Genomic DNA, 144,179 nt, shown 5'->3' on the forward strand with positions numbered 1-144,179 from the left:
CTAGCATTCCCTGGCACAGAGACATTAGGAAAAACCTCAGGGGAGACGAGCTTAGGCATTCCGTTAGAACCCACGCGCTGCCGACCGTTGGTGGAACCTCCCCACGCTCAGGATTCCGGAAACATTGTCAGTGCGTGGGGGAGCTCGAGAGACAACTCCACGCAGCTCTCTTCAGTCACAGGTGTTCCCTGTTCGGGGAAGTCCGAGAAATACCTTCCCTGAACTTGGGGAGGCAGCCTCTGACACTGGGATATCCTGCAATCACCCCTAGCATTCCCTGGCACAGAGACAATAGGAAAACCCTCAGGGGAGACGAGATAATGCTTTCCGTTAGAACCCACGCGCTGCCGACCGTTGGTGGAACCTCCCCACGCTCAGGATTCCGGAACCATTGTCAGTGCGTGGGGGAGCTCGAGAGACAACTCCACGCAGCTCTCTTCAGTCACAGGTGTTCCCTGTTCGGGGAAGTCCGAGATATATCTTCCCTGACCTAGGGGAGGCAGCCTCTGACACTGGGATATCCTGCAATCACCCCTAGCATTCCCTGGCACAGAGACATTAGGAAAACCCTCAGGGGAGACGAGCTTATGCATTCCGTTAGAACCCACGCGCTGCCGACCGTTGGTGGAACCTCCCCAAGCTCAGGATTCCGGAATCATTGTCAGTGCGTGGGGGAGCTCGAGAGAAAACTCCACGCAGCTCTCTGCAGTCACAGGTGTTCCCTGTTCGGTGAAGTCCGAGAAATACTTTCCCTGACCTTGGGGAGGCAGCCTGTGACACTGGGATATCCTGCAATCACCCCTAGCATTCCCTGGCACAGAGATATTAAGAAAACCCGCAGGGGAGACGAGCTTAGGCATTCCGTTAGAACCCACGCGCTGCCGACCTTAGGTGGAACCTCCCCACGCTCAGGATTCCGGAAAAATTGTCAGTGCGTGGGGGAGTTCGAGAGACAACTCCACGAAGCTCTCTTCAGTCACAGGTGTTCCCTGTTCGGGGAAGTCCGAGAAATACCTTCCCTGACCTTGGGGAGGCAGCCTCTGACACTGGGATATCCTGAAATCACCCCTAGCATTCCCTGGCACAGAGACATTAGGAAAACCCTCACGGGAGACGAGCTTAGGCATTCCGTTAGAACCCACGGGCTGCCGACCGTTGGTGGAACCTCCTCACGCTCATGATTCCGGAACCATTGTCAGTGCGTGGGGGAGCTGGAAAGACAACTCCACGCAGCTCTCTTCAGTCACAGGTGTTCCCTGCTCGGGGAAGTCCGAGAAAAAGCTTCCCTGACATTGGGGAGGCAGCCTCTGACACTGGGATATCCTGCCATCACCCCTAACATTCCCTGGCACAGAGACATTAGGAAAACACTCAGGGGAGACGAGCTTAGGCATTCCTTTAGAACCCACGCGCTGCCGACCGTTGGTGGAACCTCCCCACGCTCAGGAATCCGGAACCATTGTCAGTGCGTGGGGGAGCTCGAGAGACAACACCACGCAGCTCTCTTCAGTCACAGGTGTTCCCTGTTCGGGAAAGTCCGAGAAATACCTTCCCTGACCTTGGGGAGGCAGCCTCTGACACGGGGATATCCTGCAATCACCCCTAGCATTCCCTGGCACAGAGATATTAGGAAAAGCCTCAGGGGAGACGAGCTTAGGCATTCCGTTAGAACCCACGCGCTGCCGACCGTTGGTGGAACCTCCACACGCTCAGGATTCCGGAACCATTGTCAGTGCGTGGTGGAGCTCGAGAGACAACTCCACGCAGCTCTCTTCAGTCACAGGTGTTCCCTGTTCGGGGAAGTCCGAGAAATACCTTCCCTGACCTTGGGGAGGCAGCCTCTGACACTGGGATATCCTGCAATCACCCCTAGCATTCCCTGGCACAGAGACATTAGGAAAGCCCTCAGGGGAGACTAGCTTAGGCATTCCGTAAGAACCCACGCGCTGCCGACCGTTGGTGGAACCTCCCCACGCTCAGGATTCCGGAACCATTGTCAGTGCGTGGGGGAGCTCGAGAGACAACTCCACGCAGCTCTCTTCAGTCACAGGTGTTCCCTGTTCGGGGAAGTCCGAGAAATACCTTCCCTGAACTTGGGAAGGCAGCCTCTGACACTGGGATATCCTGCAATCACCCCTAGCATTCCCTGGCACAGAGACATTAGGAAAGCCCTCAGGGGAGACTAGCTTAGGCATTCCGTAAGAACCCACGCGCTGCCGACCGTTGGTGGAACCTCCCCACGCTCAGGATTCCGGAACCATTGTCAGTGCGTGGGGGAGCTCGAGAGACAACTCCACGGAGCTCTCTTCAGTCACAAGTGTTCCCTGTTCGGGGAAGTCCGAGAAATACCTTCCCTGACCTTGGGGAGGCAGCCTCTGACACTGGGATACCCTGCAATCACCCCTAGCATTCCCTGGCACAGAGACATTAGGAAAACCCTCAGGGGAGACGAGGTTAGGCATTCCGTTAGAACCCACGCGCTGCCGACAGTTGGTGGAAACTCCCCACGCTCAGGATTCCGGAACCATTGTCAGTGCGTGGGGGAGCTCGAGAGACAACTCCACGCAGCTCTCTTCAGTCACAGGTGTTCCCTGTTCGGCGAAGTCCGAGAAATACCTTCCCTGACCTTGGGGAGGCAGCCTCTGACACTGGGATATCCTGCAATCACCCCTAGCATTCCCTGGCACAGAGACATGAGGAAAACCCTCAGGGGAGTCCGGCTCAGGCATTCAGTTGGAATCCACGCGCTGCCGACCGTTGGTGGAACCTCCCCACGCTCAGGATTCCGGAAACATAGTCATTGAGTGGGGGAGCTCGAGAGACAACCCCAAGAAGCTCTCTTCAGTCACACGGGTTCCCAGCTCGGGGACGTCCGAGAAATACCTTCCCTGAACTTGGGGAGCAGCCTCTGTCACTGGGATTTCCTGCAACCCCCCACTTGCATTCCCTGGCACAGAGACATGAGTAAAACCTTCAGGGGAGACGAGCACAGGTATTCCCTTAGAACCCACGCGCTGCCGACCTTTCGTGGAACCTCCCCACGCTCAGGATTCCGGAACCATAGTCATTGATTGGGGGAGCCCGAGAGACAACTCCACACCGCTCTCTTCAGTCACAGGTGTTCCCTGCTCTGGGAAGTCCAAAAAATAACTTCCCTCAACTTGGGGAGGCAGCCACTGTCACTGGGATTTCCTGCAACCCCCCCTAGCATTCCCTGGCACAGAGACATGAGGAAAACCCTCAGAGGAGACGATCACAGGCATTCCCTTAGAACCCACGCGCTGCCGACCGTTGGTGGAACCTCCCCACGCTCAAGATTCCAGAGCCATAGTCATTGAGTTGGGGATCTCGAGAGACAACTCAACGCAGTTCTCTTCAGTCACAGGTGTTCCCTGCGCGGGGAAGTCCGAGAAATAAATTTACTGACCTTGGGGAGGCTGCCTCTGTCACTGGGATTTCCTGCAACCCCCCCTAGCATTCCCTGGCACAGAGAAATGAGGAAAACCCTCAGGGGAGACGAGCACAGGCATTCCCTTAAAACCCACGTGCTGCCGACCACTGGTGGAACCTCCCCACGCTCAGGATTCCGGAAAAATTGTCATTGAGTGGGGGAATTCGAGAGACAAATCCATGCAGCTCTCTTCAGTCACAGGTGTTCCCTGCTCGGGGATGTCCGAGAAATATCTTCCCTGAACATGGGGAGGCAGCCTCTGTCACTGGGATTTCCTGCAACCCCCCCTTGCATTCCCTGGCACAGAGACATGAGAAAAACCCTCAGGGGAGACGAGCAAATGCATTCCCTTAAAACCCACGCGCTGCCGACCATTCGTGGAACCTCGCCACTCTCAGGATTCCGGAACAATATTCATTGAGTGGGGGAGCTCGAGAGACAGCTTCACGCAGCTCTCTTCAGTCACAGGTGTTCCATGCTTGGGGAAGTCCGAGAAATAATTTCCCTGACCTTAGGGAGGCAGCCTCTGCCACTGGGATATCCTGTAACCCCCCCCAGCATTACCTGGCACAGAGACATGGGGAAAACACTCAGGGGAGACGAGCACAGGCATTCCCATAGAACCCACGCGCTGCCGACCGTTGGTGGAACCTCCCCACGCTCAGGATTCCGGAACCATAGTCATTGAGTGGGGAAGCTCGAGAGACAACTTCACGCAGCTCTCATCAATCACAGCTTTTCACTGCTCTCGGAAGTCCGAGAAAAAACTTCCCTGACCTGGGGGATGCAGCCTCTGTCACTGGGATTTCCTGCAACCACCCCTAGCATTCCCTGGCACAGAGACATGAGGAAAACCCTCAAGGGAGACGAGCACAGGGATTCCCTTAGAACCAACGCGCTGCCGACCGTTGGTGGAACCTCCCCACGCTCAGGATTCCGGAAACATTTTCATTGAGTTGGGGAGCTCGAGAGACCACTCCACGCAGCTCTCTTCAGTCACAGGTGTTCCCAGCTCGGGGAAGTCCTAGAAATATCTTCCCTGACCTTGTGGAGGCAGCCTCTGTCACTGGGATTTCCTGCAACCCCCCCTAGGATTGCCTGGCACAGAGAAATGAGGAAAACCCTCAGGGGAGACGAGCACAGGCATTCCCTTAAAACCCACGCGCTGCCGACCGTTGGAGGAACCTCCCCACTCTCAGGATTCCGGAACCATTGTCATTGAGTGGGGGAGCTCGAGAGAACTCCACGCAGCTCTCTTCAGTCACAGGTGTTCCCTGTCCGGGGAAGTCAAAGAAATAACTTTCCTGACCTTGGAGAGGCAGCCTCTGTCACTGGGATTTCCTGCAAACCACCCTAGCATTTCCTGGCACAGAGACATGAGGAAAACCCTCAGGGGAGACCAGCTCAGGCATTCTGTTGGAATCCACGCGATGCCGACCGTTGGTGGAACCTCCCCACGCTCAGGGTTCCGGAAACATTGTCAGTGCGTGGGGGAGCTCGAGAGACAACTCCACGCAGCTCTCTTCATTCACAGGTGTTCCCTGTTCGGGGAAGTCCGGGAAATACCTTCCCCGACCTTGGGGAGGCAGACTCGGTCACTGGGATATCCTGCAGTCACCCCTAGCATTCCCTGGCACAGAGACATTTGGAAAACCCTCAGGGGAGACGAGCTTAGGCATTCCGTTAGAACCCACGCGCTGCCGACCTTTGGTGGAACCTCCCCACGCTGAGGATTCCGGAACCATTGTCAGTGCGTGGGGGAGCTCGAGAGGCAACTCCACGCAGCTCTCTTCATTCACAGGAGTTCCCTGTTCGGGGAAGTCCGGGAAATACCTTCCCTGAACTTGGGGAGACATCGTATGTCACTGGGATATCCTGCAAACCCCCCTACCATTCCCTGGCACAGAGATATTAGGAAAACACTCAGGGGAGACCAGCTTAGGCATTCCGTTAGTACCCTCGCGCTGCCGACCGTTGGTGGAACCTCCCCACGCTCAAGATTCCGGAAACATTGTCAGTGCGTGGGGGATCTCGAGAGACAACTCCACGCAGCTCTCTTCATTCACAGGAGTTCCCTGTTCCGGGAAGTCCGGGAAATACCTTCCCTGACCTTGGGAAGGCAGCGTATGTCACTGGGATATCCTGCAAACCCCCTACCATTCCCTGGCACAAACACATTAGGAAAACCCTCAGGGGAGACGAGCTTAGGCATTCTGTTAGAACCACGCGCTGCCGACCGTTGGTGGAACCTCCCCACCCTCAGGATTCCGGAACCATTGTCAGTGCGTGGGGGAGCTCGAGAGAAAACTCCACGCAGCTCTCTTCATTCACAGGAGTTCCCTGATCGGGGAAGTCCGGGAAATAACTTCCCTGAACTTGGGGAGGCAGCGTATTTCACTGGGATATCCTGCAAACCCCCCTACCATTCCCTGGCACAGAGATATTAGGAAACCTTCAGGGGAGACGAGCTTAGGCATTCCGTTAGAACCCACGCGCTGCCGACCGTTGGTGGTATCTCCCCACGCTCAGCATTCCGGAACCATTGTCAGTGCGTGGGGGAGCTCGAGAGACAACTCCACGCAGCTCTCTTCATTCACACGAGTTCCCTGTTCGGGGAAGTCCGGGAAAACCATTCCTGACCTTGGGGAGGCAGCCTCGGTCACTGGGATATCCTGCAAACCCACCTACCATTCACTGGCACAGAGACATTAGGAAAACCCTCAGGGGAGACGAGCTTAGACATTCCTTTAGAACCCACGCGCTGCCGAACGTTGGTTGAACCTCCCCACGCTCAGGATTCCGGAACCATTGTCAGTGCGTGGGGGAGCTCGAGAGACAACTCCACGCATGTCTCCTCATTCACAGGAGTTACCTGTTCGAGGAAGTCTGGGAAATACCTTCCCTGATCTTGGGGAGGCAGCGTATGTCACTGGGATAACCTGCAAACCCCCCTACCATTCCCTGGCACAGACAAATTAGGAAAACCTTCAGGGGAGACGAGTTTAGGCATTCCGTAATAACCCACGCGCTGCCGACCGTTGGTGGAACCTCCCCACGCTGAGGATTCCGGAACCATTGTCAGTGCGTGGGGGAGCTCGAGAGGCAACTCCACGCAACATTCTTCATTCACAGAAGTTCCCTGTTCGGTGAATTCCGAGAAATATCTCCCCTGACCTTGGGGAGGCATCCTCGGTCACTGGGTATCCTGCAATCACCCCTAGCATTCCCTGGAACAGTTAAATTAGGAAAATTTCAGGGGAGACGAGCTTTGGCATTCCGTTAGAACCCACGCGCTGCCGACCGTTGGTGGTATCTCCCCACGCTCAGCATTCCGGAACCATTGTCAGTGCGTGGGGGAGCTCGAGAGACAACTCCACGCAGCTCTCTTCATTCACAGGAGTTCCCTGTTCGGGGAAGTCCGGGAAATACCATTCCTGACCTTGGGGAGGCAGCCTCGGTCACTGGGATATCCTGCAAACCCACCTACCATTCACTGGCACAGAGACATTAGGAAAACCCTCAGGGGAGACGAGCTTAGACATTCCTTTAGAACCCACGCGCTGCCGAACGTTGGTTGAACCTCCCCACGCTCAGGATTCCGGAACCATTGTCAGTGCGTGGGGGAGCTCGAGAGACAACTCCACGCAGCTCTCTTCATTCACAGGAGTTCCCTGTTCGGGGAAGTCCGGGAAATAGCTTCCCTGAACTTGGGGAGGCAGCGTATGTCACTGAGATATCCTGCAAACCCCCCTAACATTCCCTGGCACAGAGACATTAGGAAATCCCTCAGGGGAGACGAGCTTAGGCATTCCGTTAGAACCCACGCGCTGCCGACCGTTGGTGGAACCTCCCCATGCTCAGGATTCCGGAACAATTTTCAGTGCGTGGGGGAGCTCGAGAGACAACTCCACGCAGCTCTCTTCATTCACAGGAGTTCCCTGTTCGGGGAAGACCGAGAAATATCTTCCCTGTCATTGGGGAGGCAGCCTCTGTGACTGTGATATCCTGCAAACCCCCTAGCATTCCCTGGCATAGAGATATTAGGAACAATCTAAGGGGAGAGGAGCTTAGGCATTCCTTTAGAACCCACGCGCTGCTGCCCGATTGTGGAACCTCCCCACGCTCAGGATTCCGGAACAATTGTCAGTGCTTGGGGGAGCTCGAGAGACAAATCCACGCAGCTTTCTTCAGTCACAGGTGTTCCCTGTCCGGGGAAGTCGGAGAAATAACTTCCCTGACCTTGGGGAGGCAGCCTCTGTCACTGGGAATTCTTGCAAACACTCCTAGCAATCCCTGGCACAGAGACATTAGGAAAACCCTCTGGGGAGACCAGCTCAGGCATTCCGTTGGAACCCACGCGCTGCCGACTGTTGGTGGAACCTCCCTACGCTCAGGGTTCCGGAAACATTGTCAGTGCGTGGGGGAGCACGAGAGACAGCTCCACGCAGCTCTCTTCATTCACAGGAGTTCCCTGATCGGGGAAGTCCGGGAAATAACTTCCCTGAACTTGGGGAGGCAGCGTATGTCACTGGGATATCCTGCAATCACCCTAAGCATTCCCTGGCACAGAGACATTAGGAAAACCCTCAGGGGAGACGAGCTTAGGCTTTCCGTTAGAACCCACGCGCTGCCAAACGTTGGTGGAACCTCCACACGCTGAGGATTCCGGAACCATTGTCAGTGCGTGGGGGAGCTCGAGAGACAACTCCACGCAGCTCTCTTCATTCACAGGTGTTCCCTGTTCGGGGAAGTCCGGGAAATACCATTCCTGACCTTGGGGAGGCAGCCTCGGTCACTGGGATATCCTGCAAACACACCTAACATTCACTGGCAGAGAGACATTAGGAAAACCCTCAGGGGAGACGAGCTTAGACATTCCGTTAGAACCCACGCGCTGCCGAACGTTGTTTGAACCTCCCCACGCTCAGGATTCCGAAACCATTGTCAGTGCGTGGGGGAGCTCGAGAGACAACTCCACGCATCTCTCTTCATTCACAGGAGTTCCCTGTACGGGGAAGTCCGGGAAATACCTTCCCTGAACATGGGCAGGCAGCGTATGTCACTGGGATATCCTGCAAACCCCCCAACCATTCCCTGGCACAGAGACATTAGGAAATCCCTCAGGGGAGACGAGCTTAGGCATTCCGTTAGAACCCACGCGCTGCCGACCGTTGGTGGAACCTCCCCACGCTCAGGATTCCGGAACCGTTGTCAGTGCATGGGGGAGCTCGAGAGACAACTCCACGCAGCTCTCTTCATTCACAGGATTTCCCTGTTCGGGGAAGTCCGGGAAATACCTTCCCTGACCTTGGGGAGGCAGCGTATGTCACTGGGATATCCTGCAAACCCCCCTAACATTCCCTGGCACAGAGGCATTAGGAAAACCCTCAGGGGAGACGAGCTTAGGCATACCGTTAGAACCGACGCGCTGCCGACGATTGGTGGAACCTCCCCACGCTCAGGATTCCGGAACCATTGTCAGTGCGTGGGGGAGCTCGAGAGACAATTCCACGCTGCTCTCTTCAGGCACAGGTGTTCCCTGTTCGTGGAAGTTCGGGAAATACCTTCCCAGACCTTGGGGAGGCAGCATCGGTCACTGGGATATCCTGCAATCACCCCTAGCATTACCTGGCACAGAGATATTAGGAAAACCCTCAGGGGAGACGAGCTTAGGCATTCCGATAGAACCCACGCGCTGCCGACCGTTGGTGGAACCTCCCCACGCTCAGGATTCCGGAACCATTGTCAGTGTGTGGGGGAGCTCGAGAGAAACTCCACGCAGCTCTCTTCATTCACAGGATTTCCCTGTTCGGGGAAGTCCGGGAAATAACTTCCCTGAACTTGGGGAGGCAGCGTATGTCACTGGGATATCCTGCAATCCCACCTACCATTCACTGGCACAGAGACATTAGGAAAACACTCAGGGGAGACGAGCTTAGACATTCCGTTAGAACCCACGCGCTGAAGACCTTTGGTGGAACCTCCCCACGCTCAGGATTCCGGAACCATTGTCAGTGCGTGGGGGAGCACTAGAGACAACTCCACGCAGCTCTCTTCATTCACACGAGTTCCCTGTTCGGGGAAGTCCGAGAAATAACTTTCCTGAACTTGTGGAGGCAGCCTCGGTCACTGGGATATCCTGCAATCACCCCTAGCATTCCCTGGCAGAGAGACATTAGGAAAACCCTCAGGGGAGACGAGCTTAGGCATTCCGTTAGAACCCACGCGCTACCGACCATTGGTGGAACCTCCCCACGCTCAGGATCCCAGAAACATTGTCAGTGCGTGGGGGAGCTCGAGAGACAACTCCACGCATGTGTCTTCATTCACAGGAGTTACCTGTTCGGGGAAGTCTGGGAAATAACTTCCCTGACCTTGGGGAGGCAGCGTATGTCACTGGGATATCCTGCAAACCCCCCTACCATTCCCTGGCACAGAGACATTAGAAAAATCCTCAGGGGAGACGAGCTTAGACATTCCGTTAGAACCCACGCTCTGCCGACCGTTGGTGGAACCTCCCCACGCTCAGGATTCCGGAACCATTGTCAGTGCGTGGGGGAGCTCGAGAGAAAACTCCACGCAGCTCTCTTCATTCACAGGAGTTCCCTCTTCGGGGAAGTCCGGGAAATACCTTCCCTGACCTTGGGGAGGCAGCGTATGTCACTGGGATATCCTGCAAACCCCCTACCATTCCCTGGCACAGAGACATTAGGAAAACCCGCAGGGGAGAACAGCTTAGGCATTCCGTTAGAACCCACGCGCTGCCGACCTTTGGTGGAACCTCCCCACGCTCAGGATTCCGGAACCATTGTCAGTGCGTGGGGGAGCTCGAGAGACAACTCCACGCAGCTCTCTTCATTCACAGGAGTTCCCTGTTCGGGGAAGTCCGAGAAATACCTTCCCTGACCTTGGGGAGGCAGCGTATGTCACTGGGATATCCTGCAAACCCCCTACCATTCCCTGGCACAGAGACATTAGGAAAACCCGCAGGGGAGAACAGCTTAGGCATTCCGTTTGAACCCACGCGCTGCCGACCGTTGGTGGAACCTCCCCACGCTCAGGATTCCGGAACCATTGTCAGTGCGTGGGGGAGCTCGAGAGACAACTCCACGCAGCTCTCTTCATTCACAGGAGTTCCCTGTTCGGGGAAGTCCTTGAAATACCTTCCCTGACCTTGGGGAGGCAGCGTATGTCACTGGGATATCCTGTAAAACCCCCTAACATTCCCTGGCACAGAAACATTAGGAAAACACTCAGGGGAGACGAGCTAAGTCATTCCGATAGAACCCACACGCTGCCGACCGTTGGTGGAACCTCCCCACGCTCAGGATTCCGGAAACATTGTCAGTGCATGGGGGAGCTCGAGAGACAACTCCACTCAGCTCTCTTCAGTCACAGGTTTTCCCTGTTCGTGGAAGTCTGGGATATAGGTTCCCTGATCTTGGGGAGGCAGCCTCGGACACTGGGATATCCTGCAATCACCCCTAGCATTCCCTGGCTCAGAGACATTAGGAAAACACTCAGGGGAGACGAGCTTAGGCATTCCGTTAGAACCCATGCGCTGCCGACCGTTGGTGGAACCTCCCCACGCTCAGGATTCAGGAACCATTGTCAGTGCGTGGGGGAGCTCGAGAGACAACTCCACGCAGCTCTCTTCATTCACAGGTGTTCCCTGTTCGGGGAAGTCTGGGAAATACCTTCCCTGATCTTGGGGAGGCAGCATATGTCTCTGGGATATCCTGCAAACCCCCCTACCATTCCCTGGCACAGAGATATTAGGAAAACCCTCTGGGGAGACGAGCTTATGCATTCCGTTAGAACCCACGCGCTGCCGACCGTTGGTGGAACCTCCCCACGCTCAGGATTCCGGAACCATTGTCAGTGCGTGGGGGAGCTCGAGAGACAACTCCACGCAGCTCTCTTCAGTCACAGGTGTTCCCTGTACGGGGAAGTCCGAGAAATACGTTCCCTGAACTTGGGGAGGCCGCCTCGATCATGGGGATATCCTGCAATCACCCCTACCATTCCCTGGCACAGAGACATTAGGAAAAGCCTCAGGGGAGACGAGCTTAGGCATTCCGTTAGAACCCACGAGCTGCCGACAGTTGGTGGAACATCCCCACGCTCAGGATTCCGGAACCATTGTCAGTGCGTGGGGGAGCTCGAGAGACAACTCCACGCAGCATTCTTCATTCACAGAAGTTCCCTGTTCGGTGAATTCCGAGAAATACCTCCCCTGACCTTGGGGAGGCATCCTCGGTCACTGGGATATCCTGCAATCACCCCTAGCATTCCCTGGAACAGTTAAATTAGGAAAACCCTCAGAGGAGACGAGCTTAGGCATTCCGTTAGAACCCACGCGCTACTGACCGTTGTTGGATCCTCCCCACGCTCAGGATTCTGGAATCATTGTCAGTGCGTGGGGGAGCTCGAGAGACAACTCCACGCAGCTCTATTCAGTCACAGGTGTTCCCTGTTCGGGGAAGTCCGGGAAATAACTTCCCTGAACTTGGGGAAGCAGCCACGGTCACTGGGATATCCTGCAATCACCCTTAGCATTCCCTGGCAAAGAGACATTAGGGAAACCCTCAGGGGAGACGAGCTTAGGCTTTCCGTTAGAACCCACGCGCTGCCGACCGTTGGTGGAACCTCCACACGCTCAGGATTCCGGAACCATTGTCAGTGCGTGGGGGAGCTCGAGAGACAACTCCACGCAGCTCTCTTCATTCACAGGAGTTCCCTGTTCGGGGAAGTCCGGGAAATAACATTCCTGACCTTGGGGAGGCAGCCTCGGTCAATGGGATATCCTGCAAACCCACCTACCATTCACTGGCACAGAGACATTAGGAAAACCCTCAGAGGAGACGAGCTAAGACATTCCGTTAGAACCCACGCGCTGCCGACCGTTGGTGGAACCTCCCCACGCTCAGGATTCCGGAAACATTGTCAGTGCGTGGGGGAGCTCGAGAGACAATTCCACGCAGCTCTCTTCAGTCACAGGTGTTCCCTGTTCGTGGAAGTTCGGGAAATACCTTCCCTGACCTTGGGGAGGCAACCTCGGTCACTGGGATATCCTGCAATCACCTCTAGCATTCCCTGGCACGGAGACATTAGGAAAACACTCAGGGGAGACGAGCTTATGCATTCCGATAGAACCGACGCGCTGCCGACCGTTGGTGGAACCTCCCCACGCTCAGGATTCCGGAAACATTGTCAGTGCGTGGGGGAGCTCGAGAGAAACTCCACGCAGCTCTCTTCATTCACAGGAGTTCCCTGTTCGGGGAAGTCCGAGAAATAACTTTCCTGAACTTGGGGAGGTAACCTCGGTCACTGGGATATCCTGCAATCACCCGTAGCATTCCCTGGCACAGAGACATTAGGAAAACCCTCAGGGGAGACGAGCTTAGGCATTCCGTTAGAACCCACGCGCTACCGACCGTTGGTGGAACCTCCCCACGCTCAGGATTCCGGAAAAATTGTCAGTGCATGGGGGAGCTCGAGAGACAACTCCACGCATATCTCTTCATTCACAGGAGTTACCTGTTCGGGGAAGTCTGGGAAATAACTTCCCTGACCTTGGGGAGGCAGCGTATGTCACTGGGATATCCTGCAAACCCTCCTACCATTCCCTGGCACAGAGACATTAGGAAAACCCTCAGGGGAGACGAGCTTAGGCATTCCGTTAGAACCCACGAGCTGCCGACAGTTTGTGGAACATCCCCAAGCTCAGGATTCCGGAACTATTGTCAGTGCGTGGGGAAGCTCGAGAGACAACTCCACGCAGCATTCTTCATTCACAGAAGTTCCCTGTTCGGTGAATTCCGAGAAATACCTCCCCTGACCTTGGGGAGGCATCCTCGGTCACTGGGATATCCTGCAATCACCCCTAGCATTCCCTGGAACAGTTAAATTAGGAAAACCCTCAGAGGAGACGAGCTTAGGCATTCCGTTAGAACCCAAGCGCTGCTGACCGTTGTTGGAACCTCCCCACGCTCAGGATTCCGGAACCATTGTCAGTGCGTGGAGGAGATCGAGAGACAACTCCACGCAGCTCTCTTCAGTCACAGGTGTTCCCTGTTCGGGGAAGTCCGGGAAATACCTTCCCTGACCTTGGGGAGGCAGACACGGTCACTGGGATATCCTGCAGTCACCCCTAGCATTGCCTGGCACAGAGACATTAGGAAAACCCTCAGGGGAGACGAGCTTAGACATTCCGTTTGAACCCACGCGCTGCCGACCGTTGGTGGGACCTCCCCACGCTGAGGATTCCGGAACCATTGTCAGTGCGTGGGGGAGCTCGAGAGACAACTCCACGCAGCTCTCTTCATTCACAGGAGTTCCCTGTTCGGGGAAGTCCGGGAAATAGCTTCCCTGACTTTGGGGAGGCAGCGTATGTCACTGGGATAGCCTGCAAACCCCCCTACCATTCCCTGGCTAAGAGAGAATATGAAAACCTTCAGGGGAGGCGAGCTTAGGCATTCCGTTAGAACCCACGCGCTGCCGACCGTTGGCGGAACCTCCCCACGCTCAGTATTCCGGAAAAATTGTCAGTGCGTGGGGGAGCTCGAGAGACAACTCCACGCAGCTCTCTTCATTCACAGGAGTTCCCTGTACGGGGAAGTCCGGGAAATACCTTCCCTGACCTTGGGGAGGCAGCGTATGTCACTGGGATATCCTGCAAACCCCCCTAACATTCCCTGCCACAGAGACATTAATAAAACCCTCAGGGGAGACCAGCTTAGGCATTCTGTTTGAACCCACGCGCTGCCGACCGTTGGTGGATCCTCCCCACGCTCAGTATTCCGGAACAATTGTCAGTGCGTGGGGGACCTCGAGAGACAACTCCACGCAGCTCTCTTCATTCACAGGAGTTCCCTGTTCGGGGAAGTCCGAGAAATACCTTTACTGAACTTGGGGAGGCAGCCTCGGTCTCTGGGTAATCCTGCAATCACCCCAAGCATTCCCTGGCACAGAGACATTAGGAAAACCCTCAGGGGAGACGAGCTTAGGCATTCCGTTAGAACCCACGCGCTGCCGACCGTTGGTGGAACCTCCCCACGCTCAGGATTCCGGAACCATTGTCAGTGCATGGGGGAGCTCGAGAGAAAACTCCACGCAGCTCTCTTCATTCACAGGATTTTCCTGTTCGGGGAAGTCCGGGAAATACCTTCCCTGACCTTGGGGAGGCAGCGTATGTCACTGAGATATCCTGCAAACTCCCCTAAAATTCCCTGGCACAGAGACATTAGGAAAAAACTCAGGGGAGACGAGCTTAGGCATTCCGTTAGAACCCACGCGCTGCCGACCGTTGGTGGAACCTCCCCACGCTCAGGATTCCGGAACCATTGTCAGTGCGTGGGGGAGCTCGAGAGAAAACTCCACGCAGCTCTCTTCAGTCACAGGAGTTCCCTGTTCGGGGAGTCCGGCAAAAATCTTCCCTGACCTTGGGGATGCAGCCTCGGTCACTGGGATATACTGCAATCACCCCTAGCATTCCCTGGCACAGAGATATTAGGAAAACCCTCAGGGTAGACGAGCTTAGGCTTTCCGTTAGAACCCACGCGCTGCCGACCGTTGGTGGAACCTCCCCACGCTCAGGATTCCGGAAAAATTGTCACTGCGTGGGGGAGCTCGAGAGACAACTCCACGAAGCTCTCTTCATTCACAGGAGTTCCCTGTTCGGGGAAGTCCGGGAAATACCTTCCCTGAAATTGGGGAGGCAGCGTATGTCACTGGGATATCCTGCAAACCCCCCAAACATTCCCTAGCACAGAGACATTAGGAAAACCCACAGGGGAGACGAGCTTAGGCATTCCGTTAGAACCCACGCGCTGCCGACCGTTGGTGGAACCGCCCAACGCTCAAGATTCCGGAAACATTGTCAGTGCGTGGGGGAGCTCGAGAGACAACTCCACGCAGCTCTCTTCAGTCACAGGTGTTCCCTGTTCGGCGAAGTCCGGGAAATAAATTCCCTGACCTTGGGGAGGCAGCCTCGGTCACTGGGATATCCTGCAATCACCCCTAGCATTCCCTGGCACAGAGAAATTAGGAAAACCCTCAGGGGAGACGAGCTTAGGCATTCCGTTAGAACCCACGCGCTGTCGACCGTTGGTGGAACCTCCCCACGCTCAGGATTCCGGAACCATTGTCAGTGCGTGGGGGAGCTCGAGAGACAACTCCACGCATCTCTCTTCATTCACAGGAGTTCCCTGTTCGGGGAAGTCCGGGAAATACCTTCCCTGATCTTGGGGAGGAAGCGTATGTCACTGGGATATCCTGCAAACGTCCCTATCATTCCCTGGCACAGACACATTAGGAAAACCCTCAGAGGAGACGAGCTTAGGCGTTCCGTTAGAACCCACGCGCTGCCGACCGTTGGTGGAACCTCCCCACGCTCAGGATTCCGGAACCATTGTCAGTGCGTGGGGGAGCTCGAGAGACAACTCCACGCAGTTCTCTTCATTCACAGGAGTTCCCTGTTCGGGGAAGTCCGGGAAATAACTTTCCTGACCTTGGGGAGGCAGCCTCGGTCACTGGGATATCCTGCAATCACCCCTAGCATTCCCTGGCAAAGACACATTAGGAAAACCCTCAGGGGAGACGATTTTAGGCATTCCGTTATAACCCACGCGCTGCCGACCGTTGGTGGAACCTCCCCACGCTCAGGATTCCGGAGACATTGTCAGTGCGTGGGGGAGCTCGAGAGACAACTCCACGCAGCTCTCTTCATTCACAGAAGTTCCCTGTTCGGGGAAGTCCGGGAAACACCTTCCATGACCTTGGGGAGGCAGCGTATGTCACTGGGATATCCTGCAAACCCCCCGACCATTCCCTGGCACAGAGACATTAGAAAAACCCTCAGGGGAGACGAGCTTAGGCATTCCGTTAGAACCCACGCGCTGCCGACCGTTGGTGGAACCTCCCCACGCTCAGGATTCCGGAACCATTGTCAGTGCTTGGGGGAGCTCGAGAGACAACTCCACCCAGCTCTCTTCATTCACAGGAGTTCCCTGTTCGGGGAAGTCCGAGAAATACCTTTCCTGACTTTGGGGAGGCAGCCTCGGTCACTGGGATATCCTGCAATCACCCCTAGCATTCCCTGGCACAGAGACATTAGGAAAACACTCAGGGGAGACGAGCTTAGGCATTCCGTTAGAACCCACGCGCTGCCGACCGTTGGTGGAACCTCCCCACGCTCAGGATTCCGGAACCATTGTCAGTGCGTGGGGGAGCTCGAGAGACAACACCACGCAGCTCCCTTCATTCACAGGTGTTCCCTGTTCTGAGAAGTCCGAGAAATAAATTCCCTGACCTTGGGGAGACAGCCTCTGACACTGGGATATCCCGCAATCACCCCTAGCATTCCCTGGCACAGAGACATTAGGAAAACCCTCAGGGGAGACGAGCTTAGGCATTCCGTTAGAACCCACGCGCTGCCGACCGTTGGTGGAACCTCCCCACGCTCAGGATTCCGGAACCATTGTCAGTGCGTGGGGGAGCTCGAGAGACAACTCCACGCAGCTCTCTTCATTCACAGGAGTTCCCTGTTCGGGGAAGTCCGAGAAATACCTTCCCTGACCTTGGGGAGACAGACACGGTCACTGGGATATCCTGCAGTCACCCCTAGCATTGCCTGGCACAGAGACATTAGGAAAACCCTCAGGGGAGACGAGCTTAGACATTCCGTTTGAACCCACGCGCTGCCGCCCGTTGGTGGAACCGCCCAACGCTCAAGATTCCGGAACCATTGTCAGTGCGTGGGGGAGCTCGAGAGAAAACTCCACGCAGCTCTCTTCATTCACAGGAGTTCCCTGTTCGGGGAAGTCCGGGAAATAACTTCCCTGAACTTGGGGAGGCAGCGTATGTCACTGGGATATCCTGCAAACCCCCCTATCATTTCCTGGCACAGAGACATAAAGAAAACCTCAGGGGAGACGAGCTTAGGTATTCCGTTAGAACCCACGCGCTGCCGACCGTTGGTGGAACCGCCCAACGCTCAAGATTCCGGAAACATTGTCAGTGCGTGGGGGAGCTCGAGAGACAACTCCACGCAGCTCTCTTCAGTCACAGGTGTTCCCTGTTCGGCGAAGTCCGGGAAATAAATTCCCTGACCTTGGGGAGGCAGCCTCGGTCACTGGGATATCCTGCAATCACCCCTAGCATTCCCTGGCACAGAGAAATTAGGAAAACCCTCAGGGGAGACGAGCTTAGGCATTCCGTTAGAACCCACGCGCTGTCGACCGTTGGTGGAACCTCCCCACGCTCAGGATTCCGGAACCATTGTCAGTGCGTGGGGGAGCTCGAGAGACAACTCCACGCATCTCTCTTCATTCACAGGAGTTCCCTGTTCGGGGAAGTCCGGGAAATACCTTCCCTGATCTTGGGGAGGAAGCGTATGTCACTGGGATATCCTGCAAACGTCCCTATCATTCCCTGGCACAGACACATTAGGAAAACCCTCAGAGGAGACGAGCTTAGGCGTTCCGTTAGAACCCACGCGCTGCCGACCGTTGGTGGAACCTCCCCACGCTCAGGATTCCGGAACCATTGTCAGTGCGTGGGGGAGCTCGAGAGACAACTCCACGCAGTTCTCTTCATTCACAGGAGTTCCCTGTTCGGGGAAGTCCGGGAAATAACTTTCCTGACCTTGGGGAGGCAGCCTCGGTCACTGGGATATCCTGCAATCACCCCTAGCATTCCCTGGCAAAGACACATTAGGAAAACCCTCAGGGGAGACGATTTTAGGCATTCCGTTATAACCCACGCGCTGCCGACCGTTGGTGGAACCTCCCCACGCTCAGGATTCCGGAAACATTGTCAGTGCGTGGGGGAGCTCGAGAGACAACTCCACGCAGCTCTCTTCATTCACAGAAGTTCCCTGTTCGGGGAAGTCCGGGAAACACCTTCCATGACCTTGGGGAGGCAGCGTATGTCACTGGGATATCCTGCAAACCCCCCGACCATTCCCTGGCACAGAGACATTAGAAAAACCCTCAGGGGAGACGAGCTTAGGCATTCCGTTAGAACCCACGCGCTGCCGACCGTTGGTGGAACCTCCCCACGCTCAGGATTCCGGAACCATTGTCAGTGCTTGGGGGAGCTCGAGAGACAACTCCACCCAGCTCTCTTCATTCACAGGAGTTCCCTGTTCGGGGAAGTCCGAGAAATACCTTTCCTGACTTTGGGGAGGCAGCCTCGGTCACTGGGATATCCTGCAATCACCCCTAGCATTCCCTGGCACAGAGACATTAGGAAAACACTCAGGGGAGACGAGCTTAGACATTCCGTTTGAACCCACGCGCTGCCGACCGTTGGTGGGACCTCCCCACGCTGAGGATTCCGGAACCATTGTCAGTGCGTGGGGGAGCTCGAGAGACAACTCCACGCAGCTCTCTTCATTCACAGGAGTTCCCTGTTCGGGGAAGTCCGGGAAATAGCTTCCCTGACCTTGGGGAGGCAGCGTATGTCACTGGGATAGCCTGCAAACCCCCCTACCATTCCCTGGCTCAGAGAGAATATGAAAACCTTCAGGGGAGGCGAGCTTAGGCATTCCGTTAGAACCCACGCGCTGCCGACCGTTGGCGGAACCTCCCCACGCTCAGGATTCCGGAAAAATTGTCAGTGCGTGGGGGAGCTCGAGAGACAACTCCACGCAGCTCTCTTCATTCACAGGAGTTCCCTGTACGGGGAAGTCCGGGAAATACCTTCCCTGACCTTGGGGAGGCAGCGTATGTCACTGGGATATCCTGCAAACCCCCCTAACATTCCCTGCCACAGAGACATTAATAAAACACTCAGGGGAGACGAGCTTAGGCATTCTGTTTGAACCCACGCGCTGCCGACCGTTGGTGGATCCTCCCCACGCTCAGTATTCCGGAACAATTGTCAGTGCGTGGGGGAGCTCGAGAGACAACTCCACGCAGCTCTCTTCATTCACAGGATTTCCCTGTTCGGGGAAGTCCGAGAAATACATTCCCTGAACTTGGGGAGGCAGCGTATGTCACTGGGATATCCTGCAAACCCCCCTAACGTTCCCTGGCGCAGAGACAATAGGAAAAGCCTCAGGGGAGATGAGATTAGGCATTCCGTTAGAACCCACGCGCTGCCGACCGTTGGTGAAACCTCCCCACGCTCAGGATTCCGGAACCATTGTCAGTGCGTGGGGGAGCTCGAGAGACATCTCCACGCAGCTCTCTTCAGTCACAGGAGTTCCCTGTTCGGGGAAGTCCGAGAAATACCTTTCCTGACCTTGGGGAGTCAGCCTCGGTCACTGGGTTATCCTGCAATCTCCCCTAGCATTCCCTGGCACAGAGCCATTTGGAAAACCCTCAGGGGAGACGAGCTTAGGCATTCCATTAGAACCCACGCGATGCCGACCGTTGGTGGAACCTCCCCACGCTCAGGATTCCGGAACCATTGTCAGTGCGTGGGGGAGCTCGAGAGAAAACTCCACGCAGCTCTCTTCATTCACAGGAGTTCCCTGTTCGGGTAAGTCCGGGAAATAATTTCCCTGAACTTGGGGAGCTAGCCTCTGTCACTGGGTAATCCTGCAATCACCCCTAGCATTCCCTGGCACAGAGATATTTGGAAAACCCTCAGGGGAGACGAGCTTAGGCATTCCGTTAGAACCCACGCGCTGCCGACCGTTGGTGGAACCTCCCAACGCTCAGGATTCCGGAACCATTGTCAGTGCGTGGGGGAGCTCGAGAGACAACTCCACGAAGCTCTCTTCAGTCACAGGTGTTCCCTGTTCGGGGAAGTCCGGGAAATAACTTTCCTGACCTTGGGGTGGCAGCCTCGGTCCCTGGGATATCCTGCAATCACCCCTAGCATTCCCTGGCACAGAGACATTAGGAAAACCCTCAGGGGAGACGAGCTTAGGCATTCCGTTAGAACCCACGCGCTGCCGACCGTTGGTGGAACCTCCCCACGCTCAGGATTCCGGGACCATTGTCAGTGCGTGGGGGAGCTCGAGAGACAACTCCACGAAGCTCTCTTCATTCACAGGAGTTCCCTGTTCGGGGAAGTCCGGGAAATACCTTCCCTGAACTTGGGGAGGCAGCGTATGTCACTGGGATATCCTGCAAACCCACCTAACAATCACTGGCACAGAGACATTAGGAAAACCCTCAGGGGAGACGAGCTTAGACATTCCGTTAGAACCCACGCGCTGCCGACCGTTGGTGGAACCTCCCCACGCTCAGGATTCCGGAACCATTGTCAGTGCGTGGGGGAGCTCGAGAGACAACTCCACGCAGCTCTCTTCATTCACAAGAGTTCCCTGTTCGGGGAAGTCCGAGAAATACCTTTACTGACCTTGGGGAGGCAGCCTCGGTCTCTGGGTAATCCTGCAATCACCCCAAGCATTCCCTGGCACAGAGACATTAGGAAAACCCTCAGGGGGGACGAGTTTAGGCATTCCGTTAGAACCCACGCGCTGCCGACCGTTGGTGGAACCTCCCCACGCTCAGGATTCCGGAACCATTGTCAGTGCATGGGGGACCTCGAGAGAAAACTCCACGCAGCTCTCTTCATTCACAGGATTTTCCTGTTCGGGGAAGTCCGGGAAATACCTTCCCTGAACTTGGGGAGGCAGCGTATGTCAATGAGATATCCTGCAAACTCCCCTAAAATTCCCTGGCACAGAGACATTAGGAAAAAACTCAGGGGAGACGAGCTTAGGCATTCCGTTAGAACCCACGCGCTGCCGACCGTTGGTGGAACCTCCCCACGCTCAGGATTCCGGAACCATTGTCAGTGCGTGGGGGAGCTCGAGAGAAAACTCCACGCAGCTCTCTTCAGTCACAGGAGTTCCCTGTTCGGGGAGTCCGGGAAAAATCTTCCCTGACCTTGGGGATGCAGCCTCGGTCACTGGGATATACTGCAATCACCCCTAGCATTCCCTGGCACAGAGATATTAGGAAAACCCTCAGGGTAGACGAGCTTAGGCTTTCCGTTAGAACCCACGCGCTGCCGACCGTTGGTGGAACCTCCCCACGCTCAGGATTCCGGAACAATTGTCACTGCGTGGGGGAGCTCGAGAGACAACTCCACGCAGCTCTCTTCATTCACAGGAGTTCCCTGTTCGGGGAAGTCCGGGAAATACCTTCCCTGAAATTGGGGAGGCAGCGTATGTCACTGGGATATCCTGCAAACCCCCCAAACATTCCCTAGCACAGAGACATTAGGAAAACCCACAGGGGAGACGAGCTTAGGCATTCCGTTAGAACCCACGCACTGCCGACCGTTGGTGTAACCTCCTCACGCTCATGATTCCGGAACCATTGTCAGTGCGTGGGGGAGCTCGAGAGACAACTCCACGTATCTCTATTCATTCACAGGATTACCCTGTTCTGGGAAGTCCGGGAAATACCTTTCCTGACCTTGAGGAGGCAGCCTCGGTCACAGGGATATCCTGGAATCACCCCTAGCATTCCCTGGCACAGAGACATTAGGAAAACACTCAGGGGAGACGAGCTTAGGCATTCCGTTAGAACCCACGCGCTGCCGCCCGTTGGTGGAACCGCCCAACGCTCAAGATTCCGGAACCATTGTCAGTGCGTGGGGGAGCTCGAGAGAAAACTCCACGCAGCTCTCTTCATTCACAGGAGTTCCCTGTTCGGGGAAGTCCGGGAAATAACTTCCCTGAACTTGGGGAGGCAGCGTATGTCACTGGGATATCCTGCAAACCCCCCTATCATTTCCTGGCACAGAGACATTAAGAAAACCCTCAGGGGAGACGAGCTTAGGTATTCCGTTAGAACCCACGCGCTGCCGATCGTTGGTGGAACCGCCCAACGCTCAAGATTCCGGAAACATTGTCAGTGTGTGGGGAGCTCGAGAGACAACTCCACGCAGCTCTCTTCAGTCACAGGTGTTCCCTGTTCGGCGAAGTCCGGGAAATAAATTCCCTGACCTTGGGGAGGCAGCCTCGGTCACTGGGATAACCTGCAATCACCCCTAGCATTCCCTGGCACAGAGACATTAGGAAAACCCTCAGGGGAGACGAGCTTAGGCATTCCGTTAGAACCCACGCGCTGCCGACCGTTGGTGGAACCTCCCCACGCTCATGATTCCTGAAAAATTGTCAGTGCGTGGGGGAGCTCGAGAGACAACTCCACGCAGCTCTCTTCATTCACAGGAGTTCCCTGTTCGGGGAAGTCCGGGAAATACATTCCCTGACCTTGGGGAGGCAGCGTATGTCACTGGGATATCCTGCAAACACCCCTACCATTCCCTGGCACAGAGACATTAGGAAAACCCTCAGGGGAGACGAGCTTAGGCATTCCGTTAGAACCCACGCGCTGCCGACCGTTGGTGGAACCTCCCCACGCTCAGGATTCCGGAACCATTGTCAGTGCGTGGGGGAGCTCGATAGACAACTCCACGCATCTCTCTTCATTCACAGGAGTTCCCTGTTCGGGGAAGTTCGTGAAATACCTTCCCTGACCTTGGGGAGGAAGCGTATGTCACTGGGATATCCTGCAAACACCCCTACCATTCCCTGGCACAGAGACATTAGGAAAACCCTCAGGGGAGACGAGCTTAGGCATTCCGTTAGAACCCACGCGCTGCCGACCGTTGATGGAACCTCCCCGCGCTCAGGATTCCGGAACCATTGTCAGTGAGTGCGTGAGCTCGAGAGACAACTCCACGCAGCTCTCTTCATTCACAGGAGTTCCCTGTTCGGGGAAGTCCGGGAAATAACTTCCCTGAACTTGGGGAGGCAGCGTATGTCACTGGGATATCCTGCAAACCCCCCTACCATTGCCTGGCACAGACACAATAGGAAAACCCTCAGGGGAGACGAGCTTAGGCATTTGGTTAGAACCCACGCGCTGCCGACCGTTGGTGGAACCTCCCCACGCTCAGGATTCCGGAACAATTGTCAGTGCGTGGGGGAGCTCGAGAGACAACTCCACGCAGCTCTCTTCATTCACAGGAGTTCCCTGTTCGGGGAAGTTCGGGAAATAATTTCTCTGACCTTGGGGAGGCAGCGTATGTCACTGGGATATCCTGCAAACCCCCCTACCATTCCCTGGCACAGAGACATTAGGAAAACCCTCAGGGGAGATGATCTTAGGCATTCCGTTAGAACCCACGCGCTGCCGACCGTTGGTGGAACCTCCCCACGCTCAGGATACCGGAACCATTGTCATTCCGTGGGGGACCTCGAGAGACAACTCCACGCAGCTCTCTTCAGTCACAGGTGTTCCCTGTTCGGGGAAGTCCGAGAAATAACTTCCCTGACCTTGGGGAGGCAGCCTCTGACACTGGGATATCCTGCAATCACCCCTAGCATTCCCTGGCACAGAGACATTAGGAAAACCCTCAGGGGAGACGAGCTTAGGCATTCCGTTTGAACCCACGCGCTGACGACCGTTGGTCTAACCTCCCCAAACTCAGGATTCCGAAAACATTGTCAGTGCGTGGGGGAGCTCGAGAGACAACTCCACGAAGCTCTCTTCAGTCACTTGTGTTCCCTGCTCGGGGAAGTCCGAGAAATACGTTCCCTGACCTTGGAGAGGCAGCCTCTGACACTGGGATATCCTGCAATCACCCCTAGCATTCCCTGACACAGAGACATTAGGAAAACCCTCAGGGGAGACGAGCTTACGCATTCCGTTAGAACCCACGCGCTGCCGACCGTTTGTGGAACGTCCCCACGCTCAGGATTCCGGAAATATTGTCTGTGCGTGGGGGAGCTCGAGAGACAACTCCACGCAGATCTCTTCAGTCACAGGTGTTCCGTGTTCGGGGAAGTCCGAGAAATACCTTCCCTGACCTTGGGGAGGCAGCCTCTGACACTGGGATATCCTGCAATCACCCCTAGCATTCCCTGGCACAGAGACATTAGGAAAACCCTCAGGGGAGACAAGCTTAGGCATTCCGTTAGAACCCACGCGCTGCCGACCGTTGGTGGATCCTCCCCACGCTCAGGATTCCGAAAACATTGTCAGTGCGTGGGGGAGCTCGAGAGACAACTCCACGAAGATCTCTTCAGTCACAGGTGTTCCCTGTTCGGGGAAGTCCGATAAATAACTTCCCTGACCTTGGGGAGGCAGCCTCTGACACTGGGATATCCTGCAATCACCCCTAGCATTCTCTGGCACAGAGACATTAGGAAAACCCTCAGGGGAGACGAGCTTAGGCATTCCGTTAGAACCCATGCGCTGCCGACCGTTGGTGGAACCTCCCCACGCTCAGGATTCCGGAACCATTGTCAGTGCGTGGGGGAGCTCGAGAGACAACTCCACGCAGCTCTCTTCAGTCACAGGTGTTCCCTGTTCGGGGAAATCCAAGAAATACCTTCCCTGACCTTGTGGAGGCAGCCTCTGACACTGGGATAACCTGCAATCAACCCTAGCATTCCCTGGCACAGAGATATTAGGAAAACCCTCAGGGGAGACGAGCTTAGGCATTCCGTTAGAACCCACGTGCTGCCGACCGTTGGTGGAACCTCCCCACGCTCAGGATTCCGGAACCATTGTCAGTGCGTGGGGGAGCTCGAGAGACAACTCCACGCAGCTCTCTTTAGTCACAGGTGTTCCCTGTTTGGGGAAGTCCGAGAAATACCTTCCCTGACCTTGGGGAGGCAGCCTCTGACACTGGGATATCCTGCAATCACCCCTAGCATTCCCTGGCACAGAGACATTAGGAAAACCCTCAGGGGAGACGAGCTTAGGCATTCCGTTAGAACGCACGCGCTGCCGACCGTTGGTGGAACCTCCCCACGCTCAGGATTCCGAAACCATTGTCAGTGCGTGGGGGAGCTCGAGAGACAACTCCACAAAGCTCTCTTCAGTCACAGGTGTTCCCTGCTCGGGGAAGTCCGAGAAATACCTTCCCTGACCTTGGAGATGCAGCCTCTGACACTGGGATATCCTGCAATCACCCCTAGCATTCCCTGGCACAGAGATATTAGGAAAACCCTCAGGGGAGACGAGCTTAGGCATTCCGTTAGAACCCACGCGCTGCCGACCGTTGGTGGAACCTCCCCACGCTCAGGATTCCGGAACTATTGTCAGTGCGTGGGGGAGCTCGAGAGACAACTCCACGCAGCTGTCTTCAGTCACAGGTGTTCCATGTTCGGGGAAGTCCGAGAAATAAATTCCCTGACCTTGGGGAGGCAGCCTCTGACACTGGGATATCCTGCAATCACCCCTAGCATTCCCTGGCACAGAGACATTAGGAAAACCCTCAGGGGAGACGAGCTTAGGCATTCCGTTAGAACCCACGCGCTGCCGACCGTTGGTGGAACCTCCCCACGCTCAGGATTCCGGAACCATTGTCAGTGCGTGGGGGAGCTCGAGAGACAACTCCACGCAGCTCTCTTCAGTCACAGGTGTTTCCTGTTCGGGGAAGTCCGTGAAATAACTTCCCTGACCTTGGGGAATCAGCCTCTGACACTGGGATATCCTGCAATCACCCCTAGCATTCCCTGGCACAGAGACATTAGGAAAACCCTCAGAGGAGACGAGCTTAGGCATTCCGTTAGAACCCAAGCGCTGCCGACCGTTGGTGGAACCTCCCCACGCTCAGGATTCCGGAACCATTGTCAGTGCGTGGGGGAGTTCGAGAGACAACTCCACGCAGCTCTCTTCAGTCACAGGTGTTCCCTGTTCGGGGAAGTCCGAGAAATAACTTCCCTATCCTTGGGGAGGTAGCCTCTGACACTGGGATATCCTGCAATCACCCCTAGCATTCCCTGGCACAGAGACATTAGGAAAACCCTCAGGGGAGACGAGCTTAGGCATTCCGTTAGAACCCACGCGCTTCCGACCGTTGGTGGAACCTCCCCACGCTCAGGATTCCGGAACCATTGTCAGTGCGTGGGGGAGCTCGAGACACAACTCCACGCAGCTCTCTTCAGTCACAGGTGTTCCCTGTTCGGGGAAGTCCGAGAAATAACTTCCCTGACCTTGGGGAGGCACCCTGTGACACTGGGATATCCTGTAATCACCCCTAGCATTCCCTGGCACAGAGACATTAGGAAAACCCTCAGGGGAGACGAGCTTAAGCATTCCGTTAGAACCCACGCGCTGCCGACCGTTGGTGGAACCTCCCCACGCTCAGGATTCCGGAACCATTGTCAGTGCGTGGGGGAGCTCGAGAGACAACTCCACGCAGCTCTCTTCAGTCACAGGTGTTCCCTGTTCGGGGAAGTCCGAGAAATACTTTCCCTTACCTTGGGGAGGCAGCCTCTGACACTGGGATATCCTGCAATCACCCCTAGCATTCCCTGGCACAGAGACATTAGGAAAACCCTCAGGGGAGACGAGCTTAGGCATTCCGTTAGAACCCACGCGCTGCCGACCGTTGGTGGAACCTCCCCACGCTCAGGATTCCGGAACCATTGTCAGTGCGTGGGGGAGCTCGAGAGACAACTCCACGCAGCTCTCTTCAGTCACAGGTGTTCCCTGTTCGGGGAAGTCCGAGAAAAACTTTCCCTGACCTTGAGGAGGCAGCCTCTGACATTGGATATCCTGCAATCACCCCTAGCATTCCCTGGCACAGAGAAATTAGGAAAACCCGCAGTGGAGACGAGCTTAGGCATTCCGTTAGAACCCACGCGCTGCCGACCGTTGGTGGAAGCTCCCCACGCTCAGGATTCCGGAAACATTGTCAGTGCGTGGGGGAGCTCGAGAGACAACTCCACGCAGCTCTCTTCAGTCACAGGTGTTCCCTGTTCGGGGAAGTCCGAGAAATACCTTCCCTGAACTTGGGGAGGCAGCCTCTGACACTGGGATATCCTGCAATCACCCCTAGCATTCCCTGGCACAGAGACAATAGGAAAACCCTCAGGGGAGACGAGATAAGGCTTTCCGTTAGAACCCACGCGCTGCCGACCGTTGGTGGAACCTCCCCACGCTCAGGATTCCGGAACCATTGTCAGTGCGTGGGGGAGCTCGAGAGACAACTCCACGCAGCTCTCTTCAGTCACAGGTGTTCCCTGTTCGGGGAAGTCCGAGATATACCTTCCCTGACCTTGGGGAGGCAGCCTCTGACACTGGGATATCCTGCAATCACCCCTAGCATTCCCTGGCACAGAGACATTAGGAAAACCCTCAGGGGAGACGAGCTTAGGCATTCCGTTAGAACCCACGCGCTGCCGACCGTTGGTGGAACCTCCCCACGCTCAGGATTCCGGAACCATTGTCAGTGCGTGGGGGAGCTCGAGAGACAACTCCACGCAGTTCTCTTCATTCACAGGAGTTCCCTGTTCGGGGAAGTCCGGGAAATAACTTTCCTGACCTTGGGGAGGCAGCCTCGGTCACTGGGATATCCTGCAATCACCCCTAGCATTCCCTGGCAAAGACACATTAGGAAAACCCTCAGGGGAGACGATTTTAGGCATTCCGTTATAACCCACGCGCTGCCGACCGTTGGTGGAACCTCCCCACGCTCAGGATTCCGGAAACATTGTCAGTGCGTGGGGGAGCTCGAGAGACAACTCCACGCAGCTCTCTTCATTCACAGAAGTTCCCTGTTCGGGGAAGTCCGGGAAACACCTTCCATGACCTTGGGGAGGCAGCGTATGTCACTGGGATATCCTGCAAACCCCCCGACCATTCCCTGGCACAGAGACATTAGAAAAACCCTCAGGGGAGACGAGCTTAGGCATTCCGTTAGAACCCACGCGCTGCCGACCGTTGGTGGAACCTCCCCACGCTCAGGATTCCGGAACCATTGTCAGTGCTTGGGGGAGCTCGAGAGACAACTCCACCCAGCTCTCTTCATTCACAGGAGTTCCCTGTTCGGGGAAGTCCGAGAAATACCTTTCCTGACTTTGGGGAGGCAGCCTCGGTCACTGGGATATCCTGCAATCACCCCTAGCATTCCCTGGCACAGAGACATTAGGAAAACACTCAGGGGAGACGAGCTTAGACATTCCGTTTGAACCCACGCGCTGCCGACCGTTGGTGGGACCTCCCCACGCTGAGGATTCCGGAACCATTGTCAGTGCGTGGGGGAGCTCGAGAGACAACTCCACGCAGCTCTCTTCATTCACAGGAGTTCCCTGTTCGGGGAAGTCCGGGAAATAGCTTCCCTGACCTTGGGGAGGCAGCGTATGTCACTGGGATAGCCTGCAAACCCCCCTACCATTCCCTGGCTCAGAGAGAATATGAAAACCTTCAGGGGAGGCGAGCTTAGGCATTCCGTTAGAACCCACGCGCTGCCGACCGTTGGCGGAACCTCCCCACGCTCAGGATTCCGGAAAAATTGTCAGTGCGTGGGGGAGCTCGAGAGACAACTCCACGCAGCTCTCTTCATTCACAGGAGTTCCCTGTACGGGGAAGTCCGGGAAATACCTTCCCTGACCTTGGGGAGGCAGCGTATGTCACTGGGATATCCTGCAAACCCCCCTAACATTCCCTGCCACAGAGACATTAATAAAACACTCAGGGGAGACGAGCTTAGGCATTCTGTTTGAACCCACGCGCTGCCGACCGTTGGTGGATCCTCCCCACGCTCAGTATTCCGGAACAATTGTCAGTGCGTGGGGGAGCTCGAGAGACAACTCCACGCAGCTCTCTTCATTCACAGGATTTCCCTGTTCGGGGAAGTCCGAGAAATACATTCCCTGAACTTGGGGAGGCAGCGTATGTCACTGGGATATCCTGCAAACCCCCCTAACGTTCCCTGGCGCAGAGACAATAGGAAAAGCCTCAGGGGAGATGAGATTAGGCATTCCGTTAGAACCCACGCGCTGCCGACCGTTGGTGAAACCTCCCCACGCTCAGGATTCCGGAACCATTGTCAGTGCGTGGGGGAGCTCGAGAGACATCTCCACGCAGCTCTCTTCAGTCACAGGAGTTCCCTGTTCGGGGAAGTCCGAGAAATACCTTTCCTGACCTTGGGGAGTCAGCCTCGGTCACTGGGTTATCCTGCAATCTCCCCTAGCATTCCCTGGCACAGAGCCATTTGGAAAACCCTCAGGGGAGACGAGCTTAGGCATTCCATTAGAACCCACGCGATGCCGACCGTTGGTGGAACCTCCCCACGCTCAGGATTCCGGAACCATTGTCAGTGCGTGGGGGAGCTCGAGAGAAAACTCCACGCAGCTCTCTTCATTCACAGGAGTTCCCTGTTCGGGTAAGTCCGGGAAATAATTTCCCTGAACTTGGGGAGCTAGCCTCTGTCACTGGGTAATCCTGCAATCACCCCTAGCATTCCCTGGCACAGAGACATTTGGAAAACCCTCAGGGGAGACGAGCTTAGGCATTCCGTTAGAACCCACGCGCTGCCGACCGTTGGTGGAACCTCCCAACGCTCAGGATTCCGGAACCATTGTCAGTGCGTGGGGGAGCTCGAGAGACAACTCCACGAAGCTCTCTTCAGTCACAGGTGTTCCCTGTTCGGGGAAGTCCGGGAAATAACTTTCCTGACCTTGGGGTGGCAGCCTCGGTCCCTGGGATATCCTGCAATCACCCCTAGCATTCCCTGGCACAGAGACATTAGGAAAACCCTCAGGGGAGACGAGCTTAGGCATTCCGTTAGAACCCACGCGCTGCCGACCGTTGGTGGAACCTCCCCACGCTCAGGATTCCGGGACCATTGTCAGTGCGTGGGGGAGCTCGAGAGACAACTCCACGAAGCTCTCTTCATTCACAGGAGTTCCCTGTTCGGGGAAGTCCGGGAAATACCTTCCCTGAACTTGGGGAGGCAGCGTATGTCACTGGGATATCCTGCAAACCCACCTAACAATCACTGGCACAGAGACATTAGGAAAACCCTCAGGGGAGACGAGCTTAGACATTCCGTTAGAACCCACGCGCTGCCGACCGTTGGTGGAACCTCCCCACGCTCAGGATTCCGGAACCATTGTCAGTGCGTGGGGGAGCTCGAGAGACAACTCCACGCAGCTCTCTTCATTCACAAGAGTTCCCTGTTCGGGGAAGTCCGAGAAATACCTTTACTGACCTTGGGGAGGCAGCCTCGGTCTCTGGGTAATCCTGCAATCACCCCAAGCATTCCCTGGCACAGAGACATTAGGAAAACCCTCAGGGGGGACGAGTTTAGGCATTCCGTTAGAACCCACGCGCTGCCGACCGTTGGTGGAACCTCCCCACGCTCAGGATTCCGGAACCATTGTCAGTGCATGGGGGACCTCGAGAGAAAACTCCACGCAGCTCTCTTCATTCACAGGATTTTCCTGTTCGGGGAAGTCCGGGAAATACCTTCCCTGAACTTGGGGAGGCAGCGTATGTCAATGAGATATCCTGCAAACTCCCCTAAAATTCCCTGGCACAGAGACATTAGGAAAAAACTCAGGGGAGACGAGCTTAGGCATTCCGTTAGAACCCACGCGCTGCCGACCGTTGGTGGAACCTCCCCACGCTCAGGATTCCGGAACCATTGTCAGTGCGTGGGGGAGCTCGAGAGAAAACTCCACGCAGCTCTCTTCAGTCACAGGAGTTCCCTGTTCGGGGAGTCCGGGAAAAATCTTCCCTGACCTTGGGGATGCAGCCTCGGTCACTGGGATATACTGCAATCACCCCTAGCATTCCCTGGCACAGAGATATTAGGAAAACCCTCAGGGTAGACGAGCTTAGGCTTTCCGTTAGAACCCACGCGCTGCCGACCGTTGGTGGAACCTCCCCACGCTCAGGATTCCGGAACAATTGTCACTGCGTGGGGGAGCTCGAGAGACAACTCCACGCAGCTCTCTTCATTCACAGGAGTTCCCTGTTCGGGGAAGTCCAGGAAATACCTTCCCTGAAATTGGGGAGGCAGCGTATGTCACTGGGATATCCTGCAAACCCCCCAAACATTCCCTAGCACAGAGACATTAGGAAAACCCACAGGGGAGACGAGCTTAGGCATTCCGTTAGAACCCACGCACTGCCGACCGTTGGTGTAACCTCCTCACGCTCATGATTCCGGAACCATTGTCAGTGCGTGGGGGAGCTCGAGAGACAACTCCACGTATCTCTATTCATTCACAGGATTACCCTGTTCTGGGAAGTCCGGGAAATACCTTTCCTGACCTTGAGGAGGCAGCCTCGGGCACAGGGATATCCTGGAATCACCCCTAGCATTCCCTGGCACAGAGACATTAGGAAAACACTCAGGGGAGACGAGCTTAGGCATTCCGTTAGAACCCACGCGCTGCCGCCCGTTGGTGGAACCGCCCAACGCTCAAGATTCCGGAACCATTGTCAGTGCGTGGGGGAGCTCGAGAGAAAACTCCACGCAGCTCTCTTCATTCACAGGAGTTCCCTGTTCGGGGAAGTCCGGGAAATAACTTCCCTGAACTTGGGGAGGCAGCGTATGTCACTGGGATATCCTGCAAACCCCCCTATCATTTCCTGGCACAGAGACATTAAGAAAACCCTCAGGGGAGACGAGCTTAGGTATTCCGTTAGAACCCACGCGCTGCCGATCGTTGGTGGAACCGCCCAACGCTCAAGATTCCGGAAACATTGTCAGTGTGTGGGGAGCTCGAGAGACAACTCCACGCAGCTCTCTTCAGTCACAGGTGTTCCCTGTTCGGCGAAGTCCGGGAAATAAATTCCCTGACCTTGGGGAGGCAGCCTCGGTCACTGGGATAACCTGCAATCACCCCTAGCATTCCCTGGCACAGAGACATTAGGAAAACCCTCAGGGGAGACGAGCTTAGGCATTCCGTTAGAACCCACGCGCTGCCGACCGTTGGTGGAACCTCCCCACGCTCATGATTCCTGAAAAATTGTCAGTGCGTGGGGGAGCTCGAGAGACAACTCCACGCAGCTCTCTTCATTCACAGGAGTTCCCTGTTCGGGGAAGTCCGGGAAATACATTCCCTGACCTTGGGGAGGCAGCGTATGTCACTGGGATATCCTGCAAACACCCCTACCATTCCCTGGCACAGAGACATTAGGAAAACCCTCAGGGGAGACGAGCTTAGGCATTCCGTTAGAACCCACGCGCTGCCGACCGTTGGTGGAACCTCCCCACGCTCAGGATTCCGGAACCATTGTCAGTGCGTGGGGGAGCTCGATAGACAACTCCACGCATCTCTCTTCATTCACAGGAGTTCCCTGTTCGGGGAAGTTCGTGAAATACCTTCCCTGACCTTGGGGAGGAAGCGTATGTCACTGGGATATCCTGCAAACACCCCTACCATTCCCTGGCACAGAGACATTAGGAAAACCCTCAGGGGAGACGAGCTTAGGCATTCCGTTAGAACCCACGCGCTGCCGACCGTTGATGGAACCTCCCCGCGCTCAGGATTCCGGAACCATTGTCAGTGAGTGCGTGAGCTCGAGAGACAACTCCACGCAGCTCTCTTCATTCACAGGAGTTCCCTGTTCGGGGAAGTCCGGGAAATAACTTCCCTGAACTTGGGGAGGCAGCGTATGTCACTGGGATATCCTGCAAACCCCCCTACCATTGCCTGGCACAGACACAATAGGAAAACCCTCAGGGGAGACGAGCTTAGGCATTTGGTTAGAACCCACGCGCTGCCGACCGTTGGTGGAACCTCCCCACGCTCAGGATTCCGGAACAATTGTCAGTGCGTGGGGGAGCTCGAGAGACAACTCCACGCAGCTCTCTTCATTCACAGGAGTTCCCTGTTCGGGGAAGTTCGGGAAATAATTTCTCTGACCTTGGGGAGGCAGCGTATGTCACTGGGATATCCTGCAAACCCCCCTACCATTCCCTGGCACAGAGACATTAGGAAAACCCTCAGGGGAGATGATCTTAGGCATTCCGTTAGAACCCACGCGCTGCCGACCGTTGGTGGAACCTCCCCACGCTCAGGATACCGGAACCATTGTCATTCCGTGGGGGAGCTCGAGAGACAACTCCACGCAGCTCTCTTCAGTCACAGGTGTTCCCTGTTCGGGGAAGTCCGAGAAATACCTTCCCTGACCTTGGGGAGGCAGCCTCTGACACTGGGATATCCTGCAATCACCCCTAGCATTCCCTGGCACAGAGACATTAGGAAAACCCTCAGGGGAGACGAGCTTAGGCATTCCGTTAGAACCCACGCGCTGCCGACCGTTGGTGGATCCTCCCCACGCTCAGGATTCCGAAAACATTGTCAGTGCGTGGGGGAGCTCGAGAGACAACTCCACGAAGATCTCTTCAGTCACAGGTGTTCCCTGTTCGGGGAAGTCCGATAAATAACTTCCCTGACCTTGGGGAGGCAGCCTCTGACACTGGGATATCCTGCAATCACCCCTAGCATTCTCTGGCACAGAGACATTAGGAAAACCCTCAGGGGAGACGAGCTTAGGCATTCCGTTAGAACCCATGCGCTGCCGACCGTTGGTGGAACCTCCCCACGCTCAGGATTCCGGAACCATTGTCAGTGCGTGGGGGAGCTCGAGAGACAACTCCACGCAGCTCTCTTCAGTCACAGGTGTTCCCTGTTCGGGGAAATCCAAGAAATACCTTCCCTGACCTTGTGGAGGCAGCCTCTGACACTGGGATAACCTGCAATCAACCCTAGCATTCCCTGGCACAGAGATATTAGGAAAACCCTCAGGGGAGACGAGCTTAGGCATTCCGTTAGAACCCACGTGCTGCCGACCGTTGGTGGAACCTCCCCACGCTCAGGATTCCGGAACCATTGTCAGTGCGTGGGGGAGCTCGAGAGACAACTCCACGCAGCTCTCTTTAGTCACAGGTGTTCCCTGTTTGGGGAAGTCCGAGAAATACCTTCCCTGACCTTGGGGAGGCAGCCTCTGACACTGGGATATCCTGCAATCACCCCTAGCATTCCCTGGCACAGAGACATTAGGAAAACCCTCAGGGGAGACGAGCTTAGGCATTCCGTTAGAACGCACGCGCTGCCGACCGTTGGTGGAACCTCCCCACGCTCAGGATTCCGAAACCATTGTCAGTGCGTGGGGGAGCTCGAGAGACAACTCCACAAAGCTCTCTTCAGTCACAGGTGTTCCCTGCTCGGGGAAGTCCGAGAAATACCTTCCCTGACCTTGGAGATGCAGCCTCTGACACTGGGATATCCTGCAATCACCCCTAGCATTCCCTGGCACAGAGATATTAGGAAAACCCTCAGGGGAGACGAGCTTAGGCATTCCGTTAGAACCCACGCGCTGCCGACCGTTGGTGGAACCTCCCCACGCTCAGGATTCCGGAACTATTGTCAGTGCGTGGGGGAGCTCGAGAGACAACTCCACGCAGCTGTCTTCAGTCACAGGTGTTCCATGTTCGGGGAAGTCCGAGAAATAAATTCCCTGACCTTGGGGAGGCAGCCTCTGACACTGGGATATCCTGCAATCACCCCTAGCATTCCCTGGCACAGAGACATTAGGAAAACCCTCAGGGGAGACGAGCTTAGGCATTCCGTTAGAACCCACGCGCTGCCGACCGTTGGTGGAACCTCCCCACGCTCAGGATTCCGGAACCATTGTCAGTGCGTGGGGGAGCTCGAGAGACAACTCCACGCAGCTCTCTTCAGTCACAGGTGTTTCCTGTTCGGGGAAGTCCGTGAAATAACTTCCCTGACCTTGGGGAATCAGCCTCTGACACTGGGATATCCTGCAATCACCCCTAGCATTCCCTGGCACAGAGACATTAGGAAAACCCTCAGAGGAGACGAGCTTAGGCATTCCGTTAGAACCCAAGCGCTGCCGACCGTTGGTGGAACCTCCCCACGCTCAGGATTCCGGAACCATTGTCAGTGCGTGGGGGAGTTCGAGAGACAACTCCACGCAGCTCTCTTCAGTCACAGGTGTTCCCTGTTCGGGGAAGTCCGAGAAATAACTTCCCTATCCTTGGGGAGGTAGCCTCTGACACTGGGATATCCTGCAATCACCCCTAGCATTCCCTGGCACAGAGACATTAGGAAAACCCTCAGGGGAGACGAGCTTAGGCATTCCGTTAGAACCCACGCGCTTCCGACCGTTGGTGGAACCTCCCCACGCTCAGGATTCCGGAACCATTGTCAGTGCGTGGGGGAGCTCGAGACACAACTCCACGCAGCTCTCTTCAGTCACAGGTGTTCCCTGTTCGGGGAAGTCCGAGAAATAACTTCCCTGACCTTGGGGAGGCACCCTGTGACACTGGGATATCCTGTAATCACCCCTAGCATTCCCTGGCACAGAGACATTAGGAAAACCCTCAGGGGAGACGAGCTTAAGCATTCCGTTAGAACCCACGCGCTGCCGACCGTTGGTGGAACCTCCCCACGCTCAGGATTCCGGAACCATTGTCAGTGCGTGGGGGAGCTCGAGAGACAACTCCACGCAGCTCTCTTCAGTCACAGGTGTTCCCTGTTCGGGGAAGTCCGAGAAATACTTTCCCTTACCTTGGGGAGGCAGCCTCTGACACTGGGATATCCTGCAATCACCCCTAGCATTCCCTGGCACAGAGACATTAGGAAAACCCTCAGGGGAGACGAGCTTAGGCATTCCGTTAGAACCCACGCGCTGCCGACCGTTGGTGGAACCTCCCCACGCTCAGGATTCCGGAACCATTGTCAGTGCGTGGGGGAGCTCGAGAGACAACTCCACGCAGCTCTCTTCAGTCACAGGTGTTCCCTGTTCGGGGAAGTCCGAGAAAAACTTTCCCTGACCTTGAGGAGGCAGCCTCTGACATTGGATATCCTGCAATCACCCCTAGCATTCCCTGGCACAGAGAAATTAGGAAAACACGCAGTGGAGACGAGCTTAGGCATTCCGTTAGAACCCACGCGCTGCCGACCGTTGGTGGAAGCTCCCCACGCTCAGGATTCCGGAAACATTGTCAGTGCGTGGGGGAGCTCGAGAGACAACTCCACGCAGCTCTCTTCAGTCACAGGTGTTCCCTGTTCGGGGAAGTCCGAGAAATACCTTCCCTGAACTTGGGGAGGCAGCCTCTGACACTGGGATATCCTGCAATCACCCCTAGCATTCCCTGGCACAGAGACAATAGGAAAACCCTCAGGGGAGACGAGATAAGGCTTTCCGTTAGAACCCACGCGCTGCCGACCGTTGGTGGAACCTCCCCACGCTCAGGATTCCGGAACCATTGTCAGTGCGTGGGGGAGCTCGAGAGACAACTCCACGCAGCTCTCTTCAGTCACAGGTGTTCCCTGTTCGGGGAAGTCCGAGATATACCTTCCCTGACCTTGGGGAGGCAGCCTCTGACACTGGGATATCCTGCAATCACCCCTAGCATTCCCTGGCACAGAGACATTAGGAAAACCCTCAGGGGAGACGAGCTTAGGCATTCCGTTAGAACCCACGCGCTGCCGACCGTTGGTGGAACCTCCCCAAGCTCAGGATTCCGAAACCATTGTCAGTGCGTGGGGGAGCTCGAGAGACAACTCCACGAAGCTCTCTTCAGTCACAGGTGTTCCCTGCTCGGGGAAGTCCGAGAAATACGTTCCCTGACCTTGGAGAGGCAGCCTCTGACTCTGGGATATCCTGCAATCACACCTAGCATTCCCTGGCACAGAGACATTAGGAAAACCCTCAGGGGAGACGAGCTTAGGCATTCCGTTAGAACCCACGCGCTGCCGACCGTTGGTGGAACCTCCCCACGCTCAGAATTCCGAAAACATTGTCAGTGCGTGGGGGAGCTCGAGAGACAACTCCACAAAGCTCTCTTCAGTCACAGGTGTTCCCTGCTCGAGGAAGTCCGAGAAATAACTTCCCTGACCTTGGAGATGCAGCCTCTGACACTGGGATATCCTGCAATCACCACTAGCATTCCCTGGCACAGAGATATTAGGAAAACCCTCAGGGGAGACGAGCTTAGGCATTCCGTTAGAACCCACGCGCTGCCGACCGTTGGTGGAACCTCCCCACGCTCAGGATTCCGGAACCATTGTCAGTGCGTGGGGGAGCTCGAGAGACAACTCCACGCAGCTCTCTTCAGTCACAGGTGTTCCATGTTCGGGGAAGTCCGAGAAATAAATTCCCTGACCTTGGGGAGGCAGCCTCTGACACTGGGATATCCTGCAATCACCCCTAGCATTCCCTGGCACAGAGACATTAGGAAAACCCTCAGGGGAGACGAGCTTAGGCATTCCGTTAGAACCCACGCGCTGCCGACCGTTGGTGGAACCTCCCCACGCTCAGGATTCCGGAACCATTGTCAGTGCGTGGGGGAGCTCGAGAGACAACTCCACGCAGCTCTCTTCAGTCACAGGTGTTTCCTGTTCGGGGAAGTCCGTGAAATACCTTCCCTGACCTTGGGGAATCAGCCTCTGACACTGGGATATCCTGCAATCACCCCTAGCATTCCCTGGCACAGAGACATTAGGAAAAAACTCAGAGGAGACGAGCTTAGGCATTCCGTTAGAACCCATGCGCTGCCGACCGTTGGTGGAACCTCCCCACGCTCAGGATTCCGGAACCATTGTCAGTGCGTGGGGGAGCTCGAGAGACAACTCCACGCAGCTCTCTTCAGTCACAGGTGTTCCCTGTTCGGGGAAGTCCGAGAAATACTTTCCCTTACCTTGGGGAGGCAGCCTCTGACACTGGGATATCCTGCAATCACCCCTAGCATTCCCTGGCACAGAGACATTAGGAAAACCCTCAGGGGAGACGAGCTTAGGCATTCCGTTAGAACCCACGCGCTGCCGACCGTTGGTGGAACCTCCCCACGCTCAGGATTCCGGAACCATTGTCAGTGCGTGGGGGAGCTCGAGAGACAACTCCACGCAGCTCTCTTCAGTCACAGGTGTTCCCTGTTCGGGGAAGTCCGAGAAAAACTTTCCCTGACCTTGAGGAGGCAGCCTCTGACACTGGATATCCTGCAATCACCCCTAGCATTCCCTGGCACAGAGAAATTAGGAAAACCCGCAGGGGAGACGAGCTTAGGCATTCCGTTAGAACCCACGCGCTGCCGACCGTTGGTGGAAGCTCCCCACGCTCAGGATTCCGGAAACATTGTCAGTGCGTGGGGGAGCTCGAGAGACAACTCCACGCAGCTCTCTTCAGTCACAGGTGTTCCCTGTTCGGGGAAGTCCGAGAAATACCTTCCCTGAACTTGGGGAGGCAGCCTCTGACACTGGGATATCCTGCAATCACCCCTAGCATTCCCTGGCACAGAGACAATAGGAAAACCCTCAGGGGAGACGAGATAAGGCTTTCCGTTAGAACCCACGCGCTGCCGACCGTTGGTGGAACCTCCCCACGCTCAGGATTCCGGAACCATTGTCAGTGCGTTGGGGAGCTCGAGAGACAACTCCACGCAGCTCTCTTCAGTCACAGGTGTTCCCTGTTCGGGGAAGTCCGAGATATACCTTCCCTGACCTTGGGAAGGCAGCCTCTGACACTGGGATATCCTGCAATCACCCCTAGCATTCCCTGGCACAGAGACATTAGGAAAACCCTCAGGGGAGACGAGCTTAGGCATTCCGTTAGAACCCACGCGCTGCCGACCGTTGGTGGAACCTCCCCAAGCTCAGGATTCCGAAACCATTGTCAGTGCGTGGGGGAGCTCGAGAGACAACTCCACGAAGCTCTCTTCAGTCACAGGTGTTCCCTGCTCGGGGAAGTCCGAGAAATACGTTCCCTGACCTTGGAGAGGCAGCCTCTGACTCTGGGATATCCTGCAATCACACCTAGCATTCCCTGGCACAGAGACATTAGGAAAACCCTCAGGGGAGACGAGCTTAGGCATTCCGTTAGAACCCACGCGCTGCCGACCGTTGGTGGAACCTCCCCACGCTCAGGATTCCGAAAATATTGTCAGTGCGTGGGGGAGCTCGAGAGACAACTCCACAAAGCTCTCTTCAGTCACAGGTGTTCCCTGCTCGAGGAAGTCCGAGAAATACCTTCCCTGACCTTGGAGATGCAGCCTCTGACACTGGGATATCCTGCAATCAGCCCTAGCATTCCCTGGCACAGAGATATTAGGAAAACCCTCAGGGGAGACGAGCTTAGGCATTCCGTTAGAACCCACGCGCTGCCGACCGTTGGTGGAACCTCCCCACGCTCAGGATTCCGGAACCATTGTCAGTGCGTGGGGGAGCTCGAGAGACAACTCCACGCAGCTCTCTTCAGTCACAGGTGTTCCATGTTCGGGGAAGTCCGAGAAATAAATTCCCTGACCTTGGGGAGGCAGCCTCTGACACTGGGATATCCTGCAATCACCCCTAGCATTCCCTGGCACAGAGACATTAGGAAAACCCTCAGGGGAGACGAGCTTAGGCATTCCGTTAGAACCCACGCGCTGCCGACCGTTGGTGGAACCTCCCCACGCTCAGGATTCCGGAACCATTGTCAGTGCGTGGGGGAGCTCGAGAGACAACTCCACGCAGCTCTCTTCAGTCACAGGTGTTTCCTGTTCGGGGAAGTCCGTGAAATACCTTCCCTGACCTTGGGGAATCAGCCTCTGACACTGGGATATCCTGCAATCACCCCTAGCATTCCCTGGCACAGAGACATTAGGAAAACACTCAGAGGAGACGAGCTTAGGCATTCCGTTAGAACCCATGCGCTGCCGACCGTTGGTGGAACCTCCCCACGCTCAGGATTCCGGAACCATTGTCAGTGCGTGGGGGAGCTCGAGAGACAACTCCACGCAGCTCTCTTCAGTCACAGGTGTTCCCTGTTCGGGGAAGTCCGAGAAATAATTTCCCTGACCTTGGGCAGGCAGCCTGTGAAACTGGGATATCCTGCAATCACCCCTAGCATTCCCTGGCACAGAGAAATTAGGAAAACCCGCAGGGGAGACGAGCTTAGGCATTCCGTTAGAACCCACGCGCTGCCGACCGTTGGTGGAACCTCCCCACGCTCAGGAATCCGGAACCATTGTCAGTGCGTGGGGGAGCTCGAGAGACAACACCACGCAGCTCTCTTCAGTCACAGGTGTTCCCTGTTCGGGAAAGTCCGAGAAATACCTTCCCTGACCTTGGGGAGGCAGCCTCTGACACGGGGATATCCTGCAATCACCCCTAGCATTCCCTGGCACAGAGACATTAGGAAAAGCCTCAGGGGAGACGAGCTTAGGCATTCCGTTATTACCCACGCGCTGCTACCGTTGGTGTAACCTCCCCACGCTCAGGATTCTGGAATCATTGTCATTGCGTGGGGGAGTTCGAGAGACAACTCCACGCAGCTCTCTTCAGTCACAGGTGTTCCATGTTCGGGGAAGTCCGAGAAATACCTTCACTGACCTTGGGGAGGCAGCTACTGACACTGGGATATCCTGCAATCACCCCTAGCATTCCCTGGCACAGAGACATTAGGAAAACCCTCAGGGGAGACGAGCTTAGGCATTCCGTTAGAACCCACGCGCTGCCGACCGTTGGTGGAACCTCCCCACGCTCAGGATTCCGGAACTATTGTCAGTGCGTGGGGGAGCTCGAGAGACAACTCCACGCAGCTGTCTACAGTCACAGGTGTTCCATGTTCGGGGAAGTCCGAGAAATAAATTCCCTGACCTTGGGGAGGCAGCCTCTGACACTGGGATATCCTGCAATCACCCCTAGCATTCCCTGGCACAGAGACATTAGGAAAACCCTCAGGGGAGACGAGCTTAGGCATTCCGTTAGAACCCACGCGCTGCCGACCGTTGGTGGAACCTCCCCACGCTCAGGATTCCGGAACCATTGTCAGTGCGTGGGGGAGCTCGAGAGACAACTCCACGCAGCTCTCTTCAGTCACAGGTGTTTCCTGTTCGGGGAAGTCCGTGAAATACCTTCCCTGACCTTGGGGAATCAGCCTCTGACACTGGGATATCCTGCAATCACCCCTAGCATTCCCTGGCACAGAGACATTAGGAAAACCCTCAGAGGAGACGAGCTTAGGCATTCCGTTAGAACCCAAGCGCTGCCGACCGTTGGTGGAACCTCCCCACGCTCAGGATTCCGGAACCATTGTCAGTGCGTGGGGGAGTTCGAGAGACAACTCCACGCAGCTCTCTTCAGTCACAGGTGTTCCCTGTTCGGGGAAGTCCGAGAAATAACTTCCCTATCCTTGGGGAGGTAGCCTCTGACACTGGGATATCCTGCAATCACCCCTAGCATTCCCTGGCACAGAGACATTAGGAAAACCCTCAGGGGAGACGAGCTTAGGCATTCCGTTAGAACCCACGCGCTTCCGACCGTTGGTGGAACCTCCCCACGCTCAGGATTCCGGAACCATTGTCAGTGCGTGGGGGAGCTCGAGACACAACTCCACGCAGCTCTCTTCAGTCACAGGTGTTCCCTGTTCGGGGAAGTCCGAGAAATAACTTCCCTGACCTTGGGGAGGCACCCTGTGACACTGGGATAACCTGTAATCACCCCTAGCATTCCCTGGCACAGAGAAATTAGGAAAACCCTCAGGGGAGACGAGCTTAAGCATTCCGTTAGAACCCACGCGCTGCCGACCGTTGGTGGAACCTCCCCACGCTCAGGATTCCGGAACCATTGTCAGTGCGTGGGGGAGCTCGAGAGACAACTCCACGCAGCTCTCTTCAGTCACAGGTGTTCCCTGTTCGGGGAAGTCCGAGAAATACTTTCCCTTACCTTGGGGAGGCAGCCTCTGACACTGGGATATCCTGCAATCACCCCTAGCATTCCCTGGCACAGAGACATTAGGAAAACCCTCAGGGGAGACGAGCTTAGGCATTCCGTTAGAACCCACGCGCTGCCGACCGTTGGTGGAACCTCCCCACGCTCAGGATTCCGGAACCATTGTCAGTGCGTGGGGGAGCTCGAGAGACAACTCCACGCAGCTCTCTTCAGTCACAGGTGTTCCCTGTTCGGGGAAGTCCGAGAAAAACTTTCCCTGACTTTGAGGAGGCAGCCTCTGACACTGGATATCCTGCAATCACCCCTAGCATTCCCTGGCACAGAGAAATTAGGAAAACCCGCAGGGGAGACGAGCTTAGGCATTCCGTTAGAACCCACGCGCTGCCGACCGTTGGTGGAAGCTCCCCACGCTCAGGATTCCGGAAACATTGTCAGTGCGTGGGGGAGCTCGAGAGACAACTCCACGCAGCTCTCTTCAGTCACAGGTGTTCCCTGTTCGGGGAAGTCCGAGAAATACCTTCCCTGAACTTGGGGAGGCAGCCTCTGACACTGGGATATCCTGCAATCACCCCTAGCATTCCCTGGCACAGAGACAATAGGAAAACCCTCAGGGGAGACGAGATAAGGCTTTCCGTTAGAACCCACGCGCTGCCGACCGTTGGTGGAACCTCCCCACGCTCAGGATTCCGGAACCATTGTCAGTGCGTGGGGGAGCTCGAGAGACAACTCCACGCAGCTCTCTTCAGTCACAGGTGTTCCCTGTTCGGGGAAGTCCGAGATATACCTTCCCTGACCTTGGGAAGGCAGCCTCTGACACTGGGATATCCTGCAATCACCCCTAGCATTCCCTGGCACAGAGACATTAGGAAAACCCTCAGGGGAGACGAGCTTAGGCATTCCGTTAGAACCCACGCGCTGCCGACCGTTGGTGGAACCTCCCCAAGCTCAGGATTCCGAAACCATTGTCAGTGCGTGGGGGAGCTCGAGAGACAACTCCACGAAGCTCTCTTCAGTCACAGGTGTTCCCTGCTCGGGGAAGTCCGAGAAATACGTTCCCTGACCTTGGAGAGGCAGCCTCTGACTCTGGGATATCCTGCAATCACACCTAGCATTCCCTGGCACAGAGACATTAGGAAAACCCTCAGGGGAGACGAGCTTAGGCATTCCGTTAGAACCGACGCGCTGCCGACCGTTGGTGGAACCTCCCCACGCTCAGGATTCCGAAAATATTGTCAGTGCGTGGGGGAGCTCGAGAGACAACTCCACAAAGCTCTCTTCAGTCACAGGTGTTCCCTGCTTGAGGAAGTCCGAGAAATACCTTCCCTGACCTTGGAGATGCAGCCTCTGACACTGGGATATCCTGCAATCACCCCTAGCATTCCCTGGCACAGAGATATTAGGAAAACCCTCAGGGGAGACGAGCTTAGGCATTCCGTTAGAACCCACGCGCTGCCGACCGTTGGTGGAACCTCCCCACGCTCAGGATTCCGGAACCATTGTCAGTGCGTGGGGGAGCTCGAGAGACAACTCCACGCAGCTCTCTTCAGTCACAGGTGTTCCATGTTCGGGGAAGTCCGAGAAATAAATTCCCTGACCTTGGGGAGGCAGCCTCTGACACTGGGATATCCTGCAATCACCCCTAGCATTCCCTGGCACAGAGACATTAGGAAAACCCTCAGGGGAGACGAGCTTAGGCATTCCGTTAGAACCCACGCGCTGCCGACCGTTGGTGGAACCTCCCCACGCTCAGGATTCCAGAACCATTGTCAGTGCGTGGGGGAGCTCGAGAGACAACTCCACGCAGCTCTCTTCAGTCACAGGTGTTTCCTGTTCGGGGAAGTCCGTGAAATACCTTCCCTGACCTTGGGGAATCAGCCTCTGACACTGGGATATCCTGCAATCACCCCTAGCATTCCCTGGCACAGAGACATTAGGAAAACACTCAGAGGAGACGAGCTTAGGCATTCCGTTAGAACCCATGCGCTGCCGACCGTTGGTGGAACCTCCCCACGCTCAGGATTCCGGAACCATTGTCAGTGCGTGGGGGAGCTCGAGAGACAACTCCACGCAGCTCTCTTCAGTCACAGGTGTTCCCTGTTCGGGGAAGTCCGAGAAATAATTTCCCTGACCTTGGGCAGGCAGCCTGTGAAACTGGGATATCCTGCAATCACCCCTAGCATTCCCTGGCACAGAGAAATTAGGAAAACCCGCAGGGGAGACGAGCTTAGGCATTCCGTTAGAACCCACGCGCTGCCGACCGTTGGTGGAACCTCCCCACGCTCAGGAATCCGGAACCATTGTCAGTGCGTGGGGGAGCTCGAGAGACAACACCACGCAGCTCTCTTCAGTCACAGGTGTTCCCTGTTCGGGAAAGTCCGAGAAATACCTTCCCTGACCTTGGGGAGGCAGCCTCTGACACGGGGATATCCTGCAATCACCCCTAGCATTCCCTGGCACAGAGATATTAGGAAAAGCCTCAGGGGAGACGAGCTTAGGCATTCCGTTAGAACCCACGCGCTGCCGACCGTTGGTGGAACCTCCCCACGCTCAGGATTCCGGAACCATTGTCAGTGCGTGGGGGAGCTCGAGAGACAACTCCACGCAGCTCCCTTCAGTCACAGGTGTTCCCTGTTCGGGGAAGTCCGAGAAATACCTTCCCTGACCTTGGGGAGGCAGCCTCTGACACTGGGATATCCTGCAATCACCCCTAGCATTCCCTGGCACAGAGACATTAGGAAAGCCCTCAGGGGAGACTAGCTTAGGCATTCCGTAAGAACCCACGCGCTGCCGACCGTTGGTGGAACCTCCCCACGCTCAGGATTCCGGAACCATTGTCAGTGCGTGGGGGAGCTCGAGAGACAACTCCACGCAGCTCTCTTCAGTCACAGGTGTTCCCTGTTCGGGGAAGTCCGAGAAATATCTTCCCTGAACTTGGGGAGGCAGCCTCTGACACTGGGATATCCTGCAATCACCCCTAGCATTCCCTGGCACAGAGATAATAGGAAAACCCTCAGGGGAGACGAGCTTAGGCATTCCGTTAGAACCCACGCGCTGCCGACCGTTGGAGGAACCTCCCCACTCTCAGGATTCCGGAAAAATTGTCAGTGCGTGGGGGAGCTCGAGAGACAACTCCACGCAGCTCTCTTCAGTCACAAGTGTTCCCTGTTCGGGGAAGTCCGAGAAATACCTTCTCTGACCTTGGGGAGGCAGCCTCTGACACTGGGATACCCTGCAATCACCCCTAGCATTCCCTGGCACAGAGACATTAGGAAAACCCTCAGGGGAGACGAGCTTAGGCATTCCGTTAGAACCCACGCGCTGCCGACCGTTGGTGGAAACTCCCCACGCTCAGGATTCCGGAACCATTGTCAGTGCGTGGGGGAGCTGGAGAGACAACTCCACGCAGCTCTCTTCAGTCACAGGTGTTCCGTGTTCGGGGAAGTCCGAGAAATACCTTCCCTTACCTTGGGGAGGCAGCCTCTGACACTGGGATATCCTGCAATCACCCCTAGCATTCCCTGGCACAGAGACATTAGGAAAAGCCTCAGGGGAGACGAGCTTAGGCATTCCGTTATTACCCACGTGCTGCTACCGTTGGTGTAACCTCCCCACGCTCAGGATTCTGGAATCATTGTCATTGCGTGGGGGAGTTCGAGAGACAACTCCACGCAGCTCTCTTCAGTCACAGGTGTTCCATGTTCGGGGAAGTCCGAGAAATACCTTCACTGACCTTGGGGAGGCAGCTACTGACACTGGGATATCCTGCAATCACCCTTAGCATTCCCTGGCACAGAGACATTAGGAAAACCCTCAGGGGAGACGAGCTTAGGCATTCCGTTAGAACCCACGCGCTGCCGACCGTTGGTGGAACCTCCCCACGCTCAGGATTCCGGAACTATTGTCAGTGCGTGGGGGAGCTCGAGAGACAACTCCACGCAGCTGTCTTCAGTCACAGGTGTTCCATGTTCGGGGAAGTCCGAGAAATAAATTCCCTGACCTTGGGGAGGCAGCCTCTGACACTGGGATATCCTGCAATCACCCCTAGCATTCCCTGGCACAGAGACATTAGGAAAACCCTCAGGGGAGACGAGCTTAGGCATTCCGTTAGAACCCACGCGCTGCCGACCGTTGGTGGAACCTCCCCACGCTCAGGATTCCGGAACCATTGTCAGTGCGTGGGGGAGCTCGAGAGACAACTCCACGCAGCTCTCTTCAGTCACAGGTGTTCCCTGTTCGGGGAAGTCCGAGAAAAACTTTCCCTGACTTTGAGGAGGCAGCCTCTGACACTGGATATCCTGCAATCACCCCTAGCATTCCCTGGCACAGAGAAATTAGGAAAACCCGCAGGGGAGACGAGCTTAGGCATTCCGTTAGAACCCACGCGCTGCCGACCGTTGGTGGAAGCTCCCCACGCTCAGGATTCCGGAAACATTGTCAGTGCGTGGGGGAGCTCGAGAGACAACTCCACGCAGCTCTCTTCAGTCACAGGTGTTCCCTGTTCGGGGAAGTCCGAGAAATACCTTCCCTGAACTTGGGGAGGCAGCCTCTGACACTGGGATATCCTGCAATCACCCCTAGCATTCCCTGGCACAGAGACAATAGGAAAACCCTCAGGGGAGACGAGATAAGGCTTTCCGTTAGAACCCACGCGCTGCCGACCGTTGGTGGAACCTCCCCACGCTCAGGATTCCGGAACCATTGTCAGTGCGTGGGGGAGCTCGAGAGACAACTCCACGCAGCTCTCTTCAGTCACAGGTGTTCCCTGTTCGGGGAAGTCCGAGATATACCTTCCCTGACCTTGGGAAGGCAGCCTCTGACACTGGGATATCCTGCAATCACCCCTAGCATTCCCTGGCACAGAGACATTAGGAAAACCCTCAGGGGAGACGAGCTTAGGCATTCCGTTAGAACCCACGCGCTGCCGACCGTTGGTGGAACCTCCCCAAGCTCAGGATTCCGAAACCATTGTCAGTGCGTGGGGGAGCTCGAGAGACAACTCCACGAAGCTCTCTTCAGTCACAGGTGTTCCCTGCTCGGGGAAGTCCGAGAAATACGTTCCCTGACCTTGGAGAGGCAGCCTCTGACTCTGGGATATCCTGCAATCACACCTAGCATTCCCTGGCACAGAGACATTAGGAAAACCCTCAGGGGAGACGAGCTTAGGCATTCCGTTAGAACCGACGCGCTGCCGACCGTTGGTGGAACCTCCCCACGCTCAGGATTCCGAAAATATTGTCAGTGCGTGGGGGAGCTCGAGAGACAACTCCACAAAGCTCTCTTCAGTCACAGGTGTTCCCTGCTTGAGGAAGTCCGAGAAATACCTTCCCTGACCTTGGAGATGCAGCCTCTGACACTGGGATATCCTGCAATCACCCCTAGCATTCCCTGGCACAGAGATATTAGGAAAACCCTCAGGGGAGACGAGCTTAGGCATTCCGTTAGAACCCACGCGCTGCCGACCGTTGGTGGAACCTCCCCACGCTCAGGATTCCGGAACCATTGTCAGTGCGTGGGGGAGCTCGAGAGACAACTCCACGCAGCTCTCTTCAGTCACAGGTGTTCCATGTTCGGGGAAGTCCGAGAAATAAATTCCCTGACCTTGGGGAGGCAGCCTCTGACACTGGGATATCCTGCAATCACCCCTAGCATTCCCTGGCACAGAGACATTAGGAAAACCCTCAGGGGAGACGAGCTTAGGCATTCCGTTAGAACCCACGCGCTGCCGACCGTTGGTGGAACCTCCCCACGCTCAGGATTCCAGAACCATTGTCAGTGCGTGGGGGAGCTCGAGAGACAACTCCACGCAGCTCTCTTCAGTCACAGGTGTTTCCTGTTCGGGGAAGTCCGTGAAATACCTTCCCTGACCTTGGGGAATCAGCCTCTGACACTGGGATATCCTGCAATCACCCCTAGCATTCCCTGGCACAGAGACATTAGGAAAACACTCAGAGGAGACGAGCTTAGGCATTCCGTTAGAACCCATGCGCTGCCGACCGTTGGTGGAACCTCCCCACGCTCAGGATTCCGGAACCATTGTCAGTGCGTGGGGGAGCTCGAGAGACAACTCCACGCAGCTCTCTTCAGTCACAGGTGTTCCCTGTTCGGGGAAGTCCGAGAAATAATTTCCCTGACCTTGGGCAGGCAGCCTGTGAAACTGGGATATCCTGCAATCACCCCTAGCATTCCCTGGCACAGAGAAATTAGGAAAACCCGCAGGGGAGACGAGCTTAGGCATTCCGTTAGAACCCACGCGCTGCCGACCGTTGGTGGAACCTCCCCACGCTCAGGAATCCGGAACCATTGTCAGTGCGTGGGGGAGCTCGAGAGACAACACCACGCAGCTCTCTTCAGTCACAGGTGTTCCCTGTTCGGGAAAGTCCGAGAAATACCTTCCCTGACCTTGGGGAGGCAGCCTCTGACACGGGGATATCCTGCAATCACCCCTAGCATTCCCTGGCACAGAGATATTAGGAAAAGCCTCAGGGGAGACGAGCTTAGGCATTCCGTTAGAACCCACGCGCTGCCGACCGTTGGTGGAACCTCCCCACGCTCAGGATTCCGGAACCATTGTCAGTGCGTGGGGGAGCTCGAGAGACAACTCCACGCAGCTCCCTTCAGTCACAGGTGTTCCCTGTTCGGGGAAGTCCGAGAAATACCTTCCCTGACCTTGGGGAGGCAGCCTCTGACACTGGGATATCCTGCAATCACCCCTAGCATTCCCTGGCACAGAGACATTAGGAAAGCCCTCAGGGGAGACTAGCTTAGGCATTCCGTAAGAACCCACGCGCTGCCGACCGTTGGTGGAACCTCCCCACGCTCAGGATTCCGGAACCATTGTCAGTGCGTGGGGGAGCTCGAGAGACAACTCCACGCAGCTCTCTTCAGTCACAGGTGTTCCCTGTTCGGGGAAGTCCGAGAAATATCTTCCCTGAACTTGGGGAGGCAGCCTCTGACACTGGGATATCCTGCAATCACCCCTAGCATTCCCTGGCACAGAGATAATAGGAAAACCCTCAGGGGAGACGAGCTTAGGCATTCCGTTAGAACCCACGCGCTGCCGACCGTTGGAGGAACCTCCCCACTCTCAGGATTCCGGAAAAATTGTCAGTGCGTGGGGGAGCTCGAGAGACAACTCCACGCAGCTCTCTTCAGTCACAAGTGTTCCCTGTTCGGGGAAGTCCGAGAAATACCTTCTCTGACCTTGGGGAGGCAGCCTCTGACACTGGGATACCCTGCAATCACCCCTAGCATTCCCTGGCACAGAGACATTAGGAAAACCCTCAGGGGAGACGAGCTTAGGCATTCCGTTAGAACCCACGCGCTGCCGACCGTTGGTGGAAACTCCCCACGCTCAGGATTCCGGAACCATTGTCAGTGCGTGGGGGAGCTGGAGAGACAACTCCACGCAGCTCTCTTCAGTCACAGGTGTTCCGTGTTCGGGGAAGTCCGAGAAATACCTTCCCTTACCTTGGGGAGGCAGCCTCTGACACTGGGATATCCTGCAATCACCCCTAGCATTCCCTGGCACAGAGACATTAGGAAAAGCCTCAGGGGAGACGAGCTTAGGCATTCCGTTATTACCCACGTGCTGCTACCGTTGGTGTAACCTCCCCACGCTCAGGATTCTGGAATCATTGTCATTGCGTGGGGGAGTTCGAGAGACAACTCCACGCAGCTCTCTTCAGTCACAGGTGTTCCATGTTCGGGGAAGTCCGAGAAATACCTTCACTGACCTTGGGGAGGCAGCTACTGACACTGGGATATCCTGCAATCACCCTTAGCATTCCCTGGCACAGAGACATTAGGAAAACCCTCAGGGGAGACGAGCTTAGGCATTCCGTTAGAACCCACGCGCTGCCGACCGTTGGTGGAACCTCCCCACGCTCAGGATTCCGGAACTATTGTCAGTGCGTGGGGGAGCTCGAGAGACAACTCCACGCAGCTGTCTTCAGTCACAGGTGTTCCATGTTCGGGGAAGTCCGAGAAATAAATTCCCTGACCTTGGGGAGGCAGCCTCTGACACTGGGATATCCTGCAATCACCCCTAGCATTCCCTGGCACAGAGACATTAGGAAAACCCTCAGGGGAGACGAGCTTAGGCATTCCGTTAGAACCCACGCGCTGCCGACCGTTGGTGGAACCTCCCCACGCTCAGGATTCCGGAACCATTGTCAGTGCGTGGGGGAGCTCGAGAGACAACTCCACGCAGCTCTCTTCAGTCACAGGTGTTTCCTGTTCGGGGAAGTCCGTGAAATACCTTCCCTGACCTTGGGGAATCAGCCTCTGACACTGGGATATCCTGCAATCACCCCTAGCATTCCCTGGCACAGAGACATTAGGAAAACCCTCAGAGGAGACGAGCTTAGGCATTCCGTTAGAACCCAAGCGCTGCCGACCGTTGGTGGAACCTCCCCACGCTCAGGATTCCGGAACCATTGTCAGTGCGTGGGGGAGTTCGAGAGACAACTCCACGCAGCTCTCTTCAGTCACAGGTGTTCCCTGTTCGGGGAAGTCCGAGAAATAACTTCCCTATCCTTGGGGAGGTAGCCTCTGACACTGGGATATCCTGCAATCACCCCTAGCATTCCCTGGCACAGAGACATTAGGAAAACCCTCAGGGGAGACGAGCTTAGGCATTCCGTTAGAACCCACGCGCTTCCGACCGTTGGTGGAACCTCCCCACGCTCAGGATTCCGGAACCATTGTCAGTGCGTGGGGGAGCTCGAGACACAACTCCACGCAGCTCTCTTCAGTCACAGGTGTTCCCTGTTCGGGGAAGTCCGAGAAATAACTTCCCTGACCTTGGGGAGGCACCCTGTGACACTGGGATATCCTGTAATCACCCCTAGCATTCCCTGGCACAGAGAAATTAGGAAAACCCTCAGGGGAGACGAGCTTAAGCATTCCGTTAGAACCCACGCGCTGCCGACCGTTGGTGGAACCTCCCCACGCTCAGGATTCCGGAACCATTGTCAGTGCGTGGGGGAGCTCGAGAGACAACTCCACGCAGCTCTCTTCAGTCACAGGTGTTCCCTGTTCGGGGAAGTCCGAGAAATAATTTCCCTGACCTTGGGCAGGCAGCCTGTGAAACTGGGATATCCTGCAATCACCCCTAGCATTCCCTGGCACAGAGAAATTAGGAAAACCCGCAGGGGAGAGGAGCTTAGGCATTCCGTTAGAACCCACGCGCTGCCGACCGTTGGTGGAACCTCCCCACGCTCAGGAATCCGGAACCATTGTCAGTGCGTGGGGGAGCTCGAGAGACAACACCACGCAGCTCTCTTCAGTCACAGGTGTTCCCTGTTCGGGAAAGTCCGAGAAATACCTTCCCTGACCTTGGGGAGGCAGCCTCTGACACGGGGATATCCTGCAATCACCCCTAGCATTCCCTGGCACAGAGATATTAGGAAAAGCCTCAGGGGAGACGAGCTTAGGCATTCCGTTAGAACCCACGCGCTGCCGACCGTTGGTGGAACCTCCCCACGCTCAGGATTCCGGAACCATTGTCAGTGCGTGGGGGAGCTCGAGAGACAACTCCACGCAGCTCCCTTCAGTCACAGGTGTTCCCTGTTCGGGGAAGTCCGAGAAATACCTTCCCTGACCTTGGGGAGGCAGCCTCTGACACGGGGATATCCTGCAATCACCCCTAGCATTCCCTGGCACAGAGACATTAGGAAAGCCCTCAGGGGAGACTAGCTTAGGCATTCCGTAAGAACCCACGCGCTGCCGACCGTTGGTGGAACCTCCCCACGCTCAGGATTCCGGAACCATTGTCAGTGCGTGGGGGAGCTCGAGAGACAACTCCACGCAGCTCTCTTCAGTCACAGGTGTTCCCTGTTCGGGGAAGTCCGAGAAATATCTTCCCTGAACTTGGGGAGGCAGCCTCTGACACTGGGATATCCTGCAATCACCCCTAGCATTCCCTGGCACAGAGATAATAGGAAAACCCTCAGGGGAGACGAGCTTAGGCATTCCGTTAGAACCCACGCGCTGCCGACCGTTGGAGGAACCTCCCCACTCTCAGGATTCCGGAAAAATTGTCAGTGCGTGGGGGAGCTCGAGAGACAACTCCACGCAGCTCTCTTCAGTCACAAGTGTTCCCTGTTCGGGGAAGTCCGAGAAATACCTTCTCTGACCTTGGGGAGGCAGCCTCTGACACTGGGATACCCTGCAATCACCCCTAGCATTCCCTGGCACAGAGACATTAGGAAAACCCTCAGGGGAGACGAGCTTAGGCATTCCGTTAGAACCCACGCGCTGCCGACCGTTGGTGGAAACTCCCCACGCTCAGGATTCCGGAACCATTGTCAGTGCGTGGGGGAGCTGGAGAGACAACTCCACGCAGCTCTCTTCAGTCACAGGTGTTCCGTGTTCGGGGAAGTCCGAGAAATACCTTCCCTTACCTTGGGGAGGCAGCCTCTGACACTGGGATATCCTGCAATCACCCCTAGCATTCCCTGGCACAGAGACATTAGGAAAAGCCTCAGGGGAGACGAGCTTAGGCATTCCGTTATTACCCACGCGCTGCTACCGTTGGTGTAACCTCCCCACGCTCAGGATTCTGGAATCATTGTCATTGCGTGGGGGAGTTCGAGAGACAACTCCACGCAGCTCTCTTCAGTCACAGGTGTTCCATGTTCGGGGAAGTCCGAGAAATAACTTCACTGACCTTGGGGAGGCAGCTACTGACACTGGGATATCCTGCAATCACCCCTAGCATTCCCTGGCACAGAGACATTAGGAAAACCCTCAGGGGAGACGAGCTTAGGCATTCCGTTAGAACCCACGCGCTGCCGACCGTTGGTGGAACCTCCCCACGCTCAGGATTCCGGAACTATTGTCAGTGCGTGGGGGAGCTCGAGAGACAACTCCACGCAGCTGTCTTCAGTCACAGGTGTTCCATGTTCGGGGAAGTCCGAGAAATAAATTCCCTGACCTTGGGGAGGCAGCCTCTGACACTGGGATATCCTGCAATCACCCCTAGCATTCCCTGGCACAGAGACATTAGGAAAACCCTCAGGGGAGACGAGCTTAGGCATTCCGTTAGAACCCACGCGCTGCCGACCGTTGGTGGAACCTCCCCACGCTCAGGATTCCGGAACCATTGTCAGTGCGTGGGGGAGCTCGAGAGACAACTCCACGCAGCTCTCTTCAGTCACAGGAGTTTCCTGTTCGGGGAAGTCCGTGAAATACCTTCCCTGACCTTGGGGAATCAGCCTCTGACACTGGGATATCCTGCAATCACCCCTAGCATTCCCTGGCACAGAGACATTAGGAAAACCCTCAGAGGAGACGAGCTTAGGCATTCCGTTAGAACCCAAGCGCTGCCGACCGTTGGTGGAACCTCCCCACGCTCAGGATTCCGGAACCATTGTCAGTGCGTGGGGGAGTTCGAGAGACAACTCCACGCAGCTCTCTTCAGTCACAGGTGTTCCCTGTTCGGGGAAGTCCGAGAAATAACTTCCCTATCCTTGGGGAGGTAGCCTCTGACACTGGGATATCCTGCAATCACCCCTAGCATTCCCTGGCACAGAGACATTAGGAAAAGCCTCAGGGGAGACGAGCTTAGGCATTCCGTTAGAACCCACGCGCTTCCGACCGTTGGTGGAACCTCCCCACGCTCAGGATTCCGGAACCATTGTCAGTGCGTGGGGGAGCTCGAGACACAACTCCACGCAGCTCTCTTCAGTCACAGGTGTTCCCTGTTCGGGGAAGTCCGAGAAATAACTTCCCTGACCTTGGGGAGGCACCCTGTGACACTGGGATATCCTGTAATCACCCCTAGCATTCCCTGGCACAGAGAAATTAGGAAAACCCTCAGGGGAGACGAGCTTAAGCATTCCGTTAGAACCCACGCGCTGCCGACCGTTGGTGGAACCTCCCCACGCTCAGGATTCCGGAACCATTGTCAGTGCGTGGGGGAGCTCGAGAGACAACTCCACGCAGCTCTCTTCAGTCACAGGTGTTCCCTGTTCGGGGAAGTCCAAGAAATACTTTCCCTTACCTTGGGGAGGCAGCCTCTGACACTGGGATATCCTGCAATCACCCCTAGCATTCCCTGGCACAGAGACATTAGGAAAACCCTCAGGGGAGACGAGCTTAGGCATTCCATTAGAACCCACGCGCTGCCGACCGTTGGTGGAACCTCCCCACGCTCAGGATTCCGGAACCATTGTCAGTGCGTGGGGGAGCTCGAGAGACAACTCCACGCAGCTCTCTTCAGTCACAGGTGTTCCCTGTTCGGGGAAGTCCGAGAAAAACTTTCCCTGACCTTGAGGAGGCAGCCTCTGACACTGGATATCCTGCAATCACCCCTAGCATTCCCTGGCACAGAGAAATTAGGAAAACCCGCAGGGGAGACGAGCTTAGGCATTCCGTTAGAACCCACGCGCTGCCGACCGTTGGTGGAAGCTCCCCACGCTCAGGATTCCGGAAACATTGTCAGTGCGTGGGGGAGCTCGAGAGACAACTCCACGCAGCTCTCTTCAGTCACAGGTGTTCCCTGTTCGGGGAAGTCCGAGAAATACCTTCCCTGAACTTGGGGAGGCAGCCTCTGACACTGGGATATCCTGCAATCACCCCTAGCATTCCCTGGCACAGAGACAATAGGAAAACCCTCAGGGGAGACGAGATAAGGCTTTCCGTTAGAACCCACGCGCTGCCGACCGTTGGTGGAACCTCCCCACGCTCAGGATTCCGGAACCATTGTCAGTGCGTGGGGGAGCTCGAGAGACAACTCCACGCAGCTCTCTTCAGTCACAGGTGTTCCCTGTTCGGGGAAGTCCGAGATATACCTTCCCTGAACTTGGGGAGGCAGCCTCTGACACTGGGATATCCTGCAATCACCCCTAGCATTCCCTGGCACAGAGACATTAGGAAAACCCTCAGGGGAGACGAGCTTAGGCATTCCGTTAGAACCCACGCGCTGCCGACCGTTGGTGGAACCTCCCCAAGCTCAGGATTCCGAAACCATTGTCAGTGCGTGGGGGAGCTCGAGAGACAACTCCACGAAGCTCTCTTCAGTCACAGGTGTTCCCTGCTCGGGGAAGTCCGAGAAATACGTTCCCTGACCTTGGAGAGGCAGCCTCTGACTCTGGGATATCCTGCAATCACACCTAGCATTCCCTGGCACAGAGACATTAGGAAAACCCTCAGGGGAGACGAGCTTAGGCATTCCGTTAGAACCCACGCGCTGCCGACCGTTGGTGGAACCTCCCCACGCTCAGGATTCCGAAAACATTGTCAGTGCGTGGGGGAGCTCGAGAGACAACTCCACAAAGCTCTCTTCAGTCACAGGTGTTCCCTGCTCGAGGAAGTCCGAGAAATACCTTCCCTGACCTTGGAGATGCAGCCTCTGAAACTGGGATATCCTGCAATCACCCCTAGCATTCCCTGGCACAGAGATATTAGGAAAACCCTCAGGGGAGACGAGCTTAGGCATTCCGTTAGAACCCACGCGCTGCCGACCGTTGGTGGAACCTCCCCACGCTCAGGATTCCGGAACCATTGTCAGTGCGTGGGGGAGCTCGAGAGACAACTCCACGCAGCTCTCTTCAGTCACAGGTGTTCCATGTTCGGGGAAGTCCGAGAAATAAATTCCCTGACCTTGGGGAGGCAGCCTCTGACACTGGGATATCCTGCAATCACCCCTAGCATTCCCTGGCACAGAGACATTAGGAAAACCCTCAGGGGAGACGAGCTTAGGCATTCCGTTAGAACCCACGCGCTGCCGACCGTTGGTGGAACCTCCCCACGCTCAGGATTCCGGAACCATTGTCAGTGCGTGGGGGAGCTCGAGAGACAACTCCACGCAGCTCTCTTCAGTCACAGGTGTTTCCTGTTCGGGGAAGTCCGTGAAATACCTTCCCTGACCTTGGGGAATCAGCCTCTGACACTGGGATATCCTGCAATCACCCCTAGCATTCCCTGGCACAGAGACATTAGGAAAACACTCAGAGGAGACGAGCTTAGGCATTCCGTTAGAACCCATGCGCTGCCGACCGTTGGTGGAACCTCCCCACGCTCAGGATTCCGGAACCATTGTCAGTGCGTGGGGGAGCTCGAGAGACAACTCCACGCAGCTCTCTTCAGTCACAGGTGTTCCCTGTTCGGGGAAGTCCGAGAAAAAATTTCCCTGACCTTGGGCAGGCAGCCTGTGAAACTGGGATATCCTGCAATCACCCCTAGCATTCCCTGGCACAGAGAAATTAGGAAAACCCGCAGGGGAGACGAGCTTAGGCATTCCGTTAGAACCCACGCGCTGCCGACCTTTGGTGGAACCTCCCCACGCTCAGGAATCCGGAACCATTGTCAGTGCGTGGGGGAGCTCGAGAGACAACACCACGCAGCTCTCTTCAGTCACAGGTGTTCCCTGTTCGGGAAAGTCCGAGAAATACCTTCCCTGACCTTGGGGAGGCAGCCTCTGACACGGGGATATCCTGCAATCACCCCTAGCATTCCCTGGCACAGAGATATTAGGAAAAGCCTCAGGGGAGACGAGCTTAGGCATTCCGTTAGAACCCACGCGCTGCCGACCGTTGGTGGAACCTCCCCACGCTCAGGATTCCGGAACCATTGTCAGTGCGTGGGGGAGCTCGAGAGACAACTCCACGCAGCTCCCTTCAGTCACAGGTGTTCCCTGTTCGGGGAAGTCCGAGAAATACCTTCCCTGACCTTGGGGAGGCAGCCTCTGACACGGGGATATCCTGCAATCACCCCTAGCATTCCCTGGCACAGAGACATTAGGAAAGCCCTCAGGGGAGACTAGCTTAGGCATTCCGTAAGAACCCACGCGCTGCCGACCGTTGGTGGAACCTCCCCACGCTCAGGATTCCGGAACCATTGTCAGTGCGTGGGGGAGCTCGAGAGACAACTCCACGCAGCTCTCTTCAGTCACAGGTGTTCCCTGTTCGGGGAAGTCCGAGAAATACCTTCCCTGAACTTGGGGAGGCAGCCTCTGACACTGGGATATCCTGCAATCACCCCTAGCATTCCCTGGCACAGAGATATTAGGAAAACCCTCAGGGGAGACGAGCTTAGGCATTCCGTTAGAACCCACGCGCTGCCGACCGTTGGAGGAACCTCCCCACTCTCAGGATTCCGGAAACATTGTCAGTGCGTGGGGGAGCTCGAGAGACAACTCCACGCAGCTCTCTTCAGTCACAAGTGTTCCCTGTTCGGGGAAGTCCGAGAAATACCTTCTCTGACCTTGGGGAGGCAGCCTCTGACACTGGGATACCCTGCAATCACCCCTAGCATTCCCTGGCACAGAGACATTAGGAAAACCCTCAGGGGAGACGAGGTTAGTCATTCCGTTAGAACCCACGCGCTGCCGACCGTTGGTGGAAACTCCCCACGCTCAGGATTCCGGAACCATTGTCAGTGCGTGGGGGAGCTGGAGAGACAACTCCACGCAGCTCTCTTCAGTCACAGGTGTTCCCTGTTCGGGGAAGTCCGAGAAATACCTTCCCTTACCTTGGGGAGGCAGCCTCTGACACTGGGATATCCTGCAATCACCCCTAGCATTCCCTGGCACAGAGACATTAGGAAAAGCCTCAGGGGAGACGAGCTTAGGCATTCCGTTATTACCCACGCGCTGCTACCGTTGGTGTAACCTCCCCACGCTCAGGAATCCGGAATCATTGTCATTGCGTGGGGGAGTTCGAGAGACAACTCCACGCAGCTCTCTTCAGTCACAGGTGTTCCATGTTCGGGGAAGTCCGAGAAATACCTTCACTGACCTTGGGGAGGCAGCCACTGACACTGGGATATCCTGCAATCACCCCTAGCATTCCCTGGCACAGAGACATTAGGAAAACCCTCAGGGGAGACGAGCTTAGGCATTCCGTTAGAACCCACGCGCTGCCGACCGTTGGTGGAACCTCCCCACGCTCAGGATTCCGGAAATATTGTCAGTGCGTGGGGGAGCTCGAGAGACAACTCCACGCAGCTCTCTTCATTCACAGGTGTTCCCTTTTCGGGGAAGTCCGAGAAAAACCTTCCCTGACCTTGGGGAGGCAGCCTCTGACACTGGGATATCCTGCAATCACCTCTAGCATTCCCTGGCCAGAGACATTAGGAAAACCCTCAGGGGAGACGAGATTAGGCATTCCGTTAGAACCCACGCGCTGCCGACCGTTGGTGGAACCTCCCCACGCTCAGGATTCCGGAACCATTGTCAGTGCGTGGGTGAGCTCGAGAGACAACTCCACGCAGCTCTCTTCAGTCACAGGTGTTCCCTGTTCGGGGAAGTCGAAGAAATACCTTCCCTGAACTTGGGGAGGCAGCCTCTGACACTGGGATATCTTGCAATCACCCCTAGCATTCCCTGGCAAAGAGACATTAGGAAAACCCTCAGGGGAGACGAGCTTAGGCATTCCGTTAGAACCCACGCGCTGCCGACCGTTGGTGGAACCTCCCCACGCTCAGGATTCCGGAATCATTGTCAGTGCGTGGGGGAGCTCGAGAGACAACTCCACGCAGCTCTCTTTAGTCACAGGTGTTCCCTGTTCGGGGAAGTCCGAGCAATACCTTCCGTGACATTGGGGAGGCAGCCTCTGACACTGGGATATACTGCAATCACCCCTAGCATTCCCTGGCACAGAGATATTAGGAAAATCCGCAGGGGAGACGAGCTTAGGCATTCCGTTATTACCCACGAGCTGCCGACCGTTGGTGGAACCTCCCCACGCTCAGGATTCCGGAAACATTGTCAGTGCGTGGGGGAGCTCGAAAGAAAACTCCACGCAGCTCTCTTCAGTCACAGGTGTTCCCTGTTCGGGGAAGTCCGAGAAATACCTTCCCTGACCTTGGGGAGGCAGCCTCTGACAGTGGGATATCCTGCAATCACCCCTAGCATTCCCTGGCACAGAGATTTTAGGAAAACACTCGGGGGAGACGAGATTAGGCATTCCGTTAGAACCCAAGCGCTGCCGACCGTTGGTGGAACCTCCCCACGCTCAGGATTCCAGAACCATTGTCAGTGCGTGGGGGAGCTCGAGAGACAACTCCACGCAGCTCTCTTCAGTCACAGCTGTTCCCTGTTCGGGGAAGTCCGAGAAATAACTTCCCTGACCTTGGGGAGGCAGCCTCTGACACTGGGATATCCTGCAATCACCCCTAGCATTCCCTGGCACAGAGACATTAGGAAAACCCTCAGGGGAGACGAGCTTAGGCATTCCGTTAGAACCCACGCGCTGCCGACCGTTGGTGGAACCTCCCCACGCTCAGGATTCCGGAACCATTGTCAGTGCGTGGGGGAGCTCGAGAGACAACTCCACGCAGCTCTCTTCAGTCACAGGTGTTTCCTGTTCGGGGAAGTCCGTGAAATACCTTCCCTGACCTTGGGGAATCAGCCTCTGACACTGGGATATCCTGCAATCACCCCTAGCATTCCCTGGCACAGAGACATTAGGAAAACACTCAGAGGAGACGAGCTTAGGCATTCCGTTAGAACCCATGCGCTGCCGACCGTTGGTGGAACCTCCCCACGCTCAGGATTCCGGAACCATTGTCAGTGCGTGGGGGAGCTCGAGAGACAACTCCACGCAGCTCTCTTCAGTCACAGGTGTTCCCTGTTCGGGGAAGTCCGAGAAAAAATTTCCCTGACCTTGGGCAGGCAGCCTGTGAAACTGGGATATCCTGCAATCACCCCTAGCATTCCCTGGCACAGAGAAATTAGGAAAACCCGCAGGGGAGACGAGCTTAGGCATTCCGTTAGAACCCACGCGCTGCCGACCTTTGGTGGAACCTCCCCACGCTCAGGAATCCGGAACCATTGTCAGTGCGTGGGGGAGCTCGAGAGACAACACCACGCAGCTCTCTTCAGTCACAGGTGTTCCCTGTTCGGGAAAGTCCGAGAAATACCTTCCCTGACCTTGGGGAGGCAGCCTCTGACACGGGGATATCCTGCAATCACCCCTAGCATTCCCTGGCACAGAGATATTAGGAAAAGCCTCAGGGGAGACGAGCTTAGGCATTCCGTTAGAACCCACGCGCTGCCGACCGTTGGTGGAACCTCCCCACGCTCAGGATTCCGGAACCATTGTCAGTGCGTGGGGGAGCTCGAGAGACAACTCCACGCAGCTCCCTTCAGTCACAGGTGTTCCCTGTTCGGGGAAGTCCGAGAAATACCTTCCCTGACCTTGGGGAGGCAGCCTCTGACACGGGGATATCCTGCAATCACCCCTAGCATTCCCTGGCACAGAGACATTAGGAAAGCCCTCAGGGGAGACTAGCTTAGGCATTCCGTAAGAACCCACGCGCTGCCGACCGTTGGTGGAACCTCCCCACGCTCAGGATTCCGGAACCATTGTCAGTGCGTGGGGGAGCTCGAGAGACAACTCCACGCAGCTCTCTTCAGTCACAGGTGTTCCCTGTTCGGGGAAGTCCGAGAAATACCTTCCCTGAACTTGGGGAGGCAGCCTCTGACACTGGGATATCCTGCAATCACCCCTAGCATTCCCTGGCACAGAGATATTAGGAAAACCCTCAGGGGAGACGAGCTTAGGCATTCCGTTAGAACCCACGCGCTGCCGACCGTTGGAGGAACCTCCCCACTCTCAGGATTCCGGAAACATTGTCAGTGCGTGGGGGAGCTCGAGAGACAACTCCACGCAGCTCTCTTCAGTCACAAGTGTTCCCTGTTCGGGGAAGTCCGAGAAATACCTTCTCTGACCTTGGGGAGGCAGCCTCTGACACTGGGATACCCTGCAATCACCCCTAGCATTCCCTGGCACAGAGACATTAGGAAAACCCTCAGGGGAGACGAGCTTAGGCATTCCGTTAGAACCCACGCGCTGCCGACCGTTGGTGGAAACTCCCCACGCTCAGGATTCCGGAACCATTGTCAGTGCGTGGGGGAGCTGGAGAGACAACTCCACGCAGCTCTCTTCAGTCACAGGTGTTCCCTGTTCGGGGAAGTCCGAGAAATACCTTCCCTTACCTTGGGGAGGCAGCCTCTGACACTGGGATATCCTGCAATCACCCCTAGCATTCCCTGGCACAGAGACATTAGGAAAAGCCTCAGGGGAGACGAGCTTAGGCATTCCGTTATTACCCACGCGCTGCTACCGTTGGTGTAACCTCCCCACGCTCAGGAATCCGGAATCATTGTCATTGCGTGGGGGAGTTCGAGAGACAACTCCACGCAGCTCTCTTCAGTCACAGGTGTTCCATGTTCGGGGAAGTCCGAGAAATACCTTCACTGACCTTGGGGAGGCAGCCACTGACACTGGGATATCCTGCAATCACCCCTAGCATTCCCTGGCACAGAGACATTAGGAAAACCCTCAGGGGAGACGAGCTTAGGCATTCCGTTAGAACCCACGCGCTGCCGACCGTTGGTGGAACCTCCCCACGCTCAGGATTCCGGAAATATTTTCAGTGCGTGGGGGAGCTCGAGAGACAACTCCACGCAGCTCTCTTCATTCACAGGTGTTCCCTTTTCGGGGAAGTCCGAGAAAAACCTTCCCTGACCTTGGGGAGGCAGCCTCTGACACTGGGATATCCTGCAATCACCTCTAGCATTCCCTGGCCAGAGACATTAGGAAAACCCTCAGGGGAGACGAGATTAGGCATTCCGTTAGAACCCACGCGCTGCCGACCGTTGGTGGAACCTCCCCACGCTCAGGATTCCGGAACCATTGTCAGTGCGTGGGTGAGCTCGAGAGACAACTCCACGCAGCTCTCTTCAGTCACAGGTGTTCCCTGTTCGGGGAAGTCGAAGAAATACCTTCCCTGAACTTGGGGAGGCAGCCTCTGACACTGGGATATCTTGCAATCACCCCTAGCATTCCCTGGCAAAGAGACATTAGGAAAACCCTCAGGGGAGACGAGCTTAGGCATTCCGTTAGAACCCACGCGCTGCCGACCGTTGGTGGAACCTCCCCACGCTCAGGATTCCGGAATCATTGTCAGTGCGTGGGGGAGCTCGAGAGACAACTCCACGCAGCTCTCTTTAGTCACAGGTGTTCCCTGTTCGGGGAAGTCCGAGCAATACCTTCCGTGACATTGGGGAGGCAGCCTCTGACACTGGGATATACTGCAATCACCCCTAGCATTCCCTGGCACAGAGATATTAGGAAAATCCGCAGGGGAGACGAGCTTAGGCATTCCGTTATTACCCACGAGCTGCCGACCGTTGGTGGAACCTCCCCACGCTCAGGATTCCGGAAACATTGTCAGTGCGTGGGGGAGCTCGAAAGAAAACTCCACGCAGCTCTCTTCAGTCACAGGTGTTCCCTGTTCGGGGAAGTCCGAGAAATACCTTCCCTGACCTTGGGGAGGCAGCCTCTGACAGTGGGATATCCTGCAATCACCCCTAGCATTCCCTGGCACAGAGATTTTAGGAAAACACTCGGGGGAGACGAGATTAGGCATTCCGTTAGAACCCAAGCGCTGCCGACCGTTGGTGGAACCTCCCCACGCTCAGGATTCCAGAACCATTGTCAGTGCGTGGGGGAGCTCGAGAGACAACTCCACGCAGCTCTCTTCAGTCACAGCTGTTCCCTGTTCGGGGAAGTCCGAGAAATAACTTCCCTGACCTTGGGGAGGCAGCCTCTGACACTGGGATATCCTGCAATCACCCCTAGCATTCCCTGGCACAGAGAAATTAGGAAAAGCTTCAGGGGAGACGAGCTTAGGCATTCCGTTAGAACCCACGGGCTGCCGACCGTTGGTGGAACCTCCCAACGCTCAGGATTCCGGAACCATTGTCAGTGCGTTGGGGAGCACGATAGACAACTCCACGCAGCTCTTTTCAGTCACAGGTGTTCCCTGTTCGGGGAAGTCCGAGAAATACCTTCCCTGACCTTGGGGAGATAGCCTCTGACACTGGGATATCCTGCAATCACCCCTAGCATTCCCTGGCACAGAGATATTAGGAAAAACCTCAGGGGAGACGAGCTTAGGCATTCCGATAGAACCCACGCGCTGCCGACCGTGGTGGAACCTCCCCACGCTCAGGATTCCGGAACCATTGTCAGTGCGTGGGGGAGCTCGAGAGACAACTCCATGCAGCTCTCTTCAGTGACAGGAGTTCCCTGTTCGGGGAAGTCCGAGAAATACATTCCGTGACATTGGGGAGGCAGCCTCTGACCCTGGGATATACTGCAATCACCCCTAGAATTCCCTGGCACAGAGATATTAGGAAAACCCGCAGGGGAGACTAGATTAGGCATTCCGTTAGAACCCACGCGCTGCCGAACGTTGGTGGAACCTCCCCACGCTCAGGATTCCGGAACCATTGTCAGTGCGTGGGGGAGCTCGAGAGACAACTCCACGCAGCTCTCTTCAGTCACAGGTGTTCCCTGTCCGGGGAAGTCCGAGAAATACCTTCTCTGACCTTGGGGAGGCAGTCTCTGACACTGGGATATCCTGCCATCACCCCTAGCATTCCCTGGCACAGAGACATTAGGAAAACCCTCAGGGGAGACGAGCTTAGGCATTCCGTTAGAACCCACGCGCTGCCGACCGTTGGTGGAACCTCCCCACGCTCAGGATTCCGGAACCATTGTCAATGCGTGGGGGAGCTCGAGAGACAACTCCACGCAGCTCTCTTCAGTCACAGGTGTTCCATGTTCGCGGAAGTCCGAGAAATAACTTCCCTGACATGGGGAGGCAGCCTCTGACACTGGGATATCCTGCAATCACCCCTAGCATACCCTGGCTCAGAGATATTAGGAACATTCTCATTGGAGACGAGCTTAGGCAATCCGTTAGAACCCACGCGCTGCCGACCGTTGGTGGAACCTCCCCACGCTCAGGATTCCGGAACCATTGTCAGTGCGTGGGGGAGCTCGAGAGACAACTCCACGCAGCTCTCTTCAGTCACAGGTGTTCCCTGTTCGGGGAAGTCCGAGAAATAACTTCCCTGACCTTGGGGAGGCAGCCTCTGACACTGGGATATCCTGCAATCACCCCTAGCATTCCCTGGCACAGAGACATTAGGAAAACCCTCAGGGGAGACGAGCTTAGGCATTCCGTTAGAACCAACGCGCTGCCGACCGTTGGTGGAACCTCCCCACGCTCAGGATTACGGAACCATTGTCAGTGCGTGGGGGAGATCGAGAGACAATTCCATGCAGCTCTCTTCAGTCACAGGTGTTCCCTGCTCGGGGAAGTCAGAGAAATACCTTCCCTGACCTTGTGGAGGCAGCCTCTGACACTGGGATATCCTGCAATCACCCCTAGCATTCCCTGGCACAGAGATATTAGGAAAACCTTCAGGGGAGACGAGCTTAGGCATTCCGTTAGAACCCACGCGCTGTCGACCGTTGGTGGAACCTCCCCACGCTCAGGATTCCGGAACCATTGTCAGTGCGTGGGGGAGCTCGAGAGACAACTCCACGCAGCTCTCTTCAGTCACAGGTGTTCCCTGTTCGGGGAAGTCCGAGAAATACCTTCCCTGACCTTGGGGAGGCAGCCTATGATACTGGGATATCCTGCAATCACCCCTAGCATTCCCTGGCACAGAGACATTAGGAAAACCCTCAGGGGAGACGAGCTTAGGCATTCCGTTAGAACCCACGCGCTGCCGACCGTTGGTGGAACCTCCCCACGCTCAGGATTCCGGAACCATTGTCAGTGCGTGGGGGAGATCGAGAGACAACTCCACGCAGCTCTCTTCAGTCACAGGTGTTCCTTGTTCGGGGAAGTCCGAGAAATACCTTCCCTGACCTTGGGGAAGCAGCCTCTGACACTGGGATATCCTGCAATCACCCCTAGCATTCCCTGGCACAGAGACATTAGGAAAACCTTCAGGGGAGACGAGCTTAGGCATTCCGTTTGAACCCACGCGCTGCCGAACGTTGGTGGAACCTCCCCACGCTCAGGATTCCGGAACCATTGTCAGTGCGTTGGGGAGCTCGAGAGACAACTCCACGCAGCTCTCTTCAGTCACAGGTGTTCCCTGTTCTGGGAAGTCCGAGAAATACCTTCCCTGACCTTGGGGAGGCAGCATCTGACACTGGGATATCCTGCAATCACCCCTAGCATTCCCTGGCACAGAAATATTAGGAAAACCCGCAGGGGAGACGAGCTTAGGCATTCCGTTAGATCCCACGCGCTGCCGACCGTTGGTGGAACCTCCCCACGCTCAGGATTCCGGAACCATTGTCAGTGCATGGGGGAGATCGAGAGACAACTCCACGCAGCTCTCTTCAGTCACAGGTGTTCCTTGTTCGGGGAAGTCCGAGAAATACCTTCCCTGACCTTGGGGAAGCAGCCTCTGACACTGGGATATCCTGCAATCACCCCTAGCATTCCCTGGCACAGAGACATTAGGAAAACCATCAGGGGAGACGAGCTTAGGCATTCCGTTTGAACGCACGCGCTGCCGAACGTTGGTGGAACCTCCTCACGCTCAGAATTCCGGAACCATTGTCAGTGCGTTGGGGAGCTCGAGAGACAACTCCACGCAGCTCTCTTCAGTCACAGGTGTTCCCTGTTCTGGGAAGTCCGAGAAATACCTTCCCTGACCTTGGGGAGGCAGCCTCTGACACTGGGATATCCTGCAATCACCCCTAGCATACCCTGGCTGAGAGATATTAGGAACATCCTCATTGGAGACGAGCTTAGGCAATCCGTTAGAACCCACGCGATGCCGACCGTTGGTGGAACCTCCCCACGCTCAGGATTCCGGAACCATTGTCAGTGCGTGGGGGAGCTCGAGAGACAACTCCACGCAGCTCTCTTCAGTCACAGGTGTTCCCTGTTCGGGGAAGTCCGAGAAATAACTTCCCTGACCTTGGGGAGGCAGCCTCTGACACTGGGATATCCTGCAATCACCCCTAGCATTCCCTGGCACAGAGACATTAGGAAAACCCTCAGGGGAGACGAGCTTAGGCATTCCGTTAGAACCAACGCGCTGCCGACCGTTGGTGGAACCTCCACACGCTCAGGATTACGGAACCATTGTCAGTGCGTTGGGGAGCTCGAGAGACAACTCCACGCAGCTCTCTTCAGTCACAGGTGTTCCCTGTTCTGGGAAGTCCGAGAAATACCTTCCCTGACCTTGGGGAGGCAGCCTCTGACACTGGGATATCCTGCAATCACCCCTAGCATTCCCTGGCACAGAAATATTAGGAAAACCCGCAGGGGAGACGAGCTTAGGCATTCCGTTAGAACCCACGCGCTGCCGAACTTTGGTGGAACCTCCCCACGCTCAGGATTCCGGAACCATTGTCAGTGCGTGGGGTAGCTCGAGAGACAACTCCACGCAGCTCTCTTCAGTCACAGATGTTCCCTGTTCGGGGAAGTCCGAGAAATAACTTCCCTGACTTTGGGGTTGCAGCCTCTGACACTGGGATATCCTGCACTCACCCCTAGCATTCCTTGGCACAGAGAGATTAGGAAAACCCGCAGGGGAGACGAGCTTAGGCATTCCGTTAGAACCCACGCGCTGTCGACCGTTGGTGGAACCTCCCCACGCTCAGGATTCCGGAAACATTGTCAGTGCGTGGGGGAGCTCGAGAAACAACTCCACGCAGCTCTCTTCAGTCACAGGTGTTCCCTGTTCAGGGATGTCCGAGAAATAACTTCCCTGACCTTGGGGAGTCAGCCTATGATACTGGGATATCCTGCAATCACACCTAGCATTACCTGGCACATAGATATTAGGAAAACCCTCAGGGGAGACGAGCTTAGGCATTCCGTTAGAACCCACGCGCTGCCGACCGTTGGTGGAACCTCCCCACGCTCAGGATTCCGGAACCATTGTCAGTGCGTGGGGGAGATCGAGAGACAACTCCACGCAGCTCTCTTCAGTCACAGGTGTTCCTTGTTCGGGGAAGTCCGAGAAATAACTTCCGTGACATTGGGGAGGCAGCCTCTGACACTGGGATATCCTGCAATCACCCCTAGCATTCCCTGGCACAGAGATATTAGGAAAACCCGCAGGGGAGACGAGCTTAGGCATTCCGTTAGAACCCACGCGCTGCCGACCTTTGGTGGAACCTTCCCACGCTCAGGATTCCGGAACCATTGTCAGTGCGTGGGGGAGCTCGAGAGACAACTCCACGCAGCTCTCTTCAGTCACAGGTGTTCCCTGTTCGGGGAAGTCCGAGAAATACCTTCCCTGAACTTGGGGAGGCAGCCTCAGACACTGGGATAACCTGCAATCACCCCTAGCATTCCCTGGCACAGAGACATTAGGAAAACCCTCACGGGAGACGAGCTTAGGCATTCAGATAGAACCCACGCGCTGCCGACCGCTGATGGAACCTCCCCACGCTCAGGATTCCGGAACCATTGTCAGTGCGTGGGGGAGCACGAGAGACAACTCCACGCAGCTCTCTTCAGTCACAGGTGTTCCCTGTTCGGGGAAGTCCGAGAAATACCTTCCCTGACCTTGGGGAGGAAACCTCTGACACTGGGATATCCTGCAATCACCCCTAGCATTCCCTGGCTCAGAGACATTAGGAAAACCCTCAGGGGAGACGAGCTTAGGCATTCCGTTAGAATCCACGCAGTGCCGCCCTCTGGTGGAACCTCCCTACGCTCAGGATTCCGGAACAATTGTCAGTGCGTGGAGGAGCTCGAGGGAAAACTCCACGCAGCTCTCTTCAGTCACAGGTGTTCCCTGTTCGGGGAAGTCTGAGAAATACCTTCCCTGACCTTGGGGAGGCAGACTCTGACACTGGAATATCCTGCAATCACCCCTAGCATTCCCTGGCACAGAGACATTAGGAAAACCCTCAGGGGAGACGAGCTTAGGCATTCCGTTAGAACCCACGCGCTGCCGACCGTTGGTGGAACCTCCCCACGCTCAGGATTCCGGGACCATTGCCAGTGCGTGGGGGAGCTCGAGAGACAACTCCACGTAGCTCTCTTCAGTCACAGGTGTTCCCTGTTCGGGGAAGTCCGAGAAATACCTTCCCTGACTTTGGGGATGCAGCCTCTGACACTGGGATATCCTGCAATCACCCCTAGCATTCCCTGGCACAGAGATATTAGGAAAACCCGCAGGGGAGACGAGCTCAGGCATTCCGTTTGAACCCACGCGCTGCCGACCTTTGGTGGAACCTCCCCACGCTCAGGATTCCGGAACCATTGTCAGTGCGTGGGGGAGCTCGAGAGACAACTCCATGCATCTCTCTTCAGTGACAGGAGTTCCCTGTTCGGGGAAGTCTGAGAAATACATTCCGTGACATTGGGGAGGCAGCCTCTGACCCTGGGATATACTGCAATCACCCCTAGAATTCCCTGGCACAGAGATATTAGGAAAACCCGCAGGGGAGACTAGCTTAGGCATTCCGTTAGAACCCACGCGCTGCCGAACGTTGGTGGAACCTCCCCACGCTCAGGATTCCGGAACCATTGTCAGTGCGTGGGTGAGCTCGAGAGACAACTCCACGCAGCTCTCTTCAGTCACAGGTGTTCCCTGTCCGGGGAAGTCCGAGAAATACCTTCTCTGACCTTGGGGAGGCAGCCTCTGACACTGGGATATCCTGCCATCACCCCTAGCATTCCCTGGCACAGAGACATTAGGAAAACCCTCAGGGGAGACGAGCTTAGGCATTCCGTTAGAACCCACGCGCTGCCGACCGTTGGTGGAACCTCCCCACGCTCAGGATTCCGGAACCATTGTCAATGCGTGGGGGAGCTCGAGAGACAACTCCACGCAGCTCTCTTCAGTCACAGGTGTTCCATGTTCGCGGAAGTCCGAGAAATAACTTCCCTGACTTGGGGAGGCAGCCTCTGACACTGGGATATCCTGCAATCACCCCTAGCATACCCTGGCTCAGAGATATTAGGAACATCCTCATTGGAGACGAGCTTAGGCAATTCGTTAGAACCCACGCGCTGCCGACCGTTGGTGGAACCTCCCCACGCTCAGGATTCCGGAACCATTGTCAGTGCGTGGGGGAGCTCTAGAGACAACTCCACGCAGCTCTCTTCAGTCACAGGTGTTCCCTGTTCGGGGAAGTCCGAGAAATAACTTCCCTGACCTTGGGGAGGCAGCCTCTGACACTGGGATATCCTGCAATCACCCCTAGCATTCCCTGGCACAGAGACATTAGGAAAACCCTCAGGGGAGACGAGCTTAGGCATTCCGTTAGAACCAACGCGCTGCCGACCGTTGGTGGAACGTCCCCACGCTCAGGATTACGGAACCATTGTCAGTGCGTGGGGGAGATCGAGAGACAATTCCACGCAGCTCTCTTCAGTCACAGGTGTTCCCTGCTCGGGGAAGTCAGAGAAATACCTTCCCTGACCTTGTGGAGGCAGCCTCTGACACTGGGATATCCTGCAATCACCCCTAGCATTCCCTGGCACAGAGATATTAGGAAAACCTTCAGGGGAGACGAGCTTAGGCATTCCGTTAGAACCCACGCGCTGTCGACCGTTGGTGGAACCTCCCCACGCTCAGGATTCCGGAACCATTGTCAGTGCGTGGGGGAGCTCGAGAGACAACTCCACGCAGCTCTCTTCAGTCACAGGTGTTCCCTGTTCGGGGAAGTCCGAGAAATACCTTCCCTGACCTTGGGGAGGCAGCCTATGATACTGGGATATCCTGCAATCACCCCTAGCATTCCCTGGCACAGAGACATTAGGAAAACCCTCAGGGGAGACGAGCTTAGGCATTCCGTTAGAACCCACGCGCTGCCGACCGTTGGTGGAACCTCCCCACGCTCAGGATTCCGGAACCATTGTCAGTGCGTGGGGGAGATCGAGAGACAACTCCACGCAGCTCTCTTCAGTCACAGGTGTTCCTTGTTCGGGGAAGTCCGAGAAATACCTTCCCTGACCTTGGGGAAGCAGCCTCTGACACTGGGATATCCTGCAATCACCCCTAGCATTCCCTGGCACAGAGACATTAGGAAAACCTTCAGGGGAGACGAGCTTAGGCATTCCGTTTGAACCCACGCGCTGCCGAACGTTGGTGGAACCTCCCCACGCTCAGGATTCCGGAACCATTGTCAGTGCGTTGGGGAGCTCGAGAGACAACTCCACGCAGCTCTCTTCAGTCACAGGTGTTCCCTGTACTGGGAAGTCCGAGAAATACCTTCCCTGACCTTGGGGAGGCAGCATCTGACACTGGGATATCCTGCAATCACCCCTAGCATTCCCTGGCACAGAAATATTAGGAAAACCCGCAGGGGAGACGAGCTTAGGCATTCCGTTAGAACCCACGCGCTGCCGACCGTTGGTGGAACCTCCCCACGCTCAGGATTCCGGAACCATTGTCAGTGCATGGGGGAGATCGAGAGACAACTCCACGCAGCTCTCTTCAGTCACAGGTGTTCCTTGTTCGGGGAAGTCCGAGAAATACCTTCCCTGACCTTGGGGAAGCAGCCTCTGACACTGGGATATCCTGCAATCACCCCTAGCATTCCCTGGCACAGAGACATTAGAAAAACCATCAGGGGAGACGAGCTTAGGCATTCCGTTTGAACGCACGCGCTGCCGAACGTTGGTGGAACCTCCTCACGCTCAGAATTCCGGAACCATTGTCAGTGCGTTGGGGAGCTCGAGAGACAACTCCACGCAGCTCTCTTCAGTCACAGGTGTTCCCTGTTCTGGGAAGTCCGAGAAATACCTTCCCTGACCTTGGGGAGGCAGCCTCTGACACTGGGATATCCTGCAATCACCCCTAGCATTCCCTGGCACAGAAATATTAGGAAAACCCTCAGGGGAGACGAGCTTAGGCATTCCGTTAGAACCCACGCGCTGCCGAACTTTGGTGGAACCTCCCCACGCTCAGGATTCCGGAACCATTGTCAGTGCGTTGGGTAGCTCGAGAGACAACTCCACGCAGCTCTCTTCAGTCACAGATGTTCCCTGTTCGGGGAAGTCCGAGAAATAACTTCCCTGACTTTGGGGTTTCAGCCTCTGACACTGGGATATCCTGCACTCACCCCTAGCATTCCTTGGCACAGAGAGTTTAGGAAAACCCGCAGGGGAGACGAGCTTAGGCATTCCGTTAGAACCCACGCGCTGTCGACCGTTGGTGGAACCTCCCCACGCTCAGGATTCCGGAAACATTGTCAGTGCGTGGGGGAGCTCGAGAAACAACTCCACGCAGCACTCTTCAGTCACAGGTGTTCCCTGTTCAGGGAAGTCCGGGAAATACCTTCCCTGACCTTGGGGAGGCAGCCTATGATACTGGGATATCCTGCAATCACACCTAGCATTCCCTGGCACATAGACATTAGGAAAACCCTCAGGGGAGACGAGCTTAGGCATTCCGTTAGAACCCACGCGCTGCCGACCGTTGGTGGAACCTCCCCACGCTCAGGATTCCGGAAATATTGTCAGTGCGTGGGGGAGATCGAGAGACAACTCCACGCAGCTCTCTTCAGTCACAGGTGTTCCTTGTTCGGGGAAGTCCGAGAAATAACTTCCGTGACATTGGGGAGGCAGCCTCTGACACTGGGATATCCTGCAATCACCCCTAGCATTCCCTGGCACAGAGATATTAGGAAAACCCGCAGGGGAGACGAGCTTAGGCATTCCGTTAGAACCCACGCGCTGCCGACCTTTGGTGGAACCTCCACACGCTCAGGATTCCGGAACCATTGTCAGTGCGTTGGGGAGCTCGAGAGACAACTCCACGCAGCTCTCTTCAGTCACAGGTGTTCCCTGTTCGGGGAAGTCCGAGAAATACCTTCCCTGAACTTGGGGAAGCAGCCTCAGACACTGGGATAACCTGCAATCACCCCTAGCATTCCCTGGCACAGAGACATTAGGAAAACCCTCACGGGAGACGAGCTTAGGCATTCAGATAGAACCCACGCGCTGCCGACCGCAGATGGAACCTCCCCACGCTCCGGATTCCGGAACCATTGTCAGTGCGTGGGGGAGCACGAGAGACAACTCCACGCAGCTCTCTTCAGTCACAGGTGTTCCCTGTTCGGGGAAGTCCGAGAAATACCTTCCCTGACCTTGGGGAGGAAGCCTCTGACACTGGGATATCCTGCAATCACCCCTAGCATTCCCTGGCACAGAGACATTAGGAAAACCCGCAGGGGAGACGAGCTTAGGCATTCCTTTAGAACCCACGCACTGCCGACCGTTGGTGGAACCTCCCCACGCTCAGGATTCCGGAATCATTGTCAATGCGTGGGGGACCTCGAGAGACAACTCCACACAGCTCTCTTCAGTCACAGGTGTTCCATGTTCGCGGAAGTCCGATTAATACCTTTCCTGACCTTGTGGAGGCAGCCTCTGACACTGGGATATCCTGCAATCACCCCTAACAATCCCTGGCACAGAGACATTAGGAAAACCCTCAGGGGAGACGAGCTTAGGCATTCCGTTAGAACCCACGCGCTGACGACCGTTGGTGGAACCTCCACACGCTCAGGATTCCGGAACCATTGTCAGTGCGTGGTGGAGCTCGAGAGACAACTCCACGCAGCTCTCTTCAGTCACAGGTGTTCCCTGTTCGGGGAAGTCCGAGAAATACCTTCCCTGACCTTGGGGAGGCAGCCTCTGACACTGGGATATCCTGCAATCACCCCTACCATTCCCTGGCTCAGAGACATTAGGAAAATCCTCAGGGGAGACGAGCTTAGGCATTCCGTTAGAATCCACGCACTGCCGCCCTCTGGTGGAACCTCCCTACGCTCAGGATTCCGGAACAATTGTCAGTGCGTGGAGGAGCACGAGGGAAAACTCCACGCAGCTCTCTTCAGTCACAGGTGTTCCCTGTTCGGGGAAGTCTGAGAAATACCTTCCCTGACCTTGGGGAGGCAGCCTCTGACACTGGAATATCCTGCAATCACCCCTAGCATTCCCTGGCACAGAGACATTAGGAAAACCCTCAGGGGAGACGAGCTCAGGCATTCCGTTTGAACCCACGCGCTGCCGACCTTTGGTGGAACCTCCCCACGCTCAGGATTCCGGAACCATTGTCAGTGCGTGGGGGAGCTCGAGAGACAACTCCATGCAGCTCTCTTCAGTGACAGGAGTTCCCTGTTCGGGGAAGTCCGAGAAATACATTCCGTGACATTGGGGAGGCAGCCTCTGACCCTGGGATATACTGCAATCACCCATAGAATTCCCTGGCACAGAGATATTAGGAACATCCTCATTGGAGACGAGCTTAGGCAATCCGTTAGAACCCACGCGCTGCCGACCGTTGGTGGAACCTCCCCACGCTCAGGATTCCGGAACCATTATCAGTGCGTGGGGGAGATCGAGAGACAACTCCACGCAGCTCTCTTCAGTCACAGGTGTTCCCTGTTCGGGGAAGTCCGAGAAATAACTTCCCTGACCTTGGGGAGGCAGCCTCTGACACTGGGATATCCTGCAATCACCCCTAGCATTCCCTGGCACAGAGACATTAGGAAAACCCTCAGGGGAGACGAGCTTAGGCATTCCGTTAGAACCAACGCGCTGCCGACCGTTGGTGGAACCTCCCCACGCTCAGGATTACGGAACCATTGTCAGTGCGTGGGGGAGATCGAGAGACAATTCCACGCATCTCTCTTCAGTCACAGGTGTTCCCTGCTCGGGGAAGTCAGAGAAATACCTTCCCTGACCTTGTGGAGGCAGCCTCTGACACAGGGATATCCTGCAATCACCCCTAGCATTCCTTGGCACAGAGAGATTAGGAAAACCTTCAGGGGAGAAGAGCTTAGGCATTCCGTTAGAACCCACGCGCTGTCGACCGTTGGTGGAACCTCCCCACGCTCAGGATTCCGGAACCATTGTCAGTGCGTGGGGGAGCTCGAGAGACAACTCCACGCAGCTCTCTTCAGTCACAGGTGTTCCCTGTTCGGGGAAGTCCGAGAAATAGCTTCCCTGACCTTGGGGAGGCAGCCTATGATACTGGGATATCCTGCAATCACCCCTAGCATTCCCTGGCACAGAGACATTAGGAAAACCCTCAGGGGAGACGAGCTTAGGCATTCCGTTAGAACCCACGCGCTGCCGACCGTTGGTGGAACCTCCCCACGCTCAGGATTCCGGAACCATTGTCAGTGCGTGGGGGAGATCGAGAGACAACTCCACGCAGCTCTCTTCAGTCACAGGTGTTCCTTGTTCGGGGAAGTCCGAGAAATACCTTCCCTGACCTTGGGGAAGCAGCCTCTGACACTGGGATATCCTGCAATCACCCCTAGCATTCCCTGGCACAGAGACATTAGGAAAACCCTCAGGGGAGACGAGCTTAGGCATTCCGTTTGAACCCACGCGCTGCCGAACGTTGGTGGAACCTCCCCACGCTCAGGATTCCGGAACCATTGTCAGTGCGTTGGGGAGCTCGAGAGACAACTCCACGCAGCTCTCTTCAGTCACAGGTGTTCCCTGTTCTGGGAAGTCCGAGAAATACCTTCCCTGACCTTGGGGAGGCAGCCTCTGACACTGGGATATCCTGCAATCACCCCTAGCATTCCCTGGCACAGAAATATTAGGAAAACCCGCAGGGGAGACGAGCTTAGGCATTCCGTTAGAACCCACGCGCTGCCGAACTTTGATGGAACCTCCCCACGCTCAGGATTCCGGAACCATTGTCAGTGCCTGGGGTAGCTCGAGAGACAACTCCACGCAGCTCTCTTCAGTCACAGATGTTCCCTGTTCGGGGAAGTCCGAGAAATAACTTCCCTGACTTTGGGGTTGCAGCCTCTGACACTGTGATATCCTGCACTCACCCCTAGCATTCCTTGGCACAGAGAGATTAGGAAAATCCGCAGGGGAGACGAGCTTAGGCATTCCGTTAGAACCCACGCGCTGTCGACCGTTGGTGGAACCTCCCCACGCTCAGGATTCCGGAACCATTGTCAGTGCGTGGGGGAGCTCGAGAGACAACTCCACGCAGCTCTCTTCAGTCACAGGTGTTCCCTGTTCAGGGAAGTCCGAGAAATACCTTCCCTGACCTTGGGGAGGCAGCCTATGATACTGGGATATCCTGCAATCACACCTAGCATTCCCTGGCACATAGACATTAGGAAAACCCTCAGGGGAGACGAGCTTAGGCATTCCGTTAGAACCCACGCGCTGCCGACCGTTGGTGGAACCTCCCCACGCTCAGGATTCCGGAACCATTGTCAGTGCGTGGGGGAGATCGAGAGACAACTCCACGCAGCTCTCTTCAGTCACAGGTGTTCCTTGTTCGGGGAAGTCCGAGAAATAACTTCCGTGACATTGGGGAGGCAGCCTCTGACACTGGGATATCCTGCAATCACCCCTAGCATTCCCTGGCACAGAGATATTAGGAAAACCCGCAGGGGAGACGAGCTTAGGCATTCCGTTAGAACCCACGCGCTGCCGACCTTTGGTGGAACCTCCACACGCTCAGGATTCCGGAACCATTGTCAGTGCGTGGGGGAGCTCGAGAGACAACTCCACGAAGCTCTCTTCAGTCACAGGTGTTCCCTGTTCGGGGAAGTCCGAGAAATACCTTCCCTGAACTTGGGGAGGCAGCCTCAGACACTGGGATAACCTGCAATCACCCCTAGCATTCCCTGGCACAGAGACATTAGGAAAACCCTCACGGGAGACGAGCTTAGGCATTCAGATAGAACCCACGCGCTGCCGACCGCTGGTGGAACCTCCCCACGCTCAGGATTCCGGAACAATTGTCAGTGCGTGGGGGAGCACGGGAGACAACTCCACGAAGCTCTCTTCGGTCACAGGTGTTCCCTGTTCGGGGAAGTCCGAGAAATACCTTCCCTGAACTTGGGGAGGAAGCCTCTGACACTGGGATATCCTGCAATCACCCCTAGCATTCCCTGGCACAGAGACATTAGGAAAACCCGCAGGGGAGACGAGCTTAGGCATTCCTTTAGAACCCACGCACTGCCGACCGTTGGTGGAACCTCCCCACGCTCAGGATTCCGGAATCATTGTCAATGCGTGGGGGACCTCGAGAGACAACTCCACACAGCTCTCTTCAGTCACAGGTGTTCCCTGTTCGGGGAAGTCCGAGAAATACCTTCCCTGACCTTGGGGAGGCAGCCTCTGACACTGGGATATCCTGCAATCACCCCTAGCATTCCCTGGCTCAGAGACATTAGGAAAACCTTCAGGGGAGACGAGCTTAGGCATTCCGTTAGAATCCACGCACTGCCGCCCTCTGGTGGAACCTCCCTACGCTCAGGATTCCGGAACAATTGTCAGTGCGTGGAGGAGCTCGAGGGAAAACTCCACGCAGCTCTCTTCAGTCACAGGTGTTCCCTGTTCGGGGAAGTCTGAGAAATAACTTCCCTGACCTTGGGGAGGCAGCCTAGGACACTGGGATATCCTGCAATCACCCCTAGCATTTCCTGGCACAGAGACATTAGGAAAACCCTCAAAGGAGACGAGCTTAGGCATTCCGTTAGAACCGACGCGCTGCCGACCGTTGGTGGAACCTCCCCAATCTCAGGATTCCGGAACCATTGTCAGTGCGTGGGGGAGCTAGAGAGACAACTCCACGCAGCTCTCTTCAGTCACAGGTGTTCCCTGTTCGGGGAAGTCCGAGAAATACCTTCCCTGAGCTTGAGGAGGCAGCCTCTGACACTGGGATATCGTGCAATCACCCCTAGCATTCCCTGGCACAGAGACATTAGGAAAACCCGCAGGGGAGACGAGCTTAGGCATTCCGTTAGAACCCACACTCTGCCGACCGTTGGTGGAACCTCCCCACGCTCAGGATTCCGGAACCATTGTCAATTCGTGGGGGAGCACGTGAGAGAACCCCACACAGCTCTCTTCAGTCACAGGTGTTCCCTGTTCGGGGAAGTCCGAGAAATAACTTCCCTGACCTTGGGGAGGCAGCCTCTGACACTGGAATATCCTGCAATCACCCCTAGCATTCCCTGGCACAGAGACATTAGGAAAACCCTCAGGGGAGACGAGCTTAGGCATTCCGTTAGAACCCACGCGCTGCCGACCGTTGGTGGAACCTCCCCACGCTCAGGATTCCGGAAACATTGCCAGTGCGTGGGGGAGCTCGAGAGACAACTCCACGTAGCTCTCTTCAGTCACAGGTGTTCCCTGTTCGGGGAAGTCCGAGAAATACCTTCCCTGACTTTGGGGATGCAGCCTCTGACACTGGGATATCCTGCAATCACCCCTAGCATTCCCTGGCACAGAGATATTAGGAAAACCCGCAGGGGAGACGAGCTCAGGCATTCCGTTTGAACCCACGCGCTGCCGACCTTTGGTGGAACCTCCCGACGCTCAGGATTCCGGAACCATTGTCAGTGCGTGGGGGAGCTCGAGATACAACTCCACGCAGCTCTCTTCAGTCACAGGTGTTCCCTGTTCGGGGAAGTCCGAGAAATACCTTCCCTGACCTTGGGGAGGCAGCCTCTGACACTGGGATATCCTGCAATCACCCCTAGCATACCCTGGCACAGAGATATTAGGAAAATCCTCAGGGGAGACGAGCTTAGGCATTCCGTTAGAACCCACGCGCTGCCGACCGTTGGTGGAACCTCCCCACGCTCAGGATTCCGGAACCATTGTCAGTGCGTGGGGGAGCTCGAGAGACAACTCCACGCAGCTCTCTTCAGTCACAGGTGTTCCCTGCTCGGGGAAGTCCGATTAATACCTTCCCTGACCTTGGGGAGGCAGCCTCTGACACTGGGATATCCTGCAATCACCCCTAGCATTCCCTGGCACAGAGACATTAGGAAAACCCTCAGGGGAGACGAGCTTAGGCATTCCGTTAGAACCCACGCGCTGCCGACCGTTGGTGGAACCTCCACACGCTCAGGATTCCGGAACCATTGTCAGTGCGTGGGGGAGCTCGAGAGACAACTCCACGCAGCTCTCTTCAGTCACAGGTGTTCCCTGTACGGGGAAGTCCGAGAAATACCTTCCCTGACCTTGGGGAGGCAGCCTCTGACACTGGGATATCCTGCAATCACCCCTAGCATTCCCTGGCACAGAGATATTAGGAAAACCCTCAGGGGAGACGAGCTTAGGCATTCCGTTAGAACCCACGCGCTGCCGACCGTTGGTGGAACCTCCCCACGATTAGTATTCCGGAACAATTGTCAGTGCGTGGGGGAGCTCGAGAGACAACTCCATGCAGCTCTCTTCAGTCACAGGTGTTCCCTGTACGGGGAAGTCCGAGAAATAACTTCCCTGAGCTTGAGGAGGCAGCCTCTGACACTGGGATATCCTGCAATCAACCCTATCATTCCCTGGCACAGAAAAATTAGGAAAACACTCAGGGGAGACGAGCTTAGGCATTCCGTTAGAACCCACGCGCTGCCGAACGTTGGTGGAACCTCCCCACGCTCAGGATTCCGGAACCATTGTCAGTGCGTGGGGGAGCTCGAGAGACAACTCCACGCAGCTCTCTTCAATCATACGTGTTCCCTGTTCGGGGAAGTCCGAAAAATACCTTCCCTGACCTTGGGGAGGCAGCCTCTGACACTGGGATTTCCTGCAATCTCCCCTAGCATTCCCTGGCACAGAGACATTAGGAAAAGCCTCAGGGGAGACGATCTTATGCATTCCGTTAGAACCCACGCGCTGCCGACCGTTGGTGGAACCTCCCCACGCTCAGGATTCCATAACAATTGTCAGTGCGAGGGGGAGCTCGAGAGACAACTCCACGCAGCTCTCTTCAGTCACAGGTGTTCCCTGTTCGGGGAAGTCCGAGAAATACCTTCCCTGACCTTGGGGAGGCAGCCTCTGACACTGGGATATCCTGCAATCACCCCTAGCATTCCCTAGCTCAGAGACATGAGGAAAAAACTCAAGGGAGACGAGCTTAGGCATTCCGTTAGAACCGACGCGCTGCCGAAAGTTGGTTTAACCTCCCCACGCTCAGGATTCCGGAACCATTGTCAGTGCGTGGGGGAGCTCGAGAGACAACTCCACGCAGCTCTCTTCAGTCACAGGTGTTCCCTGTTCGGGGAAGTCCGAGAAATACCTTCCCTGAACTTGGGGAGGCAGCCTCTGACACTGGGAAATCCTGCAATCACCCCTAGTATTCCCTGGCACAGAGACATTAGGAAAACCCTCAGGGGAGACGAGCTTAGGTATTCCGTTTGAACCAACGCGCTGCCGACCTTTGGTGGAACCTCCCCACGCTCAGGTTCCGGAACCATTGTCAGTGCGTTTGGGAGCACGAGAGACAATTCCACGCAGCTCTCTTCAGTCACAGGTGTTCCCTGTTCGGGGAAGTCCGAGAAATACCTTCCCTGACCTTGGGGAGGCAGCCTCTGACCCTGGGATATCCTGCAATCACCCCTAGAATTCCCTGGCACAGAGACATTAGGAAAAGCCTCAGGGGAGACGAGCTTAGGCATTCCGTTAGAACCCACGCACTGCCGACCGTTGGTGGAACTTTCCAACGCTCAGGATTCCGGAACCATTGTCAGTGCGTGGGGGAGCTCGAGAGACAACTCCACGCAGCTCTCTTCAGTCACAGGTGTTCCCTGTCCGGGAAAGTCCGAGAAATACATTCCCTGACCTTGGGGAGGCAGCCTCTGACACTGGGATATCCTGCAATCACCCCTAGCATTCCCTGGCACAGAGACATTAGGAAGCACCTCAGGGGAGACGAGCTTAGGCATTCCGTTAGAACCCACGCGCTGACGACTGTTGGTGGAACCTCCCCACTCTCAGGATTCCGGAACCATTGTCAGTGCGTGGGGAACTCGAGAGACAACTCCACGCAGCTCTCTTCAGTCACAGGTGTTCCCTGTTCGGGGAAGTTCGAGAAATACCTTCCCTGACCTTGGGGAGGCAGCCTCTGACACTGGGATATCCTGCAATCACCCCTAGTATTCCCTGGCACAGAGACATTAGGAAAACCCTCAGGGGAGACGAGATCAGGCATTCCGTTAGAACCCACGCGCTGCCGACCGTTGGTAGAACCTCCCGACGCTCAGGATTCCGGAACCATTGTCAGTGAGTGGGGGACCTCGAGAGGGAACTCCACGCAGTTCTCTTCAGTCACAGGTGTTCCCTGTTTGCGGAAGTCCGAGAAATAACTTCCCTGATTTTGGGGAGGCAGCCTCTGTCACTGGGATTTCTGGAAAACCCTCCTAGCATTCCCTGACACAGAGACTTTAGGAAAACCCTCAGGGGAGACGAGCTTCCGCATTCCATTAGATCCCACGCGCTGTCGACCGTTGGTGGAACATCCCCACGCTCCGGATACCGCAGCCGTTTTCAGTGAGTGGGGGATCACTTTAGACAACTCCACTCAGCTTTCTTCAGTCACAGGTGTTCCCTGTTCGGGGAAGTCCGAGAAATCACTTCCCTGAACTTGGGGAGGCAGATTCTGTCACCGGGATATCCTACAAACCCCCATAGAATTCCCTGGCACATGGATATTAGGAAAACCCTCAGGGGAGACGAGCTTAGGCATTCCGTTAGAACCCACGCGCTGCCGACCTTTGGAGTTACCTCCCCACGATCAGGATTCCGCAGCCGTTGTCAGTGCGTGGGGGAGCTCGAGAGACAACTCCATGCAGCTCTCTTCAGTCAAAGGTGTTCCATGATCGGGGAAGTCCGAGAAATACCTTCCCTGTCTTTGGGGAGGCAGCCTGTTTCCCTGGGAATTCCTGAAATCCCCCATGGCATTCCCTGGCAGAGGGACATTAGGAAAACACTCAGGTGAGACGATCTTAGGCATTCCGTTAGAACACACGCGCTGCCGACCGTTGGTTGGACCTCCCCACGCTCAAGATTCCGCAGGCGTTGTCAGTGCGTGGGGGAGCTCGAGAGAAAACTCCACGCATCTCTCTTCAGTCACAGGTGTTCCCTGTTCGGGGAAGTCCGTGAAATACCTTCCCTGACCTTGGGGAGGCAGTCTCTGACTCTGGGATATCCCGCAATCACCCCTAGCATTCCCTGGCACAGAGACATTAGGAAAACACTCAGGGGAGACGAGCTTGGTCATTCTGTTAGAACCCACGCGCTGCCGACCGTTGGTGGAACCTCCCACTGCTCAGGATTCCGCAGCCATTGTCAGTGAGTGGGGGAGCTCGAGAGGCAACTCCACGCAGCTCTCTTAAGTCACAGGTGTTCCCTGTTCGAGGAAATCCGAAAAATACCTTCCCTGATTTTGGGGAGGCAGACTCTGTCACTGGGAATTCCTGCAAACACCCTAGCATTCCCTGGCACAGGGAATTTTTGAAAACCTCCAGGGGAGTCGAGCTTATGCATTCCGTTAGAACCCACGTGCTGACGACCGTTGGTGGAACATCCCCACGCTCAGGATTCCGCAGCCGTTGTCAGTGTGTGGGGGAGCTCGAGAGGCAACTCCACGCAGCTCTCTTCAGTTACAGGTGTTCCCTCTTCGGGGAAGTCCTAGAAATAACTTTCCTGACCTTGGGGAGGCAGCCTCTGCCACTGGGATTTCCTGCAAACTCCCCTAGAATTCCCTGGTACAGGGACATTAGGAAAACCCTCAGGGGAGACGAGCTTAGGCATTCCGTTAGAACCCACGCGCTGCCGATCGTTGGTGGAACCTCCCCACGCTCAGGATTCCGCAGTCGTTGTCAGTGCGTGGGGGAGCTCGAAAGGCAACTCCATGCAGCTCTCTTCAGTCACAGGTATTCCCTGTTTGGGGAAGTCCATGAAATAACTTCCCTGACCTTGGGAAGGCAGCCACTGACACTTGGATATCATGCAAACTCCCCTAGCATTCCCTGGCACAGGGACATTAGGGACATCCTCAGGGAGACGAGCTGAGGCATTCCGTTAGAATCCACGCCCTGCCGACCGTTGGTGGATCCTCCCCACGCTCAGGATTCCGCAGTCGTTCTCAGTGCGTGGGGAAGATCGAGAGGCAACTCCACGCAGCTCTCTTCAGTCACAGGGGTTCCCTCTTCGAGAAAGTCCGAGAAATATATTCCCTGATATTGGGGAGGCAGCCTCAGTCACTGGGATATCCTGCAAACCCCCCTAGCATTCCCTGGCACAGGGACATTAGGAAAATACTCAGGGAGACGAGCTTAGGCATTCCGTTAGAACCCACGCGCAGCCGACCGTTGGTGGAACCTCCCCACGCTCAGGAATCTGGAACCATTGTCAGTGCATGGGGGAGCACGAGAGACAACTCCACGCAGCTCTCTTCAGTCACTGGTGTTCCCTTTTCGCGGAAGTCCGAGAAATACCCTCCCTGACCTTGGGGAGGCAGCCTCTGACACTGGAATATCCTGCAATCAACCCTAGCATTCCCTGGCAAAGAGATATTAGGAAAATCCTCAGGGGAGACGAGCTTACGCATTCCGATAGAACCCAAGCGCTGTCGAACGTTGGTGGACCTCCCCACGCTCTGGATTCCGGAAAAATTGTCAGTGCGTGGGGGAGCTCGAGAGAAAACTCCACGCATCTCTCTTCAGTCACAGGTGTTCCCTGTTCGGCGAAGTCCGAGAAATACCTTCCCTGACTTTGGGGAGGCAGCCTCTGACACTGGGATATCCCGCAATCACACCTAGCATTCCCTGGCACAGAGACATTAGGAAAACCCTCAGTGGAGACGAGCTTGGTCATTCTGATAGAACCCACGCGCTGCCGACCGTTGGTGGAACCTCCCACTGCTCAGGATTCCGCAGCCATTGTCAGTGAGTGGGGGAGCTCGAGAGGCAACTCCACGCAGCTCTCTTAAGTCACAGGTGTTCCCTGTTCGAGGAAATCCGAAAAATACCTTCCCTGATTTTGGGGAGGCAGACTCTGTCACTGGGAATTCCTGCAAACACCCTAGCATTCCCTGGCACAGGGAATTTTTGAAAACCTCCAGGGGAGTCGAGCTTATGCATTCCGTTAAAACCCACGTGCTGACGACCGTTGGTGGAACATCCCCACGCTCAGGATTCCGCAGCCGTTGTCAGTGTGTGGGGGAGCTCGAGAGGCAACTCCACGCAGCTCTCTTCAGTTACAGGTGTTCCCTCTTCGGGGAAGTCCTAGAAATAACTTTCCTGACCTTGGGGAGGCAGCCTCTGCCACTGGGATTTCCTGCAAACTCCCCTAGAATTCCCTGGTACAGGGACATTAGGAAAACCCTCAGGGGAGACGAGCTTAGGCATTCCGTTAGAACCCACGCGCTGCCGACCGTTGGTGGAACCTCCCCACGCTCAGGATTCCGCAGTCGTTGTCAGTGCGTGGGGGAGCTCGAAAGGCAACTCCATGCAGCTCTCTTCAGTCACAGGTATTCCCTGTTTGGGGAAGTCCATGAAATAACTTCCCTGACCTTGGGAAGGCAGCCACTGACACTTGGATATCATGCAAACTCCCCTAGCATTCCCTGGCACAGGGACATTAGGGACATCCTCAGGGAGACGAGCTGAGGCATTCCGTTAGAATCCACGCCCTGCCGACCGTTGGTGGATCCTCCCCACGCTCAGGATTCCGCAGTCGTTCTCAGTGCGTGGGGAAGATCGAGAGGCAACTCCACGCAGCTCTCTTCAGTCACAGGGGTTCCCTCTTCGAGAAAGTCCGAGAAATATATTCCCTGATATTGGGGAGGCAGCCTCAGTCACTGGGATATCCTGCAAACCCCCCTAGCATTCCCTGGCACAGGGACATTAGGAAAATACTCAGGGAGACGAGCTTAGGCATTCCGTTAGAACCCACGCGCAGCCGACCGTTGGTGGAACCTCCCCACGCTCAGGAATCTGGAACCATTGTCAGTGCGTGGGGGAGCTCGAGAGACAACTCCACGCAGCTCTCTTCAGTCACAGGTGTTCCCTGTTCGGGGAAGTCAGAGAAATAACTTCCCTGACTTTGGAGAGGCAGCCTCTGACACTGGGATATCCTGCAATCACCCCGAGCATTCCCTGGCAGAGAGAATTTAGGAAAACCCTCAGGGGAGATGAGCTTAGGCATTCCGTTAGAATCCACGCGCTGCCGACCGGTGGTGGGACCTTCCAACCCTCAGGATTCCGGAACCATTGTCAGTGCGAGGGGGAGCTCGAGAGAAAACTCCACACAGCTCTCATCAGTCACAGGTGTTCCCTGTTCGTAGAAGTCCGAGAAATAACTTCCCTGACCTTGGGGAGGCAATCACTAACCCTGGGATATCCTGCAATCACCCCTAGCATTCCCTGGCACAGAGACATTAGGAAAACCCTCAGGGGAGACGAGCTTAGGCATTCCGATAGAACCCACGCGCTGCCGACCGTTGGTGGAACCTCCCCACGCTCAGGATTCCGTAACAATTGTCAGTGCAAGGGGGAGATCGAGAGACAACTTCACGCAGCTCTCTTCAGTCACAGGTGTTCCCTGTTCGGGGAAGTCCGAGAAATACCTTCCCTGACCTTGGGGAGGCAGCCTCTGACACTGGGATATCCTGCAATCACCCCTAGCATTCCCTGGCACAGAAACATTAGGAAAATCCTCAGGGGAGTCGAGCTTAGGCATTCCGTTAGAACACACGCGCTGCCGACCGTTGGTGGAACCTCCCCACGATTAGAATTCCGGAAACATTGTCAGTGCGTGGGGGAGCTCGAGAGACAACTCCACGCAGCTCTCTTCAGTCATACGTGTTCCCTGTTCGGAGAAGTCCGAAAAATACCTTCCCTGACCTTGGGGAGGCAGCCTCTGACACTGGGATTTCCTGCAATCGCCCCTAGCATACCCTGGCACAGAGACATTAGGAAAAGCCTCAGGGGAGACGATCTTATGCATTCCGTTAGAACCCACGCGCTGCCGACCGTTGGTGGAACCTCCCCACGCTCAGGATTCTGGAACCATTGTCAGTGCATGGGGGAGCTCGAGAGACAACTCTACGCAACTCTCTTCAGTCACACGTGTTCCCTGTTCGGGGAAGTCCGAGAAATACTTTCCCTGACCTTGGGGAGGCAGCCTCTGACACTGGGATATCCTGCAATCACCCCTATCATTCCCTGGCACAGAGACATTAGGAAAACCCTCAGGGGAGACGAGCTTAGGCATTCCGTTAGAACCCACGCGCTGCCGACCGTTGGTGGAACCTCCCCACGCTCAGGATTCCGTAACACTTGTCAGTGCGATGGGGAGCTCGAGAAACAACTCCACGCAGCTCTCTTCAGTCACAGGGGTTCCCTGTTCGGGGAAGTCCGAGAAATACCTTCCCTGACCTTGGGGAGGCAGCCTCTGACACTGGGATATCCTGCAATCACCCCTAGCATTCCCTAGCTCAGAGACATGAGGAAAAAACTCAAGGGAGACGAGCTTAGTCATTCCGTTAGAACCGACCCGCTGCCGAAATTTGGTGGAACTTCCCCACGCTCAGGATTCCGGAACCATTGTCAGTGCGTGGGGGAGCTCGAGAGACAACTCCACGCAGCTCTCTTCAGTCACAGGTGTTCCCTGTCCGGGGAAGTCCGAGAAATAACTTCCCTGACCTTGGGGAGGCAGCCTCTGACACTGGGATATCCTGCAATCACCCCTAGAATTCCCTGGAACAGAGACATTAGGAAAACCCTCAGGGGAGACGAGCTTAGGCATTCCGTTAGAACCCACGCGCTGCCTACCGTTGGTGGAACCTCCCCACGCTCAGGATTCCGGAACAATTGTCAGTGCGTGGGGAACTCGAGAGACAAATTCACGCAGCTCTCTTCAGTCACAGGATTTCCCTGTTCGGGGAAGTTCGAGAAATACCTTCCCTGACCTTGGGGAGGCAGCCTCTGACACTGGGATATCCTGCAATCACCCCGAGTATTCCCTGGCACAGAGACATTAGGAAAACCCTCAGGGGAGACGAGATCAGGCATTCCGTTAGAACCCACGCGCTGCCGACCGTTGGTAGAACCTCCCGACGCTCAGGATTCCGGAAACATTGTCAGTGAGTGGGGGACCTCGAGAGGGAACTCCACGCAGTTCTCTTCAGTCACAGGTGTTCCCTGTTCGGGGAAGTCCGAGAAATAACTTCCCTGACCTTGGGGAGTCAGCCTCTGACACTGGGATATCCTGCAATCACCCTTAGCATTCCCTGGCACAGAGACATTAGGAAAACCCTCAGGGGAGACGAGCTTAGGCATTCCGTTTGAACCCACGCGCTGCCGACCGATGGTGGAACCTCCCCACGCTCAGGATTCCGGAACCATTGTCAGTGCATGGGGGAGCTCGAGAGACAACTCCACGCAGCTCTCTTCAGTCACAGGGGTTCCCTGTTCGGGGAAGTCCGAGAAATACCTTCCCTGACCATGGGGAGGCAGCCTCTGACACTGGGATATCCTGCAATCACCCCAAGCATTCCCTGGCACAGAGACATTAGGAAAACCCTCAGGGGAGACGAGCTTAGGCATTCCGTTAGAACCCACGCGCTGCCGACCGTTGGTGGAACCTCCCCACGCTGAGGATTCCGGAACCATTGTCAGTTCGTGGGGGAGATCGAGAGACAATTCCACACAGCTCTCTTCAGTCACAGGTGTTCCCTGTACGGGGAAGTCCGAGAAATACCTTCCCTGACCTTGGGGAGGCAACCTCTGACACTGGGATATCCTGCAATCACCCCTAGAATTCCCTGGCACAGAGACATTAGCAAAACAAGCAGGGGAGACGAGCTTAGGTGTTCCGTTAGAACCCACGCGCTGCCGACCGTTGGTGGAACCTCCCCACACTCAGTATTCCGGAAGCATTGTCAGTGGCTGGGGGAGCTCGAGAGACAACTCCACGCAGCTCTCTTCAGTCACAGGGGTTCCCTGTTTGGGGAAGCCATAAAAATAACTTTCCTGAACTTGGGGAGGCAGCCTCTGACACTGGGATATCCTGCAATCACCCCTAGCATTCCCTGGCACAGAGACATTAGGAAAACCCTCAGGGGAGACGAGCTTAGGCATTCCGTTAGAACCCACGCGCTGCCGACCGTTGGTGGAACCTCCCCACGCTCCGGATTCCGGAGCCATTGTCAGTGCGTGGGGGAGCTCGAGAGGCAACTCCACGCTTCTCTTTTCAGTCACTGGTCTTATCCGTTCGGGGAAGTCCGAGAAATAACTTAGCTGACCTTGGGTAGGCAGCCTCTGTCACTGGGATATCCTGCAATCACCCCTAGCATTCCCTGGCACAGGGAAATAAGGAAAAGCCTCAGGGGAGACGAGCATAGGTATTCCGTAAGAACCCTTACGCTGCCGACCGTTGGTGGAACCTCCACACTCTCAGGATTCCGCAGCCGTTGTCAGTGCGTGGGGGACTTCGAGAGGCAACTCCACGCAGCTCTCTTCAGTCACAAGTTTTCCCTGTTCGGGGAAGTCCGCGAAATATCTTCCCTGACTTTGGGGAGGTAGCCTCTGACACTGGAATTTCCTGCAAAACCCCTAGCATTCCCTGGCACAGGGACATTAGGAAAACACACAGGGGAAACGAGCTCAGGCATTCCGTTAGAACCCACGCGCTGCCGACCGTTGGTGGAACCTCCCCACGCTCAGGATTCCGCAGCCATTGTAGGTGCGTGGGGGTGCTCGAGAGGCAACTACACGCAGCTCTCTTCAGTCACAGGTGTTTCCTGTTCGGGGAAGTCCGAGAAATACCTTCCCTGACCTTGGGGAGGCAGCCTCTGTCAGTGGGATTTCCTGCAAACCCCCCTAGAATTCCCTGGCACATGGATATTAAGAAAACCCTCAGGGAGACGAGTTTAGGCATTCCGTTAGAACCCACGCGCTGCCGAACTTTTGTGGAACCTCCCCACGCTCAGGATTCCGCAGCCGTTTTCAGTGCGTGGGGGAGCTCGAGAGACAACTCCACGCAGCTCTCTTCAGTCACAGGTGTTCCCTGTTCGCGGAAGTCCGAGAAATACCTTCCCTGACCTTGGGGAGGCAGCCTCTGACACTGGGATATCCTGCAATCACCCCTAGCATTCCCTGGCCCAGAGACATTAGGAAAACCCTCAGGGGAGACAAGCTTATGCATTCCGTTAGAACCCACGCGCTGACGACCGTTGGTGTAACCTCCCCACGCTCAGGATTCCGGAACCATTGTCAGTGCGTGGGGGTGCTCGAGAGACAACTCCACGCAGCTTTCTTCAGTCACAGGTGTTCCCTGTTCGCGGAAGTCCGAGAAATAGTTCCCTGACCTTGGGGAGGCAGCCTCTGACACTGGGATATCCTGCAATCACCCCTAGCATTCCCTGGCACAGAGACATTAGGAAAACCCTCAGGGGAGACGAGCTTAGGCATTCCGATAGAACCCACGAGCTGTCGAACGTTGGTGGACCTCCCCACGCTCTGGATTCCGGAACAATTGTCAGTGCGTGGGGGAGCTCGAGAGAAAACTCCACGCATCTCTCTTCAGTCACAGGTGATCCCTGTTCGGGGAAGTCCGAGAAATACCTTCCCTGACCTTGGGGAGGCAGCCTCTGACACTGGGATATCCCGCAATCACCCCTAGCATTCCCTGGCACAGAGACATTAGGAAAACCCTCAGTGGAGACGAGCTTGGTCTTTCTGTTAGAACCCACGCGCTGCTGACCGTTGGTGGAACCTCCCAATGCTCAGGATTCGGCAGCCATTGTCAGTGAGTGGGGGAGCTCGAGAGGCAACTCCACGCAGCTCTCTTAAGTCACAGGTGTTCCCTGTTCGAGGAAATCCGAAAAATAACTTCCCTGATTTTGGGGAGGCAGACTCTGTCACTGGGATTTCCTGCAAACACCTTAGCATTCCCTGGCACAGGGAATTTGTGAAAACCTCCAGGGGAGTCGAGCTTATGCATTCCGTTAGAACCCACGTGCTGCCGACCGTTGGTGGAACCTCCCCACGCTCAGGATTCCGCAGCCGTTGTCAGTGCGTGGGGGAGCTCGAGAGACTACTCCACGAAGCTCTCTTCAGTCACAGGTGTTCCATGTTCGGGGAAGTCCGAGAAATACCTTCCCTGACCTTGGGGAGGCAGCCTCTGACACTGGGATATTCTGCAATCACCCCTAGCATTCCCTGGCACAGATACATTAGGAAAACCCTCAGGGGAGACGAGCTTAGGCATTCCGTTAGAACCCACGCGCTGCCGACCGTTGGTGGAACCTCCCCACGCTCAGGATTCCGGAACCATTGTCAGTGCGTGGGGGAGCTCGAGAGACAACTCCACGCATCTTTCTTCAGTCACAGGTGTTCCCTGTTCGGACAAGTCCGAGAAATATCTTCCCTGACCTTGGGGAGGCAGCCTCTGACACTGGGATATCCTGCAATCACCCCTAGCATTCCCTGGCACAGAGACATTAGGAAAACCCTCAGGGGAGACGAGGTTAGGCATTCCGTTAGAACCCACGCGCTGCCGACCGTTGGTGGAACCTCCCCACGCTCAGGATTCCAGAAACATTGTCAGTGCGTGGTGGAGCTCGAGAGACAACTCCACGCAGCTCTCTTCAGTCACAGGTGTTCCCTGTTCGGGGAAGTCCGAGAAATAGCTTCCCTGACTTTGGGGAGGCAGCCTCGGACACTGGTATATCCTGCAATCACCCCTAGCATTCCCTGGCACAGAGACATTAGGAAAACCCTCAGGGGAGACCAGTTTAGGCATTCCGATAGAACCAAGGCGCTGATGACCGTTGGTGGAACGTCCCAACGCTCAGGATTCCGGAAAAATTGTCAGTGCGTGGGGGACCTCGAGGGACAACTGCACGCAGCTCTCTTCAGTCACAGGTGTTCCTTGTTCGGGGAAGTCCGAGAAACACCTTCCCTGAACTTGGGGAGTCCGCCTCTGACACTGGGATATAATGCAATCACCCCTAGCATTCCCTGGCACAGAGATATTAGGAAAAACCTCAGGGGATACGAGCTTAGGCATTCCGGTAGATCCCACTCGCTGCCGACCGTTGGTGGAACCTCCCCACGCTCAGGATTCCGCAGCCGTTGTCAGTGTGTGGGGGAGCTCGAGGGGCAACTCCACGCAGCTCTCTTCAGTCACATGTGTTCCCTCTTCAGGGAAGTCCTAGAAATATCTTCCCTGACCTTGGGGAGGCAGCCACTGCCACTGGGATTTCCTGCAAACTCCCCTAGAATTCCCTGATACAGGGACATTAGAAAAACCCTCAGGGGAGGCGAGCTTAGGCATTCCGTTAGAACCCACGCGCTGCCGACCGTTGGTGGAACCTCCCCACGCTCAGGATTCCGCAGTCGTTGTCAGTGCGTGGGGGAGCTCGAAAGGCAACTCCACGCAGCTTTCTTCATTCACAGGTATTCCCTGTTTGGGGAAGTCCATGAAATACCTTCCCTGACCTTGGGAAGGCAGCCTCTGACACTTGGATATCCTGCAAACTCCCCTAGCATTCCCTGGCACAGGGACATTAGGGACATCCTCAGGGAGACGAGCTGAGGCATTCCGTTAGAATCCACGCCCTGCCGACCGTTTTTGGATCCTCCCCACGCTCAGGATTCCGCAGCCGTTCTCAGTGCGTGGGGAAGATCGAGAGGCAACTCCACGCAGCTCTCTTCAGTCACAGGGGTTCCCTCTTCGAGAAAGTCCGAGAAATATATTCCCTGAAATTGGGGAGGCAGCCTCAGTCACTGGGATTTCCTGCAAACCCCCCTAGCATTCCCTGGCACAGGGACATTAGGAAAACACTCAGGGAGACGACCTTAGGCATTCCGTTAGAACCCACGCGCAGCCGACCGTTGGTGGAACCTCCCCACGCTCAGGATTCTGGAACAATTGTCAGTGCATGGGGGAGCTCGAGAGACAACTCCACGCAGCTCTCTTCAGTCACTGGTGTTCCTTTTTCGCGGAAGTCCGAGAAATACCCTCCCTGACTTGGGGAGGCAGCCTCTGACACTGGAATATCCTGCAATCAACCCTAGCATTCCCTGGCTCAGAGATATTAGGAAAACACTCAGGGGAGACGAGCTTAGGCATTCCGATAGAACCCATGCCCTGTCGAACGTTGGTGGACCTCCCCACGCTCTGGATTCCAGAAACATTGTCAGTGCGAGGGGGAGCTCGAGAGACAACTCCACGCAGCTCTCTTCAGTCACAGGTGTTCCCTGTTCGGGGAAGTCCGGGAAATACCTTCCCTGACCTTGGGGAGGCAGCCTCTGACACTGGGAAATCCTGCAATCACCCCTAGCGTTCCCTGGCACAGAGACATTAGGAAAAGCCTCAGGGGAGACGAGCTTAGGCATTCCGTTAGAACCCACGCGCTGCCGACCGTTGGTGGAACCTCCCCACGCTCAGTATTCCGGAAAAATTGTCAGTGCGTGGGGGAGCTCGAGAGACAACACCACGCAGCTCTCTTCAGTCACAGGTGTTCCCTGTGCGGGGAAGTCCGAGAAATAGCTTCCCTGACCTTGGGGAGGCAGTCTCTGACACTGGGATATCCAGCAATCACCCCTAGCATTCCCTGGCACACAAACATTAGGAAAACCCTCAGGGGAGACGAGCTTTTGCATTCCGTTAGTACCCACGCGCTGCCGACCATTGTTGGAATCTCCCCACGCTCAGGATTCCGGAACCATTGTCAGTGCTTTGGGGAACTCGGGAGACAACTCCACGCAGCTCTCTTCAGTCACAGGTGTTCCCTGTTCAGGAAGTCCGAGAAATACCTTCCCTGAACTTGGGGAGGCAGCCTCTGACACTGGGATAACCTGCAATCACCCCTAGCATTCCCTGGCACAGAGACATTAGGAAAACACTCAGGGGAGACGAGCTTAGGCATTCCGTTAGAACCCACGCGCTGCCGACCGTTGGTGAAACCTCCCCACGCTCAGGATTCCGGAACCATTGTCAGTGCGTGGGGGAGCTCGAGAGACAACTCCACGAAGCTCTCTTCAGTCACAGGTGTTCCCTGTTCGGGGAAGCCTGAGAAATACCTTTCCTGACCTTGGGGAGGCAGCCTCTGACACTGGAATATACTGCAATCAACCCTAGCATTCCCTGGCACAGAGATATTAGGAAAACCCTCAGGGGAGATGAGCTTAGGCATTCCGATAGAACCCACGAATTGTCGAACTTTGGTGGACCACCCCACGCTCTGGATTCCGGAACCATTGTCAGTGCGTGGGGGAGCTCGAGAGAAAACTCCACGCATCTCTCTTCGATCACAGGTGTTCCCTGTTCGGGGAAGTACGAGAAATATCTTCCCTGACCTTGGGGAATCAGCCTCTGACACTGGGATATCCTGCAATCACCCCAAACATTTCCTGGCACAGAGATATTAGGAAAAACCTCAGGGGAGACGAGCTTAGGCATTCCGTTTGAACCCACGCGCTGCTGACCGTTGGTGGAACCTCCCCACCCTCAGGATTCCGGAAACATTGTCAGTGCATGGGGGAGCTCGAGAGACAACTCCACGCAGCTCTCTTCAGTCACAGGTGTTCCCTGTTCGGGGAAGTCTGAGAAATAACTTCCCTGACCTTGGGGAGGCAGCCTCTGACACTGGGATATCCTGCAATCACTCCTAGCATTCCCTGTCACAGAGACATTAGGAAAACCCGCAGGGGAGACGAGCTTAGGCATTCCGTTAGAAACCACGCGCTGCCGACCGTTGGTGGAACCTCCCCACGCTCAGGATTCCGGAACCAATGTCAGTGCGTGGGGGAGCTCGAGAGACAACTCCACGCAGCTCTCTTCAGTCACAGGTGTTCCCTGTTCAGAGAAGTCCGAGAAATAAATTCCCTGACCTTGGGGAGGCAGTCAGTGACCCTGGGATATCCTGCAATCACCCCTAGCATTCCCTGGCACAGAGACATTAGGAAAACCCTCAGGGGAGACGAGCTTAGGCATTCCGTTAGAACTCACGCGCTGCCGACCGTTGGGGTAACCTCCCCACGCTCAGGATTCCGGAATCATTGTCAGTGCGTGGGGGAGCTCGAGAGACCACTCCACGCAGCTCTGTCCAGTAACAGGTGTTCCATGTTAGGGGAAGTCTGAGAAATACTTTCCCTGACCTTGAGGAGGCAGCCTCTGACACTGGGATATCCTGCAATCACCCCTAGATTTCCCTGGCACAGAGATATTAGGAAAATCCTCAGGGGAGACGAGCTTAGGCATTCCGTTAGAACCCACGCGCTGCCGACCGTTGGTGGAACCTCCCCACGCTCAGGATTCCGGAAACATTGTCAGTGCTTGGGGGAGCTGGAGAGACAATTCCACGAAGCTCTCTTCAGTCACAGGTGTTCCCTGTACGGGGAAGTCCGAGAAATACCTTCCCTGACCTTGGGGAGGCAGCCTCTGACACTGGGATATCCTGCAATCACACCTAGAATTCCCTGGCACAGAGACATTAGCAAAACAAGCAGGGGAGACGAGCTTAGGTATTCCGTTAGAACCTACGCGCTGCCGACCGTTGGTGGAACCTCCCCACACTCAGTATTCCGGAAGCATTGTCAGTGTGTGGGGGAGCTCGAGAGACAACTCCACGCAGCTCTCTTAAGTCACAGGTGTTCCCTGTTCGGGGAAGTCCGAGAAATAACTTTCCTGACTTTGGGGAGGCAGCCTCGGGCCCTGGGATATTCTGCAATCACCCCTAGCATTCCCTGGCAGAGAGACATTAGGAAAATCCTCAGGGGAGACGAGCTTAGGCATTCCGTTAGAACCCACGCGCTGCCGACCGTTGGAGGAACCTCCCCACGCTCAGGATTCCGGAACAATTGTCAGTGCGTGGGGGAGCTCGAGAGAAAACTCCACGCAGCTCTCTTCAGTCACAGGTGTTCCCTGTACGGGGAAGTCCGAGAAATAACTTCCCTGACATTGGGGAGGCAGCCTCCGACACTGGGATATCCTGGAATCACCCCTAGCTTTCCCTGGCACAGAGGCATTAGGAAAACCCTCAGGGGAGGCGATTTTAGGCATTCCGTTAGAACCCACGCGCTGCCGACCGTTGGTGGGACCTCCCCACACTCAGGATTCCGGAACCATTGTCAGTGCGTGGGGGAGCTCGAGAGACAACTCCACGGAACTCTCTTCAGTCAAAGGTGTTCCCTGTTCGGGGAAGCCATAGAAATACCTTCGCTGACCTTGGGGAGGAAGCCTCTGACACTGGGATATCTTGCAATCAACCCTAGCATTCCCTGGCACAGAGACATTAGGAAAACCCTCAGGAGAGACGAGCTTAGTCTTTCTGTTAGAACCCACGCGCTGCCGACCGTTGGTGGAACCTCCCCACGCTCAGGATTCCGCAGCCGTTGTCAGTGCGTGGGGGAGCTCGAGAGGCAACTCCACGCTTCTCTTTTCAGTCACTGGTCTTACCCGTTCGGGGAAGTCCGAGAAATAACTTAGCTGACCTTGGGTAGGCAGCCTCTGTCACTGGGATATCCTGCAATCCCCCCTAGCATTCCCTGGCACAGGGAAATAAGGAAACGCCTCAGGAGAGACGAGCTTAGTTTTTCTGTTAGAACCCTCACGCTGCCGACCGTTGGTGGAACCTCCACACTCTCAGAATTCCGCAGCCTTTGTCAGTGCGTGGGGGACTTCGAGAGGCAATTCCACGCAGCTCTCTTCAGTCACAGGTTTTCCCTGTTCGGGGAAGTCCGCGAAATATCTTCCCTGACTTTGGGGAGGTAGCCTCTGACACTGTGATTTCCTGCAAAACCCCTAGCATTCCCTGGCACAGGGACATTAGGAAAACACACAGGGGAGACGAGCTTAGGCATTCCGTTCGAACCCACGCGCTTCCGACCGTTGGTGGGACCTCCCCACGCTCAAGATTCCGCAGCCATTTTAGGTGCGTTGGGGTGCTCGAGAGGCAACTACACGCAGCTCTCTTCAGTCACAGGTGTTCCCTGTTCGGGGAAGTCCGAGAAATACCTTCCCTGACCTTGGGGAGGCAGCGTCTGTCAGTGGGATTTCCTGCAAACCCCCCTAGCATTCCCTGGCACAGGGATATTAAGAAAACCCTCAGGGAGACGAGTTTAGGCATTCCGTTAGAACCCACGCGCTGCCGAACGTTAGTGGAACCTCCCCACGCTCAGGATTCCGCAGCCGTTTTCAGTGCGTGGGGGAGCTCGAGAGAGAACTCCACGCAGCTCTCTTCAGTCACAGGTGTTCTCTCTTCGGGCAAAGCCGAGAAATACTTTCCCTGACCTTGGGGAGGCAGCCTCGGACCCTGGGATATCCTGCAATCACCCCTAGCATTCCCTGGCACAGAGACATTAGGAAAACCCTCAGGGGAGACGAGCTTAGGCATTCCGTTAGAACGAACGCGCTGCCGACCGTTGGTGGAACCTCCCCACGCTCAGGATTCCGGAACCATTGTCAGTGCGTGGGGGAGCTCGAGAGACAACTCCACGCAGCTCTCTTCAGTCACAGGTGTTCCCTGTTCGGACAAGTCCGAGAAATACCTTCCCTGACCTTGGGGAGGCAGCCTCTGACACTGGGATATCCTGCAATCACCCCTAACATTCCCTGGCACAGAGACATTAGGAAAACCCTCAGGGGAGACGAGCTTAGACATTCCGTTAGAACCCACGCGCTGACGACCGTTGGTGGAACCTCCCCACGCTCAGGATTCCAGAAACATTGTCAGTGCGTGGGGGAGCTCGAGAGACAACTCCACGCAGCTCTCTTCAGTCACAGGTGTTCCCTGTTCGCGGAAGTCCGAGAAATATCTTCCCTGTCCTTGGGGAGGCAGCCTCTGACACTGGGATATCCTGCAATCACCCCTAGCATTCCCTGGCACAGAGACATTAGGAAAACCCTCAGGGGAGACGAGCTTAGGCATTCCGTTAGAACCCACGCGCTGCCGACCGTTGTTGGAACCTCCCCACGCTCAGGATTCCGGAAACATTGTCAGTGCGTGGGGGAGCTCGAGAGAAAACTCCACGCAGCTCTCTACAGTCACAGGTGTTCCCTGTTCGCGGAAGTCCGAGAAATACCTTCCCTGACCTTGGGGATGCAGCATCTGACACTGGGATATCCTGCAATCACCACTAGCATTGCCCGGCAAAGAGACATTAGGAAAACCCTCAGGGGAGACGAGCTTAGGCATTCCGTTAGAACCCACGCGCTGCCGACCGTTGGTGGAACCTCCCCACGCTCAGGATTCCGGAATCATTGTCAGTGCGTGGGGGAGCTCGAGAGACAACTCCACGCAGCTCTCTTCAGTCACAGGTGTTCCCTGTTCGGGGAAGTCCGAGAAATAGCTTCCCTGACTTTGGGGAGGCAGCCTCGGACACTGGGATATCCTGCAATCACCCCTAGCATTCCCTGGCACAGAGACATTAGGAAAACCATCAGGGGAGACGAGATTAGCCTTTCCGTTTGAACCCACGCGCTGCCGACCGTTGGTGGAACCTCCCCACGCTCAGGATTCCGGAAAAATTGTCAGTGCGTGGGGGAGCTCGAGAGAAATCTCCACGCAGCTCTCTTCAGGCACAAGTGTTCCCTGTTCGGACAAGTTCGAGAAATAACTTCCCTGAAGTTGGGGAGGCAGCCTCTGACACTGGGATATCCTGCAATCACCCCTAGCATTCCCTGGCACAGAGACATTAGGAAAACCCTCAGGGGAGACGAGCTTAGGCATTCCGTTAGAACCCACGCGCTGCCGACCGTTGGTGGAACCTCCCCACGCTCAGGATTCCGGAACCATTGTCAGTGCGTGGGGGAGCTAGAGAGACAACTCCACGCAGCTCTCTTCAGTCACAGGTGTTCCCTGTTCGGGGAAGTCCGAGAAATAGCTTCCCTGACCTTGGGGAGGCAGCCTCGAACACTGGGATATCCTGCAATCACCCCTAGCATTCCCTGGCACAGAGACATTAGGAAAACACTCAGGGGAGACGAGCATAGGCATTCCGTTAGAACCCACGCGCTGCCGACCGTTGGTGGAACCTCCCCACTCTCAGGATCCGGAAACATTGTCAGTGTGTGGGGGAGCTCGAGAGAAAACTCCACGCAGCTCTCTTCAGTCACAGGTGTTCCCTGTTCGGGGAAGTCCGAGAAATAACTTTTCTGACCTTGGGGAGGCAGCCTCGGACACTGGGATATCCTGCAATCACCCCTAGCATTCCCTGGCACAGAGACATTAGGAAAACACTCAGGGGAGACGAGCTTAGGCATTCCGTTAGAACCCACGCGCTGCCGACCGTTGGTGGAACCTCCCCACGCTCAGGATTCCGGAAACATTGTCAGGGCATGGGGGACCTCGAGAGACAACTTCACGCAGCTCTCTTCAGTCACAGGTGTTCCCTGTTCGGGGAAGTCCGAGAAATAACTTCCCTGTCCTTGTAGAGGCAGCCTCTGACACTGGGATATCCTGCAATCACCCCTAGCATTCCCTGGCACAGAGACATTAGGAAAACCCTCAGGGGAAACGAGCTTAGGCATTCCGTTAGAACCCACGTGCTGCCGACCGTTGGTGGAACCTCCACACGCTCAGGATTCCGGAATCATTGTCAGTGCGTGGGGGAGATCGAGAGACAATTCCACGCAGCTCTCTTCAGTCACAGGTGTTCCCTGTTCGCGGAAGTCCGATAAATACCTTCCCTGACCTTGGCGTAGAAGCCTCTGACACTGGGATATCCTGCAATCACACCTAGCATTCCCTGGCACAGAGACATTAGGAAAACCATCAGGGGAGACGAGCTTAGGCATTCCGTTAGAACCCACGCGCTGCCGACCGTTGGTGGAACCTCCCCACGCTCAGGATTCCGGAACCATTGTCAGTGCGTGGGGGAACTCGAGGGACAACTCCAAAAAGCTCTCTTCAGTCACAGGTGTTCCCTGTTCGGGGAAGTCCGAGAAATAATTTCCCTGACCTTGGGGAGGCAGCGTCTGACACTGGGATATCCTGCAATCATCCCTAGCATTCCCTGGCACAGAGACATTAGGAAAACACTCAGGGGAGACGAGTTTAAACATTCCGTTAGATCCCACGCGCTGCCGACCGTTGGTGGAACCTCCCCACACTCAGGATTCCGGAACCATTGTCAGTGCGTGGGGGAACTCGAGGGACAACTCCAAGAAGCTCTCTTCAGTCACAGGTGTTCCCTGTTCGGTGAAGTCCGAGAAATAATTTCCCTGACCTTGGGGAGGCAGCCTCTTATACTGGAAAATCCTGCAATCACCCCTAGGATTCCCTGGCAAAATGAAATTAGGAAAAATCTCAGGGGAGGCGAGCTTAGGCATTCCGTTAGAAAACACGCACTGCCGACCGTTGGTGGAACCTCCCCACGCTCAGGATTCCGGAACCATGGTCAGTGCGTGGGGGATCTCGAGAGAAAACTCCACGCAGCTCTCTTCAGTCACAGATGTTCCCTGTTCGGGGAAGTCCGAGAAATAACTTCCCTGACCTTGGGGTTGCAGCGTCTGACACTGGGATATCGTGCAATCACCCCTAGCATTCCCTGGCACCGAGACATTAGGAAAACCCTCAGGGGAGACGAGCTTAGGCATTCCGTTAGAACCCAGGCGCTGCCGACCGTTGGTGGAACCTCCCCACGCTCAGGATTCCGGAAACATTGTCAGTGCGTGGGTGATCTCGAGAGACAACTCCACGCAGCTCTCTTCAGTCACAGGTGTTCCCTGTTCGGGGTAGTCCGAGAAATTTCTTCCCTAGCCTTGGGGAGGCAGCCACTGACACTGGGATATCCTGCAATCACCCCTAGCATTCCCTGGCACAGGGAAATTAGGAAAAGCCTCAGGGGAGACGAGCTTAGTCTTTCCGTTAGAACCCACGCGCTGCCGACCGTTGGTGGAACCTCCCCACGCTCAGGATTCCGGAAACATTGTCAGTGCGTGGGGGAACTCGAGGGACAACTCCAAAAAGCTCTCTTCAGTCACAGGTGTTCCCTGTTCGGGGAAGTCCGAGAAATAACTTCCCTGACCTTGGGGAGGCAGCCTCTGACACTGGGATATCCTGCAATCACCCCTAGCATTCCCTGGCACAGAGACATTAGGAAAACCCTCAGGGGAGACGAGTTTAAACATTCCGTTAGATCCCACGCGCTGCCGACCGTTGGAGGAACCTCCCCACACTCAGGATTCCGGAAACATTGTCAGTGCTTGGGGGAACTCGAGGGACAACTCCAAGAAGCTCTCTTCAGTCACAGGTGTTCCCTGTTCGGTGAAGTCCGAGAAATAATTTCCCTGACCTTGGGGAGGCAGCCTCTTATACTGGAAAACCCTGCAATCACCCCTAGGATTCCCTGGCAAAGTGAAATTAGGAAAAACCTCAGGGGAGACGAGCTTAGGCATTCCGTTAGAAAACACGCACTGCTGACCGTTGGTGGAACCTCCCCACGCTCAGGATTCCGGAACCATGGTCAGTGCATGGGGGAGCTCGAGAGAAAACTCCACGCAGCTCTCTTCAGTCACAGGTGTTCTCTGTTCGGGGAAGTCCGAGAAATAACTTCCCTGACCTTGGGGAGGCAGCCTCTGACACTGGGATATCCTGCAATCACCCCTAGCATTCCCTGGCACAGAGACATTAGGAAAACCCTCAGGGGAGACGAGCTTACGCATTCCGTTAGAACCCACGCGCTGCCGACCGTTGGTGGAACCTCCCCACGCTCAGGATTCCAGAACCATTGTCAGTGGGTGGGGGAGCTCGAGAGAAAACTCCACGCAGCTCTCTTCACTCACAGGTGTTCCCTGTTAGGGGAAGTCCGAGATATACTTTCCCTGATCTTGGGGAGGCAGCCTCTGACACTGGGATATCCTGCAATCACCCCTAGCATTCCCTGGCACAGAGACATTAGGAAAACCCTCAGGGGAGACGAGCTTAGGCATTCCGTTAGAACCCACGCGCTGCCTACCGTTGGTGGAACCTCCCCACGGTCAGGATTCCGGAATCATTGTCAGTGCGTGGGGAACTCGAGAGACAACTCTACGCAGCTCTCTTCAGTCACAGGTGTTCCCTGTTCGGGGAAGTCCGAAAAATAACTTCCCTGAACTTGGGGAGGCAGCCTCTGACCCTGGGATATCCTGCAATCACCCCTAGCATTCCCTGGCACAGAGAAATTAGGAAAACTCTCAGGGGGGACGAGCTAAGGTATTCCGTTAGAACCCACGCGCTGCCGAACATTGGTGGAACCTCCACACGCTCAGGATTCCGGAACCAATGTCAGTGCGTGGGGGAGCTCGAGAGGCAACTCCACGTAGCTCTCTTCAGTCACAGGTGTTCCCTGTTCGGGGAAGTCCGAGAAATACCTTCCCTGACCTTGGGGAGGCAGCCTCTGACACTGGGATATCCTGCAAACACCCCTAGCATTCCCTGGCACAGAGACTTTAGGAAAACCCTCAGGGGAGACGAGCTTAGCCTTTCCGTTTGAACCCACGCGCTGCCGACCGTTGGTGGAACCTCCCCACGCTCAGGATTCCGGAATCATTGTCAGTACGTGGGGGAGCTCGAGAGACAACTCCACGCAGCTCTCTTCAGTCACAGGTGTTCACTGTTCGGGGAAGTCCGAGAAATAACTTCCCTGACCTTGGGGTTGCAGCGTCTGACACTGGGATATCCTGCAATCACCCCTAGCATTCCCTGGCACCGAGACATTAGGAAAACCCTCAGGGGAGACGAGCTTAGGCATTCCGTTAGAACCCAGGCGCTGCCGACCGTTGGTGGAACCTCCCCACGCTCAGGATTCCGGAACCATTGTCAGTGCGTGAGGGAGTTCGAGAGACAACTCCACGCAGCTCTCTTCAGTCACAGGTGTTCCCTGTTCGGGGAAGTCTGAGAAATACATTCCCTGACTTTGAGGTTGCAGCGTCTGACACTGGGATATCCTGCAATCACCCCTAGCATTCCCTGGCACAGAGACATTAGGAAAACCCTCAGGGGAGACGAGCTTAGGCATTCCGTTAGAACCCACGTGCTGACGACCGTTGGTGGAACCTCCCCACGCTCAGGATTCCGGAAACATTGTCAGTGCGTGGGGGAGCTCGAGAGAAAATTCCACGCAGCTCACTTCAGTCACAGGTGTTCCCTGTTTGTGTAAGTCCGAGAAATACTTTCCCTGACCTTGGGGAGGCAGCCTCTGACACTGGGATATCTTGCAATCACCCCTAGAATTTCCTGGCACAGAGACATTAGGAAAACCCTCAGGGGAGACGAGCTTAGGCATTCCGTTAGAATCCACGCGCTGCCGACCGTTGGTGGAACCTCCCCACGCTCAGGATCCGGAACCATTGTCAGTGCGTGGGGGAGCTCGAGAGACAACTCCACGCAGCTCTCTTCAGTCACAGGTGTTCCCTGTTCGGGGAAGTCCGAGAAATTACTTCCCTGAACTTGGGGAGCAGCCTCTGACACTGGGATAACCTGCAAACACCCCAAGCATTCCCTGGCACAGAGACATTAGGAAAACCCTCAGGGGAGACGAGCGTAGGGATTCCGTTAGAACCAAGGCGCTGCCGACCGTTGGGGGAACCTCCCCACGCTCAGGATTCCGGAACCATTGTCAGTGCGTGGGGGATTTCGAGAGACAACTCCACGCAGCTCACTTCAGTCACAGGTGTTCCCTGTTCGGGGAAGCCCGAGAAAAAACTTCCCTGACCTTGGGGAGGCAGCCTCTGAGACTGGGATATCCTGCAATCACCCCTAGCATTCCCTGGCAGAGAGAGATTAGGAAAAGCCTCAGGGGAGACGAGCTTAGGCATTCCGTTAGAACCCAAGCGCTGCGACCGTTGGTGGAACCTCCCCACGCTCAGGAATCCGGAACCACTGTCAGTGCGTGAGGGAGCGCGATAGAAAACTCCACGCAGCTCTCTTCAGTCACAGGTGTTCCCTGTTCGGGGAAGTCCGAGAAATACCTTCCCTGAACTTGGGGAGGCAGCCTCTGACACTGGGATATCCTACAATCACCCCTATCTTTCCCTGGCACAGAGACATTAGGAAAAACCTCAGGGGAGACGAGCTAAGGCATTCCGTTAGAACCCACGCGCTGACGACTGTTGGTGGAACCTCCCCACACTCAGGATTCCGGAACAATTGTCAGTGCGTGGGGGAGCTCGAGAGACAACTCCACGAAGCTCTCTTCAGTCACAGGTGTTCCCTGTTCGCGGAAGTCCGAGAAACACCTTCCCTGACCTTGGGGAGGCAGCCTCTGACACTGGGATATCCTGCAATCACCCATAGCATTCCCTGGCACAGAGACATTAGGAAAACGTTCAGGGGAGACGAGTTTAGGCATTCCGTTAGAACCCAAGCGCTGCCGTCCGTTGGAGGCACCTCCCCACGCTCAGGATTCCGGAACCATTGTCAGTGCGTGGGGGAGCTCGAGAGACAACTCCACGCAGCTCTCTTCAGTCACAGGTGTTCCCTGTTCGCGGAAGTCGGAGAAAAACATTCGCTGACCTTGGGCAGGGAGCCTCTGGCACTGGGATATCCTTTAAAACCCCTAGCATTCCCTGGCACAGAGACATTAGGAAAACCCTCAGGGGAGACGAGCTTATGAAATCCGTTAGAACCCACGCGCTGCCGACCGTTGGTGGAACCTCCCCTCGCTGAGGATTCCGGAATCATTTTCATTGCGTAGGGGAGCTCGAGAGACTAATTCACGCATCTCTCTAAAGTCACAGATGTTCCCTGTTTGGAGAAGTCCGAGAAATAACTTCCCTGACCTTGGGGAGGCAGCCACTGTCACTGGGATATCCTGCAAACCCCCCTAGCATTCCCTGGCACAGAGACATTAGGAAAACCCTCAGGGGAGACGAGCATAGGCATTCCGTTAGAACCCACGCACTGCCGACCGTTGGTGGAACCTCCCCAAGCTCAGGATTCCGGAAAAATTGTCAGTGCGTGGGGGACCTCGAGAGAAAACTCCACGCAGCTCTCCTCTGTCACAGGTGTTCCCTGTACGGCGAAATCCGGGAAATAACTTCCGTGACCCTGGGGAGGCAGCCTCTGCCACTGCGATATCCTGCAAACACCCCTAGCCATCCTTGGCACAGAGACATTAGGAAAAGCCTCAGGGGAGACGAGCTTATTCATTCCGGTTGATCCCACGCTCTACCGACCGTTGGTGGAACCTCCCCACGCTCAGGATTCCGGAACCATTGTCAGTGCGTGGGGGAGCTCGAGAGACAACTCCACGCAGCTCTCTTCAGTCACAGGTGTTCCCTGTTCGGGGAAGTCCGAGAAATTACTTCCCTGAACTTGGGGAGGCAGCCTCTGACACTGGGATAACCTGCAAACACCCCAAGCATTCCCTGGCACAGAGACATTAGGAAAACCCTCAGGGGAGACGAGCGTAGGGATTCCGTTAGAACCAAGGCGCTGCCGACCGTTGGGGGAACCTCCCCACGCTCAGGATTCCGGAACCATTTTCAGTGCTAGGGGGAGCTCGAGAGACAACTCCACGCAGCTCACTTCAGTCACAGGTGTTCCCTGTTCGGGGAAGCCCGAGAAAAAACTTCCCTGACCTTGGGGAGGCAGCCTCTGACACTGGGATATCCTGCAATCACCCCTAGCATTCCCTGGCAGAGAGAGATTAGGAAAAGCCTCAGGGGAGACGAGCTTAGGCATTCCGTTAGAACCCAAGCGCTGCGACCGTTGGTGGAACCTCCCCACGCTCAGGATTCCGGAACCACTGTCAGTGCTTGGGGGAGCGCGATAGAAAACTCCACGCAGCTCTCTTCAGTCACAGGTGTTCCCTGTTCGGGGAAGTCCGAGAAATACCCTCCCTGAACTTGGGGAGGCAGCCTCTGACACTGGGATATCCTACAATCACCCCTATCTTTCCCTGGCACAGAGACATTAGGAAAAACCTCAGGGGAGACGAGTTTAGGCATTCCGTTAGAACCCAAGCGCTGCCGTCCGTTGGAGGCACCTCCCCACGCTCAGGATTCCGGAACCATTGTCAGTGCGTGGGGGAGCTCGAGAGACAACTCCACGCAGCTCTCTTCAGTCACAGGTGTTCCCTGTTCGCGGAAGTCGGAGAAAAACATTCGCTGACCTTGGGCAGGGAGCCTCTGGCACTGGGATATCCTTTAAAACCCCTAGCATTCCCTGGCACAGAGACATTAGGAAAACCCTCAGGGGAGACGAGCTTATGAAATCCGTTAGAACCCACGCGCTGCCGACCGTTGGTGGAACCTCCCCTCGCTGAGGATTCCGGAATCATTCTCATTGCGTGGGGGAGCTCGAGAGACTAATTCACGCATCTCTCTTAAGTCACAGATGTTCCCTGTTCGGAGAAGTCCGAGAAATAACTTCCCTGAACTTGGGGAGGCAGCCACTGTCACTGGAATATCCTGCAAACCCCCCTAGCATTCCCTGGCACAGAGACATTAGGAAAACCCTCAGGGGAGACGAGCATAGGCATTCCGTTAGAACCCACGCACTGCCGACCGTTGGTGGAACCTCCCCAAGCTCAGGATTCCGGAAAAATTGTTAGTGCGTGGGGGACCTCGAGAGAAAACTCCACGCAGCTCTCCTCTGTCACAGGTGTTCCCTGTACGGCGAAATCCGGGAAATAACTTCCGTGACCCTGGGGAGGCAGCCTCTGCCACTGCGATATCCTGCAAACACCCCTAGCCATCCTTGGCACAGAGACATTAGGAAAAGCCTCAGGGGAGACGAGCTTATTCATTCCGGTTGATCCCACGCGCTACCGACCGTTGGTGGAACCTCCCCACGCTCAGCATTCCGGAAAAATTGTCAGTGCGTGGGGGAGCTCGAGAGACAACTCCACGAAGCTCACTTAATTCACAGGTGTTCCCTGTTTGGGGAAGTCCGAGAAATAACTTTCCTGACCTTGGGGAGGCAGCCTCTGACACTGGGATATTCTGCAATCACCCCTCGCATTCCCTGGCACAGAGATATTAGGAAAACCCTCAGGGGAGACGAGCTTAGGCATTCTGTTAGAATCCACGCGCTGCCGACCGTTGGTGGAACCTCCCCACGCTCAGGATTCCGGAAACATTGTCAGTGCGTGGGGGAGCTCGAGAGACAACTCCACGTAGCTCTCTTCAGTCACAGGTGTTCCCTGTTCGGAGAAGTCCGAGAAATACCTTCCCTGAACTTGGGGAGGCAGCCTCTGACACTGAGATATCCTGCAATCACCCCTAGCATTCCCTGGCACAGAGACATTAGGAAAACACTCAGGGGAGGCGAGCTTTGGCATTCCGTTAGAACCCACGCGCTGCCGACCGTTGGTGGAACCTACCCACGCTCAGGATTCTGGAACCATTGTCAGTGCGTGGGGGAGCTCGAGAGAAAACTCCACGCAGCTCTCTTCAGTCACAGGTGTTCCCTGTTCGGGGAAGTCCGAGAAATAACTTCCCTGACCTTGGGGAGGCAGCGTCTGACACTGGGATATCCTGCAATCACCCCTAGCATTACCTGGCACAGAGACATTAGGAAAACCCTCAGGGGAGACGAGCTTAGGCATTCCGTTAGGACCCACGCGCTGCCGACCGTTGGAGGAACCTCCCCACGCTCAGGATTCCGGAACCATTGTCAGTGCGTGGGGGAGCTCGAGAGACAACTCCACGCAGCTCTCTTCAGTCACAGGTGTTCCCTGTTCGGGGAAGTCCGAGAAATAACTTCCCTGACCTTGGGTAGGCAGCCTCTGACACTGGGATATCCTGCAATCACCCCTTGCATTCCCTGGCACAGTGATAAGAGGAAAACCCTCAAGGGAGACGAGTTTAGGCATTCCGTTAAAACCCTCGCGCTACCAACCGTTGGTGGAACTTCCCCACGCTCAGGATTCCGGAACCATTGTCAGTGCGTGGGGGAGCTCGAGAGATAACTCCACGGAGCTCTCTTCAGTCACAGGTGCTCCCTGTTCGGGGAAGTCCGAGAAATAACTTCCCTGACCTTGGGGAGGCAGCCTCTGACACTGGGATATCCTGCAATCAGCCCTAGCATTCCCTGGCACAGAGACATTAGGAAAAACCTCAGGGGAGACGAGCTTAGGCATTCCGTTAGAACCCACGCGCTGACGACCGTTGATGGAACCTCCCCACGCTCAGGATTCCGGAACCATTATCAGTGCGTGAGGGAGCTCGAGAGAGAACTCCCCTCAGCTCTCTTCAGTCACAGGTGTTCCCTGTTCGGGGAAGTCCGAGAAATACCTTCCCTGACCTTGGGGAGGCAACCTCTGACACTGGGATATCCTGCAATCACCCCTAGCATTCCCTGGCACAGAGACATTAGGAAAAACCTCAGGGGAGACGAGCTTAGGCATTCCGTTTGAACCCACGCCCTGCCGACTGTTGGTGGAACCTCCCCACGCTCAGGATTCCATAACCATTGTCAGTGGGTGGGGGAGTACGAGAGACAACTCCACACAGCTCTCTTCACTCACAGGTGTTCCCTGTATGGGGAACGCCGACAAATACCTTCCCTGACCTTGGGGAGGCAGCTTCTGACACTGGGATATCCTGCAATCACCCCTAGCATTCCCTGGCACAGAGACATTAGGAAAACACTCAGGGGAGGCGAACTTATGCATTCCGTAAGAACCCACGCGCTGCCGACCGTTGGTGGAACCTCCCCACGCTCAGGATTCCGGAACCATTGTCAGTGATTGGGGGAGCTCGAGAGAAAACTCCACGCAGCTCTCTTCAGTCTCAGGTGTTCCCTGTTCGGGGAAGTCCGAGAAATAACTTCCCTGACCTTGGGGAGGCAGCCTCTGACACTGGGATATCCTGCAATCACCCCTAGCATTCCCTGGCACAGAGACATTAGGGAAACCCTCAAGGGAGACTAGCTTAGGCATTCCGTTAGAACCCACGCGCTGCCGACCGTTGGTGGAACCTCCCCACGCTCAGGATTCCGGAACCATTGTCAGTGCGTGGGGGAGCTCGAGAGAAAACTCCACGCAGCTCTCTTCAGTCACAGGTGTTCCCTGTTCGGGGAAGTCCGAGAAATACCTTCCCTGACCTTGGGGAGGCAGCCTCTGACACTGGGATATCCTGCAATCACCCCTAGCATTCCCTGGCACAGAGACATTAGGAAAACCCTCAGGGGAGACGAGCTTAGGCATTCCGTTAGAACCCACGCGCTGCCGACCGTTGGTGGAACCTCCCCACGCTCAGGATTCCAGAAAAATTGTCAGTGGGTGAGGGAAATCGAGAGACAACTCCACGCAGCTCTCTTGACTCACAGGTGTTCCCTGTTTGGGGAAGTCCGAGAAATATCTTCCCTGACCTTGGGGAGGCAGCCTCTGACACTGGGATACCCTGCAATCACCCCTAGCATTCCCTGGCACAGAGACATTAGGAAAAACCTCAGGGGAGGCGAGCTTATGCATTCCGTTAAAACCCACGCGCTGCCGACCGTTGGTGGAACCTCCCCACGCTCAGGATTCCGGAAACATTGTCAGTGTGTGGGGGAGCTCGAGAGACAACTCCACGCAGCTCTCTTCAGTCACAGGTGTTCCCTGTTCGGGGAAGTCCGAGAAATAACTTCTCTGACCTTGGGGAGGCAGCCTCTGACACTGGGATATCCTGTAATCACCCCTAGCATTCCCTGGCACAGAGACATTAGGAAAACACTCAGGGGAGACGAGCTTAGACATTCCTTTAGAACCCACGCGCTGCCGACCGTTGGTGGAACCTCCCCACGCTCAGGACTCCAGAACAATTGTCAGTGGGTGGGGGAGCTCGAGAGACAACTCCACGCAGCTCTCTTCACTCACAGGTGGTCCCTGTTTGGGGAAGTCCGAGAAATACCTTCCCTGAACTTGTGGTGGCAACCTCTGACATTGAGATATCCTGCAATCACCCCTAGCATTCCCTGGCACAGAGACATTAGGAAAACCCTCAGGGGAGACGAGCTTTGGGATTCCGTTTGAACCCACGCCCTGCCGACCATTGGTGGAACCTCCCCACGCTCAGGATTCCAGAACCATTGTCAGTGGGTGGGGGAGCACGAGAGACAACTCCACGCAGCTCTCTTCACTCACAGGTGTTCCCTGTATGGGGAACTCCGACAAATACCTTTCCTGACCTTGGGGAGGCAGCTTCTGACACTGGGATACCTGCAATCACCCCTAGCATTCCCTGGCACAGAGACATTAGGAAAATACTCAGGGGAGGCGAGCTTAGGCATTCCGTTAGAACCCACGCGCTGCAGACCGTTGGTGGAACCTCCCCACGCTCAGGATTCCGGAACAATTGTCAGTGCGTGGGGAACTCGAGAGACAACTCTACGCAGCTCTCTTCAGTCACAGGTGTTCCCTGTTCGGGGAAGTCCGAGAAATACCTTCCCTGACCTTGTGGAGGCAGCCTCTGACACTGGGATAACCTGCAATCACCCCTAGCATTCCCTGGCACAGAGACATGAGGAAAACCCTCAGGGGAGACGTTCTTAGGCATTCCGTTAGGCCCACGCGCTGCGAACCGTTGGTGGAACCTCCCCACGCTCAGGAATCCGGAACAATTGTCAGTGCGTGGGGGAGCACGAGAGACAACTCCACGCAGCTCTCTTCAGTCACAGGTGTTCCCTGTTCGAGGAATTCCGAGAAATACGTTCCCTGACCTTGGGGAGGAAGCCTCTGACACTGGGATATCCTGCAATCAACCCTAGCATTCCCTGGCACAGAGACATAAGGAAAACCCTCAGGGGAGACGAGCTTAGGCATTCCGTTAGAACCCACGCGCTGCCGACCGTTGGTGGAACCTCACCACGCTCAGGATTCCGGAACCATTGTCAGTGCGTGGGGGAGCTCGAGAGACAACTCCACGCATCTCTCTTCAGTCACAGGTGTTCCCTGTTCGGGGATGTGCGAGAAAAAACTTCCCTGAACTTGGGGAGGAATCCTCTGACACTGGGATAACCTGCAATCACCCCTAGCATTCCCTGGCACAGAGACATTAGGAAAACCCTCAGGGGAGACGAGCTTAGGCATTCCGTTAGAACCCACGCGCTGCCGACCGTTTGTGGAACCTCCCCACGCTCAGGATTCCGGAACCATTGTCAGTGCTTGGGAGAGCTCGAGAGACAACTCCACGCAGCTCTCTTTAGTCACAGGGGTTCCCTGTTCGGGGAAGTCCGAGAAATAACTTCCTTGACCTTGGGGAGGCAGCCTCTGACACTGGGATATCCTGCAATCACCCTTAGCATTCCCTGGCACAGAGATTTTAGGAAAAACCTCAGGGAAGACGAGCTTAGGCATTCCGTTATAATCCACGCGCTGCCGACCGTTTGTGGAACCACCCCACGCTCAGGATTCCGGAACCATTGTCAGTGCTTGGGGGAGCTCGAGAGAGAACTCCACGCAGCTCTCTTCAGTTACAGGTGTTCCCTGTTCGGGGAAGTCCGTGTAATACCTTCCCTGACCTTAGTGAGGCAGCCTTTGACCCTGGGAAATCCTGCAATCACCCCTAGCATTCCCTGTAACAGAGACATTAGGAAAACCCTCAGGGGAGACGAGCTTAGGCATTCCGTTAGAACCCACGCTCTGCCGACCGTTGGTGGAACCTCCCCACGCTCAGGATTCCGGAACAATTGTCAGTGCGTGGGGGAGCTCGAGAGAAAACTCCACGCAACTCTTTTCAGTCACAGGTGTTCCCTGTTCGGGGAAGTCCGAGAAATACCTTCCCTGACCTTGGGGAGGCAGGCTCTGACACTGGGATATCCTGCAATCACCCCTAGCATTCCCTGGCACAGAGACTTTAGGAAAACACTCAGGGGAGGCGAGCTTAGGCATTCCGTTTGAACCCACGCGCTGACGACCGTTGGAGGAACCTCCCCACGCTCAGGATTCCGGAACCATTGTCAGTGCGTGGGGGACCTCGAGAGAAAACTCCACACAGCTCTCTTCAGTCACAGGTGTTCCCTGTACGGGGAAGTCCGAGAAATACCTTCCCTGAATTTGGGGAGACAGCTTCTGACACTGGGATATCCTGCAATCACCCCTAGCATTCCCTGGAACAGAGACATTAGGAAAACCCTCAGGGGAGACGAGCTTAGGCATTCTGTTAGAACCGACGCGCTGTCGACCGTTGGTGGAACCTCCCCACGCTCAGGATTCCGGAAACATTGTCAGTGCTTGGGGGAGCTCGAGAGACTACTGCACGCAGCTCTCTTCAGTCACAGGTTTCCCTGTTCTGGGAAGTCCGAGAAATACCTTCCCTGACCTTGGGGAGGCAGCCTCTGACACTGGGATATCCTGCAATCACCCCTAGCATTCCCTGGCACAGAGACATTAGGAAAATCCTCAGGGGAGACGAGTTTATGCATTCCGTTAGAACCCACGCGCTGCCGACCGTTGGTGGAACCTCCCCACGCTCAGTATTCCGGAGCCATTGTCAGTGCGTGGGGCAGCTCCAGAGACAACTCCACGCAGCTCTCTTCAGTCACAGGTGTTCCCTGTTCGGGGAAGTCCGAGAAATAACTTCCCTGACCTTTTGGAGGCAGCCTCTGACACTGGGATATCCTGCAATCACCCCTAGCATTCCCTGGCACAGAGACATTAGGAAAACCCTCAGGGGAGACGAGCTTAGGCATTCCGTTAGAACCCACGCGCTGCCGACAGTTGGTGGAACCTCCCCACGCTCAGGATTCCGGAACCATTGTCAGTGCGTGGGGGACCTCGAGAGACAACTCCACGCAGCTCTCTTCAGTCACAGGTGTTCCCTGTTCACGAAAGTCCGAGAAATACCTTCCCTGACCTTGGGGAGGCAGCCTCTGACACTGGGATATTCTGCAATCACCCCTAGCATTCCCTGGCACAGAGATATTAGGAAAACCCTCAGGGGAGACGAGCATAAAAATTCCGTTAGAACCCACGCGCTGCCGACCGTTGGTGGAACCTCCCCACGCTCAGTATTCCGGAACCATTGTCAGTGCGTGGGGGAGCTCGAGAGACAACTCCACGCATCTCTCTTCAGTCACAGGTGTTCCCTGTTCGGGGAAGTCCGAGAAATAACTTCCCTGACCTTGGGGAGGCAGCCTCTGACACTGGGATATCCTGCAATCACCCCTAGCATTCCCTGGCACAGAGACATAAGGAAAACACTCAGGGGAGACGAGCTTAGGCATTCCGTTAGAACCCACGCGCTGCCGACCGTTGGTGGAACCTCCCCACGCTCAGGATTCCGGAACCATTGTCAGTGCGTGGGGGAGACCGAGAGACAACTCCACGCAGCTCTCTTCAGTCACAGGTGTTCCCTGTTCGGGGAAGTCCGAGAAATACCTTCCCTGACCTTGGGGAGGCGGCCTCTGACACTGGGATAACCTGCAATCACCCCTAGCATTCTCTGGCACAGAGACATTAGGAAAACCCTCAGGGGAAACGAGGTTAGGCATTCCGTTAGAACCCACGTGCTGCCGACCGTTGGTGGAACCTCCCCACGCTCAGGATTCTGGAAATATTGTCAGTGCGTGGGAGAACTCGAGAGACAACTCCACGAATCTCTCTTCAGTCACAGGTCTTACCTGTTCGGGGAAGTCCGAGAAATAATTTCCCTGACCATGGGGAGGCAGCCTCTGACACAGGGATATCCTGCAATCACCCCTAGAATTCCCTGGCACAGAGACATTAGGAAAATACTCAGGGGAGACGAGCTTAGGCATTCCTTTTGAACCCACGCGCTGCCGACCGTTGCTGGAACCTCCCCACGTTCAGGATTCTGGAACCATTGTCAGTGAGTGGGGGAGCTCGAGAGACAACTCCACGCAGCTCTCTTCAGTCACAGGTGTTCCCTGTTCGGGGAAGTCCGAGAAATACCTTCCCTGAAATTGGGGAGGCAGCCTCTGACACTGGGATATCCTGCAATCACCCCTAGCATTCCCTGGCACAGAGACATAAGGAAAACCCTCAGGGGAGACGAGCTTAGGCATTCCGTTAAAACCCACGCGCTGCAGACCGTTGGTGAAACCTCCCCACGCTCAGTATTCCGGAACCATTGTCAGTGCGTGGGGGAGCCCGAGAGACAATTCCACGCAGCTCTCTTCAGTCACAGGTGTTACCTGTTCGGGGAATTCCGAGAAAAAAAAATTCCCTGACCATGGGGAGGCATCCTCTGACACAGGGATATCCTGCAATCACCCCTAGCATTCCCTGGCAAAGATATATTAGGAAAACAATAAGGGGAGACGAGCTTAGGCATTCCATTTGAACCCACGCGCTGCCGACCGTTGGTGGAACCTCCCCACGCTCAGGATTCTGGAACCATTGTCAGTGCGTGGGGGAGCTCGAGAGACAACTCCACGCAGCTCTCTTCAGTCACAGGTGTTCCCTGTTCGGAGAAGTCTGTGAAATAGCTTCCCTGACCTTGGGGAGGCCGCCTCTGACACTGGGATATCCTGCAATCACCCCTAGCATTCCCTGGCACAGAGACATTAGGAAACCCCTCAGGGGAGATGAGCTTAGGCATTCCGTTAGAACCCACGCGCTGCCGACCGTTGGTGGAACCTCCCCACGCTCAGGATTTCGGAACCACTGTTAGTGCGTGGGGGAGTTCGAGAGACAACTCCACGCAGCTCTCTTCATTCACAGGTGTTCCTCGTTCGGGGAAGTCCGAGAAATAACTTCCCTGACCTTGGGGAGGCAGACTCTGACACTGGGATATCCTGCAATCACCCCTAGCATTCCCTGGCACAGAGACATTAGGTAAACCCTCAGGGGAGACGAGCTTAGGCATTCCGTTAGTACTCACGCGCTGCCGACCGTTGGTGGAACCTCCCCACGCTCAGGATTCCGGAACCATTGTCAGTGCGTGGGAAACTCGAGAGACAACTCCACGCAGCTCTCTTCAGTCACAGGTGTTCCCTGTTCGGGGAAGTCCGAGAAATACATTCCCTGACATTGGGGAGGCAGCCTCAGACACTGGGATTTCCTGCAATCACCCCTAGCATTCCCTGGCACAGAGACATTAGGAAAACCCTCAGGGGAGACGAGCTAAAGTATTCCGTTAGAATGCACGCGCTGCCGTCCGTTGGTGGATCCTCCCCACGCTCAGGATTCCGGAACCATTGTCAGTGCGTGGGGGAGCTCGAGAGAGATCTCCACGCAGCTCTCTTCAGTCACAGGTGTTCCATGTTCGGGGAAGTCCGAGAAATATCTTCCCTGACATTGGGGAGGCAGCCTCAGACACTGGGATATCCTGCAATCACCCCTAGCATTCCCTGGCACAGAGACATTAGGAAAACCCTCAGGGGAGACGAGCTTAGGCATTCCGTTAGAACTCACGCTCTGCCGACCGTTGGTGGAACCTCCCCACGCTCAGGATTCTGGAACCATTGTCAGTGCGAGGGGGAGCTCGAGAGACAACTCCACGCAGCTCTCTTCAGTTACAGGTGTTCCCTGTTCGGGGAAATCAGAGAAATACCTTCCCTGACTTTGGGGAGGCAGCCTCTGACACTGGGATATCCTGCAATCATCCATTGCTTTCCCTGGCACAGAGACAATAGGAAAACCCTCAGGGGAGACGAGCTTAGGCATTCCGTTAGAACCCATGCACTGCCGACCGTTGGTGGAACCACCCCACGCTCAGGATTCCGGAACTATTGTCAGTGCGTGGGGGAGCTCGAGAGAGAACTCCACGCAGCTCTCTTCAGTCACAGGTGTTCCCTGTTCGGGGAAGTCCGAGAAATAACTTCCCTGACCTTGTGGAGGCAGCCTCTGACACTGGCATATCCTGCAATCACCCCTAGCACTCCCTGGCACAGAGATATTAGGAAAACCCTCAGGGGAGACGAGTTTAGGCATTCCGTTAGAACTCACGCGCTGCCGACCGTTGGTGGAACCTACCCACGCTCAGGATTCCGGAACCATTGTCAGTGCGTGGGGGATCTCGAGAGACAACTCCACGCAGCTCTCCTCATTCACAGGTGTTCCCTGTTCGGGGAAGTCCTAGAAATTCTTTCCCTTACATTGGAGAGGCAGCCTCAGACCCTGGGATATCCTGCAATCACCCCTAGCATTCCCTGGCACAGAGACATTAGGAAAACCCTCAGGGGAGACGAGCTTAGGCATCCCGTTAGGCCCACGCGCTGCCGAACGTTGGTGGAACCTCCCCTCGCTCAGAAATCCGGAACAATTGTCAGTGCGTGGGGGATTACGAGAGACAATTCCACGCAGCTCTCTTCAGTCACAGGTGTTCCCTGTTCGGGGAAGTCCGAGAAATAACTTCCCTGAACTTGGGGAAGAAGCCTCTGACACTGGGATACCCTGCAATCACCCCTAGCATTCCCTGGCACAGAGACATTAGGAAAACCCACAGGGGAGACGAGCTTAGGCATTCCGTTAGAACCCACGCGCTGCCGACCGTTGGTGGAACCTCCCCACGCTCAGGATTCCGGAAACATTGTCAGTGCGTGGGGGAGCTCGAGAGACAACTCCACGCAGCTCTCTTCAGTCACAGGTGTTCCCTGTTCGGGGAATTCCGAGAAATAACTTCCCTGACCTTGGGGAGGCAGCCTCTGACACTGGGATATCCTGCAATCACCCCTAGCATTCCCTGGCACAGAGACATTAGGAAAACCCTCAGGGGAGACGAGCTTAGGCATTCCGTTAGAACCCACGCGCTGCCGACCGTTGGTAGAACCTCCCCAAGCTCAGGATTCCGGAACCATTGTCAGTGCGTGGGGGAGCTCGAGAGACAACTCCACGCAGCTCTCTTCAGTCACAGGTGTTCCCTGTTCGGGGAAGTCCGAGAAATAACTTCCCTGAACTTGGGGAGGCAGCATCTGACACTGGGATATCCTGCAATCACCCCTAGCATTCCCTGGCACAGAGACATTAGGAAAAACCTCAGGGGAGACGAGATTAGGCATTCCGTTAGAACCCACGCGCTGTCGACCGTTGGTGGAACCTCCCCACGCTCAGGATTCCAGAACCATTGTCAGTGCGTGGGGGAGCTCGAGAGACAACTCCACGCAACTCTCTTCAGTTACAGGTGTTCCCTGTTCGGGGAAGTCCGGGAAATAACTTCCCTGACCTTGGTAATGCAGCCTCTGACACTGGGATATCCTGCAATCACCCCTAGCATGCCCTGGCACAGAGACATTAGGAAAACCCTCAGGGGAGACGAGCTTAGGCATCCCGTTAGGCTCACGCGCTGCCGACCGTTGGTGGAACCTCCCCTCGCTCAGAAATCCGGAAACATTGTCAGTGCGTGGGGGATTACGAGAGACAATTCCACGCCGCTCTCTTCAGTCACAGGTGTTCCCTGTTCGGGGAAGTCAGAGAAATAACTTCCCTGAACTTGGGGAAGAAGCCTCTGACTCTGGGATATCCTGTAAAACCCCCTAGCATTCCCTGGCACAGAGACATTAGGAAAACCCTCAGGGGAGACGAGATTAGGCATTCCGTTAGAACCCACGCAATGCCGACCGTTGGTGGAACCTCCCCACGCTCAGGATTCCGGAAACATTGTCAGTGGGTGGGGGAGCTCGAGAGACAACTCCACGCAGCTCTCTTCAGTCACAGGGGTTCCCTGTTCGGGGAAGTCCGAGAAATACCTTCCCTGACCTTGGGGAGGCAGCCTGTGACACTGGGATATCCTGCAATCACATCTAGCATTCCCTGGCACAGAGACATTAGGAAAAGCCTCAGGGGAGACGAGCTTAAGCATTCCGTTAGAACTCACGTGCTGCCGAACTTTGGGGGAACCTCCCCACGCTCAGGATTCCGGAACCATTGTCAGTGCGTGGGGGAGCTTGAGAGAGAAATCCACGGAGCTCTCTCCAGTCACAGGTGTTCCCTGTTCGGGGAAGTCCGAGAAATACCTTCCCTGACCTTGGGGAGGCAGCCTCTGACACTGGGATATTCTGCAATCACCGCTAGCATTACCTGGCACAGAGAAGTTAGGAAAACACTCAGGGGAGACGAGCTTACGCATTCCGTTAGAACCCACGCGCTGCCGACCGTTGGTGGAACCTGCCCACGCTCAGGATTCCGGAACCATTGTCAGTGCGTGGGGGAGCTCGAGAAACAACTCCACGCAGCTCTCTTCAGTCACAGGTGTTCCCTGTTCGGGGAAGTCCAAGAAATATCTTCCCTGACCTTGGGGAGGCAGCCTCTGACAGTGGGATATCCTGCAATCACCCCTAGCATTCACTGGCACAGAGACATTAGGAAAACCCTCAGGGGAGACGAGCTTAGGAATTCCGTTAGAACCCACGCGCTGCCAACCGTTGGTGGAACCTCCACACGCTCAGGTTTCCGGAACCATTGTCAGTGCGTGGGGGAGCTCGAGAGACAACTCCACGCAGCTCTCTTCAGTCACAGGTGTTCCCTGTTCGGGGAAGTCCGAGAAATAACTTCCCTGACCTTGGTGAGGCAGCCTCTGACACTGGGATATCCTGAAATCACCCCTAGCATTCCCTGGCACAGAGACATTAGGAAAAGCCTCAGGGGAGACGAGCTTAGGCATTCCGTTAGAACCCACGCGCTGCCGACCGTTGGTGGAACCTCCCCACGCTCTGGATTCCGGAACCATTGTCAGTGCGTGGGGGAGATCGAGAGACAACTCCACGCAGCTCTCTTAAGTCACAGGTATTCCCTGATCGGGGAAGTCCGAGAAATAACTTCCCTGAACTTGGGGAGGCAGCCTCTGACACTGGGATATCCTGCAATCACCCCTAGCATTCCCTGGCATAGAGACATTAGGAAAACCCTCAGGGGAGACGAGCTTAGGCATTCCGTTAGAACCCACGCGCTGCCGACCGTTGGTGGAACCTCCCCACGCTCAGGAATCCGGATCCATTGTCAGTGCGAGGGGGAGCACGAGAGACAACTCCACGCATCTTTCTTCACTCACAGGTGTTCCCTGTTCGGGCAAGTCCGAGAAATAACTTCACTGACCTTGGGGAGGCAGCCTCTGACACTGGGATATCCTGCAATGACCCCTAGCATTACCTGGCACAGAGATATTAGGAAAACCTTCAGGGGAGAACGAGCTTAAGCATTCCGTTAGAACCCACGCGCTGCCGACCGTTGGTGAAACCTCCCCACGCTCAGGATCCCGGAACGATTGTCAGTGCGTGGGGCAGCACGAGAGACAACTCCACGCAGCTCTCTTCAGTCACAGGTGTTCCCTGTTCGGGGAAGTCCGAGAAATACCTTCCCTGACCTTGGGGAGGCAGCCTCTGACAATGGGATATCCTGCAATCACCCCTAGCATTCCCTGGCACAGAGACATTAGGAAAACCCTCAGGGGAGACGAGCTTAGGCATTCCGTTAGAACCCACGCACTGCCGACCGTTGGTGGAACCTCCCCACGCTCAGGATTCCGGAACCATTGTCAGTGCGTGGGGGAGCTCGAGAGACAACTCCACGCAGCTCTCTTCAGTCACAGGTGATCCCTGTTTGGGGAAGTCCGAGAAATACCTTCCCTGATATTGGGGAGGCAGCCTCTGACACTGGGATATCCTGCAATCACCCCTAGCATTCCCTGGCATAGAGACATTAGGAAAATCCTCAGGGGAGACGAGCTTAGGCATTCCGTTAGAACCCACGCGTTGCCGACCGTTGGTGGAACCTCCCCACGCTCAGGATTCCGGAAACATTGTCAGTGCGTGGTGAAGCCCGAGAGACAACTCCACGCAGCTCTCTTCAGTCACAGGTGTTCCCTGTTCGGGGAAGTCCGAGAAATACCTTCCCTGACCTTGGGGAGGCAGCCTCTGACACTGGGATATCCTGCAATCACCCATAGCATTCCCTGGCACAGAGATATTAGGAAAACCCTCAGGGGAAGCGAGCTTAGGCATTCCGTTAGAACCCACGCGCTGCCGACCGTTGGTGGAACCTCCCCACGCTCAGGATTCCGGAAACATTGTCAGTGCGTGGGGAAGCTCGAGAGACAACTCCACGCAGGTCTCTTCAGTCACAGGTGATCCCTGTAAGGGGAAGTCCGAGAACTACCTTACCTGACGTTGGGGAGGCAGCCTCTGACACTGGGATATCCTGCAATCACCCCTAGCATTCCCTGGCACAGAGACATTAGGAAAACCCTCAGGGGAGACGAGCGTAGGCTTTCCGTTAGAACCCACACGCTGCCGACCGTTGGTGGAAGCTCCCCACGCTCAGGATTCCGGAACCATTGTCAGTGCGTGGGGGAGCTCGAGAGACAACTCCACGCAGCTCTCTTCAGTCACAGGTGTTCCCTGTTCGGGAAGTCCGAGAAATACATTCCCTGACCTTGGGGAGGCAGCCTCTGACACTGGGATATCCTGCAATCACCCCAAGCATTCCCTGGCACAGAGACATTAGGAAAACCCTCAGGGGAGACGAGCTTAGGCATTCCGTTAGAACCCACGCGCTGCCGACCGTTGGTGGAACCTCCCCACGCTCAGGAATCCGGATCCATTGTCAGTGCGAGGGGGAGCACGAGAGACAACTCCACGCATCTCTCTTCACTCACAGGTGTTCCCTGTTCGGGGAAGTCCGAGTAATAACTTCACTGACCTTTGGGAGGCAGCCTCTGACACTGGGATATCCTGCAATCACCCCTAGCATTCCCTGGCACAGAGATATTAGGAAAACCTTTAGGGGAGATGAGCTTAGGCATTCCGTTAGAACCAACGCGCTGCCGACCGTTCGTGGAACCTCCCCACGCTCAGGATTCCGGAACCATTGTCAGTGCGTGGGGCATCCCGAGAGACAACTCCACGCAGCTCTCTTCAGTCACAGGTGTTCCCTGATCGGGGAAGTCCGAGAAATACCTTCCCTGACCTTGGGGAGGCAGCCTCTGACACTGGGATATCCTGCAATCACCCCTAGCATTCCCTGGCATAGAGACATTAGGAAAATCCTCAGGGGAGACGAGCTTAGGCATTCCGTTAGAACCCACGCGCTGCCGACCGTTGGTGGAACCTCCCCACGCTCAGGATTCCGGAAACATTGTCAGTGCGTGGGGAAGCCCGAGAGACAACTCCACGCAGCTCTCTTCAGTCACAGGTTTTCCCTGTTCGGGGAAGTCCGAGAAATACCTTCCCTGACCTTGGGGAGGCAGCCTCTGACAATGGGATATCCTGCAATCACCCCTGGCATTCCCTGGCACAGAGATATTAGGAAAACCCTCAGGGGAGACGAGCTTAGGCATTCCGTTAGAACCCACGCGCTGCCGACCGTTGCTGGAACCTCCCCACGCTCAGGATTCCGGAAACATTGTCAGTGCGTGGGGGAGCTCGACAGACAACTCCACGCAGCTCTCTTCAGTCACAGGTGTTCCCTTTCGGGGAAGTCCGAGAAATAACTTCCCTGACCTTGGGGAGGCAGCTTCTGACACTGGGATATCCTGCAATCTCCCCTATCATTCCCTGGAACAAAGACATTAGGAAAAAACGCAGGGGAGACGAGCTTAGGCATTCCGTTAGAACCCACGCGCTGCCGACCGTTGGTGGAACCTCCCCACGCTCAGGATTCCGGAAAAATTGTCAGTGCGTGGGGGAGCTCGAGAGACATCTCCACGCAGCCCTCTTCAGTCACAGGTGTTCCCTGTTCGGGGAAGTCCGAGAAATACCATCCCTGACCTTTGGGAGGCAGACTCTGACACTGGGAAATCCTGCAATAACCCCTAGCATTCCCTGGCACAGAGACATTAGGAAAATCCTCAGGGGAGACGAGCTTAGGCATTCCGTTAGAACTCACGCGCTGCCGACCGTTGGGGGAACCTCCCCACGCTCAGGATTCCGGAAACATTGTCAGTGCGTGGGGGAGCTCGAGAGACAATTCAACGCAGCTCTCTTCAGTCACAGGTGTTCCCTGTACGGGGAAGTCCGAGAAATACCTTCCCTGACCTTGGGGAGGCAGCCTCTGACACTGGGATATCCTGCAATCACCCCTAAAATTCCCTGGCACAGAGACATTAGCAAAACAAGCAGGGGAGACAAGCTTAGGTATTCCGTTAGAACCCACGCGCTGCCGACCGTTGGTGGAACCTCCCCACGCTCAGGATTCCGGAAAAATTGTCAGTGCGTTGGGGAGCTCGAGAGAAAACTCCACGCAGCTCTCTTCAGTCACAGGTGTTCCCTGTACGGGGAAGTCCGAGAAATAACTTCCCTGACCTTGGGGAGGCAGCCTCTGACACTGGGATATCCTGCAATCACCCCTAGCTTTCCCTGGCACAGAGACATTAGGAAAACCCTCAGGGGAGACGAGCTTAGGCATTCCGTTAGAACCCAGGCGCTGCCGACCGTTGGTGGGACCTCCCCACACTCAGGATTCCGGAAACATTGTCAGTGCGTGGGGGAGATCGAGAGACAACTCCACGGAACTCTCTTCAGTCACAGGTGTTCCCTGTTCGGGGAAGCCATAGAAATACCTTCGCTGACCATGGGGAGGCAGCCTCTGACACTGGGATATTCTGCAATAACCCCTAGCATTCCCTGGCACAGAGACATTAGGAAAACCCTCAGGGGAGACGAGCTTTGGCATTCCGTTAGAACCCACGCGTTGCCGACAGTTGGTGGAACCTCCCCACGCTCAGGATTCCGCAGCCGTTGTCAGTGCGTGGGGGAGCTCGAGAGGCAACTCCACGCTTCTCTTTTCAGTCACTGGTCTTACCCGTTCGGGGAAGTCCGAGAAATAACTTAGCTGACCTTGGGTAGGCAGCCTCTGTCACTGGGATATCCTGCAATACCCCCTAGCATTCCCTGGCACAGGGAAATAAGGAAAAGCCTCAGGGGAGACGAGCATAGGCATTCCATAAGAACACTCACGCTGCCGACCGTTGGTGGAACCTCCACACTCTCAGGATTCCGCAGCCTTTGTCAGTGCGTGGGGGACTTCGAGAGGCAACTCCACGCAGCTCTCTACAGTCACAGATTTTCCCTGTTCGGGGAAGTCCGCGAAATATCTTCCCTGAATTTTGGGAGGTAGCCTCTGACACTGTGATTTCCTGCAAAACCCCTAGCATTCCCTGGCAGAGGGAAATTAAGAAAACCCTCAGGGAGACGTATTTAGGCATTCCGTTAGAACCCACGCGCTGCCGAACGTTTGTGGAACCTCCCCACGCTCAGGATTCCGCAGCCGTTTTCAGTGCGTGGGGGAGCTCGAGAGACAACTCCACGCAGCTCTCTTCAGTCACAGGAGTTCCCTGTTCGGGGAAGTCCGAGAAATATCTTCACTGACCTTGGGGAGGCAGCCTCTGACACCGGGATATCCTGCAATCACCCCTAGCATTTCCTGGCACAGAGACATTAGGAAAATTCTCAGCAGAGACGAGCTTAGGCATTCCATTCGAACCCACGCGCTGCCGACCGTTGGTGGAACCTCCCCAAGCTCAGGATTCCGGAACCATTGTCAGTGCGTGGGGGAGCTCGAGAGACAACTCCACGCAGCTCTCTTCAGTCTCAGGTGTTCCCTGTTCGCGGAAGTCAGAGATATACTTTCCCTGACCTTGGGGAGGCAGCCTCGGACACTGGGATATTCTGCAATCACCCCCAGCATTCCCTGGCACAGAGACATTAGGAAAACTCTCAGGGGAGACGAGCTTAGGCATTCCATTAGAACCCACGCGCTGCCGACCGTTGGTGGAACCTCCCCACGCTCAGGATTCCGGAATCATTGTCAGTGCGTGGGGGAGCTCGAGAGACAACTCCACGCAGCTCTCTTCAGTCACAGGTTTTCCCTGTTCGGGGAAGTCCGAGAAATAGCTTCCCTGACTTTGGGGAGGCAGCCTCGGACACTGGGATATCCTGCAATCACCCCTAGCATTCCCTGGCACAGAGACATTAGGAATACCCTAAGGGGAGACGAGTTTAGGCATTCCGATATAACCAAGGCGCTGACGACCGTTGGTGGAACCTCCCCACGCTCAGGATTCCGGAACCATTGTCAGTGCGTGGGGGACCTCGAGGGACAACTTCACGCAGCTCTCTTCAGTCACAGGTGTTCCTTGTTCGGGGAAGTCCGAGAAACATCTTCCCTGACCTTGTGGAGTCCGCCTCTGACACTGGGATATAATGCAATCACCCTAGCATTCCCTGGCACAGAGACATTAGGAAAACCCTCAGGGGATACGAGCTTAGGCATTCCGGTAGATCCCACGCGCTGCCGACCGTTGGTGGAACCTCCCCACGCTCAGGATTCCGGAACCATTGTCAGTGCGTGGGGGAGCTCGAGAGACAACTCCACGCAGCTCTCTTCAGTCACAGGTGTTCCCAGTACGGGGAAGTCCGAGAAATACCTTCCCTGACTTTGGGGAGGTAGCCTATGACACTGGGATATCCTGCAATCACCCCTAGCATTCCCTGGCACAAAGACATTAGGAAATCCCTCAGGGGAGACGAGCTTAGGCATTCCGTTAGAACCCACGCACGGCCGACCGTTGGGGAACTTCCCCACGCTCAGGATTCCGGAAACATTGTCAGTGCGTGGGTGAGCTCGAGAGACAACTCCACGCAGCTCTCTTCAGTCACAGGTGTTCCCTTTTCGGGAAAGTCCGAGAAATAACTTCCCTGAACTTGGGGAGGCAGCCTCAGACACTGGGATACCCGGCAATCACCCCTAGCATTCCCTGGCACAGAGACATTAGGAAAATTCTCAGGGGAGACGAGCTTAGGCATTCCGTTAGAACCCAAGCGCTGTCGACCGTTGGTGGAACCTCCCCATGCTCAGGATTCCGGAAACATTGTCAGTGCGTGGGGGAGCTCGAGAGACATCTCCACGAAGCTCTCTTCAGTCACAGGTGTTCCCTGTTCGGGGAAGTCCGAGAAATACCTTCCCTGACCTTGGGGATGCAGCCTCTGACACTGGGATATCCTGCAATCACCCCTAGCATTCCCCGGCACAGAGACATTAGGAAAACCCTCAGGGGAGACGAGCTTAGGCATTCCGTTGGAACCCACGCGCTGCCGACCGTTGGTGGAACCTCCCCACGCTCAGGAATCCGGAACCATTGTCAGTGCGTGCGGAAACTCGAGAGACAACTCCACTCAGCTCTCTTCAGTCACAGGTGTTCCCTGTTCGGTGAAGTCCGAGAAATAACTTCCCTGACCTTGGGGAGGCAGCCTCTGACACTGGGATATCCTGCAATCACCCCTAGCATTCCCTGGCACAGAGAAATTAGGAAAAACCTCAGGGGAGACGAGCTTAGGCATTCCGTTAGAACCCATGCGCTGCCGACCGTTGGTGGAACCTCCCCACGCTCAGGATTCCGGAACCATTGTCAGTGCGTGGGGGAGCACGACAGACAACTCCACGCAGCTCTCTTCAGTCACAGGTATTCCCTGTTCGGGGAAGTCCCTGAAATACCTTCCCTGAACTTGGGGAGGCAGCCTCTTATACTGGGATATCCTGCAATCACCCCTAGCATTCCCTGGCAAAGAGACATTTGCAAAACCCTCAGGGGAGACGAGCTTAAGCATTCCGTTAGAACCCACGCGCTGCCGACCGTTGGTGGAACATCCCCACGCTCAGGATTCCGGAAAAATTGTCAGTGCGTGGGGGAGCTCGAGAGAAAACTCCAAGCAGCACTCTTCAGGCACAAGTGTTCCCTGGTCGGACAAGTTCGAGAAATAACTTCCCTGAATTTGGGGAGGCAGCCTCTGACACTGGGATATCCTGCAATCACCCCTAGCATTCCCTGGCACAGAGACATTAGGAAAACCCTCAGGGGAGACGAGTTTAGGCATTCCGTTAGAACCCACGCGGTGCCGACCGTTGGGGGAACCTCCCCACGGTCAGGATTCCGGGACCATTGTCAGTGAGTGGGGTAGCTCGAGAGACAACTCCACGCAGCTCTCTTCAGTCACAGGTGTTCCCTGTTCGGGGAAGTCCGAGAAATACCTTCCCTGACCTTGGGGTTGCAGCGTCTGACACTGGGATATCCTGCAATCACCCCTAGCATTCCCTGGCACCGAGACATTAGGAAAAACCTCAGGGGAGACGAGCTTAGGCATTCCGTTAGAACCCAGGCGCTGCCGACCGTTGGTGGAACTTCCCCACGCTCAGGATTCCGGAAACATTGTCAGTGCGTGAGGGAGTTCGAGAGACAACTCCACGCAGCTCTCTTCAGTCACAGGTGTTCCCTGTTCGGGGAAGTCCGAGAAATACAATCCCTGACTTTGGGGTTGCAGCGTCTGACACTGGGATATCCTGCAATCACCCCTAGCATTCCCTGGCACAGAGACATTAGGAAAACCCTCAGGGGAGACGAGCTTAGGCATTCCGTTAGAACCCACGCGCTGCCGACCGTTTGTGGAACCTCCCCAAGCTCAGGATTCCGGAATCATTGTCAGTGCGTAGGGGAGCTCGAGAGAAAATTCCACGCAGCTCTCTTCAGTCAGAGGTGTTCCCTGTTTGCGTAAGTCGGAGAAATACTTTCCCTGACCTTGGGGAGGCAGCCTCTGACACTGGGATATCCTGCAATCACCCCTAGAATTCCCTGGCACAGAGACATTAGGAAAACCCTCAGGGGAGACGAGCTTAGGCATTCCGTAAGTATCCACGCGCTGCCGACCGTTGGTGGAACCTCCCCACGCTCAGGATTCCGGAACGATTGTCAGTGCGTGGGGAAGCTCGAGAGACAACTCCACGCAGCTCTCTTCAGTCACAGGTGTTCCCTGTTCGCGGAAGTCCGAGAAATACCTTCCCTGTCCTTGTAGAGGCAGCCTCTGACACTGGGATATCCTGCAATCACCCCTAGCATTCCCTGGCACAGAGACATTAGGAAAATCCTCAGGGGAGACGAGCTTAGGCATTCCGTTAGAACCCACGCGCTGCCGACCGTTGGTGGAACCTCCCCACGCTCAGGATTCCGGAACCATTGTCAGTGCGTGGGGGAACTCGAGGGACAACTCCAAGAAGCTCTCTTCAGTCACAGGTGTTCCCTGTTCGGGGAAGTCCGAGAAATAACTTCCCTGACCTTGGGGAGGCAGCCTCTGACACTGGGATATCCTGCAATCTCCCCTAGTATTCCCTGGCACAGAGACATTAGGAAAACACTCACGGGAGACGAGTTTAAACATTCCGTTAGATCCCACGCGCTGCCGACTCTTGGTGGAACCTCCCCACTCTCAGGATTCCGGAACCATTGTCAGTGCGTGGGGGAACTCGAGGGACAACTCCAAGAAGCTCTCTTCAGTCACAGGGGTTCCCTGTTCGGGGAAGTCCGAGAAATACCTTCCCTGACCTTGGGGAGGCAGCCTCTGACACTGGGATATCCTGCAATCACCCCTAGCATTCCCTGGCACAGAGACATTAGGAAAACCCTCAGGATAGACGAGCTTAGTCATTCTGTTAGAACCCACGCGCTGCCGACCGTTGGTGGAACCTCCCCACGCTCAGGATTCCGCAGCCGTTGTCAGTGCGTGGGGGAGCTCGAGAGGCAACTCCACGCTTCTCTTTTCAGTCACTGGTCTTACCCGTTCGGGGAAGTCCGAGAAATAACTTAGCTGACCTTGGGTAGGCAGCCTCTGTCACTGGGATATCCTGCAAAACCCCTAGCATTCCCTGGCAGAGGGAAATTAGGAAAACACACAGGGGAGACTAGCTTAGGCATTCCGTTAGAACCCACGCGCTGCCGACCGTTGGTGGAACCTCCCCACGCTCAGGATTCCGCAGCCATTGTAGGTGCGTGGGGGTGCTCGAGAGGCAACTACACGCAGCTCTCTTCAGTCACAGGTGTTCCCTGTTCGGGGAAGTCCGAGAACTACATTCCCTGACCTTGGGGAGGCAGCGTCTGTCAGTGGGATTTCCTGCAAACCCCCCTAGCATTCCCTGGCACAGGGATATTAAGAAAACCCTCAGGGAGACGAATTTAGGCATTCCGTTAGAACCCACGCGCTGCCGAACGTTTGTGGAACCTCCCCACGCTCAGGATTCCGCAGCCGTTTTCAGTGCGTGGGGGAGCTCGAGAGACATCTCCACGCAGATCTCTTCAGTCACAGGAGTTCCCTGTTCGGGGAAGTCCGAGAAATATCTTCACTGACCTTGGGGAGGCAGCCTCTGACACCGGGATATCCTGCAATCACCCCTAGCATTTCCTGGCACAGAGACATTAGGAAAAGCCTCAGGGGAGATGAGCTTAGGCATTCCGTTAGAACTCACGCGCTGCCGAACGTTGGGGGAACCTCCCCACGCTCAGGATTCCGGAACCATTGTCAGTGCGTGGGGGAGCTTGAGAGAGAAATCCACGGAGCTCTCTTCAGTCACAGGTGTTCCCTGTTCGGGGAAGTCCGAGAAATACCTTCCCTGACCTTGGGGAGGCAGCCTCTGACACTGGGATATTCTGCAATCACCGCTAGCATTACCTGGCACAGAGAAGTTAGGAAAACACTCAGGGGAGACGAGCTTACGCATTCCGTTAGAACCCAAGCGCTGCCGACCGTTGGTTGAACCTGCCCACGCTCAGGATTCCGGAACCATTGTCAGTGCGTGGGGGAGCTCGAGAGACAACTCCACGCAGCTCTCTTCAGTCACAGGTGTTCCCTGTTCGGGGAAGTCCAAGAAATATCTTCCCTGACCTTGGGGAGGCAGCCTCTGACAGTGGGATATCCTGCAATCACCCCTAGCATTCCCTGGCACAGAGACATTAGGAAAACCCTCAGGGGAGACGAGCTTAGGAATTCCGTTAGAACCCACGCGCTGCCAACCGTTGGTGGAACCTCCCCACGCTCAGGTTTCCGGAAACATTGTAAGTGCGTGGGGGAGCTCGAGAGACAACTCCACGCAGCTCTCTTCAGTCACAGGTGTTCCCTGTTCGGGGAAGTCCGAGAAATAACTTCCCTGAACTTGGGGAGGCAGCCTCTGACACTGGGATATCCTGAAATCACCCCTAGCATTCCCTGGCAGAGAGACATTAGGAAAAGCCTCAGGGGAGACGAGCTTAGGCATTCCGTTAGAACCCACGGGCTGCAGACCGTTGGTGGAACCTCCACACGCTCAGGATTCCGGAAACATTGTCAGTGCTTGGGGGAGCTCGAGAGACAACTCCACGCAGCTCTCTTCAGTCACAGGTGTTCCCTGTTCGGGGAAGTCCGAGAAATAACTTCCCTGACCTTGGGGAGTCAGCCTCTGACACTGGGATATCCTGCAATCACCCCTAGCATTCCCTGGCACAGAGACATGAGGAAAACCCTCAGGGGAGACGAGCTTAGGCATTCCGTTAGAACCCACGCGCTGCCGACCGTTGGTGGAACCTCCCCACGCTCAGGATTCCGGAAACATTGTCAGTGCATGGGGGAGCTCGAGAGACAACTCCACGCAGCTCTCTTCAATCACAGGAGTTCCCTGTTCGGGGAAGTCCGAGAAATACCTTCCCTGACCTTGGGGAGGCAACCTCTGACACTGGGATATCCTGCAATCACCCCTAGCATTCCCTGGCACAGAGACATTAGGAAAACCCTCAGGGGAGACGAGCTAAGGCATTCCGTTAGAACCCACGCACTGCCGACCGTTGGTGGAACCTCCCCACGCTCAGGATTCCGGAACCATTGTCAGTGCGTGGGGGAGCTCGAGAGACAACTCCACGCAGCTCTCTTCAGTCAGAGGTGTTCCCTGTTCGGGGAAGTCCTAGAAATACCTTCCCTGAACTTGGGGAGGCAGCCTCTGACACTGGGATATCCTGCAATCACCCCTAGCATTCCCTGGCACAGAGACATTAGGAAAACCCTCAGGGGAGATGAGCTTAGGCATTCCGTTAGAACCCACGCGCTGCCGACCGTTGGTGGAACCTCCCCACGCTCAGGATTCCGGAACAATTGTCAGTGCGTGGGGGAGATCGAGAGACAACTCCACGCAGCTCTCTTAAGTCACAGGTATTCCCTGATCGGGGAAGTCCGAGAAATAACTTCCCTGACCTTGGGGAGGCAGCCTCTGACACTGGGATAACCTGCAATCACCCCTAGCAATCCTTGGCACAGAGACATTAGGAAAAGCCACAGGGGAGACGAGCTTAGGCATTCCGTTAGAACCCACGCGCTGCCGACCGTTGGTGGAACCTCCCCACGCTCAGGATTCCGGAACCATTGTCAGTGCGTGCGGCACCCCGAGAGACAACTCCACGCAACTCTCTTCAGTCACAGGTGTTCCCTGTTCGGGGAAGTCCGAGAAATAACTTCCCTGACCTTGGGGAGGCAGCCTCTGACACTGGGATATCCTGCAATCACCCCAAGCATTCCCTGGCACAGAGACATTAGGAAAACCCTCAGGGGAGACGAGCTTAGGCATTCCGTTAGAACCCACGCGCTGCCGACCGTTGGTGGAACCTCCCCACGCTCAGGAATCCGGATCCATTGTCAGTGCGAGGGGGAGCACGAGAGACAACTCCACGCATCTCTCTTCACTCACAGGTGTTCCCTGTTCGGGGAAGTCCGAGAAATAACTTCATTGACTTTTGGGAGGCAGCCTCTGACACTGGGATATCCTGCAATCACCCCTAGCATTCCCTGGCACAGAGAAATTAGGAAAACCTTTAGGGGAGATGAGCTTAGGCATTCCGTTAGAACCAACGCGCTGCCGACCGTTGGTGGAACCTCCCCACGCTCAGGATTCCGGAACCATTGTCAGTGCGTGGGGCAGCCCGAGAGACAACTCCACGCAGCTCTCTTCAGTCACAGGTGTTCCCTGATCGGGGAAGTCCGAGAAATACCTTCCCTGACCTTGGGGAGGCAGCCTCTGGCACTGGGATATCCTGCAATCACCCCTAGCATTCCCTGGCATAGAGACATTAGGAAAATCCTCAGGGGAGACGAGCTTAGGCATTCCGTTAGAACCCACGCGCTGCCGACCGTTGGTGGAACCTCCCCACGCTCAGGATTCCGGAAACATTGTCAGTGCGTGGGGAAGCCCGAGAGACAACTCCACGCAGCTCTCTTCAGTCACAGGTTTTCCCTGTTCGGGGAAGTCCGAGAAATACCTTCCCTGACCTTGGGGAGGCAGCCTCTGACAATGGGATATCCTGCAATCACCCCTAGCATTCCCTGGCACAGAGATATTAGGAAAACCCTAAGGGGAGACGAGCTAAGGCATTCCGTTAGAACCCACGCGCTGCCGACCGTTGGTGGAACCTCCCCACGCTCATGATTCCGGAAACATTGTCAGTGCGTGGATGAGCTCGAGAGACAACTCCACGCAGGTCTCTTCAGTCACAGGTGATCCCTGTTAGGGGAAGTCCGAGAACTACATTCCCTGACCTTGGGGAGGCATCCTCTGACACTGGGATATCCTGCAATCACCCCTAGCATTCCCTGGCACAGAAATATAAGGAAAACCCTCAGGGGAGACGAGCTTAGGCTTTCCGTTAGAACCCACGTGCTGCCGACCGTTGGTGGAAGCTCCCCACGCTCAGGATTCCGGAACCATTGTCAGTGCGTGGGGGATCTCGAGAGACAATTCCACGCAGCTCTCTTCAGTCACAGGTGTTCCCTGTTCGGGGAAGTCCGAGAAATACCTTCCCTGACCTTGGGGAGGCAGCCTCTGACACTGGGATATCCTGCAATCCCCCCTAGCATTCCCTGGCATAGAGACATTAGGAAAACCCTCAGAGGAGACGAGCTGAGGCATTCCGTTAGAACCCACGCCCTGCCGACCGTTGGTGGATCCTCCCCACGCTCAGGAATCCGGATCCATTGTCAGTGCCAGGGGGAGCACGAGAGACAAATCCACGCATCTCTCTTCACTCACAGGTGTTCCCTGTTCGGGGAAGTCCGAGAAATAACTTCACTGACCTTGGGGAGGCAGCCTCTGACACTGGGATATCCTGCAATCACCCCTAGCATTCCCTGGCACAGAGATATTTGGAAATCCCTCAGGGGAGATGAGCTTAGGCATTCCGATAGAACCCACGAACTGTCGAAATTTGGTGGACCTCCCCACGCTCTGGATTCCGGAACCATTGTCAGTGCGTGGGGGAGCTCGAGAGAAAACTCCACGCATCTCTCTTCGATCACAGGTGTTCCCTGTTCGGGGAAGTCCGAGAAATATCTTCCCTGACCTTGGGGAGTCAGCCTCTGACTCTGGGATATCCTGCAATCACCCCTAGCATTCCCTGGCACAGAGATATTAGGAAAACCCTCAGGGGAGACGAGCTTAGGCATTCCGTTTGAACCCACGCGCTGCCGACCGTTGGTGGAACCTCCCCACGCTCAGGATTCCGGAACCATTGTCAGTGCATGGGGGAGCTCGAGAGACAACTCCACGCAGCTCTCTTCAGTCACAGGTGTTCCCTGTTCGGGGAAGTCTGAGAAATACCTTCCCTGACCTTGGGGAGGCAGCCTCTGACACTGGGATATCCTGCAATCACCCCTAGCATTCCCTGGCACAGAGACATTAGGAAAACACTCAGGTTAGACGAGCTTAGGCATTCCGTTAGAACCCACGCGCTGCCGACCGTTGGTGGAACCTCCCCACGCTCAGAATTCCAGAAAAATTGTCAGTGGGTGGGGGATCTCGAGAGACAACTCCACGAAGATCTCTGCACTCACAGGTGGTCCCTGTTTGGGGAAGTCCGAGAAAAACCTTCCCTGACCTTGGGGAGGCAGCCTCTGACACTGGGATATCCTGCAATCACCCCTAGCATTCCCAGGCACAGAGACATTAGGAAAAACCTCAGGGAAGTCGAGCTTAGGCATTCCGTTTGAACCCACGCGCTGACGACCGTTGTTGGAACCTCCCCACGCTCAGGATTCCGGAACCATTGTCAGTGCGTGGGGGAGCACGAGAGACAACTCCACGCAGCTCTCTTCAGTCACAGGTGTTCCCTGTTCGGGGAAGTCCGAGAAAAACTTTCCCTGACCTTGGGGAGGCAGCCTCGGACCCTGGGATATCCTGCAATCACCCCTAGCATTCCCTGGCACAGAGACATTAGGAATTCACTCAGGGGAGACGAGCTTAGGGATTCAGTTTGACCCCACGCCCTGCCGACCGTTGGTGGAACCTCCCCACGCTCAGGATTCCAGAACCATTGTCAGTGGGTGGGGGAGCACGAGAGACAACTCCACGCAGCTCTCTTCACTCACAGGTGTTCCCTGTATGGGGAACTCCGACAAAAACTTTCCCTGACCTTGGGGAGGCAGCCTCTGACACTGGGATAACCTGCAATCACCCCTAGCATTCCCTGGCACAGAGACATTAGGAAAACCCTCAGGGGAGGCGAGCTTAGGCATTACGTTAGAACCCACGCGCTGCCGACCGTTGGTGGAACCTCCCCACGCTCAGGATTCCGGAACCATTGTCAGTGCGTGGGGGAGCTCGAGAGAAAACTCCACGCAGCTCTCTGCACTCACAGGTGTTCCCTGTTCGGGGAAGTCCGAGAAATAACTTCCCTGACCTTGGGGAGGCAGCCTCTGACACTGGGATATCCTGCAATCACCCCTAGCATTCCCTGGCACAGAGACATTAGGAAAACCCACAGGGGAAACGAGCTTAAGCATTCCGTTAGAACCCACGCGCTGCCGACGGTTGGTGGAACCTCCCCACGCTCAGGATTCCAGAACAATTGTCAGTGGGTGGGGGAGCTCGAGAGACAACTCCACGCAGCTCTCTTCACTCACAGGTGTTCCCTGTTCGGGGAAGTCCGAGAAATAACTTCCCTGACCTTGGGGAGGCAGCCTCTGACACTGGGATATCCTGCAATCACCCCTAGCATTCACTGACACTGAGACATTAGGAAAACCCTCAGGGGAGACGAGCTTTGGCATTCCGTTAGAACCCACGTGCTGCCGACCGTTGGCGGAACCTCCCCACGCTCAGGATTCCGGAAACATTGTCAGTGCGTGGGGGAGCTCGAGAGACAACTCCACGCAGCTCTCTTCAGTCACAGGTGTTCCTTGTTCGGGGAAGTCCGAGAAATACCTTCCCTGATTTTGGGGAGGCAGCCTCTGACACTGAGATATCCTGCAATCACCCCTAGCATTCCCTGGCACAGAGACATTTGGAAAACCCTCAGGGGAGACGAGGTTAGGCATTCCATTAGAACCCACGCGCTGCCGACCGTTGGTGGATCCTCAACACGCTCAGGATTCCGGTACCATTGTCAGTGCGTGGGGGAGCTCGAGAGACAACTCCACGCATCTCTCTTCAGTCACAGGTGTTCCATGTTCGGGGAAGTCCGAGAAATAAATTCCCTTATCTTGGGGAGGCAGCCTCTGACACTGGGATATCCTGCAATCACCCCCAGCATTCCCTGGCACAGAGACATTAGGAAAACCCTCAGGGGAGACGAACTTAGGCATTCTGTAAGAACCCACGCGCTGTCGACCGTTGGTGGAACCTCCCCACGCTCAGGATTCCAGAAAAATTGTCAGTGGGTGAGGGACCTCGAGAGACAACTCCACGCAGCTCTCTTCACTCACAGGTGTTCCCTGTTAGGGGAAGTCCGAGATATAACTTCCCTGATCTTGGGGAGGCAGCCTCTGACACTGGGATATCCTGCAATCACCCCTAGCATTCCCTGGCACAGAGACATTAGGAAAAACCTCAGGGGAGACGAGCTTAGGCATTCCGTTAGAACCCACGCGCTGCCTACCGTTGGTGGAACCTCCCCACGGTCAGAATTCCGGAACCATTGTCAGTGCGTGGGGAACTCGAGAGACAACTCTACGCAGCTGTCTTCAGTCACAGGTGTTCCCTGTTCGGGGAAGTCCGAGAAATAACTTCCCTGACCTTGGGGAGGCAGCCTCTGACCCTGGGATATCCTGCAATCACCCCTAGCATTCCCTGGCACAAAGATATTAGGAAAACTCTCAGGGGAGACGAGCTTAGGCATTCCGTTAGAACCCACGCGCTGCTGAACGTTGGCGGAACCTCCCCACCCTCAGGATTCCGGAACCAACGTCAGTGCGTGGGGGAGCTCGAGAGACAACTCCACGAAGTTCTCTTCAGTCACAGGTGTTCCCTGTTCGGGGAAGTCCGAGAAATAACTTCCCTGACCTTGGGGAGGCAGCCTCTGACACTGGGATATCCTGCAATCACCCCTAGCATTCCCTGGCACAGAGACATTAGGAAAACCCTCAGGGGAGACGAGCTTAGGCATTCCGTTAGAACCCACTCGCTGCCGACCGTTGGTGGAAACTCCTCACGCTCAGGATTCCAGAAAAATTGTCAGTGGGTGGGGGAGCTCGAGAGACAACTCCACGCAGCTCTCTTCACTCACAGGTGGTCCCTGTTTGGGGAAGTCCGAGAAATACCTTCCCTGACCTTGGGGAGGCAACCTCTGACACTGGGATATCCTGCAATCACCCCAAGCATTCCCTGGCACAGAGAAATTAGGAAAACCCTCAGGGGAGACGAGCTTAGGTATTCCGTTTGAACCCACGCCCTGCCGACCGTTGGTGGAACCTCCCCACGCTCAGGATTCCAGAACCATTGTCAGTGGGTGGGGGATCACGAGAGACAACTCCACGCAGCTCTCTTCACTCACAGGTGTTCCCTGTATTTGGAACTCCGACAAATACTTTCCCTGAACTTGGGGAGTCAGCCTCTGACACTGGGATATCCTGCAATCACCCCTAGCATTCCCTGGCACAGAGACATTAGGAAAACACTCAGGGGAGGCGAGCTTAGGCATTCCGTTATAACCCACGCGCTGCCGACCGTTGGTGGAACCTCCCCACGCTCAGGATTCCGGAACCATTTTCAGTGCGTGTGGGAGCTCGAGAGAAAACTCCACGCAGCTCTCTTCAGTCACAGGTGTTCCCTGTTCGGGGAAGTCCGATAAATAACTTTCCTGACCTTGGGGAGGCAGCCTCTGACACTGGGATATCCTGCAATCACCCCTAGCATTCCCTGGTACAGAGACATTAGGAAAACCCTCAGGGGAGACGAGCTTAGGCATTCCGTTAGAACCCACGTGCTGCCGACTGTTGGAGGAACCTCCCCACGCTCAGGATTCCGGAACCATTGTCAGTGCGTGGGTGATCTCGAGAGACAACTCCCCGCAGCTCTCTTCATTCACAGGTGTTCCCTGTTCGGGGAAGTCCGAGAAATACCTTCCCTGACCTTGGGGAGGCAGCCTCTGACACTGGGATATCCTGCAATCACCCCTAGCATTCCCTGGCACAGAGACATTAGGAAAATCCTCAGGGGAGACGAGTTTATGCATTCCGTTAGAACCCACGCGCTGCCGACCGTTGGTGGAACCTCCCCACGCTCAGGATTCCGGAACCATTGTCAGTGCGTGGGGCAGCTCCAGAGACAACTCCACGCAGTTCTCTTCAGTCACAGGTGTTCCCTGTTCGGGGAAGACCGAGAAATAACTTCCCTGACCTTGTGGAGGCAGCCTCTGACACTGGGATATCCTGCAATCACCCCTAGCATTCCCTGGCACAGAGACATTAGGAAAAACCTCAGGGGAGACGAGCTTATGCATTCCGTTAGAACCCACGCGCTGCCGACCGTTGGTGGAACCTCCCCACGCTCAGGATTCCGGAAACATTGTCAGTGCGTGGGGGACCTCGAGAGACAACTCCACGCAGCTCTCTTCAGTCACAGGTGTTCCCTGTTCAGGAAAGTCCGAGAAATACCTTCCCTGACCTTGGGGAGGCAGCCTCTGACACTGGGATATTCTGCAATCACCCCTAGCATTCCCTGGCACAGAGATTTAGGAAAACCCTCAGGGGAGACGAGCATAGGAATTCCGTTAGAACCCACGCGCTGCCGACCGTTGGTGGAACCTCCCCACGCTCAGTATTCCGGAACCATTGTCAGTGCGTGTGGGAGCTCGAGAGACAACTCCACGCATCTCTCTTCAGTCACAGGTGTTCCCTGTTCGGGGAAGTCCGAGAAATACCTTCCCTGACCTTTGGGAGGCAGCCTCTGACACTGGGATATCCTGCAATCACCCCTAACATTCCCTGGCACAGAGACATAAGGAAAACACTCAGGGGAGACGAGCTTAGGCATTCCGTTAGAACCCACGCGCTGCCGACCGTTGGTGGAACCTCCCCACGCTCAGGATTCCGGAACCATTGTCAGTGCGTGGGGCAGCTCCAGAGACAACTCCACGCAGTTCTCTTCAGTCACAGGTGTTCCCTGTTCGGGGAAGACCGAGAAATAACTTCCCTGACCTTGGGGAGGCAGCCTCTGACACTGGAATATTCTGCAATCACCCCTAGCATTCCCTGGCACAGAGATTTAGGAAAAGCCTCAGGGGAGACGAGCATAGGAATTCCGTTATGACCCACGCGCTGCCGACCGTTGGTGGAACCTCCCCACGCTCAGGATTCCGGAACCATTGTCAGTGCGTGGGGAACTCGAGAGAGAACTCCACGCAGCTCTCTTCAGTCACAGGTGTTCCCTGTTCGGGGAAGTCCGAGAAATACCTTCCCTGACATTGGGGAGGCAGCCTCATACACTGGGATATCCTGCAATCACCCCTAGCATTCCCTGGCACAGAGACATTAGGAAAACCCTCAGGGGAGACGAGCTTAGGTATTCCGTTAGAATGCACGCGCTGCCGACCGTTGGTGGAACCTCCCCACGCTCAGGATACCGGAACCATTGTCAGTGCGTGGGGGAGCTCGAGAGAGATCTCCACGCAGCTCTCTTCATTCACAGGTGTTCCATGTTCGGGGAAGTCCGAGAAATAACTTCCCTGACATTGGGGAGGCAGCCTCAGACACTGGGATATCCTGCAATCATCCCTTGCTTTCCCTGGCACAGAGACATTAGTAAAACCCTCAGGGGAGACGATCTTAGGCATTCCGTTAGAACCCACGCGCTGCCGACCGTTGGTGGAACCACCCCACGCTCAGGATTCCGGAACCATTGTCAGTGCGTGGGGGAGCTCGAGAGAGAACTCCACGCAGCTCTCTTCAGTCACAGGTGTTCCCTGTTCGGGGAAGTCCGAGAAATACCTTCCCTGAACTTGGGGATGCATCCTCGGACACTGGAATATCCTGCAATCACCCCTAGCATTCCCTGGCACAGAGACATTAGGAAAACCCTCAGGGGAGACGAGCTTAAGTATTCCGTTAGAATGCATGCGCTGCAAACCGTTGGTGGAACCTCCCCACGCTCAGGATTCCGGAACCATTGTCAGTGCGTGGGGGAGCTCGAGAGAGATCTCCACGGAGCTCTCTTCTGTCACAGGTGTTCCATGTTCGGGGAAGTCCGAGAAATAACTTCCCTGACATTGGGGAGGCAGCCTCAGACACTGGGATATCCTGCAATCACCCCTAGCATTCCCTGGCACAGAGACATTAGGAAAACCCTCAGGGGAGACAAGCTTAGGCATTCCGTTAAAACTCACGCTCTGCCGACCGTTGGTGGATCCTCCCCACGCTCAGGATTCTGGAACCATTGTCAGTGCGAGGGGGAGCTCGAGAGACAACTCCACGCAGCTCTCTTCAGTCACAGGTGTTCCCTGTTAGGGGAAATCCGTGAAATAGCTTCCCTGACTTTGGGGAGGCAGCCTCTGACACTGGGATATCCTGCAATCATCCCTTGCTTTCCCTGGCACAGAGAAATTAGGAAAACCCTCAGGGGAGACGAGCTTAGGCATTCCGTTAGAACCCACGCGCTGCCGACCGTTGGTGGAACCACCCCACGCTCAGGATTCCGGAACCATTGTCAGTGCGTGGGGGAGCTCGAGAGAGAACTCCACGCAGCTCTCTTCAGTCACAGGTGTTCCCTGTTCGGGGAAGTACGAGAAATACCTTCCCTGAACTTGGGGATGCATCCTCGGACACTGGGATATCCTGTAATCACCCCTAGCATTCCCTGGCACAGAGATATTAGGAAAACCCTCAGGGGAGACGAGCTTAAGTTTTCCGTTAGAATGCACGCGCTGCCGACCTTTGGTGGAACCTCCCCAAGCTCAAGATTCCGGAACCATTGTCAGTGCGTGGGGGAGCTCGAGAGAGAACTCCACGAAGTTCTCTTCGGTCACAGGTGTTCCCTGTTCGGGGAAGTCCGAGATATACCTTTCCTAACCTTGGGGAGGCAGCCTCTGACACTGGGATATCCTGCAATCACCCCTAGCATTCCCTGGCACAGAGACATTAGGAAAACCCTCAGGGGAGACGAGCTTAGGCATTCCGTTAGAACCCACGCGCTGCCGAAAGTTGGAGGAACCTCCCCACGCTCAGGATTCTGGAACCATTGTCAGTGCGTGGGGGAGCTCGAGAGACAATTCCACGCTGCTCTCTTCAGTCACAGGTGTTCCCTGTTCGGGGAAGTCCGAGAAATAACTTCCCTGAACTTGGGGAGGCAGCCTCTGACACTGGGATATCCTGCAATCACCCCTAGCTTTCCCTGGCACAGAGACATTAGGAAAACCCTCAGGGGAGACGAGCTTAGGCATTCCGTTAGAACCCACGCGCTGCGGACCGTTGGTGGAACCTCCCCACGCTCAGGATTCCGGAACCATTGTCAGTGCGTGGTGGAGCTCGAGAGACAACTCCACGCAGCTCTCTTCAGTCACAGGTGTTCCCTGTTCGGCGAAGTCCGAGAAATACCTTCCCTGACCTTGGGGATGCAGCCTAATACACTGGGATATACTGCAATCACCCCTAGCATTCCCTGGCACAGAGATATTAGGAAAAACCTCAGGGGATACGAGCTTTGGTATTCCGTTAGAACCCACACGCTGCCGACCGTTGGTGGAACTTCCCCACTCTCAGGATTCCGGAAACATTGTCATTGCGTGGGGGAGCTCGAGAGACAACTCCACGCAGCTCTCTTCAGTCACAGGTGTTCCCTGTACGGCGAAGTCCGAGAAATAACTTCCCTGACCTTGGGGGGCAGCATCTGACACTGGGATATCCTGCAATCACCCCTAGCATTCAATGGCACAGAGACATTAGGAAAAACCTCAGGGGAGACGAGCTTAGGCATTCCGTTAGAACCCACGCGCTGCCGACCTTTGGTGGAACCTCCCCACGCTCAGGATTCCGGAACCATTGTCAGTGCGTGGGGGAGCTCGAGAGACAACTCCACGCAGCTCTCTTCAATCACAGGTGTTCCCTGTTCGGGGAAGTCCGAGAAATACCTTCCCTGAACTTAGGGAGGCAGCCTCTGACACTGGGATATCCTGCAATCACCCCTAGCATTCCCTGGCTCAGAGACATTAGGATAACCCTCAGGGGAGACGAGCTTAGGCATTCCGTTAGAACCATGCGCTGCCGACCGTTGGTGGAACCTCCCCATGCTCAGGATTCCGGAAACATTGTCAGTGCGTGGGGGAGCTCGAGAGACAACTCCACGCAACTCTCTTCAGTCACAGGTGTTCCCTGTTCGGGGAAGTCCGAGAAATACCTTCCCTGAACTTGGGGATGCATCCTCGGACACTGGGATATCCTGTAATCACCCCTAGCATTCCCTGGCACAGAGATATTAGGAAAACCCTCAGGGGAGACGAGCTTAAGTTTTCCGTTAGAATGCACGCGCTGCCGACCTTTGGTGGAACCTCCCCAAGCTCAAGATTCCGGAACCATTGTCAGTGCGTGGGGGAGCTCGAGAGAGAACTCCACGAAGTTCTCTTCGGTCACAGGTGTTCCCTTTTCGGGGAAGTCCGAGATATACCTTTCCTAACCTTGGGGAGGCAGCCTCTGACACTGGGATATCCTGCAATCACCCCTAGCATTCCCTGGCACAGAGACATTAGGAAAACCCTCAGGGGAGACGAGCTTAGGCATTCCGTTAGAACCCACGCGCTGCCGAAAGTTGGAGGAACCTCCCCACGCTCAGGATTCTGGAACCATTGTCAGTGCGTGGGGGAGCTCGAGAGACAATTCCACGCTGCTCTCTTCAGTCACAGGTGTTCCCTGTTCGGGGAAGTCCGAGAAATAACTTCCCTGAACTTGGGGAGGCAGCCTCTGACACTGGGATATCCTGCAATCACCCCTAGCTTTCCCTGGCACAGAGACATTAGGAAAACCCTCAGGGGAGACGAGCTTAGGCATTCCGTTAGAACCCACGCGCTGCGGACCGTTGGTGGAACCTCCCCACGCTCAGGATTCCGGAACCATTGTCAGTGCGTGGTGGAGCTCGAGAGACAACTCCACGCAGCTCTCTTCAGTCACAGGTGTTCCCTGTTCGGCGAAGTCCGAGAAATACCTTCCCTGACCTTGGGGATGCAGCCTAATACACTGGGATATACTGCAATCACCCCTAGCATTCCCTGGCACAGAGATATTAGGAAAAACCTCAGGGGATACGAGCTTTGGTATTCCGTTAGAACCCACACGCTGCCGACCGTTGGTGGAACTTCCCCACTCTCAGGATTCCGGAAACATTGTCATTGCGTGGGGGAGCTCGAGAGACAACTCCACGCAGCTCTCTTCAGTCACAGGTGTTCCCTGTACGGCGAAGTCCGAGAAATAACTTCCCTGACCTTGGGGGGCAGCATCTGACACTGGGATATCCTGCAATCACCCCTAGCATTCAATGGCACAGAGACATTAGGAAAAACCTCAGGGGAGACGAGCTTAGGCATTCCGTTAGAACCCACGCGCTGCCGACCTTTGGTGGAACCTCCCCACGCTCAGGATTCCGGAACCATTGTCAGTGCGTGGGGGAGCTCGAGAGACAACTCCACGCAGCTCTCTTCAATCACAGGTGTTCCCTGTTCGGGGAAGTCCGAGAAATACCTTCCCTGAACTTAGGGAGGCAGCCTCTGACACTGGGATATCCTGCAATCACCCCTAGCATTCCCTGGCTCAGAGACATTAGGATAACCCTCAGGGGAGACGAGCTTAGGCATTCCGTTAGAACCATGCGCTGCCGACCGTTGGTGGAACCTCCCCATGCTCAGGATTCCGGAAACATTGTCAGTGCGTGGGGGAGCTCGAGAGACAACTCCACGCAACTCTCTTCAGTCACAGGTGTTCCATGTTCGGGGAAGTCCGAGAAATACCTTCCCTGACCTTGGGGAGGCAGCCTCTGACACTGGGATATCCTGCAATCACCGTTAGCATTCCCTGGCACAGAGACATTAGGAAAACCATCAGGGGAGACGATCATTGGCATTCCGTTAGAACCCACGCGCTGCCGACCGTTGGTGGAACCTCACCACGCTCAGTATTCCGGAACCATTGTCAGTGCGTGGGGAACTCGAGAGACAATTCCACGCAGCTCTCTTCAGTCACAGGTGTTCCCTGTTCGGGGAAGTCCGAGAAATACTTTCCCTGAACTTGGGGAGGCAGCCTCTGACACTGGGATATCCTGCAATCACCCCTAGCATACCCTGGCACAGAGACATTAGGAAAACCCTCAGGGGAGACGAGGTTATGCATTCCGTTAGAACCCACGCGCTGCCGACCGTTGGTGGAACCTCCCCACGCTCAGGATTCCGGAACCATTGTCAGTGCATGGGGGAGCTCGAGAGACAACTCCACGCAGCACACTTCAGTCACACGTGTTCCCTGTTCGGGGAAGTCTGAGAAATAACTTCCCTGACGTTGGGGATGCAGCCTCTGACACTGGGTTATCCTGCAATCACCCCTAGCATTCCCTGGAACAGAGACATTAGGAAAACCCTCAGGGGAGACGAGCTTAGGCATCCCGTTAGGCCCACGCGCTGCCGAACGTTGGCGGAACCTCCCAACGCTCAGTAATCCGGAACCATTGTCAGTGCGTGGGGGATTACGAGAGACAATTCCACGCAGCTCTCTTCAGTCATAGGTGTTCCCTGTTCGGGGAAGTCCGAGAAATAACTTCCCTGAACTTGGGGAGGAAGCCTCTGACACTGGGATATCCTGCAATCACCCCTATCATTAACTGGCACAGAGACATTAGGAAAACCCTCAGGGGAGACGAGCTTAGGCATTCCGTTAGAACCCACGCACTGCCGACCGTTGGTGGATCCTCCCCACGCTTAGGATTCCGGAACCATTGTCAGTGCGTGGGGGAGCTAGAGAGACAACTCCACGCAGCTCTCTTCAGTCACAGGTGTTCCCTGTTCGGGGAAGTCCGAGAAATAACTTCCCTGACCTTGGGGAGGCAGCCTCTGACACTGGGATAACCTGCAATCACCCCTAGCATTCCCTGGCACAGAGACATTAGGAAAACCCTCATGGGAGACGAGCTTAGGCATTCCGTTAGATCCCACGCGCTGTCGACCGTTGGTGAAACCTCCCCACGCTCAGAAATCCGGAACCATTGTCAGTGCGTGGGGGAGCTCGTGAGACAACTCCACGCAGCTCTCTTCAGTCACAGGTGTTCCCTGTTTGGGGAAGTCCGAGAAATAACTTCCCTGACCTTGGGGAGGCAGCCTCTGACACTGGGATATCCTGCAATCACCCCTAGCATTCCCTGGCACAGAGACATAAGGAAAATCCTCAGGGGAGACGAGCTTAGGCATTCCGTTAGAACCCACGCGCTGCCGACCGTTGGTGAAACCTCCCCACGCTCAGGATTCCGGATCCATTGTCAGTGTGAGGGGGAGCACGAGAGACATCTCCACGCATCTCTCTTCAGTCACAGGTGTTCCCTGTTCGGGGAAGTCCGAGAAATAACTTCCCTGACCTTGGGGGGCAGCCTCTGGCAGTGGGTTATCCTGCAATCACCCCTAGAATTCCCTGGCACAGAGACATTAGGAAAACACTCAGGGGAGACGAGCTTAGGCATTCCGTTAGAACCCACGCGCTGCCGACCGTTGGTGGAACCTCCCCACGCTCAGGATTCCGGAACCATTGTCAGTGCGTGGGGGAGCTCGAGAGACAACTCCACGCAGCTCTCTTCAGTCACAGGTGTTCCCTGTTTGGGGAAGTCCGAGAAATACCTTCCCTGACCTTGGGGATGCAGCCTCTAACACTGGGATATCCTGCAATCACCCCTAGCATTCCCTGGCACAGACACATTAGGAAAACACTCAGGGGAGACGAGCTTAGGCATTCCATTAGAACCCACGCGCTGACGAGCGTTGGTGGAACCTCCCCACGCTCACGATTCCGGAACCATTGTCAGTGCGTGGGGGAGCTCGAGAGACAACTCCACGCAGCTCTCTTCAGTCACAAGTGTTCCCTGTTCGGGGAAGTCCGAGAAATACCTTCCTGAACTTGGGGAGGCAGCCTCTGACACTGGGATATCCTGCAATCACCCCTAGCATTCCCTGGCACAGAGACATTAGGAAAACACTCAGGGGAGACGAGCTTAGGCATTCCGTTAGAACCCACGCGCTGCCGAACGTTGGTGGTACCTCCCCAAGCTCAGGAATCCGGATCCATTGTCAGTGCGAGGAGGAGCACGAGAGACAACTCCACGCATCTCTCTTCACTCACAGGTGTTCCCTGTTCGGGGAAGTCCGAGAAATAACTTCCCTGACCTTGGGGAGACAGCCTCTGACACTGGGATATCCTGCAATCACCCCTAGCATTCCCTGGCACAGAGATATTAGGAAAAGTTTCAGGGGAGACGAGCTTAGGCATTCCGTTAGAACCCACGCGCTGCCGACCGTTTTTGGAACCTTCCCACGCTCAGGATTCCAGAAATATTGTCAGTGCGTGGGGGACCCCGAGAGACAACTCCACGCAGCTCTCTTCAGTCACAGGTGTTCCCTGTTCGGGGAAGTCCGAGAAATAGCTTCCCTGACCTTGGGGAGGAAGCCTCTGACAATGGGATATCCTGCAATCACTCCTAGAATTCCCTGGCACAGAGACATTAGGAAAACACTCAGGGGAGACGAGCTTAGGCACTCCGTTAGAACCCACGCGCTGCCGACCGTTGGTGGAACCTCCGCACGCTCAGGATTCCGGAACCATTGTCAGTGCGTGGGGGAGCTCGAGAGACAACTCCAAGCAGATCACTTCAGTCACAGGAGTTCCTTTTACGGGGAGGTCCAATAAATACATTCCCTGACCTTGGGGAGGCAGCCTCTGACACTGGGATATCCTGCAATCACCCCTAGCATTCCCTGGCACAGAGACATTAGGAAAAGCCTCAGGGGAGACGAGCTTAGGCATTCCGTTAGAACCCATGCGCTGCCGACCGTTGGTGGAACCTCCCCACGCTCATGATTCCGGAACAATTGTCAGTGCGTGGGGGAGCTCGAGAGACAACTCCACGCAGCTCTCTTCAGTCACAGGTGTTCCCTGTTCGGGGAAGTCCGAGAAATACCTTCCCTGACCGTGGGGAGGCAGCCTCTGACACTGGGATATCCTGCAATCACCGCTAGCATTCCCTGGCACAGAGAAATTAGGAAAACACTCAGGGGAGAAGAGCTTAGGCATTCCGTTAGAACCCACGCGCTGCCGACCGTTGGTGGAACCTGCCCACGCTCAGGATTCCGGAACCATTGTCAGTGCATGGGGGAGCTCGAGAGACAACTCCACGTAGCTCTCTTCAGTCACAGGTGTTTCCTGTTCGGGGAAGTCCGAGAAATAACTTCCCTGACCTTGGGGAGGCAGCCTCTGACACTGGGATATCCTGCAATCACCCCTAGCATTCCCTGGCACAGAGATTTTATGAAAGCCCTCAGGGGAGACGAGCATAGGCATTCCGTTAGAACCCACGCGCTGCCGACCGTTGGTGGAACCTCCCCACGCTCAGGATTCCGGAACAATTGTCAGAGTGTGGGGGAGTTCGAGAGACAACTCCACGCTGCTCTCTTCACTCACAGGTGTTCCCTGTTCGGGGAAGTCCGAGAAATAACTTCCCTGACCTTGGGGAGGCAGCCTCTGACACTGGGATATCCTGCAATCACCCCTAGCATTCGCTGGCAGAGAGACATGAGGAAAACCCTCAGGGGAGACGAGCTTAGGCATTCCGTTAGAACCCACGCGCTGCCGACCGTTGGTGGAACCTCCCCACGCTCAGGATTCCGGAACCATTGTCAGTGCGTGGGGGAGCTCGAGAGACAACTCCACGCAGCTCTCTTCAGTCACAGGAGTTCCCTATACGGGGAAGTCCGAGAAATACCTTCCCTGATCTTGGGGAGGCAGCCTCTGACACTGGGATATCCTGCAATCACCCCTAGCATTCCCTGGCACAGAGACATTAGGAAAACCCTCAGGGGAGACGACCTTAGGAATTCCGTTAGAACCCACGCGCTGCCGACCGTTGGTGGAACCTCCCCACGCTCAGGTTTCCGGAACAATTGTCAGTGCGTGGGGGATCTCGAGAGACAACTCCACGCAGCTCTCTTCAGTCACAGGTGTTCCCTGTTCGGGGAAGTCCGAGAAATACCTTCCCTGACCTTGGGGATGCAGCCTCTGACACTGGGATATCCTGCAATCACCCCTAGCATTCCCTGGCACAGAGACATTAGGAAAAGCCTCAGGGGAGACGAGCTTAGGCATTCCGTAAGAACCCACGTGCTGCCGACCGTTAGTGGAACCTCCCCACTCTCAGGATTCCGGAACCATTGTCAGTGCTTGGGGGAGTTCGAGAGACAACTTCACGCAGCTCTCTTCAGTCACAGGTGTTCCCTGATCGGGGAAGTCCGAGAAATAACTTCCCTGACCTTGGGGAGGCAGCCTCTGACAATGGGATATCCTGCAATCACCCCTAGCATTCCCTGGCAGAGAGAAATTAGGAAAAGCCTCAGGGGAGACGAGCTTAGGCATTCCGTTAGAACCCACGTGCTGCCGACAGTTGGTGGAACCTCCCCACGCTCAGTATTCCGGAAAAATTGTCAGTGCGTGGGGGAGCACGAGAGACAACTCCACGCAGCTCTCATCAGTCACAGGTGTTCCCTGTTCTGGGAAGTCCGAGAAATACCTTCCCTGAACTTGGGGAGGCAGCCGCTGACACTGGGATATTCTGCAATCACCCCTAGCATTCCCTGGCAGAGAGACATAAGAAAAACCTCAGGGGAGACGAGCTTAGGCATTCCGTTAAAACCCACGCGCTGCCGACCGTTGGT

Source organism: Vicugna pacos, unplaced genomic scaffold (assembly GCF_048564905.1).
Source record: "Vicugna pacos unplaced genomic scaffold, VicPac4 SAC-SAT, whole genome shotgun sequence".
Classification (NCBI taxonomy): Eukaryota; Metazoa; Chordata; class Mammalia; order Artiodactyla; family Camelidae; genus Vicugna; species Vicugna pacos.